The sequence below is a fragment of the Ricinus communis genome, chromosome 9, assembly GCF_019578655.1.
Source record: "Ricinus communis isolate WT05 ecotype wild-type chromosome 9, ASM1957865v1, whole genome shotgun sequence".
In the NCBI taxonomy this organism is placed as follows: domain Eukaryota; kingdom Viridiplantae; phylum Streptophyta; class Magnoliopsida; order Malpighiales; family Euphorbiaceae; genus Ricinus; species Ricinus communis.
Window position 1 is genome coordinate 8,258,429 of NC_063264.1, and position 116,228 is coordinate 8,374,656.

Consider the following 116,228-nt stretch of genomic DNA (forward strand, 5'->3'; position numbering starts at 1 on the left):
ATCACATTCTTGAATCTAGCTTTTCTTATCTGAAAAAACACCTCACAAGATGCTCGTGCTCTGTGTATGTTGACAAAAACTTAGTTTTATACCTCCAATACACATTTAACCCACTTTCCCAAAATGCCCCTTTTCATTAAAATGACTAAAATATACCTTTTTTCACATAAAACGACCAACATACCATTATCGGAATGACCAAAATGCCCCTCATCACACCCTCCCTGTTTTTGGAGTTTGGTCTGATAGGGGGCGAGGACCCCCCCAAAATTGACCCTCATGTCGTGCCCGTAATCCATTGTTGGACCCGAGAAAAGCCGGCATTTTGGACTGTTTAGGCATAAGTAAAATAGCGGTCAACCGTCCATCCCTACGGCACGCACAGCCATGTCTCACCACCTTCTCTTATAGGTTAGTCTAAGAGGCAAAAGAAAGAGAAAAACATCCCATAAAAAGAAGCACATCCCCAACACCAAACCAAACAAACACAAGCACAAACAGTACCAAACCATGACACGGCTTGAAGCAAACATATTAATAGTCATCCATTTTCATGGCCAAAATCATCATAGTTCGTGAGAAGATGACACAGATTTGTAGAAAGATTAATCTTCACGTTACTATCAAGTGGAGTATACTCGAACGTGTATCAGTTTTCAGACAGTTTTTTCAGTTTATTTGGGATAGAATTCTTGCTTGTTCAATAGGTAAGCCTGTTAGGTATCGCCGGCTTACTCGCCAGCCTTCCTCTCCACCGCCGGAGGCTATTGAAGCTGGTGGCTTTGCCCCATCGGAGGAGCTCTCCTCGAGGTTTAGTGGGTACAACGCAGATTCTGATTTAGTTCCTTTGAAGATCAGTTTGTTGGGTGATTGTCGGATTGGAAAAACTAGCTTTGTGGTAAGCATGATGGCTTGTTTGTTTCCTAGGAAAGTTCTTTCTTCTCTTTTTCTTCCTCTTTTTGGTTGACATGTTTGCATCAAGTAAATATACATTAGTCATTAAATTAATTATATTTTGTATCTCTTGGAATTTATCAAGGTCAAGTATGTAGGGGATGAGCAAGAGAAGAAATGCTTGGAGATGACAGGATTGAATTTAATGGATAAAACATTATCTGTTCAAGGTGCAAGGATCACATTCAGCATATGGGATGTAGGAGGTATATATGTTAATTAATTAATTGATCAGTTAACCAAGTTTATACATATTTTTAGCTGATTTTGGACACAATTATGGGTTTTGAATGATGATAACTAATGATTAATGTTTGTATTAATATAAGTGCAGGTGATAGTAGGTCACTTGATCATGTTCCTATTGCCTGTAAAGATGCAGTAGCAATTTTGTTCATGTTTGATCTTACTAGTCGGTGTACTCTTAACAGGTAATTTAGTTAATAATTAATTAACTTTCTTTTTTGTTGGATATAACATAATTAAACATTAATGCAAGATCTACGTGGTCTTCTTTTTTTTTTTTTTTTTCCTTTTGTGTTCAGTGTTGTTGAATGGTATAGTCAAGCAAGAAAATGGAATCAGGTACCTAAACAATTTTATTTTCACTAAAGCTCCTTTGTTGTATAAATTTAGTTCCATATTTAAAAAAAAAAAAAAAGACGACCAGTGGTAATAACTCCCGGGCGTGACGGCCCGGTACCATACAGACTTGTGAAAACCTATCACTTACCTAATTACTCAGTTATCATTTTTTTTTTTTTTTTGAGGTGTGGCTTCAATTATGCACATAAGTACATAGTAATATTTAACATCTATACAATTCAGAAAAGAACACAGGTGTCTGATTCAATTGCTGGGCCATTATAAATTTAGTGCTAGTTTTAATGGATGACCAATTTCACTAGATGATATTACCAAAAATCCAATTGAATAGTGGAGCCATACAATTGATGGCTTTAATTCTCTTCTATATCAATGCTATGTGTGTGTTGTGTTGCTTTGTTACTTTGTATTTAATGATATGGACTTAGCTGCATCTGTAAAGTTAACAATGGACCACATTGTGTTTTGTGTAAAATGATGTTTCTAGCTAGTTATTTTTTGCTTGTCCTTTTTCTTTCCTTTTCTAATATTTTCTTTTTGGGTTTCTAGACAGCAATTCCCATACTAATAGGGACTAAATTTGATGATTTTGTCCAACTTCCCCCCAATTTGCAATGGACAATAGTTACTCAGGTAATAATCATCAACTTTCATAATTTGTTTACTATTTTTTCACTTTCTTGTGAAAATACACATAAAAACTTCACAATTGAATTTCCAATACAACTTTATGGTCTCTCTGCATTCTTATGATAATCTATAACAAATCATCAAAGACTAAATTGATACATTTTAAAATTTTTTGCGTTGTAAGGATTAAATATATAAAAAAATTAAATAAAAAATCTTCATAATATTTGTGTTTTACCCAATTTAATTTTTTTTAATTAATTAGTTTTGACCGGATTCAAATTCAAAATTCTAAAATATTATAAACAATTTCAGTACCAATCGAGTTATACCTAATATTGATACTGTCTATTTATTATTATTATTATTATTATTATTTTTAAGGACCGATAAAGAATTACAGAAGTTCATTTAATGCAGGCAAAAAGGTTTTCATAAGTTGATGGACTTAGTAGTTAAAATTTTTCAATGAATGTGACAGACCATTTTGGGAGGCATATGAAATTGAAGGATGTGTTTGGAATGACCCATAGAAGACTCTCTTGTTGAAGAGTCTCTACTCTTTAATATTATTAAGTCTTTCATTTGTCAAATACAATTGAGTTGACGTTTGTGACATTTGCTTGCTTCCCTCTCACCGCGTTTAAAGATAAGCAAAAGAAGAGGGCCACTTGCTTTTAGAAACACTATAATACATACTTTATATGTATGTGGAATTCAATTTCAGATTTTGAAAACAACCTTCTTAATCTAAAGAGAAAATGATGTTATTTTCTCAATCAATCTGAATTACACTTGTGGGTATTCTTTTGATTTTTATATCGTATTGGTAACTCTTGATGGATTGTCTTGTCGTGCAAATTGATTCTTTTAATTTTAAAGAACTTTTGAAATATGAAAATCTGTATGTTGATAAACCTAATTTTTGTGTGAATTTGTTTGTGAATTATGCAGGCAAGAGCATATGCAAAGGCAATGAAGGCAACCCTTTTCTTTTCAAGTGCTAAACACAACATAAATGTGAACAAGATCTTCAAATTTATAATGGCAAAGCTCTTTAACTTGCCTTGGACATTAGAGAGAAACTTGACAATTGGAGAGCCTATAATTGACTTTTAAAGTATACTTTAGCCATTGATCTTTCTTCTGTACATAGCCTGAAGAGAAGGAAAAGGAAATTCAAAAAAAAAAAAAGAAAAGAAAAGAAAAAGAAAACAGAACAAGAAAGAAGAAACATCCCAAGCTTGAGTAGATTGATTCTGCAGGTCCTCTTGTTTTTCTTTTAATTAGTTAATCTTTTTATATATATTCTTTTTCCTTTTAACTTCACACTCCCTGTTTAAGTAACTTGAATTGTAGCAACAAAGTTTCTTGATTTAAAAGAAGAAAATATGTGACTCACACATAAAAAGAGGTGACATTTTATATAGTTTTCTTGTTAAGCTGTTATATTCTCTCATACCTTTATTTATCTTTCTGGCAAAGACAAAGAAACAAAAATGCCTTTAACATCTCAGTTAGTTTCTTGAAGCATTTATGCAAGGAAAATTTGCAATTAAAATAAAATGAAAAGAAAGGGTATGGAAACCACATCCCCATTTGACATTTTTCTTCAGATTAATCAAGAGAAAAGTGAATTAAGAATCTAAATTGATTCTAATATTAGCACTTAACAATGCTATCAGATGCCTGCCATGTCCTAAAATACAGCTAGTTAAAAAATCCCTTCAATCATTTCAGATGATAATATAAGAATTCTGATAATATAATGGTGCACAATTGTTGGAGTGTGATTAGTTTTAATATAGCTAATTTGCTGTCATTCTTAGATCACTATTGAAAACCTGTTCATTGCATGAATGCAGAATATTTGTTAGTAACAAATATTATCCTGTTTGCCAGCGAATCACTCCAACATTCAGATTTCAAGAAAATAAAAAGTCAAATGTTTTTTTTTTCTAAAGAAAATTATTAATTTCAGCATGAAACACAATGCTTATTCCAAGTCAGCTAAGGTGAATTTCTATTAATAATTGCATAATCTAAAAATTGCGATTAATAATTTGATACACTCGCGAATATAAAATTATGAATTCAGTACTCAGAGTCTTTTGCCAACAGAAATAAATATAAATTAAAAAAATTACAATAAATTATCAACTCCTAATTTTCCCTTTAATGGATGTCTCCCAATCTGATCCCAGACCCATCACCTTCACTGTATCTTTGAATTATTTTCCTTACATTTTCCATTTCAAGTGGAAAACATGGCAAGAGGATGGGAAAGTGACAACAGCGAGTTTGCCATTTTCTTTTACTTCCTCATGAAATTGAAATAATTCCATAATGGAGGCAAAAGCCTAGACAACATTACATAACACAATTCCTAGCAAAAGAAACACCCTATAAGGGCACCAGGAGGATCTCCAACTAAATGTGAGACTTTATTTTAAATTGAGCATCATAAATTAAAAAACGATCCATAAAACTAACTCATCTACCAAATATAATAAGATACTGTTGAAAAATTATTATATTCACTGCATTGCTTATATTGATCCAAAAAAAAAAAAATAGATACAGCTAGTCCGTGAACAGTCAACCATCGCGCTGAAACGGATTTTGAACCCCAACGAATGGGCATTTTCGAGGACTAGCCCGCTTCCAATTACTCAAGAGGGCAATTCCTCGCACATAATTAAGGGAGTCATTGAAAGGTGACTAAAACACCAGAAATGGGGACTACCCGAGCTAATGATAGAGGCAAAAGATAGTCTAATTTTGCAGTATATATATGATGCTTACTTCAGGGCTCTAAATGTTAGGAGCCATCCTTTTATTTTGATTAATGTCCAACGTGGCTAGCCACTGTAATTTCTGCTAATTCATCGTTGCATTAAAATGAGACCATAATTTGGTTGTTTTCGAAAAGACTGCTTCTAATTCATCGCGAGCGAGCGATTCTTATTTGAGTTTAATGTATATATTACAACTAATAGAAGAATAACACGTAAGCATCTTGTATTTTGATATTAGATGATTGACCCATATTTTATTATTTAAAACTAATAAATATATGTCAATTATCTATCGATTTAGTGTATAGGTGGACACATTCACTAAGTGTAACAAGAGATTTTCCCCGTTAATAATAAAAACTTTACTAACAATGTAAGAGTTTATTACACAGACAGTTTAAAGTTTACAACATTTTCATGAACGGATGAGAAAAACCACACACAAATTACAAACAATGAGTACGCAAACGAAATTGAAGTTACAGGAAGACTGATACATGCAGCTGCTGATGACGCTTGATGAACTTCAAAAGAAGCTCAACTCTTTCCATGTAAGTGTCTCTATTTTCTCCATTCTCACCTTCTTCATTAGCAACATAGAGATTAAGCTCCCTGAGTTGGTCACCAAAGCAGATTATGTATCTCAGCACATATAATTCACTCAGAGTTCCTCTAAATCCTTTGACATTCACCACCTTAAGGCTGCTCCTGATGCACCTCTGGATACGTAAATCCTTTGACCAAAACTCATGAGGATTAAATCTAAAGGGAGGTGCATAATCCTGAACAAACACATAACACAAGCAATTAGCTATTATGTGCCCTTTCTTCTGTGCTAAGTATAGAAGATAAATATATAAATATATATATATATATATATATTCCTCACTTCCAAGTGCTTACAGGGAAAATTTTTGCAGGACCAATGTCAAAAGTAAGGATCTCAAGATGTGGACAACTCCTAAGCATGAATCTGATGCCAAAATATTCGTTGAAATGCACTGCAGCTTTCAGTATCAGATGGCGGACATTTAACGGGGATTGCAGACCAAATGGCTCGTCTCCTTGGGGGATAATCTGCAGTGGCCACCACAGCATAATGTGTTTTTAGTTCCAAATTTCATTAATCATTTAATTAATAGCACTATACTTTGACATGCGAAGGTATGCTAAGTAATGTGAAGAGAAGAAGGAAAATAAAGTTAATAATCAGATAACACATGATAAACGTCTAATTTAGGGTTAGAACGAGTGTCCGCTCTTTATTCTACGTTGCAAAATGAATAATTGAAGTGAAAAAAGTATGAATGTAAATGGCATTAACTGAAGTCTTAGATCATTCGAAAGATTGAATAAAATTCTCTAATTTATTAATTTAATATAAAATGAACACGACGGGTATATAACAACACGTGTATTGTGTATTATAGTTATTCATTCTCGATTAAACATTAAGTATATGTGCAATAAATTTTACTTTTATAAAATTGAATACGACAAATATAAATCTAGATGATATTAATAAAGTTTTAGATTATATGACAGAATTACTAAATTTATTATAAGGGACACAATAAATATGAGAACATATTTAAACTTACGTGTAGTGTGTATGCAACGATCAAATATAGATCAATGAATATAGAAAGTTATTATATGTATTAGATAGAAATAGTAGATGATATGAACAATTACCTGAAGCAAGACACTGCACACAGTCAGAATTTGAACAGCATAAAATTCTTGTAAGAAGTCATAAAGAAGAGAGCCAACATCATCAAATTCAGGCTCCATTCCAAAATCTAGATCAGCCTCAACCATATTACGTTGATTGGACATGTGAAAATGGCCTATTCTTCCTGAATATTTCAAGAACTCTAATTTGGGTCCTTCAATACAAAACCAATCTTGAATAAAGTTGCAGTTATCAAGAACCAAATTCTTTAGCCTCAAGTTTGGTAAAGAAATCTCAAAGTGCTCTAAGTCCCAACACTTTTTCAGACTCAGACTCTCTATCAAAGGACAATTAACCAACAAAGCCTTAATTGAAACCACACTGATTCCTGTCCAACCTAAAGAAACACTCTTCAGTGTACTAAAATTAGTAAACCTAGAGGCATCAAAACGACATGAAAACAACTTCAGTAACACAAGTCTTTTGTGTTGATAAATCTGCAAAGGTAATTCAAACGCCGGTTGATGACTATCGAGACTGTCTTCTCTCCATGTAGGATCAGAGAAATCTAGTTCTAACTCTCTGACATTACGTGAAATGGCGAAAACGACAAAGTTTCTGATGTCAGAGAGGAAAGCTTGAGGATCTGAACATGCCAATGCAAATCTTTGAATACCCTTTTGTGGGTATTGTGCAACAAACTGCCTGACGAAATCAATGAAAGAATTTCTAAGAATCATCTGGTTTTCTTTGGTTTCTTCAGGTTTAACAAAGAAGTTCTCATTGAACTCAAGGTTTGTCGTTTCGCGCCAAACATCAACCCATTGCTTAGACAAGATGCATGTTCTTGCTGCTTCTCTGAATGGCAGATAACTGACAATAAGAACAAGGAGAGAGCTTGTCAGCCTATTGAACACGTCTACATTGTTGCTGTCGTCGTCCATGGCTTTGAAGTGTTTCATTTCCATGTGCAAAGGGAAATTTGATGTGTGTGCGGTGTTTTTCCAACAAGGGTCAGATATATATATAGTTGCAGTTATAATCTGGAAGTGACCATTGATTTTTGGTGAAAGGGTGTGTATGCCTGTTCGGCTGTTCTGACAAAACAAACTGCCAATTTTATAACTGGAGTAGGAACTGAAATGGTAAGAAAGAGACAACCAAGAAGTATCCACTATGGGTGTACATTTTGGAGTGAAGTTAGATTTTATTTGAGTAGGAAAAACCTTAATAATCAATGCCATACCCTATAAAAGGAAGAAAGGAAAAAAGAAGGCTATCTCAGTTGCCTTGTGGGACTTTAGTTATCTTCTTTTCCTGGTAGATTTTCCTTCCTGTTTTTACCATAAATATTTAGAAAATGTAAATGACGCACCAAATTAACAGATAAATGTTACATAGTATACAGCACCAGCAATTTATGAAACGGGTTGCTTGGCACGTGATGAAATCTACCCAGCAATGACCTTGCTTATATGTATGACTATATTAGTAATTTCATTGTTTTTAGAAAAGCATGTATGACCAATTTTTTCTGATGGAGTTTTAATTGCCAATTATGTTTAGGATACGCAAAATCTATAAGGAGAAAGAAGACAGTTTTGGTCTCCGATGAGAGATTTCTATACAAGTTGAGGGTTGACATGTGGCTAAAATAATAATCCCTTATATCAAATTAAATATTTATCGATTAGATACTATTTACTTCCTGAACTAAATTTAAAATACGACTCACTTTTTATATTTTTTTAATATTATATTAAATTCCTTTTAAAATTGATTCGAAAAAGAAAAGCCCTTTTAAAATTATTTTTTCATTTACGGTTACATCCTTTCATTTATTTTCTAGGGCATATATTTCATTGATTCAGAAAGTAAAAGTGAATTTTGGGCGCCACATAGGCATTAACTTTCATAACTATTCTTTAGAGTCACTATTTAAAAAAAATATTAGATACTATTTATTTCTGAGATTTGGTTTTATATATACAAACCAAACCTTAATTATTAGCTCATTTCACTAGTTAGTCCCTATATATTTTATGATATTACACTTAATCTCTTGTTAGCACAATTTAATTATGATGTTTAACGATTATAACTAACTAATAACTTCGATTTAGAATGGTAATCTTAATTCTATTAAGATTAAAAAAATTAAGCAAACACTACCAATTTCATATTATTAAAATAAAAACTTATTAACTAGAAACTTATTTTAATACGAGTTCATTTTAGTGTCTACCAAAAACTAATTAATTAATATTTTTTATTTGTTTTTTCTTATTTTTAGAAAAATAAAATTCTTACATCAATAATAATCAACTATTCTTTCTGACATATGATATTTATTATAATCATAGTATAATTGTTAATCCTACTAAATTTATTTATTGTAGTAAAATAGAGGTATATTTCTAGTTAAACATTATAAATTACTTTTTTAACTAAGTTGACTAATAATAAAAATCAACAAAGGGGTGATATAGGGACTTATTAGTGTAATAAGTCAGACCTTGAGGATTAAATAATAATAGCATAAAAAGGTAAAATCATCTATTATATGTCATTTAACAAATGTTACATATAAGACCAAACCTCAAGGAGGTAATAACATAATTTTAAAAAGATAAAATTACTTGGTTTACAGTCTTTTTTGACAAAATATCTTTTATACAGTGACATTTTTTAATTTATATTTTATATTTTTTAATTTTTATTATTTTTGATATTCTTTTTTTTTTATACGGTATCTAGTTATCTTTCCTAAAAGTTTCTATCTCTTTTTCAAGCAAAATTATACCTCCCTCTTTTTTACAATATTTCATTTTCTCCTCAATAATTGTACCAATTCTACTCCTTCTCTCTTTAATTTTCTCTCTACCCTCTGCTCAACAAATGTATCCTTCACCTTCAATTTTTGTTTCATCTACTATAAATTAGTGGGTAATTGAATAGTGAAGAAAATATCTAGAGAAGGCTTCCTATTAGAAATAGCTTCCTGTTGATGGAATAAAATGTCGAAAAAAATGAAATTAATGGGTGTGAAGATCGATGAGATAACTATTATTAGTATTCTTTGTGCAGTAGAGATGTCTGGTGATGTTTGGTATAGAAGATGAGTTCATCGTTTTTTATAGAATCAAAAAGAGTAAAATGAGGAATGTAGAGAATTAGATGATGTTTTCTTTTTTGGTAAAATCAAAAAAAGTATATTGGATCTTTTTTATTTTTTATTGATTTCGTTTTTAGAAGGTTAAAGTTTAGTAATTTGATAAAAAGTATAGTAATTTATCTTCTAATATTAGAGAATATAGAGAACTAGATGATTAACTAATATTTGAACACCCACCTAAGGTGTTAGATGAATTTTCTGAATTTTTTTTTCTTTTGGTTATGGTTTTAATTGGTGTGATGTTGATGAGTTTGATACCGTAGTCAAAACAGTATATATATACTATAAATATACGAACATATACTAAATTATGTATATAAATAATATTTTTATACAATTTTAAGAAGATAAAGTTTTAATTTGTAACTTTGTTATTTTGATATGTTAGAAACTTTTATGTGTAGTGATAAACATTATTGTTTCTTTTCATTTCTATATTCAGAAATATAAAATGAAAAATGAGAAGGAAATCAAATTTATAAGACGATGAAGAGTAAATAAGTTATTATACAACTAGCAAAGAAAGAAAATGGCATGGAGCATTAATTCAAGACTTTCTAGTTAATTATTCTATTTAATTCGATTCTTTTCTTTGTAATGGTGCTAACCATGGATGAACAAGTAATTGAATGACTATTTGAGTTGACTAATAAATTAGATTAAATAGGATTATATTTTACACTAATTATGTTTGATAATATGTATGATCTACGAAATTGGCTAAAATGTCTTTAATAATAGCCAAGCTTATAGGTGCATATATACACCAAAAGTATAAACAGAAACCAAAGAACAGTTTCAGATGCTATTTACATACTATATGTATACTAAATATATATAAAATATATACTAAAATCTGTAAAATGTATACCATTTACTGTAACTTTTGTTTGTGGTTTCCTAAAGATATAAACATATTAAGTATATTATACATAAGGAATATATATTAAAATAAATTAAATGCATTCTATTATATTGAATGAACACTGATATTATGTTTTGATTAAAAAATGTTATATTATATTTTTACTATCGAAAAAAATAAATTTCAGAATAAAAATATGTTAAATAATTTTAAATTTTAAATTTTAAATTTTATACCCAACATTTAATAAAATAAGTGTAACGTATATTATTTTCTAAGAGTTTACCTTTTTATTTTTATAAATATGCAATTTAAATGAATTAAAATAGTTACAGATACTAAACATATATTTAGTATAATACCATATTTTATTGAGCGTACACCATTTATTGCTATTCTTTTTACTTTTTTTTAGAGATGTAAATATTTAAAGTATATTATAAATATATGCAAGAGATACTACAATAAATATAATATATGCAGATTTTTTGAGTTTAGCTTTTTATTTATTTTTATTATGCTATAAGTGTACAAAATATTTAATAATTTTATAAAAATATAGAATAATTAAATAACTATCACAACGATATTCTTTTAATATCTAATAATAATGAGTTATTATATATAAACCTTAACTAAATCAATAAATTAAAACTGATATTATACCCATTCTTATTGAAAAGAATTATTTTTAAAATCAAGAGTATTCCATTACATAAATTAGAATCTTTTATTAATATATACCTCACAGATATTTTTTACTTTACATTTATATAAAAATTTCTCATTATGATGACTTTTTGAATTATTTTTAAACAAATTTAACTTATTTTTAAAATAAATTATATTATTAATAAATTCAGCAATGATATAAATTTAATTTATAATTTAATATTAATATTTCATATTATGTTTCTAAAAGAGCTTCTAATTTTTGTTAACATATACCATTTGTGTATAAATGTATACAATTTTCAGTATTTTTGTAATTAAAAACATATGCTATTTTTATGAGTTTTATGTTTACCTACAATTTTCACCTTCAAAAATTCAACTCAAAATCCTTTAAACTATTACCAACATCCTGCAATGATATAGATTTATCAATTATAACTTAATTTCAACCAAAACAATCAAATATCTATCTAAAAAAATTAAAATTATTGATACTCTATAATATCTTGAAACAAATGAAAACTAAACTCTTAGATTTGATTATTTTTTCAATTAATGATTGATTTTAATTTCAAAGTCATTATAGAAAATAATATGTGTAGCCAAATCAAATAAGAATGATGAGATGAAGAGTAGGGATTGGTGTGGTGTTTATAGTTCTTAAATTTATTTTTAAAATATTTTCTTTTGAAGTTCTAATATTTTTGAAAGAAAAAAGTTCTGATAGCAAAAACGATATATTTGGCATTTTTAAGGATATTTGTAAAAGGATCCCTATTAAAAATAGGGAAACAATATGTATTACAAGATAAATAATATTTATTCAATATATATAAGCCATAAAAAAGAAAATCCCGTAAGTTTCGGTGCTTCACAGAGAAGGGGAAGTAAATTTTTCAGGGCATTTTAAGGAGCACCTACGTTTTGAAATGGAGATCTCATAGTGATAATAAGGAAAAGGTTTTATTTTTTTATTATTTAGATAAAAAAAAACAAAGATAAATGGTAAAAATAGGTGTTTTACTTTTAAAATCTCCACTATGCTAGGATCTATTTATCTTCATTTTGAGTAATTACTATCTTATTCATCGTGTTTAAATATATCTTATTCATCGTGTATAAATAATGCGAGTTTAGAGCTAAATAATTTCTAACATCATCACTCGGTCATTAATATATTATAGTGTACAAGATGCTACTCCAATGACCGCCAAACAATAATATTATGAGTTAAGCTCAAAACTCATATTTTTACACCGCTCAATACAAAAATAATAAAAGATCAAAATTCAAGACCGAAAATTTTCAACGAAGTAACATATATCTATTTTTATAACAAATTATAACCTTCATACTTTCTGTTTTCTAAAAGGAATATTAAAAATTTATCAAATTTTTAACCTTATCCCATAATAACGATATTAGATTAAAGCAATAGAGTTGCTCAACAAAAGTTGAGATGACAATAACTATGAAAAAGCATGTACTATAATGAAAGCCTCAAGCTGAACAACTCCTAACGTCATTATTTCATCATGTACTATAATGAAAGCCTCAAGCTGAACAACTCCTAACGTCATTATTTCATCGTTAGATCGCGGTAAAAGGAATGCTGCTTCATTGAGATCGAACTGACCGTCGAATAACAATATCAAAAGCTTTTAAGCTTCAAATTCACATTTCTAAACATGCTCAAAATAAAATAATGAATAATCAAAATAAAAATGATTAGATTCTCTAAAATAATAAAAAAATTTAATAGTAAAATACCTATTTTTATAACAAGTTGTAACTTGAACTCTTTTTTCCTAAAAAATACAAAAAAACTATCAAAAAATATAACTACGCGGTGTTTTCTCGTACTTAACCCATAATAATAACATTAGATTTAAGCCGTGTTTTCTTATTCTTATCCCATAATAATAATATTAGATTTAAGCAAGAGTTTCTTATAATAATGCTCCGATGAAGTCAAATTAACATACACCCAATTGTAGGTTCTAGTATATATTATATTAGATGAAAAAATCCTGGCCATTCCCAGCATATTGCATTCAACGTTGAATGAGTAATAAGAATTGCCAGAGAGACAGAAAGACAGAGGAGCATTAAGAAACATGAAGCAAAAGGATGATTGCATTTGATACAAGATTTCTTCATTTCGATTAAAGGCAAAATGAACATTATGGGAAAAAGCAAGGTATTTTAATTATCAGGAAAAAAGCAAAATGTTGCTAAAACTACTCCACAGTGAAGATGGAAAAACATACTGGAAATACAAATTGATGCCGATCAGGTTGCGGAGTTCTCGTGCAATAGTACATACTCTCGGCTGCAAAAGTTGAGAAGCAGGCTAATTTAGATAATAGAGGTGATCATCAGAAGCAACATGCAAATGAAAACGCAGGAAACAGAAGATCACTAAAAGAATCTCCAAAAAAGGCAATGACTAACAAGACAGTTGAGGAAAAATCACTTGAAATCAGATTAATTAAACTTAACTTGAATTGGATTGAATAGATCTCTAAGAAGTGAGGATGAATAATAAGGTATTTCGCAAAGATACAACAGATAGTGGCAAAAAGAATAACATTGTGGTGAAAATACAATTACATACAAGGCGCTAGCAAACAAGGCAGATTCAGTAACATTTATCCACTGGACTCTATCAGCTTAGAAATTAGATAGTTTGGGGCATGATACATGTTAGTCACAAACTTGTTAATCCTCCTTTCACTACTGGGATACATTATTGGAGAAACTAGCATACAAGCTTTCTTTAATACACAAACAAAGGTTAGATCTAAAAAGTGGATAAAGCGATGCAGTTACAAATCCACCTGAAACAACTTCTCATCCACACTCCCTAATCTAATGAATGAAGGACATGTTATACTTTATTCAAACAACATAAACTAAATATTCAAACATCATTATCTAAACTGCATTCGTATAGAGGCAACATCATTTTTCTATAAGCTAATCTTCCTCTCACATAATTTCCAATTTTGTCGTATTGTTTAACTTTTGCACTTTAGTGGCACAAATTAGTTACAAAAAATTCACTTCGTCAATATTTTGCATTTGGCACTTGAACACTTTCAGCCCCTGCCCCATAATGGATGAGTTAGACACAAATATGTACAAACAATTTGTTTTCTCGATGAGGAATCAGGCAAAACCAACAAGCAAGAGACTTTCTAAGAAGTTGTTCTTGCTAACATTTTCAATCATCCATGAACTTAAGGAACTGCTTCAATGTCAGCAGTGTATGTAAGCTCATCCTAACGGTCAGCATAGTCAAAACCAGAACAAGTGCCTGCCATTTGACCAGGAAAAAAAAAACAAATATAACCCAGAAAGTCTTTTCTTAGCTAGATAACTAAAACAGAACTTCCCCTTCCACATAGAGCAACAGCCAGCCACCTAGAATACACACAGACTGCTTGTTTCACAACCCAGCATCCACCTACCCACTAGCACACTAATTCTTACGTCTTCCAGCCTAGAGTCACTCAAAATGACATCCTCTGTGCAATTAGAGAATGATACTTGTAGAAAAATCATTTCAGAAAAAAAAATGCACCATATCTCTATACTCTGGGATGTTTCAACTAATTTTACTTCCAAGATTTTAGAGAGAAGTTCCATCTTCTTTGCATCCCTACAGTCCCGTCCAACAGCACAAAAATAATTATGACTTCATAGGTTTCTCCAAAGATTTTTCACCACAAGGAAGAAACAAAAATTTAATGACTTTTTGCATCGATGCATTCAAAGAAATTCAATAACCATAAGAGTATATTCTTTCAATAATAGAAAGTGAAAATATCCTCAATCTCTTACAAGCCTCCAAAGATGGAAACCTACAAAGACCTATGAACCAAAGGCCAGAAGGAACCATTTACATACCTTGTTTATCGTATTTTTCAAAGTCTAGAATCTCTCAAGAATAAACAATTTCTATTGATTTCAACTTTGCCCAAATAGCAGCCATAATTATAAGATCCCTCAAAAAATATTGCCATTGCATTAGCAAACTCAAATATTGTTCACTCAACAGACATAGTTATAAGACTCCTCGAAAATGTTCTCATGGCATTACCCAACTCAAATGTTTTTCACCCAATACAGACATAGTTCCCCAGTCTCATATGTAACCCATCCCTATCAAGTGCACTAGCATGCACATAAAAGGGGAGCCAACTGCTGGCAACCAAAGAATTACATTATCACTTCAAACATCAAAATGCAATTCTAGCCCTGCAAAGGAATTCTAACTGACCACGTTGTTATTAACAGTCACAAAATTGCTCAGAAAAATTAGAGGGGAGAAGCAAGAACAGTTTATTTAATGATCCATGCGAGTAAAACATGATAAACATTGATTAGCTGCCTACCTACTATTGCCAAATTTAATTGTGTCTTTTTCAAAAAGCTCATAATAACGTTGAGGTTCAATGGGGTTATCCTGCAGACACAGAAGAAAAGTTATAAATGATAACTGCAAGAAAAAAATCAAAAAAAATAAAATAAGAGAAAAGATCAATATAGGGCAACTAGATATATGGATATTTTGCTTGCTTACATTAATAAAAGTTTTGTTTGTGCTTCCAAGATCCATTATATAAGGCCTAAAGTGGCAAATAGAAATCAAAGTGTTAGAAAAGGATCAAACCAATATGATCCTAATTGATGCAATTAATCAAGTAACCACAAATCAGCTGATTTCTTACCTTACTTGCATAGATATGGTACCATCAGGCTCCTCCTTCTCCACTCGCCTAACAAAGCAGAAACAAGAAATCAGAAAATACCTCACCAGGTCAGCAGGAGAAATAAGACAGCTAAAAGTTGAGGTACCTGAATTGAATGACTGCGTGTTGCTTGCTACAGGATGGGTGGTCTGTAGGAATATCTGCAACCCTTCTTTCTCTCCCAAAAAGGTAACAGCTCTGGCGATGTATGTAAAGGGGCTCTGCTTGTCGTTAAGCACATTAACAACATAATATAAGCCGTGGAAAAAGAAAAAAGAATAAAATAAAAGCCCACTTTCACAATCAGAAATTTCCATGGACCATCATTGACCTTTAGGAAAATAAACAGCAAAGGGAAAGAAAGCTCCCACACAACAGAAGAAAAGGATGGGTTTGAGATTATTACAATTAACCATGATTTCTATGTACATGATGCTTAGTTTCTCATAAATGGACTTGGGTAGAACTCATTCCCAAAAGCTAGCTCAAAGGAAGAGGGTGCTTAATCCACTTATATACATTATAACAGCCTAGTAACCAAGCGATGTGGGATAAATACAACTTCTAACACCCTCCTCACGCTTAGCGTGACATGCAAACGGACCGGCTCCAAATCCACCATCGCACCGATACCATGATAAATGGACTTGGGTAGAACTCATTCTCAAAAGCTAGCTCAAAGGAAGAGGGTGCCCAATCCACTTATATACACTATAAGCTCAGTAACCAAGCGATGTGAGATAAATACAACTTCTAACAGTTTCAAACAATTTACATGATTGCTTTGAATGCCAAAATAATTCTACTGTTTATCCTATTTAGTATGGAGATAAAGAACCAAATTATCATTACATTTATTTTGTCTTCTTCTATTTCTCCGTCCAAGTGCAGCATGATCCTAAGCCTGTATATCACCCCTGTGTTTATGGAATTTATAAAACTAACTACTAACTTGACAAGTATCTCAGTTAACAAAAGAAAATAATTCATAGTTTGAGAAAAGTTCAAGTTGTCTGATGCATGGATTCAAGTTTACAGCAAACAAACATACAATGAAGTGAACGAGATTCTCCAGCACATACCATTCAACACTTCACCAGCCTTAAAAACATAAAGCCGCCATCTTATATTAGGTTTGCTAGCTTCAGGAGGCTCATTGAACAGTAGTGTAACACCTGGTTAAGGAAAACAAAGTAGCACAAAAATGAGAAAGAATATGAATAAGAAAATTACACACAACTGAAATAAATACTAGCTAAATGTTCTGCAAGTCCTATGTCAAGTCAAAAGAAGGAAAAAGGAACTTTTATGACATCACAAACAAAAGACAATTTGAAACCAAGCAACAAGAAAATAGATTATGCACTAGCTCAGCAAAGTGCTAGTGCAATCAAGTTCAGGATCAATCATGAAGGCTCATAAGTGCTCTCTGCATTTATTGATATCTCATTAGAAGTAAATTACAGATCAAATTCTAACCATAAAGGACTCTAGAATAACAAAGAAATTCCAATTAGAGTGTAATCATACTGACCAAAAGTAGGGGAAGACCAAGGATAATTTTATTCAAATCCATGTTTCAGTCACCTCCAAAAATGGATCAATTCTACCATTTCAGCTCAGTAAATGCATTTCAACATGGGCCGCTTCCCTGTAGTGCATTCCAAGTTTTATAACATCTACAAATTCCTACAAACTAGTGTTTTCTGAAAAGGATATGCATCTGCTATTTTTATGCAGTTTTTGCATTCCAGAAAAATTAAATTAGTCAATCCTAAGAAATACAAGATCATTTCGAATTTCCAATCAAAAGTTCCAAATACAGAGCCATGCTCACAAAAGCACCTGTATCAATTTGTGTGTGAGAGAGAAAGAGTGATTCGGCAATACTGACAAATACTTATAAAAACATGCCAATTCTCTATAGTGAGACCAAAAAGAGTGGAAATCGCCTACCTCTAACTCTATTGGTTTCCGCAGCAAGTTTTCCAGATAGCTCAAATGAAGGTTGTTGCTGCAGTTGCAAATATGTGATCACAATATTAACGCAATAAAAACTAGATACATTATCTAACTTCTTCACTAGCCAACAAAACAATGCTCACACCTTAATGCTCAACGTGTAAAAGAAGTAAGGCAGCCTCACAAGTTGGTTTTACCTTTTGCTTTGCTTCCAAGGCCTCTTCAGCAGCTTTCAACTTAGCCAAAGAATCATCATCCTCGTTCCTGCCCAGCATGCCAAGGTATCAGCAATATAACCCCAGATATCACATAAAAAGAATGAAATAATAATAAGACAAACAAGAAAATTGTATGTAATAACATATTTAATCCATTCTCCTATTTGAATACAAACAAAACTAATGCTAAAGCCACATGATGCTAAGAAACTATACTACATAAAACCAACAACATCACACATATCCTATGCACCCCACCATCTGTGTTATTTATCAAGAATAAAACCAAGAAAAACTATACTAAATACTCCAACAATAAAATACGACTTATGTTTTCTTCTCTCCCTTGTTTTGTAAAGATTGCAACATAGTATAACAAAGTCTGCTCTATAATTTTAAAAGAATTAAATTGCTTCAAATGACACACTGCACTTGGATGATTCTCATCAACAAATAACGCTGAAAATGTTCATCCGTGCTTTCTTTTTGCAAATTTTTATCCCTGTTGAAGTAAGTTATTTATCCCACAAACCTACACAACGCTACAAAAATAATCAGCTTATCAAAACTGCTAATTATTAAAAGATTAAAGATGTCATTTCACAGCACAGGAATGTTACCAACACTTTGGTCCAAACTTAAGGGGAAAAAGGTCAATAAGCAGCTTACCATTGTTCACTTCCCCTAGTGTTTGTCACCTGAGAAGATTAAGGTTTTGTCAAGCACTTCAATTAGGCATCAATTTAACACCAAGGAAAAAGAAATAAAAAAGGCAACTTCTAAAACGAATTAAATGTTTCAGGGCTTATAAAGTACAAATCCTCATCATTTTCTTAATAAGATTTTGTCCAAAACAAAAAAAGAATAATAATTATGTAGAGCTATGGGCAGAAACTACTTGCCACTATACATTAGGGCCTAATTTTAAGGAAAAAATAAATAATAAAGAGAGATTTTGTATACAATTTATAGAATCAGAAAGACAGAAATTTGCTTGCATTTATGATGAATATTGGAAGCAAAAGCTTTTCAGGACACAAGCATAAGATACTCAAACAAGAGATAGCAGGGTCATTAGAAGTAGTAAATATCACCAGACACCTCGTCACGTTCTCTCCTATCAGCATCTTGTCTTGGTGATCGAGATCTATGTCTGCTCCTGTGATGGTGATCTGATGGAGAAGTTGATCGCCCATTCTCTTCCCTATTTAGATCATTGTCTCTTCGCCTGTGATTAGATTAACAAACAAAGTAAGAATAGTATGTCTAACAAGTAAATAAAATAAGTCAGAACAATTTTCAAATATAGTTTCAAATGGATAATCATTTTTCACCACCTGTCCCTATCGTAGTCTCGACTTCGCTGATAATCATCATCATCTCTATATCTTCCCCGTTCCCCCATCTCACTACGATCTTTGTGGTGATCAAGATCCCTATGGTGACGGTCACGATCCTTGTCTCGATCCCTTTCCCTATCCCTATCTCTATCCCTGCTTCTCTCCCTATTCTTGACCCGCTCACGATCCTTATCCCTGTCCCTATCCCGGTCTCGACCCCTCTCCTTATCTCGCCCCTTTTCTCTTTCCTTTTCCCTACTTTTTGAAGAATCTCTTTCATGGTCACGAGATCTGTGCTGTAAGTTCAAAAATTTTTATTAGCAGAAAAGATAAAAATACAAAATAAAACAAAACAAAGCAAAATTTGAAATGTCAATATTTGCAAAATAATTCATTTCCTGCAAGATGCTTTGCATGACAAAAATTAAATCACTACCAAAACAAACCATTTTTGCAATCAATTCAACAAGGGAAAAAAAAAAAAAAAATTAAATCGAGCAAAAGTAACATTAAACAAATGAAACTAATTTACTGCATGATGTTTTACATGTCTAAAGTAATACACCTAATAGAAGTTCCAAATTGTAATGAGACAGTCTAATATTAACCAAACCTGACCAATCTAAATTCATAAAATCACTCGGAAATTAATTTCACCATAAGTTTACACTAATAAGGCCCAATTATGAAAAAAGAAAATAACAATCCACACTCCATATTTTATCAAAACCTTAGCCTATTTGGATGAAGGTTTTCCAAGGTCTTTCAGAATTTTATAATATTTTGGAACCTCCAACTCTTGTTTGGGAAGGAAGTGTCACTTAAGAGGTAAGGTTTCTGGAAGTAAAACCCTTCAAGAAATCGGTGGTTGAGGAGGTTATAGTTTAAAAAACTCTAAATTGCCTTCTAAAACCTCTTTCATTTACCATCCATTCTTTCCAAACAGAGTAACCTTACCTCCTAGAACCTTTATCTTCATTTATTTTACACAACCTTAAGTTACCTTACCCTCATTTTTATCAAAGATAGTGTAAGCCAAACTGAAACTTCTACTACACACCCTTACCTTAATTTTTCTTTTTTTTTTTTTAAAGTGTTCACATAACTCTACAAAACCCTAAAACCCACAAAAATCCACAAAGTAAGCCAAATTTTTTTAAAAAATTCTCATTTAATTACATTACCTGAGATTTGGAATCGCTGTAATCATCAACACGAGGCGGAGGAGAGGAGCCGCCGCCGCCGCCGCCGTAGTTACCGTTATCAAAATCCGTACCGTTTCTTTGGTATCTTCCTCCTTCGTAATTGGTCATTTTATGATTTGATTGTTGTTCTCTTTTCGAGTTTTTCTTTTCCTATGTAATTTTGGGTGATAGAGAACTGAGAATTGAGAAAATGAAAGTAGAATTTGAGAAATCGATTGGATTTCAAATATGGACCTGGAAACAGGTAATCCTCTTAACTGTAAAATGGAACTTCGTATTAGGGTATTTTGGTTATTTGTCCTAAAGGAATTTCACAAATTGTGTAACTGTGTTATATAGGCAAAATGTATTTTTAAAGCCTTAAATTTTTCTTGTTAAAGAAAAAAGCCTTAAAGTTTTCAGTTTTCTTTTATTAAGTCCCTTAATTCTAAGTTTCAAAAAAGTCCCTTACTTCTTATTTTATTTCATTGAACTCTATTTATAATATTAATCAGATAACAATTTTAATTCCAAAAATAGTACATTAATTTTATTTTAAATATTAAATTATATAAATATAATTAACATACAAATTATCTCATCTTATCAATTATATCATTTATAGAAATATTATTGTATATCCAATTTAATATTTAGTCAAATTTTATAAATAAATATTTTTTATTGAAATAAAAAAATTAATTTTATTAATTGAAAATATTTATTATCAAAATAATAGTAATAGCTGCATAATTTTCGGACAGATAACTAATTGAAATTAATTTCTTAAGGTAAATTAAACTTGTAAAAATTGAAAAAATATTTAAAATCGTGATATGGAATATTTACATGGGCAAAAAATTTAATTAAAGTTCCAAAATAAGTCCAAAGTAGTTGCCTAATATGGAAACACATATGCCAAGTAAGGATGTAAGTGCAATAAAATTGTCAAATTAGATTAAAATTATTAATATCAAAAGGTTTGATGAAATATATACCTAAAAGATTGGAAAAATGAGTTGCTTTGATGACTAGCCTAATGAAAAAGAAAAGCAGAATAATTATAGCACTTGATGCTTAAAGTCAGATAATGATCTATTGATATAAAGTGGTATTTTAGATTGCAATATATATCTATTAAAGAAAAAAGAAAATCAAATTTAATAATCAGTCACACTAATTAAAAATCCGACGTATGTGTGCAATATTATTAAATTGTGAGGTTATTTTCATAGTATAAAAATGCTAAGGAAAAATCATTTATATAAAGAAAAAGTTGTGATTCTAGCAACATGAAAATAACATTTACCTTATTAAAAGTAAGCATTGAACATAGTAAATAGTAAAATATCTAAACTACTAAATCTAATAAATCCGTTTAATATTTTATTATTAAACATGATCATATATGTAGTTGATAAACTTGTTTAAATTTCGAGTCAGTTAAGCTCCGATTGAATTTAAATTTTTCTAATTTAGACTTAAGCCCGGCTCGATTATGTGGGTTTAAAATTTTAATCAAGCCAGACTCATCAATAAATTAAAAAAAACATTTTATAATTTTCAAATCGAGCAATGGGACTAAAAAAATAATATTTTTAAGTCTATCTAGAAATAATTGAATATTCTTAGCCAAACTTGGGAGGATCTAAAATGAAAAATACTATGTCTAAATTCGAAAATCTTGGATGAACTTGAGCAGATCGGACAAATATCCGAACTCATGTACATGAGGACTTTAATACATGGTTGTAGTGCTTGTGTGAGCCAGTATTAGAATCCACCATTAATTAGGATCCCAATCAAGATATCTCAGTTCATGAAAAGAAAGATAAAATATATATAAATAAAATCTCTTTAGTCTTATATTTGAAACCAATAAATTTAAAAAGATTACAACTTAATATGAAAATTTAAATATTAATTTTCTTTTAACTTAATACTTGATAGTTAAAATACATTAACATCTTATCATATCATATAAATAAAATTAAAAATATAAAACAATAATAAAATAAAATATAACATAATATATTTTTAAGAATAACATATAAATAACAAATTGAGATCAAAGTTTTTCTATAATTATATAGAAATTATTTCTATATAGAATATTACGAGTAAGATTTTTAGTATATCATTCGGATAATAATCCAGGCATGTCCGAGGAATTGGGCTGTTTTATACTATCATTGTGTTAACTTTAGTCAAGCTTCAATGCAATTTATATCCCATTTTCCATTACATCTATCTTCATAGCCTCAAGGCAAGGTACTAATAAAAGAACGATAGCACCACAATCCATTCAGCTATACCAATCAAGAAAGAGGACTGAAAAAGTAAGTACAAACAGAAAAAGCAACAGAAAAGTCCTGCTACTGCTATTTCGCTGTATAGCTTGGGATAACTCCTTGTTACCAAGCTGAACATTCTTTGTAGCTTCAATTGCCTGTAGTAAGATGCCAAAAAAGAAGGGTCTTAAGAAGAAATTATGAACCAAAGCACCTAGCAAGAACATCAATTATTTTACAGCTAGAGATGAATTGCTACTATAATGCAGACATAGTATAGTTTTAATATTATCTTCTGAAATTTTCCCAAGTTACTAGGCTCTACAAAACCCATACATCAAGTTCCACAACTAGGCTGCCATAATTACTCAAATCTTTCATTCAAATAAGGAAAAGAAATTATCTTCCATTATCTTGGACCGTAATTAAAGTAAATTATGCTGCATACAACCTAATCACCAAAATATCCAATCTCGAACAGGATATAACAGACCCACAAGTTAATTAGAAAATTCTTTTATCCGTGATAGGTCCTACCATTTCTAGGCTCACATATTGGACTATTGGGTAGGGAGATGAGATACAAGAGAATTTAAGATAATGAAACAGATCTGTAATTTATAATTTTATTGACTACTCATATTATTACACTCTATTTTATTCCATTTAATTCTACCAAACATGTATGGTGAACATTTTCAAAATTTTCAGCAAAATGATGCCTTTTATTTTATAGAAAATAGAGAGCTGAAGTTGCCTTGCACAATTGACTATAATCAATTGTCATAACATAAGCTACAGAGGTAGGAAATGCAGCAATAATTCAGTCTTCTGACAAGACTGCACACGTCCTCTAGTTAGTTCAGCCCGTAATATGTTAAAGTCGGTATAAACTAGAAATGTCAAATTGAAAACTTTTATATACCTAGCCCAAACAGCTCAGATGCAATTATCTGAATGTAAAACTGAAACTAACATTTTCGTATTCTTGTTTTGCTTGGCTCAAGGTTTCAGTGAAATTGGCAGTCCAATTATAATTAATTGTCATAATGTAGGCTTCAATTACTATTCAAAGCAGAGATGTTTTGTTAAGAAAGCATAATCAAAGAAAAATGGATCGTGGTCCATAGCAGTGTAAAGAATGTTAACAAGACAATAGACAGCATCGAATATAACCATGTTGAGAAAATTCCTAACCTGTTCGTACAGAACCTCTATCTGTTGCGCTTGTTGCAGAACATGCGTGGACATCAGGTGATTCAATGCAGACATTTCAACAATTTTAGTTTCAGTTTGTTGAGCTGCATCTAGAAGACTAGTCAACTCTGCCTGGAACACAAATGCAGCAGCAGGCAGCTTCAACTTTACAAGGTCCCCAAATGCTAAATATGAAGTTATGAACTATAACAGACTATAGATCATATGACCAAACAAGTTGTAAAAAGGATCAATATGAAACAATTGTTGCAACAACTATTGAGAAAAGCATGATCTTGAACATTTCACTTAAAGTAATCAAACTTTGTGTTGAAAGTAAAATAATAAATTTTAGGCATAAACACTATTACAACTTCAAAAGAAAAGGAAAATCAAACTGCTTCCCAAAATAGCATATATATCAAAAATCAGGTTCAAACAGCATAGGAACAAGAAACTAACTGTCATCAAAGAGCAGATATGCAAATTACCTGAAGTGCACGAGTTTCATCATCCAATAACTGCTGCTGAATGCTAAGGGGCTCTGATTGAATTTCATCAGGCTCCCGCCGATCTGAATTATTCATTTTAGATGAATCTATGGGACTTGGATTCACAACCCTATTAGGTTTTCTTCTTGGTATTCTTTTATTAATAGCATCTTGGAAGCGTCTAGCTCTTAGTTGATCAAACTGTGCTGTTACAAAATGGAGCTTCTCGCTTAGAATCAAAACCTGCATTGCAAAATTAGCACAAAAGTAAACTAAATCACCAAGAAAATATCTTCCACTTCATTGCATCGGAAAATCTGGCAATATGCAGTAATTGACGATATGAAATAACCACTCCTAAATTACAAATGATAAATTTACCGTAAGAAAGACTGAAACAAAGACAATGTACCACCAGGACGACAAAGACGAGAATTTGCTTCAGAAAAAAGAAAGGAGTACATGATCTCCATTAAATTAGAATGGTATTAGAATGGAAATCAATATCAAGGTACAAGCATAGTGGGTCTGCAAATTATTAGGTATCTGCACATACTATTTACAGTTAATCGTGTATGCCAGGAAAAATCCTGACTTTCGAGAGTGCATCCGTTCAGATATATGTTTGCCGGGCTAGTCTATGTGTGAATTCCCTTCAGGTAATAGCAAAATGGCATGTATCAGATTCACCTCCCATCTCATCCCTTCACGCATCCTTCCCACCAGTTACCCCCTTGCCCTCTCCTCCCTCTCTCCCCTTTATCCATACATTGATGTACACCAGAAAACTGATGCTCTGAAAAAATGATGGCCTAAATAATACTCAAAAAAAAGGAGCAATAGATCTAAATCTTAGAACTATAAGTAAAATCACCAACATTGATTAGATAGACATTTAACACGAAAAATTAGAGTCGAACAGTCTTATCTTGTAAAACCCTTATCTTTATGATCAAACCAAATAGCATACTCAGTTGAAAACAGCATTTTTTGAAAACTGAACCTTGTGATACACTTTCAAGCAACTGTCCATTTTCCCCAATTAATGGTACTAGAAACCATCAGAGCTGAGAGGTCCATAATTAGATTATGATTCTCAGTGATTATAAATACACCATATCCTATTAAAATAACAATCTTCAATCATACTCAGTTTTCATAATAAAGGGAGGAGACGGGGGATGATTTGTCAAGGCAAGGTGCTCTAGCTCTATAGTCCTTTGATCAATATCCTTAATAAACTTGATCAAATAATAACAAGTGATAGTCATACCACTCCATGTTTGTGAGCAACAGTATCAGCATTGGAGCTATCAGTCCTAATGCCTAGCCATCCCTTTGTGTTTGCTTCTTCATCATTTATGCTATCTTTGAGAAAATCAATTTGTTCTTTACATGCTTTGATAAATGCCATAACCTGCAAAAGAGCTGACATCAGAAAGTGCACGAAAACCAGTCCTGCTAAAAAAAAATACAAGAGAGAGAGAGAGAGACATCCAAAAGAAAATAAATCATAAACTCAAAGAGAAAAGGAGATAATGTGGCACTGACATGATGTAATGTATGTAATAACTGTATGCACAAAAGCCTAATTGTCATTCTGTGACATATGGGCACCATATGACTAATGATATAGACAAAACAATAGTGCTATGTTATCTAATTATTGATATAATGTGCAAAAACACAATGACCTCAATGGATATGTTCCAGAACTTACTTCTTGTTCAATACTATCCCTCTCCTGTTCAGTAGTTCGGTGGAGATCTACATAATCCTTCCGATGCTTCAGTATAAATTGTTCCAAAGTTTCTATGCTTCCAAGCTAGTAAAATAAATCATGAGAAAAGAGATCCATATAACTCAGGATGCACATTCTCTTTCAAAGTGACCAAAAAATTAAAACAAATGGACAAAGCAGCTAGGTCAACTATGATTTCCAACAACCATTTCTGGAGATCAAAATGGGGCTGTGGAAACAGCAAACGTACCGTAGTTAGTGCAGCCTTGGTAAAAGGTGAACGTTGTCGAGGTTTATGAATGATGAAAGATGCCATTATGGCCACCAATTTGGACTGTTCAAAGGCATCACACCATATACAGAAACAGGAGCACAAATCAGAACCAATAGTAACAAATCACTTGAGTATTCATGCAAATTATTGCCCATACACATGAGCGTCATTGCAATGATTTGTCAATTGCTACAAACAAACTGGATTCCAAAGCACAGACACGACGCTCAACCACGGTGAATGCAAGTGTGCATTAATCACTTGCGAAAATAATTCTTTTGAGCCTAAATAGAGACTTTCTTTTGGAAAAACATACGCACATCAAACTCTGCAATTTCACACACAACACTTGAATAGAAGTTAAAGATTTTGAAATCGGAGAGTAAGAGATTAATTCATTAGATTCCAAAGAAACACCAGTGTGCCTCGCTGCACCTTTAAAATGACTTCAAAGAATAAAAGATTACCTCATTGTACCCCAAAGAAACAGCAGTGTGCCTCACTGCATCTTTAAAATCCTCAGTTCTATCCCGAATTCTTGCCATTGTTTCAGCACCAACCAATAATTAACATAACAGCTGATCGTCCAATCAAAAAATTTGAATTATGGAAGTGGGGATAAGAAATTAAACATCCCTCAGTCAGATATAAGAAATTAATGGTAAACTCAAGAACAAAAATTGACAACAAAAACCAACCTGCGTAATGTCTAAAGCTGAAATCCTCAACTCAGCTATAGATATCTGCTAAACTGAAATCAAATGCAGATAAACTGATTCCAATCTATAGAATTTCCAGGAATTCAACTGCAAAGAATTGAACATTAATCATGTTGAAGAAGAAGATCAGTTTAAATTCAGTTTTCCTTTTCATTTCTTATCTATAATTAAAGCCACACACAAAATACAATGACCAAATTGAAACACCAATACCACTTTCCTAAAAACAGACAGGAAAAAGCAACCAACTCATAAGCAAGACATTGGAGGTTATATAAAAATCCCGAAAATTTGCAAGCAAACTAAAAGATCAAATCAGAAAATGCATGGATCATTAAACATATGCATTTCAGGTTATCATATTTTTTAGCTAAAAAGGTTGTCTTTCAAAAAAATAAGAAAAATAAAACACCATTTCATTTTCACCACCATCTTCGATCTCTCTCTCCACCATGGTCGGTCATACCCACCATCGTCGGCCTTAGTTATTCCTAATCTCAATGGTAAACCTCAAGTCTGATAATAGGACTTCGATTCTTCAGTTAAAGCACCAAGATTATCGTAAGATTCTAACCGGTCCTTGAGCAAATTAGTGATCAAAACAAATTAACAAACAAGAGATTGCAAAAGCAATCTAGCAACAAAAAAAAAAAAATCCGAATTGGGTATGTGGTTTTGGGTAATCTACGGTGTAAGTTTAATAAAATTGTCTACTTAAGAAAAATTCAAAAATGAACACACTCAATCCAACAGAACATACCGTATTGGGCATGTCATTTCGCGTAATCTGCAGTGTGGCTATTGTTACTTCCTCAGGTTTTACCAATCACTAGCGAGTTGAAACCGTTTGTTTTTCCCCCTCAGCGAGTCGTGAACTCAGTTGCTTCCTCCCCAGCGAGTCATAACCTCTGCCTTATCATCTCCAGCAAGTCGTGACCTCTGGTTTGTCTTCTCCACCGAGTCGCAACCCTCCTTTCTTCTCCAGTGGTCACTGATTCGATTACCAATAGGAGTTGCGCAGCTGGAGATGGGACACGGTCGACGGTGGGGCAGAGAGAGAGATAGAGATCGAAGATGGATTTGAAATTGACCAGTATAAGTTGTTTTCGTATTTTCTAATTTATTCCTTGAACAATATAAGACACTTTAGATTTCATGAATTTAATTGTATTTTGAATTATAATTTAGGGACTTATTTATACTTTTTGCCATAAATAAAAGAAAACCTTTTGATATTAAAACAAAAGCCAAATAAATATGACCCAGAAAAACTAGAGAGTTGAAACAAAGCTTGAAGAAGAAAGGTGATCGGCCATAGTTTACCTTCACAGTAAATTGGAACTTGAATTGCATAAGCGTTTCTTTCTCGAACCGAAATCTGAACCGGTAAGAGTTCAGTGGTTCTTTTTAGCAAAATAAGTGAACCATGTGGTTGTATTCGGGTTTGGGCCAAAAAAACGCTATAATTCGGACTCTATATCCAATTCCAATATTAATATATATATATATAGGTAATAGATCATGTAAAAGAAATGTACTTATCTAAAAAAAAGCTAATAATTGCATATTTGTAAATATACATTATTAAAATTATATTCAATGTAAATCTAAACCCATATAATTTTTATATGTGATATATCAAATTCTATTTTCTAGTCATATATTTTAATGATATTACGAATTTATGATATAAATAAAAAAAATAGCATATAATTTAATTATTTGGACTCAAAATAAATAATAGATTACAAGAATATGTTCTTTTTCAATTAAGATAAATAAATTTGTAAGTGATAACTTATCTATAAGAAAGAAAGAAATATAATTCATTGAGAAATAAATAAATCTATTCTTTTTTTAATATGAATTACTAAATTAAATTTTAGAAAAGTATAAAATTTTCAATTTATAAATAAAATAAAAATAGCGAAGCTAATAGAATAGTCACTTAGTCAATTTAACTATTTTTTTAATATTTCACAGCCATTTTAACTAATTAATTTTTACTGTATAAATTCTTTTTTTCAGATTAAAAGGTACATGCAGGATACACTTGCTTTCTTTTATCTATTAACAGAATTTCATTAATTAGATTAACCGAAATTAGATGTTAATATTTTTTTTTTTTTGAGATAATCACAGAAATTTATGAAATTCGTTAAATTTTGTATAGTGTTTCTTTTCTTGATTATACTTCAATGAAAATTTACTTGATTTTTTGAGAGTGGAATTTGGATTTTTAGCTATTAAAGGTTTGATCAGAAGCCCCAACATTTCATTTCATGGAACTGCGGCACTAATGATTCTAGCTTTCATGTTTCAAGTTCTTCCATAGATTGCTAATTTCTTGTTTTTGCTTCTTTCTCTGTCGCCATTTTCTGTATTTCAAAAGGTTTTTGCATTTCTAGGTTCAATTTGACATAACGCCTCCTTCTTCTAACCAAGAAGAAGGAATTTTATTTTTTTTTGGTCAGATTAAAATAGGATAAAGTCTTCAACTTATAAGAGATGGTTATAGCAAATATTGGCCCTCAAATTTAGACTCAGGCTTTAATTCCCTACAATCAGCTAAATAAGCTGAGCTGTTCACGAAATATTCAGTGTTTACCTTGGTAAAAATTTATTTATCCAAATAAACGAATCAAATTTAAATTCATTTACTAATGAGTCGAGAACGAGCTTAGTAATTTTAAATTTATTTTAACTTATAAATTGGTTTATTAAGTAGTTCGCGAACTATATTATTTAAGACCTCGCAAGCTAGTTTATTAAGGAGCTCGTGGTCAAAATCGTTTATCACCTCATGAATTGACTTGCTAATTAGCTTATTTAGAAACTCGTGTATTAATTTGATAGAAAAGCTTGATATAAGTAGGAATAGTGTACAACCTGTCTTTTGAATTTTGCGACAATATTTAATTTGGTCAATTTAATATAAAATTTTAATTTTTTAGCTCAAATTACTTTATTAATTTATTCCTCATAAAAGAATTTCTAAAAAAAGCAATAAATTAATAATTTGATTAATATTTAAAGATTAAAAAATTTAATATCTATGTAATATCAATATAGTTCTTCATTCAATAGTCATAATGTCTTATTACTATAATTATACATTTAATTTTCTAAAAGAAATTTATAAAATATCATTTTTAAGAATTAGTAAATTATTCTTTATTATTTCAAAGATTAATTTTTCAAAAAATTAGGAGAATGACTCTCACTCACTCATATAAGTGGCTAATTTAAAGCAAAATAACAGTGACATCTTTGATTACTCCGTATACTCAACTATTTCTCAATATAATTAAACTTTAAGTAATTTAGAAAAAAAAAAGATTTATAACTTTTTCCTTCCTTTTATTTTATTTTTAGTCATTAGTTACTTTCTCTCTAAACTATGTTTTTAATACAATTATCAATATTAATTTTTAAAAAATAGATGTTATCAATATATAGATGAAAATATGAAAATACAAAAGATTTTCCGCTAACTCTAAATTAAAAAAAAAAAATAGCGAACAATAAATTTTTTGTTTGTATCTGTATTTTTAATATTTTAAATACTATAAATACATTAAGTAATGTTAATGACTTGATAATTAATGAAATTGAAAATATTAATGTACATATATCATATAAATACTTAAATCAAAATTAAATTGATGCATATAAAAGATATTAGAAATTACAATCTACAATCTAATATTAGAAATTACAATCCTGAGAAAGAAAAAAAATAAATTAAAAAGTCAAATGTAATTGCTAAAAAATATTGTTAAATAATGTGAAAATATTATAGTTTAATTGAGAATAAAAGAAAGGTTATAAAAACCCAACTCTTATCAAATAATAATAATAATAATAATATACCAACAAAATAGTTTTTTTTTTCTAATTGAAAGACTTAGTGTAACTTATTCAATGTTATTTTACTAATATTATTAATAAAGTTAACATTTAATTACGTATATTTAATTGTTATTACTATACCACCAATTTGTTTTCTATTATAAAATAATTTAAATAGAATAAAAGTAAAAAAACTAATGAATAAATAAAAAAATAAATATACTTAACAAAACTACAGAATTTCATAGTGATATTATGTAGTTTTCGTGTGTAATAGTATTAATTTGGTAAATGGTATAAAAATGCTCTTCAACTTATTACAAAAGTTTAATTTAATTTTTATTTCTTTTTGGTTCAATTAAACCTATTAATTTTTATAAAATATTCAACTAAGTTTCCATCATATTTTTTGGTTTAATTAAACCCATTAACTTTTATAAAAGGTCTAATTAATTCATAATGTTAACAACATCCAAAATTCCATTAAGTGTAAAGGTTCCATTATTTAGAGAGCGTGAATAATAATCGCTCTGAATATTTTAAAGTCATGCCTATATCACGTGAGTGAAAGAAAGCCACATCTTCTTTTTTTATTTTTATATAATTAAATCTATAAATCCCAATTTACAAATAAAAATAATAATTTCTTTCCTCACCTAGAATGACAGCAACATTTTCATCTTTTTCATCATATGCTCATTTGTAAGTAGAGGGTGAGTGCAAGTTATTGAGTTAGATTACATTTTATCATTTCTAATATTTTTGTAATAAAACCACAAAAATGTACATTTCATGAAGAGAGACAATCCTAGAAGGAGGTTTTACAGTTGTATGAGCTATGATGTAAATTAAATAAAGAGGAAGAAGTGACTTTCTTTCCCTTACATGATATAGGAGTGACTTTAAAATATTTAAAGTGATTATTATACGTGCTTTCAGAATAATGGGACCCTTAAACTTAACGGTATTTTAGACATTATTAGTATTAGGGATTAATTAACATTTTATAAAAGTTAATGGATTTAATTGATAAAAAAAAGAATAGAAATTTAATTGAACGTTTTATAAAAGTTAATAATTTAATTGAGAAAAGAAAAAGAAGAGGACATAAAACTACGTCGTCTTGATATTGGCTTTAAGTAACTACTTCCTAAAATTATGTTATTACTTCGTTAGTTATTTTGTCCTCTTTTTGCCACGCTCTTCATTTTCCCTTTTTTCTTTTTTTTCACAACTTCATTGTCCATCCCTCTGCCGCCAATTAAACCCAGTTGCAGCAGTCTCTGGTAAGGTTTTTTTGTGCTTCCTTGTTCTCGTAGTTGTTCTATTTTTCTTTGTGCATTCCATGGATTTCTTAATTTTTCTTGGTTAAGTTGCTGATACAATCATCATTTTTCTTTTGCTTTGTTTTCTCTATGTAAATTTGAGCAAGCTGAATGATTTTAACACTTTCTCTGACAAATGCAGTATAGGGGAGGATTTGAGTTGTTGGTGGAAGCAAGAGACTAGAGGCGTGTAATTTGTTTGCCACCTAAAATTCAAGGTAAGGTCGGAAGTTCAAGTTTCGTGGTTAGAAGCCTTGTAATTCTAATCACATGCAATAGTATGGCTGCAATATGGTTTACTGCGTAGTTCATCTGAGAGTGATGCAAAAATTTAATGTCTCGACTTGAATATTTGTTAAACCAGTTGATGAATATTTATTTATTATGCTATAAATAATTGTAATTTTTTTTGTTTAATGATTTCAAGCTTTAGTCTTGTCATGCTGCTATACTATTAAACATTGCTTCATTAGGTTAGAAATAAAAAAAAGAAAAAAATAATGGTGATTGTAGAAGGACAGAAATTTGATTTCTGCTATGGGATAGCCCAAATGATTGCAACATATTTTATTATAATGAATTGTAAAGCATGGTTTTATAGAAGTCCCTGTTGTTGAATTCTATATATCTGCCAGCATAATGGAAATTGCAACTTCAGTCAAATTTGAGGTTTTGAAAAAAGTAGATTGAGGACAAATTATAAGGGCTGGACTTTAGGTGATAAATGATGATTAGATGACCAAAAGTTTCCTCTATGAAGACGAAAGCCCATTTTAAAGGCAAGTAAAATGTTCAAAAGTTTCAGGCCTTTTATTTCAAGTGAGACAATTCAGAGTACATGTTCTGACAGTGTATAGTTGAATATAATTTTTTGCCAGTGAATTGGAGTCATCATTTCATTTTCTTTTAATCATTTTTTTTTTACTATAAGAGGAACTAGATTGAGACAAGATTTTCTAAGAAAGTAGTTGTTAGAGCTAATGTTGTTTTCTAATTTACTACCATGGCGTTTGTTGAATTCTTTTTTTTCTATCAAGAATTTGGTTTAATTGTTTAGGTTTTGGAATTTAGATGCACATTTTGCTTTTGTGTTTAGTTTATTTATAATTGTAAGATTTATAGCTACATATTTGGTAAGCTCGAGCTTGCTTAATGAGCTTGTATACGAGTCGAGCTCGAGTTTAGCTCGTTTACATAAAATACAGAGCTAATAATGAACCGAGCTCGAATTTAATTCGTTTATATATAATATCAAGCTAATTACAAATCGAGCTTAAACATATTAAAATTGAAATTAGCCAAGCTTAGTTTTAAAAGCTCAGCAAATTTTTTACGAGCCAAGCTTGAACATTGAAAAGCTGGGCTCGGCTAGGTTTGGCTCCTTTGCACCCCTCATTACATGACTGTATAAAAGGATTAATATGATAAGAAATGACCCGTTAGAGTAGTTGGAAGGACAAAAAAAGGTTAGTGGCCAAGTGACTAATTCACAAAAGTTCAGATGGTTACAAATGCAGTTGGCCAAATAGCAAATATATTATATTCTTTTCACTTAATAGTAAACAATATTACTCTTAAATAATAAAATATTATATGCAAAAAATTATTCTTCTACATATCAAATTAATTTCTGAAAACATATATTATCTTATTTTTCTGTTTTTGTGTGTTACCGGATTTATACCAAACTCGGATATTCATAATCAAACTGCTCACTATTGTGCCAAGGACACGCCTTTTTAATCCTTACAGTTTGCTTTAAAGAAAGGCTTTAAATTTACCATTCTCACCACTCGATTCAGTTATGGAAAAGTTTCTTCGATTCAAATATCACCAACTTTCTATTGCATATATTTCAGTTGTTGGGTAATTTTCTCAAGTTATGCTTAAAATTCTATGTAGTTTATCAGTGTATATGATCTGAAATGGGTTACCTTTCATTTAAGCGATTCATTCATATTTTTTAGCTAATCTTTAATTTTCATGTGCTGGTTATTGACCTTTTCTTTTATGTGTATTTTAGAAAACAAAAAATGGAGTTCTTTTTTTTTTTTTTTGAATAGAGCAAAATGGAGTTCTTGGTGGTTTGATATTTCATCCCAGTTAATGTCCAAGCCTAAGTTTTGTTAATGATATAATGTTTAGACAGTTTGGATGCTAAGTGAAATACATTTCTTATGATGGGCTGTTTACAGATCAAAGCAAAAGGAAAAGATTGCTACAACAAATGTAAGATTTGTTGATTAGAAGGATGCAATATAGCTAAATGATTCATTTTCCATATGCATGGGAAAGATCTTATATGTAACAAGCACCTATTATGGCTTTTGTTCTCTATAGAGAATATTGTTTGTGTTTGCTTACGCAACATGCCCATGGCCTATGTTTTGTGATATAATTGGAAATCTCCCAAAGTAAAATTTCTTTGATTGGTTGTAAATTGCCAGAAAGGTGAAATGACTCTATTGTTTTCTTGGATTTCATTAATCAGAATGGTTCTATCATTGTTTTGCTAATCATCCTTGATACTGCAAAACTAGTCTTTACTAAAGTCAGGTATGAATTTTCATTCTCCTGCAAAATCATTTCATAAAGCAGTACAGAATGTAGTAGAAGAAAAGCTTTGGTTATCCCAGTATATGCTACTGTATTAGATGAATATGTGCTTGAAAATCTGTATTGTTTGAACTGTTTTCTTTTGCATGTAGATTATGGAGAAAGAAAATCATGTTCTCATATTTTTTTCTGAAGGCTATAAATGACTAATTAATGAGTTCTCTAATGGACAGGGACCATGGGTTTGTGGACATTATTGGAGGGCTTTCTTCTTCTTGCAAATGCACTAGCAATATTAAATGAAGACCGGTTCCTTGCACCAAGAGGATGGAGCTTCTAGAGTTTTCAGGAGGTCGGACAAAGTCCTTCAAGGGGCAGCTTATAGGGCTAATTTATGCAACCCAGTACATGAGAGTTCCCCTTATGATACTCAATGCCATTTGCATTGTTGTAAAGCTAGTGTCTGGATGATTCCACCAAGGTACCATATGAACGCTCCCTTATATTTATATATCCCCAATTATTGCTTATGATCTGTGAATGGAATTTTGTAAATTGCTAGACGAATAAAAATAGGGTCTAGGTTTGTCATTCCCATTTGTGAGACTCGTTTGCTAAATCTAACATGTTAAAACATGGATAGAAACAGAGTCCTCTCAATTAGTTTCTGACTCACTGTTGATTGACAAGGATCTCATAGTAGAAGAAAGGGTAGTTTCTGTTAATTGTGAAATGCAATCTAGCTGCACAAAAAAATATCGAGAATATGGGAATGGAATTGGAGGCCTCTATAATATGCAGATTTTATCATGTTTCAACTATGCAATAGGCCAGCCTTTCTATTTATAGTTTTATGTGGAACAAAGTTTAAATTATGTTATTGAATGACATGAAATCTTCTTTGTGCCCCTCTTTCCCAGGTCTGCCCCCTCAAACATCCAAATTAAGAATCTAGAGGTAGGGTGCTTGTGCTTTTTTAGTTTATGCTTATGCTTGTGCGTCTGTCTGCAATAAGGATGATGGGCAATGGTGTACAAGGAATTGCAAATGAATTATCACTTGAAAGATCCTTTTCATAAAACTAATTAGGTAAGAAGAAAATATACCATCAGCTAAGATGTAAAGACGGAACCTGGCAACTAAAGGAAAATATGACATCAATAATCATGTATGATAAAGCTGCCCAGAAAGTGACTGAATGTTATGTCTATATCCTTCATTCCCCGATAAAGTTAAATGATGAAGCCCATGGTATTCCTTTGTCCAGACTGCACTGGCCAATCTTGGATTGCCTTTGCTTCAAACATAGAATAGATTGTCTACTTTTCCTTTTAATCTAAAGGGCAGATGATGTGTATTGCAGACGGATGTGTTTCCTTAGCTTATATAATTTTGTTTTTCTTAGAAGTTTCCTCTTCCCTTTTTTTTACTATATATTAAATTTTATGAATGTGTATTTCTTTTTCTGTTAAAAAAAGAATTTGTTGGTGTGATCAATCAATTGTTTTGACTGGTTGCAGCATATAGTTGCACCAGATGAAAAGGAGTCTGCAAATTTTGGAAGGGCAGAACCATGTTCAAAATTAAAGAAAAACTTAGTTCCAATATATTGTTGTATTTAAGGTTGTACTCCTAGCTTTGGAAAAATGATATAGGTCTGCGGACAAAAATTTCGTGTATTTTGGAAAAGTTTCTTAACCTGATACTTGTAATCTTCTGTCAGAAGTTCTGGAAAGTGACCTTGTATATGACATTTTATTGCTAGGTCATTACCCTGAATTCATTCCATTATTAATTGGTGCAAATGTAATTTCTTTTTTCAATGACTAATTTTTTTCGAAGCGAGGTTTATCTTCACTTCCTACTGATGATACATTGACTTTATTATGCTTTAAGCTATGATCTTTGCAGCTGATCCAGACTTCACAATTTAGAACATTGTATTAATCCTGTAAGGTGTTTTTTTTTCTTTCTTTCTTCTTTTTTTCTTAAAAGAAATAAAAGACATCTTTGGTATGTGATAAATTGATATTAGAAACCTAAATAATGCAATCTCCAGGATAACAATCAAGTACTACAGCCAGTTATTGCAAAGAACACTTGCTTTGGATGAAACTTCACAGGTAAAGAAACTGATTGACAAAGAAACTTTTTTATTTATTTTGCAAACTAAAGCCAAACTCAAAATGAAATCTAAATGTCATTCAACAATCAGGAATACGTATCTGCGAAATGGGTCATTTTAATTGAATCTCTCATCAATCATCATCATAAATCTGCAGAAAGAAATGGTATATCTTGAAATCTACAGCGATTAGCCTCAAAGCTGCAATTGCTGCTGCGATCGACAAATGTTGAGCCAATGCCAAAGCTTTTGCGAATTGGTAAATTTTTTATTCTTTGCCCTCAAGTACATGTGGTTACCAAGAATAAATGTGAGAGGGAAGGTACTGATCGCTCCTGTTAGGCTTTCAAAATCTCCTACAAAGGGCAGAAGAGCTGACACAAGTGTGTTGATAGTTAAGTAGCCAGCTCTTAGTGCAAAGGAGTGAACCATTTCGGCAAGCAAGTTCTAAAAATTCGAAAACGATAAAAAGATTATCAGGAGCTTTAATCAGTGATTATGAAGTACATGTAAAGCAATGACTGATTGCAGAAATGCAGCAAGATTGGCCATTGTCTTCACCCAAACTGGATCATTGACACTGCTAAGCAAATGGGGTGTTGTCAAATTTCCATATCCCAATAACCAATCCATGTAACGGCAGACAACCGCTAAAGTCCAACTGTGAACTGGAAGTATAGTGCCTTCATCACATTACTACTACGGGTCCCCTTACTGTTTGCCTGTTGTAAATTAGTCAGCAGCAGATATAAAATTTGAAGACAGAAAAAAGAAATACATACAAATGCAAAGAAACTTAATTCTTACGTTATCTTTTTGAGTTACTCTTTCTTTTAACACTTAGATCACCACGCCTTAGATGTAATCCAACCTACCAAAACATGTTGTTCGTGTAGCCCCCAAGCAAATATCAGCACCGACATTTCTAATAAAAAAATATATTATCCGTGTAGCCCTTAAGCATATAATCCTAAACTAAGAAGTACTGACACTTCTAATAGAATGAAGTGTTCGTATCGTACACGCATCAGACACAACACCGATACTGATACGACACTTATACTACATCCTAAATTTTTTTAAATTGTGTCCCGTGTCTGAGTCTGAGTCCAAATCTGTGCTCTATAGATTCTAAATGAATGAAACAGTTAAATATTTAATGGTAATAACTTCTAGGGAGACTAGGAAGGCATAATGTACTAGGCATCCCTCGGTGATTCATGACCTAGCCCCTAATCCACTCATAATTGTATCAAGCAAAGAGTGGTTGCCAAGGACCATACATAAAAAAAGCAGATAACTACAAATGAATCTTAAATCATTATAGCGAAAGCAATCAGATGTAGAGCTATTCCTAATATTTCTCTACTTGGACAGCATAAGAGAACATGTCTAAGTTCATTCATAAAACAAAGTATGCCAATTCTTTTCATAAATGTATCTCAGGAAGCTTTCCTGTGTTAAACGCAGAAACCAGACTAGCATTGATGTAAAGATTTTGGTTGTTCACGTTTCTGGAATGCTATAATCCCTTGGTGGTCCATTGATTGTCACAGATAAAATACCAGAATCTATACATGCTTTATGTTCCTTAACTTAATTATCTAAACAACTCAAGAAGAACTTATTGTCAAAATATTTTGAAATATAGTGCAATTTTGCCACTAATCTTATCACACAAGCTCAATTTTATATTTTCTAAATTAATGAACTTTTTAGCCCAACAGTTGTATATTTGACTCAAATTAATTCTATTTTGAAAAAAAAATAAAAGAGTGATCATCACTCTCTCTCGAAAATAAAATTTAATTATAATATTATAATATCATTTAAAAACTATTTTATAATTTTAGTACAATTAATGTAATTAAGCAATGAATAACTATTACTACCAATATTCTCGCTAAAACAGCTCTCATCTCTACCGCATCGGCACCATTACTATTGTAACTGTCTCTTTCACTATCATTATTAAGAAAAAATAGTAAGAACACTATAGTAATATTAATTTTTATTGTGTGTTATTTAAATATTAATATATATATTTTTAATTTAAATGATTTAGTATAAAAAATTAATTTTTTAATTTTTTATTCTATCCACTCCTTTTTAGGGAGTATCTCATTCTTTCATTTTTATAAAAAAAATAAGGCTAATTTGAACTAAATATATAAAGATTTAGGCTAAAATATCTACAAATTTAAAAAAGAGTTAAATTGAACTTAAGTCAAATTGGATTTTATTCCAAATATTTTTGCGTTAGTGGGGGAGGTTGTTTACAGACGAATAGCTGACTGCCAAAATGCATAACATTTCATAAAATAGGGTAGCTTCTCCATTGGGGCTTCTTCACGGTTTAGCTTAATCGACACCATCAATGGCCGAAGAAGACGGAGAATTGAGAGAGGAAAAGAAGAAATTATTATATTGGTGAAATGCATATCTATCTCTTTAAACTTTAATCATTTAGTCATTTTAGTACTCTAAATCTTTTATATAATTTAATAAATATCTGAAATTACTTTTTTTACAATACTTTAATACATTTTGATACGTGTCTTCATTCAACACATCTACGTGTATTGCATATAGCTGTTTAAAAATAATCAAAAAAATAAAATTCAGGTGTATATTAAATTAAATTAAAATTTTAAAATATTTAAATATTAAAAAAATAAAAATCAAGTATTTGTTGAGTCAAACCGAAAGTTGAAGTATTAAATTGACTAATTAATATAAATTCATGAGCATAAATATGTATTAGCCTATTAGATTCTTAGTCCACCATATTATCAAAAGACTTATCTAATGAAATGATAACACTTTATTTTATTATTTATTTATCATTTTTATTCTAAGAATTAACTATTTTATTGATTTTTTAACTGTTTTGTTAATCTTAAAAATGAGACTAATATGTAAGAATGGGTTAAATATCATCATTTTATTGAATTAATGCTACTCTTGTACTAAAGAGTACTTTTAAAAAGTTAAAAATTTGAATTTAATTATGAAAAATTGAAAAAATTAAGTAGAATTATTAAAAAAATCTCTTAGGTTAAGAATTTTTTAATAATTGGAGTTTTTATAATTAGTATAAAAGGGATCAAAAACCATAAATCTTTAATTTATATATTTTTCAAGAAAAATAGATATTTGCAACCATTTTTTTTTTTAAATCTTTAGAAAAAGAAAACTTGAATACATATGCTTGCAAAGGCTATATATATTAGATACGTCATTTGCACAATGCTGCAGATGAAATAAAATAGCACTATATATATTGAATAGAGTAATTCAAATCTAATAATATAATGTATCAACAATATAAATTTATTTAAAATATTTATTGTTTATATTTACGACCATAAGAAAATATTTTATAAGTAATTTAAATCTAATAATATAACGTTATCAATAATATAATTTGTTTAAAATATTTATTGCTTATATTTATGAGCATACATCTTTTTTCAAAATATTTTGTCCATGACATATTACATAGCAAAATGATAATACTAATAATGGGGCACGTCGGCACTTAAGGAACAATCTAAATAAAATTATTTAATCTACTACAAATAATTGCATATGTAACAGATAAATTCCCTTAATTTTAAAATTATTTTCTATTAAAAAATAATTAAATTAGTACACGTCTACTTCCGCGGCCAATGAGGAGGAACTATTCTTATAGGAAAATTGTTTTACTTAAATCATAATTTAGTAAGTGCATTTCAAAGAAATTATTATTAAGAGAAAATTAATTTTTAAGTAATTTACAATATTATTTTAAAATCTGTATGCCGTTTTATGTACGTTTTGGTAAATGCCAAATTGATTTGCGTTATTAAATTCTAATATAGTTAACTGCAGTTTGGAGGAACTAATTTGGCATTTCATCGGCGTCAGATGTCAAAGCTAACTTGAATTGTGGTTGGGTGTGTTCCAGTCACCGATTAAATAAACAATTTTAAATTTTTGCAAATACCAGTTTATTTAATAATTTTAAATTTTAAAAATAGATATATACATATCTTAAATTTATTTTTACAACGTTCAATTATATAATAAAAAAAATTGATATAAAAGCTCGACTATATCTATTAGAAAATAATAATTATAAATTGATAAAAATAATTTTTAAAAATTTAATAATATAATTATTAATAATTTTATATATGTATATTTTTTATAAATTATATATTTAAATAGTTCTAATTCCATAAAAAGAAGAAACTAGAAACTAAGTATAAATAAATAAATCAAATTTGAATGTGTTTAGGCGTTTCATATCTCTAAAAATGATATATTTATTAATATAAAAAATAATTTAACTAAATAAAAATATTAAAAAAATATTTTTATTTTATCTATAAAGACAGTGAGTGATTTAAAAGATTCTTTGAGACCAATGGTTACTAATTGCTGAGTTGTTATATAAGTTACATTTTGAGATGCTCTTTTTGTTTTTTCTTGCTTCCTTTATTTATTACCGAAGTTGCACTACTTTTTAGAAAAAAAGATGTGACAAATAAGTATCAATTATTAGGGCAGAGGCTTTGGACAAGTTTTATGCTGGTGGTCCTTTCATGATATAACTGATATTTTAAGAAATTAAGTAAAATATATTTATTTATCCTATAAAGACAAAATTATGTTATAAATATTGAAAATAAATTGTTTCAATTAATAATTTCGAATTTTTTAATATTATTTTACTATAATAATAATAATAATCATTTAAAACTATAGCGCTTTATTTTATATTCTTTTGATTGCACTTTTGATACATTAAAATAATCAATAATAAATAACTGAATTTATAGAAATGAAGATCAAATTCAAATAAATAATATAAAGAAATAATTACTTTTAAAGTTTTAAAATTAAGTTTAGTATTCAAGAGATTTAAATAAAAAAGAGATTCATTAAATTTTAAAAAATTTCAAATTAATTTGTAGTAGTCCCTTTTTTTAAAAAAAATTTATGTTGTTGAATGTCCATAAAGTCCAACAGGATGACAACCACCCCAACATCTGATAATAGCACTTTTGAACCATCTAGCATCCATTCTAACCCATTGTAGATCTTGGTGGACATGGCAGCTATCACTACATCATAACAGCTTTACTCTGTCATAACAGGCTTATTCTCGTTCGCTTTGGGTCTCTGTTACTTTGGCTTCTGTTCCTCCATTTTCCTCTTATCAGAGGAGCCACTCTTTTGGCTGAGGAATGAAACGGAAGAGAGAAGAGTTAACGTCGTAGATCATTCTAGAATATCAACTAAACCCTTATGTTTTCTTTTATTATTTTAGGAAAAGAAAAGAGAATAGATTAGTAAAGAAAGAATGAGAGACGGAAAAAGAGAAAAGGAGAGATTAGGGTTATTATATTAAGAATAATAACTTTTATTCGTTAACATAGTATGTGAAACTCACGCTCCAGAAGAGTTTAAATGAATTAAAAACACTAAATTTTGGACTAAAATATTTTTAAAAAGTCAAAAAATTTATTTTAGCTAAATTAAATTTTATTTTAAAAAAATAGTATAGCATTTCTAAAAAGAGATTCTTGCATATACATTATACATTATAATTAATACAACAGATTTTATATTTTAATATATATTTTATTATTTAAAAATAAATATATATTTATTATCTATTAATTTAGTATATATATACAATATAAAAAACATAATTTTTATGCTGGCCTACAAATCGTGGCGATAAATTGAGTTTGGTGAAAAGGTAGGATTAGCCTTGAAATCAATTCATCCCGTAACTGATGGGACAAACTTGCACTATTTTGAGAAAAAAAAAAGATGTGTATCAAACTCTACCATCTTAGTTGAAAAATAAGTATCAATTATTAGGGTAATAGTGTACAAGTTTTATATTGGCGGTCGATTCATAACATAAATAATATTTTAAGAAATTCAGTAAAATTTATTTATTTAATTTTATAGATACAAAAATTATTATTTAAATTTCTATATAAATCTAGAAAATCAATCCTTTCAATTAACAATTTCGAATTTTTACTATAATTTTATTTAAATAATAATAAATGAATTCTATAGCACTTCATTTTATATTCTTTTGATTGCAATTTTGATACATTAAAATAGTCGACAATAAGTATGATTAATATTTTCAAATAAATGATGGAATTTATAGAGTTGTAGATCAAATTCAAATAAATAAAATAAATAAATTATTAGACTAAAATTTTAAAATTAAGCTTAGTATTAAAGAGATACAAATAAAAAAAGAGTTCCATTAAAGTTTTAAAAAGTCCAAAAAAATCAATGTTTTTAATCCCAGTTTAGCCAGTACTGCCTTTTATTGGTAGGATAGGTGGGGTAGGCGGTGCATGAAAAAGATGTTTGGACTCTAGACCACATAAAAATCCAATCTTTACCCATTTTCATTCTTTGATGGACTCCACAATAATAAATAAAATGATATTATATATATTAATATATTTTTAATATTTAAAATTAATAAATATATATGAATAAATTATTATTTTATTATATAAATAAAAATATATATTTAAATAAAAATTATAATTAAAAGTATAATAAATCAAACAATCAATGAAAAATAGTAAATAGAAATAAATCGAATGAGAAATAGAAATTTTGAGTTTAAATTTGCAATTTATCAATATTATTATTTATTTATTATTTTTATAATAAATTTAAATAATGATTATCTTCTATTATCTAACTTACAATTATTAGACTTTAATAATTAATATATAACTAAACAAAAAATTAGAGAAAAAAGAAAGAAAGGCTAAATATATAAATTTTATAATTTATTTTATATTTTAGAAAATAAAAAAATTATAAATTAATGTCAGAGTGAAATTATTTTAAAAATAAATGAGAGAATTTTAAATTTAGCGAGCTAAAACAATAATAAATTATTATCCCACCTACTATTTATTCTTTTTTAAGTAAAGTGAATTTTTATTCCTATTTTATTCCCCTTTGAATTGGCAAGTATTTCAATAATGATATTCATTTGTGAATGAATTATGGAATAGAGGGAAAAGAATCTAAATAGGTTACTATGTAATAATTACCTGATAATTCTTTTTTAAGAAATAATTACCTGACAAATAGTCACTAATTAGGTTATTATTATTTTTTAGTGAGATATATTGGCAACTCATTTGATACCATACTGTCACTTCATTTTCCTTTTTTTAGCTATGATTATCTGCATTACGACGTGTTTGGCCTGACTCCAAATAAATGAATAAACTCAAAGTCAAGCACGATAGTCAACTATGAAAAGAAAATTGAGAGTCGATTGAAATATTAAATATTAAATTAATTAGCATAAGATTATATTTTCTAAAATTATTACTTTTTAGTTATTAAAAACTATCAATTTGATTAACCAACTAAAATTATTAAAATTTTATTAAAAATTTATATTTTAATAATTAATTAGTCAGTTATTTATTTTTCTCTTATCTTTTATATTTTCACTTATACTGAAATAATAGTTAATCTATTAATTATTTTAATTAATTAAATAAATAGAAATTTAATAACTAATTTAATTAATATAAAAATTAAAAAATTAAAGCAACCCAATACTTATTACTAGCTAATTATTAACGATAATATAATTTATTTCTTTAGATAAATATAGTTTAGTAAATACATATTACTAATTATTTTTATTGCTCTCGTTCATTGGAAATCTATTGATATAAACTATATTATAATAAATTATTTTCACCATTTATTAATAAATAAATAAATATTATAAATAAAAATATTAATTAGAACATATTAATATTATGTTATTGATTTTTCTTTTTGAGAAATAATATAAGTAAAAAATCGTCTACTCGTTCGTTGCACGACCATTATAGTTATTTTAATTATAAAATTAAATTTATAAACACAATTAATCAAATATTTAATATTAATTTATAATAATTTTAAAAATAATAGTAAACTAATTATTTTTAAATATCTTTATTTTAATTTAATTTTTGTTATTAATAAAATATTCATTTTTAATATTTATTTTTAATTGAAATATTATCAATAAATTATTTTTAAAATATTTATTTATTAACTTCAAGATTAAATAAATTAATACTATTAATATAATTGATATTACTAATTTCTTAAAATTAAAAATTATTATATAGTTAAAAATTAATTTATTAGTAAATATAATATTAAAAATATAATATTTTATATTTTGAATTATTATCTAATTAGAAATTAATTTATTAGTCAATATAATATCAAAATATAACTAATATGCTATCTTTTAGAATAATCATTAAATAATAGAAAATTAGTCATTATTTAATTAAAAAATAATTATTATCCAATCATAAAATAAATTTTTAGTAGTATATTATTTCTTAAAATTTAGAATGAATGTTTAATTAGAAATGTAATTTATTAATTAATAAATTAATAAAAATTATAAATTATATTTAAATTTAAAATTTAATATATATATATATATATATATATATATTAAAATAAAAATTGACGTGTCAAAAATTTAAATACACATATTAAAAAATTTTAAATCTAAATATATATATACTTTTTGTAACCAGTTTGAGTGTAATCCCATAAAATCTTCCCCCATATGTAAAGAAAAATATAGATAAAATTTTCTTAAACTTTATAAGAAAAAATATTTTCACAAAAGCAAAAAGGTGTCAAAAAAAACTCTCTTCTCTGGAAATCTGTAGGTTCTAATACTAATAGGAGACGATTAATAGCAACAAGTTTTTGATGTGGATGAAAAAAGTACATAGCATACACTTGTTACTTTTAATAAAATTAAGATATGAAATTTAATAAATTTTTTTGTCGACGATATATATATATATATATATATAGCTTTTGTAACCAGTTTGAATGTAATTCTATAAAATCTTTCCCCACATAAAGAAAAATTTAGAGAAATTTTTTTAAGTCTTATAAAAAAAAATATTTTCACAAAAGCAAAAAGGTACCAAAAAAACTCTTTTCAGGGATTTTATAGGCTCTAATACTTGTGAAAAACGATTGACATTAACAAGTTTTTGACGTGGACGAAGGAAGCACATAGCATACATTTGTTATTTTTAATAAAATAAAGTATGAAATTTAATAAATTATATACACAGAGAGAGAGAGAGAGAGAGAGAGAGAGATTAGAAGATCCATAAAATGTGAAAAATAAAATCTGAAGGCAAATAAAAAGCATATTAAGAAAAAACGTGTCTAAAACTCACGTGACGGTGCAAAAATGGTAACTATAAAGTCACAGATTCGGACTCATAAATAAAAAGAATTGAAGCTCTGTTTCATAAAAAAATAAAACAAAACAAAACCACAATCCCTAATGGCTGCTTCTTCTACCACCACAATACCCCCAAATTCTTATTACAAAGCTCACATTTCTTCTTCATCAATCTCTAAACTATATTCTTTCTCTCAATTGCCCTTCAAGTTGAAAAAATTTACAAAGACTTGCCCTTCAAGTAGTGGATTGTCTGTATCTTGCACTTTGACTAGAGAGGCATCAGCTGTGAAAATGGAGGAGGAGAAAGAAGGGTCTGACCCTGCTTTATGGCAACGTCCTGATTCTTTTGGACGTTTTGGGCAATTTGGTGGCAAATATGTGCCTGAAACTTTAATGTATGCTCTTTCTGAGCTTGAATCTGCCTTTCATTCTCTCAAGGATGACCTGGACTTTCAGGTGCTTGTTTTGCTTTTGTATTTGCAATTTTTTTTTTCAATTTTTTAAATGTGGGTTTATCTTGTATGTTGATTGAATTGATGTTTAATTTATCAAATTCTGTTGCTTCTTTTGATTCTATTAATATTTATTGCTTTCTAGAATCTTTTGTATTGTGGAATTTGGTTTTGGGTTCTATTATTAAGTTTTATTGGTTTTTGATTTCTATTGGCTATTTCCTGTTCTCATTTTATGTTGATTGAAATGTTTTTGATTTTATCAAAGCTGATTGCTTTCTTCTTTGATTCTCTTAAATTTTATTGCTCTTTTGAAGCTTTATATCCTGCAATTTTGTTAACCTTTTTTTTATGGTTTTTGAGATTTTTGTTCCCGTCTGGGAATCACTGTTTTGATTGTTGCTATCAAAGTTTGTTGCGTTGAGAAGCTTTTAACAGGAGACCAAGACAATATTGCTCTGCTTCGCCATTGCTGCTATGTTTTATATTGTGCAGTTTGGTTTTGGTTTATGGGCTTTTGAATGTTGGTTCCATCTGGGTATCTTTTTTTTGCTTCTATCATAGATTGAGGCGTGTGATTGAATTTGACTTACTACATCTGCGTTTGATTTTCCCTGTTGTCTTGTGAAAGTTTATTGGTTTTTAGGAGCATTTCAAATGAGAGCAGGATGGGGCTTCTTTGCTTCATAGATAGATAATTAATTGCTGCTATTCTGTTTTGTACATTTTGGTTTTGTTGGTTATTGAATGTGTATTATATCTGGTTGCTTTATTTAACCACTGTATGATTCACATTTTGCCTGAACACAACTAAAGGAATAGCTTCTGTAATCAGAATGTTTCCTTTTCTCTTATCTCCCTGATAGATATTTAGTGCAGAGTTGGAATTTTAAATTTTTCTTGGCGAATTTATTATGATTTATTGATCGGAAGTTCTCTGATAGGTTATTGTTGTTTCCTATCTGAAATAAATATTTTTCTTGCAGAAAGAATTAGATGGGATTTTGAAAGACTATGTTGGTAGGGAAACTCCTCTTTATTTTGCTGAGCGGCTGACGGAGCATTATGGACGTCCTAATGGTGAAGGACCACACATTTATCTCAAGAGGGAAGATCTAAACCACACAGGTGCTCACAAGATCAATAATGCCATTGGCCAAGTTTTGCTTGCTAAGCGTTTGGGGAAGGAGCGCATAATCGCAGAAACTGGAGCTGGTCAGCATGGAGTTGCAACTGCTACAGTGTGTGCAAGATTTGGTCTGCAGTGCATTATCTATATGGGTGCTCAAGATATGGAAAGACAGGCACTTAATGTTTTCAGGATGCGCCTTCTTGGTGCTGAGGTCAGAGCAGTTCATTCTGGGACAGCCACTCTGAAGGATGCTACATCAGAAGCTATACGGGATTGGGTAACTAACGTGGAGACAACCCATTATATTTTGGGATCTGTAGCTGGGCCGCATCCTTATCCCATGATGGTTCGGGAGTTCCATAGGATTATTGGCACAGAAACAAGAAGGCAAGCAATGGAAAAATGGGGTGGGAAGCCAGATGTACTTGTGGCATGTGTTGGTGGAGGATCCAATGCCATGGGACTTTTTGATGATTTTGTCAATGACAAGGATGTTAGATTGATTGGTGTGGAGGCTGCAGGTTTAGGTTTGGATAGCGGCAAGCATGCTGCTACTTTGACCAAAGGAGAAGTTGGGGTCTTGCATGGAGCTATGAGTTACTTATTACAAGATGATGATGGACAAATAATAGAGCCTCATTCTATAAGTGCAGGGTAAGTATTATAACTGATGATGTAAATTGGTTTTTGATGTGGTTCCCTTAATCGTATTCTTCTCTTGCATTTCATATTGTGATTCTCCTTCTGTAGGTTGGATTACCCTGGAGTTGGACCTGAGCACAGTTTTTTGAAAGACAAAGGACGTGCTGAATACTACAGTGTCACGGATGAGGAAGCATTGGAAGGTATGGGAATTCAGTGTATAAGTTTATTTACCATTCTTGGTTGCTGCTTTATAGATTTTCCATATTTATTTATAGTGAGTGCTTGTTGATGATTATCTATACCAATGAAACTGTTTTTCATACTTGATGGAGATGTACCATTTACTTTTTGAAGTTCTCAACCTTGCGATCGGTTCATTTAATTCCCATCAAATTATAATTGTCTGCTCATATTTGCCTAAAACTTTTATGTGGTTGTTTCATTATTTTGCTCAAAGCACTACTACCAAGGTCAAATTCACCTATTTCACATAATTGCACCTTTTTCTGCTTTAAGTGAAATGTTGGGTAGGTCGCCAACGTATTGTACTCCTAAACTTCTATCAGCTTCTGTTCTGGAAACAAACTAACAATATTAGTCCAAAATATGCTGTCAATCTTGTCCAATCTTCACAACAAAAACGTTGTGTTTCACTGTTAGCTTATTGAAATTCTCAATAATAATGATTATAATAACAATGTTTTTGCGTCTTGGAGTTGCTGCTTTTTGTTGCCCTTTGGATCTTCACAATAATAATAATAATTGTTAATTGCTATTTGCAGCCTTCAAAAGACTATCACGATTGGAGGGGATAATCCCTGCTCTGGAGACATCTCATGCATTGGCGTATTTGGAGAAGCTGTGCCCAACTCTTGCCAATGGTACTAAGGTTGTGCTTAACTGCAGTGGCAGAGGGGATAAGGATGTTCAGACTGCCATCAAATATTTGCAGCTTTGATGAATGGCAATATTAATATCCATGCTGCAAAATTCTTTTTCAAAATAAACGGGTTATATGTTGCAAGTTTTAGGTTATTTCTTTCTCCTTTCTTCTTTTTGGGTATGAAAGAATGTCTGTCAAATCTGTGGGATTAATGGCAATCTAGCTGCGAGAGTATATTGTCACTGTTGCAAAAGAAAATTAGATCCTGAGGATATTTCTCAGTACTGAAAGAAGAGTTCTCTTCCTGCTAGCTTTATCCTGGACGGAAGTTTCTAGTTGGGTGATGGTTGATGGTAGGCAAGGCACCGAGCATATTGCTGTTTGCAAGGTTTATCACAGCCATTGAATGAACGAACATCTTTCGCCATGCAACTCCATAAGAACATTCATGCCACGCACATGTTAATTACTTTCCAATTTATCATTGCAAATTTATGGGCCTAATAATTATCTATGTAAAAGCAGGGACACTATCAGGTTCGACCCAACCCAGAGACCCATGAGGTCTGTGTGAGAGAACGTAGGGCTGTCTAATCTTGTCGTGTCTCTCGACACTAAAAATAGCTAATTCATGTTTAGATTCTATATTATTCGAGTTTATTTTATTAGGTCCTCGGTTGGATTATTTTATCTAAGTAGTTCTAAACTTTTACTAGTAAAGGTAGTGGCTAGATTAGAGAAGTACCGTACAACTAATTGGAATAATGATGTTCTTCTGAAATTTAGACTATACTGGTGTAAAATCATTGTAAACCTCATTACAATAACCATAGTCTTGCCGCATTTTTGTCATACTTCTCTAACCCTAAAGTTATGTTTGCTAGAGCGTAATAGAATATAATACAATCAACTTAATAATGAAAAAAATATATTTATTGTTTCATTATCATATTTACTTATCATAGAAAATATACATAATGTAATGTTAATTATAATTTTATTTTAACATTAAATTTATTTATAATAGTTAGTATAGAAATAAAATATTAAAATAAATTATTTCAAAATAATATAAATTATTTTTTAAAAAAAATTTATTGGCCGTTGGCCGTCATAATCCGGTTACCAAAATTTAATAGTTGGAAATGTTTAAATTATATTGATAAAAGATAAAAAAATAAATATAAATATATTGTAAGTAATCATAATTACATAGATTCGGTGTGGATTAAGTATTACATTAAATTAAGGATGATTACATTGTGTATACAATTATATTATATCAAAAAAGATTTAATAATTAAATAAAATAATGAAATATATAATGTAATGGCAATTTCATTACATGCTTTATTACATCATAACAAATATAACCTAAGAACATGTTTTTTTTTTTACTAATTCTATTTCTTTGATTCCTTAACAATTTTATCCTTTTTCTTGTTATTGTCCTTCGCATGTTCAATTTCCTTTTCCATTTCCAAGAAAGTAAAATTCAATTAGCCATTTTAAACGGTATTTTTTTTTTATTAGAGCATTTTTGAATCTCTTTGAAATATTAATCAAACATTAGATGTGATTGCTGAATCTCTCGTTGTGCGATCTAAAAAAGTTACAGTCATTATTTTCGCGTTTCAATTTTTTTTTACTAGAGTTTCTCTCAGATTATGATAGAAGCATTTTTCACATGCAACTTCACAAAAGCATTCCACATCATGCTTATCTTCAAAAGAAATTAATTGATTTGTCCATTGCTAACAGTTGATGCATTCTTCTTCATCATTTTAGGGTCGATAAGAGAATTGAGAAATCGAGAGTATGTGATTTCCTTTTTATATTTAAACCCAAATCTCACACTGGATAATTTGTTTTTTGACAAAGAATAATGTGGAAAATAATTGACCGTTCCATTTTTAATTTTTTTTTTATTTGTTTCCGTCAATTAGGACCAGAAGCTTACAAAATATAAAAGTTGAAGCACTACTTAAAATCAAATAAATCATTGAGGACCTACTGAAACAAACTTGAACATTACATTTTTACTCGTTTAACATTTTATTTTAAAATATCAATTGCTAGTATTAACTTAATTATAATCAAAATAAAGCAATAAAAGATTTCATAAGAAAGTACAAGAAAAAACCCCATAAAAAAAAATGGAAAACTACATGACTAGATCTATAAGTATATTGTATTTAATTAAGTAATAAATTATAAAAGATATTAAAATTATATTAATAATAAAACTAAGAATAAAAAATTGAAAGCATATTTATGACTGTCATCATTAAACTCTGACCATCATAATATCTAATATGTTAAGTACTAATTATAAAATATTAATCAATTAGAATCTAATGAAAGATTCTTATATACTTTTAAAATTCTTAAAAAATTCCTCTTATAATTTAATTGTAAGAAAGGAATATTCTTTATCCTAATTATAAAGATGCTAATAAGAACAAAATGGGTAAGAAGGCAGGTGGGGACCAACTGGAAAATGCCCCAATTTTGATTTGGATATATGAAGTTCTTTTCATTTGTTATTGCTTGTCCCTTTGTGTAAATACAGGAGTCTAGTGGGAGGAAGGGAAGGGCAAACCAAATTGACTGCTTAGGTTTATAACATCCATGGATTTGTTTTGTTTTAACCAAGATGAAATTGAAGTAATTACTGGGTAATTTTGGTTCACCAGGAAACAAGATCCAAAACAACAAATGTTGGAAGTTAATGATTATTTTTGGCAATTAAGCCATTTATTTTTTATTAGTGGAAAAGAGAGTAGCTTTTCCACACATTCAAGCAACTTTTCTAGTTATTCACATGAAGAGCCAACAACTTCAAGTGCAGTCAAGAGACAGGGATAACTAATTAATGTGTTTCCAAGTATTGCTGTTGAGACAAACATTTTCCTCTTAAATATACTAATTAATGTATATATAAACTCTGATAATCTGACATAAGAACTTCAGAATGATTTATAATGTCATTGTTGTTTTATGAAGGAAGATGGAAGTGGGGAACAGGTGACAATAGGGTCCCTCTTCATGTCTTTTACTTTCCCAAGTGTTTCTTGTGTTTAGTGAGAATGAAATAATATTTGCCCTTTCAGTGGCATGAAGAGACCATTTAACATTGTCAAGCTGCAAAAGAAGAGCCACTCTGTATTCACTTGTGTATGATCATCAAATTTCAAAAGTATAGGAGGATGGCATACCTCTTCCTAGGGCAAGAAATGGAAATAAACATTCATAGCAATCTCAAATACTATTTCATGTTTGTTATCAAAAAAGACAACCTCTGGATGACATATTTATCCAAGTGTTTATTCCAACATTTTCTCCTCAGCCTAACTAATGTATAAGAGCAATGTCCACCATTATTGATTATTATTATTATTATCTACAAGAAAGATACTGCTAGCTCATTCAGCCAAAAACCAGCAGTCGTGGATCTTCAAACACTGCAATTATCAACCCTACGCCGAACCTCTTCTTCGCACAATTCTCTCTACTCATCATCGTTTAGGTTACATGATGAATATCTTAATTGCCCATCATTATCACTGCTTTGCCTGCAACAGACAAATGAAAATTATTATAATATGCAAATCAAGCATGCCTGCTTATGACGTTTCTTTTTCTTAATCAATACATTTTTCCATTAAATAATTGTGCAAGGGAGAAACCAGAGCATATTCTCACCATGTCAACTACCAAACCTAGAAGGGACACCATTCTGACTTCACCAGAAGGAATAAACAATGAGAATTTCTTTTATAAGATTCTTCTGGAAGTTCGGTTGGCAGCATTTCATATGGTCAAAATCAAAATACAGCTAACAGCACAGTATGCAATAGAGATACCTAACACTTAAGGTTGGTGGCTAAGATCAATGCCAATAATTTAACAACTCTTTTAACATGCTCCATGAGTATCCATTCTTTAAGAAAATATGATACTATCCTCATCGACATTTATCAGCCATTTCTATGGTTTCACTAACCGCAGTTGAGCATTCAAACACTACAACAGCCAAATGTAGGTCAAGAAAAATTTAAGATGCATGCCTTGTACTCTTTAACTGAACCACGAGAATTTCTGAAAAATACAAACAATAAAAGGTCTACTATCCAAATACTTTGATATGGACCTATGTTTTTGCAGCTGAAAGCTTTGATTTATCTATTTACTTATTTATACTGATAAAGAAAAAAGCCTATTTGTTTCTCTCGACATCTTTAACATATAGACAATAATACAGGAGTACATAGAAACAAAAGTTATCTGTATACTGTATACTGGAGGATGCAGAATTTGGCTCAAGGAAATTCTGACCTTTCTAAAGATAGTGACATAAATGAAGCATCAAACTATATTCATAAAAAGGAAACAACCAAATACCTGTGAATATAAGAAGGTCCCGAGGATTGCGATAGCAGCTCCAAGAGCATTGACTGGTTGGACGGGCGTGTGGAAAATGATAATGGAGGAGACTATAACAGATATTCGTTTCATGGTGTTCCCAATGCTAAATGTCAAGGGAGAGATCTCATCCAAGGACATGTATGACACTTGGTTGTACAGATGATAGAACACACTTTGGGCTGCCACCCACCTATTAAACACAATAACAGCCGCCCATATATGTTCAGTAAGAGATAGAAAATGACAGCTATACATTATATTTTTAGTGAAAGAATAGGAAAAGATTGGAAAAATTCGGCAAAAGGAACACAAAACATTACATCAGAGTGATTTTCAAATAATATAAAACAGAAGCAGTAAAACGTGTTTCAGAAGCAGTAGTCATATGACAACAACGAATTAGACAAGGAAGACTACATGAAAACCAGACTCATTTTCAATATTCATGTTGCAAATTTCAAAACTCTGAAAATCCAAAGAGAACAATTCTTCAACTTGTCTTTGATTTCTGTAACCAGCATGGTTTGTTTTATTGCTTGTGCACATGGAGAAAAACTACTTGGATATGAGAAAATAAGATGGAAATTTTAAATAAAATTATTCACAATCTACCAAAAAAATGCATGTTTTTCAGACAGAATACTGTTAGAATATTCAAACTATTATGAACAATCTCATCAAGAGATTATAATTTTTGAGACTGCATTTGACTTTATATCACTTCTTAGCTAAGATTAATCAAACAAAATCCATTAAATACTTGATGTTGTTCGTTTTACATTTTTACCATGTCAAAACAAATCCATATGCACAAATATTAGGTACTGCCAATAAACCGGAGTTTGTAGTTGACGAGAAGTTACCATACAAAATGCGGTCCAATCTGAGAGACAGCAGTTTTCCATCCTGCTGCCCACAGCTGCGGTCCCTCCACAGCAATAGCAAAAGGTGTGAGAATTAAAAGAGACAAAATAGAGAGGCAAGCATAGTAGTTCATCCCGCTGACAGATTTCCCCTTCATGCCCCTCTTTGAAAATATGTTCCGAAAAACAAATGCCAAGTTGGAGATCATGGCTCCCATAAAACCTGAAACAGACAGCCAACAACCAACCTACCAAGTTCATGACTCCGAACAAACCTCACAGAATAAGCTAATAAATTTCAACCCAAAAAATTTCCTTTAATGACAGAAAAACCTGAATATATCAAATTGATGTCATGTGATTATCTAAAAAGTAACAACAAGCTTTAAGAAAAAAGGTATAAAGAAACAAGCAAGCTGATAATGAAACATTGAGTTGAGTAAGATCAGAAGAGCAAACACAGTGCATTGTTGGTTCAAAACAAAAATATCAGTTTTAACCATTTGGTCTCGCTTTTCTCAAGTAAGATGGCAGGATCAAAATTCTCATGATTTCTTATAGAAACAAACACAAGTAATAAAAAATTCCAAACAAAAGATACACATCATGCTCTGAATAAATCCAAATTCAGGAAGAAAAAGGGGAAAAAATGTATAACTTTACCAATCATGTTGAAGTTGAGCTCAGTAACAGCAGCAAGTGCACAACCACCAATAATTGGAAGAAGAGACAAGTAGACACCAGGAGGGAAGGTTTCACCCAACAGGAACCTTGAAACCAAGACACTGAAAGCGGGTTCACCACTCTTAATGATATGGGTAAATGAAACTGCAACCTTTGACATGCTTACTGTTGCAGCTACATGCCCAATTGTATGTGCCACAGCAACCTTAGGAAGAAAGGGTTAGAGCACACTAAAAAACAGTACTTGACAACATATCTCTGATAATAATGGTCAAAACCCAATTTTTTTCCTCTTTTGGACAGAAGGGGTCGGGAAATGCCAAAGAAATCAACAATTTTTAGATCAAATTTTTATAATTTGAAACTCTAGAAATCAAAAGAAAACAGAAATAAAAAAATGAATCTAATTTAGATTAAGTACAATAGCAATTCATATGAAACGAGTAAAGTTAGAACATAAAAATCAAGTATTTTTCTCAGTAAATGACCACAGGGTAATTTAAGTAACAAATTTATATACATAAAACCAAACTAATATAAAACACAAACTGCAGACTATCATTTTTTCTTTCGCTCATTTTCACTACTTTTGCTATGCAACCAAACAAAGGGTAATTTTCTGAACTGAGAATTATAAAAACTAAAACAAATTTATGATGCCAATGAAAAACAAAAACATCATTTTCCAATATCCTTTTCTACAAAACCAAACAAAAACCCAACAAATCTACTTACAGGTAACAGTGTCTTCCAAAACTCAAAATCAGTCTTAGGTGCCTCAGCAATTCTTGTAGCCCATGAAATCAACATTATAAGAGATCCACAAGCAAGTGAAAGCGTAGAGGTCAACCAGGGATACGGAAATGCATTCAAAACCTTCTTGTTATAAATATTAAACACAACATTCAAAGCCCACCATGTTGCAAAATAAATCCCAATTTTAACCTTCCTTGCAGCTTCTGATTTCCCCTCCGTCGTGTCTATTGGCTGTGATCTATCTGCCTCATAAGCTTTGCATGTGATCAATGATGATTCCTTTGAAGGAACTGCAAAAGATGATTCAATTGAAGAGACATGTAAAGGTTTTGACAATGAAAGAAGTGATCTTTGGCTCTTTTGAATTGAAAGTGATGGCAAAAACAAAGATCCTCTTGTTGGTGGTTGAACTTTTCTACGAAAAATTGCATCAGATCCATTGATCGTTGGTGTTACAACAGATTGCTTAATAGTGCAAATCATGATGCAAGAACTCGACTTTCTAACTCAAAATCCAAAAGGGTTTGCTGGGTAAGACTCAAAATTGATCAAAACAATCTCAAAACGTGACAATCAAAATTCAAGATCAAGAAATAAATAAAAAGGTAGTATTTTTGTGACACTTCTTATGTGAACAGGTGAAGAAAACAAGATCTTGATACAAATAAAGAAAACCCAGAATAACAAAACTGAAAAAGAACAACAAGATCAATATGGTATCGCGGCACTAACTATGAAGTACAGTACTAAATATTCTTGGCCTGTCAAAGTTTTAATTTTTTATTTAGAAAAAATATAACAAAGTTTGGTGGGTAGAGAGAGAAAGAAGAGGGAGCAACAAGAAGGCGACTCTGAAATCTCAGTCCTAAAAAGATAAACAGATGTTACCGAACGATCATGTGAATAGATCTTTTATGCATAAAAATATTTTCTTTTAATTGTTCTTTTTTGATCATTGCTTTACTTTTCCCATTTGAAAACAAACTCTCTATATTCAAGAAAGTTGGTTTTTATTTATTATAGGGAGAGAGGTGAGGTAAAGTTACTATGTGCTATGTGCTATTATATTTCTTTTATTATAAATGGCTGCAGTTTTAAGTAACCAATCCGCTAATTGTTCCATAATTACTAACTTTCTATTGATCGATATTGTTAAATTCTTAATTGAGCTTTGTGTTGTGGTAAAGATAAAAATTTACTGTATTCTTTTTTCATAAATTTCGTGTTTTATATAATAGTATTATTATATAACTGGTAGTTACTCGTGTATTGTGCATATTGTAGTTGCTATTTTGGCTTTAAATATATCTTTAATTTTAAGAATAAAATTTTATTAATTAAAATAATTATATATGTAGAATTTTATTAAAAATGAGCTAAATCTAGCTATTATTTTAATTATAAATATTTTTAAATTAAACGTTAAATATTATATTTTTTAATTCAAAAACTTATGGAGTATAAAATTTAAATAATAATAAATTTAATAAACATAAAAATGTTCCATAAATACCACTTAAATAAAATTATTGTCCCTTTTAATATTGTATATTATGAAGTACTCAACTGGCAAACATCTAATTCTATTGTCCAAAACACTTATTTGAAGAAGATAGATGGAAAATTGGATCAAGCACTACACTTGGTTCAAAACATAGATCACAAGCTAGATACTTTTTCACAAGAAGTCCTACAACTGTACTCATCCCTGACAGCAAAGTATCAAGCTTTGGACGAAGAACTCCGGATACCTCAGCCGATCACCCCCTCTTTTCTGCAAAAGCAAAAGGAGATTTCCCGGCTGAAGAAGCAGATAGATCAAATTGAAAATGATCTCCGGAAAAACCAGTCTGCTGCGATTCCAACTTTCATATCAGCAGCTTCAACCTCTTCGGCTATTGCTCCTTCGTACTTTTCTTCTTTCCCTTTTCTTTCACAACCAGAACAACCAAATGAAGTCCTTTATCAACCCTTTGGTACATTCTCTCACCTTTACCCAAAACACTCAGAAACCCAACAAAAGAAAACCTCTCCTCCTCTAGCCTCTAAAGACAAATTTCCAGAACAATATCTCATCAGTCCGTATGATTCAGAATCCTCTTCAGATAATTCAGAGATGGCGGACATCACTGAGATTCTCATGAACACTTCTGCTACTGATCCCAGTCCAGAAATAGTGGAACCTGAAGATGAGGATGCTCAGTCGTTCTTTGCTCCCACTGGAGCTCCAAACCCAAGGTCAAAACCAGCTGGCACAGGACCTTGGTTCACTTTTGATGACTTGCCACCATCAAAATGGAAGGATAAGCTTTCAGAATTCTTGGCATGGATTGATCTTCAGATGACCCTTGAAGGGGCCACACTCAAAAAGGTCCTTGAATTTGTCCTGAGTTCTGGGAAGCTTAAGAGATTGGTTTCAGTCTCAGCCTGAATACACTAGGCTTCAATTTGTCACTCTGCCGACTCCATCAGCAGCAGTAACGATCATCCATAACCAGTTCCTTGGGAGTTATGACCTTGTCATAAGACAACAGAAATAAGAGTTCTTTGATCGAAAATGCTGTTCATTCAAGATGAAGGATCTGGAAAAACACTATTCAGCTATGTCCAAGCTCTACTATGTCATTGGAGGACATGATGGTGATGATACACTAAAGTATACCTTCATCACCTCTCTGCCGGATGAGATACAACCTGAGGTTAACAACATGATTGCGGCTACAAAGAGACCAGTCACCTCTATTACACTTGGAGAAATCTGGCAATTCACACTCTCTTCCATTAAGAGACTGTGTGATCAACAAGAGTTATTCAAAAAGGTGGGCTCAAAAGGCTTGCAACAAAAACCACCTCAAGATTAAGTGCAAGGCCGCCAACTGCGTCTGTACAAATCATAAGAAGAAATCTGGACATCATTTCCAGAAATACACGCGCAGCAACAAGAAGTTCAGGGAAAAGAACCCAAAGAAATTCAAATACTTCCGTAAAAAAGCGGAATCGGGGGTACAAGTCCGGCGGATGTTTCATCCTGCGAAAGGAAGGACACTATGCAAAAATTGTCCTCGGAATCCGGAAAAGTCGTGAAGATGATTCAACAAGTCGGCATGTCTTTATCTCTTGCAGACTCTTTTGAAGAAGAAATAGAATCTCTACTTTCGGAGGCAAGAAGATCTTACCCCAGAAGCTTATTTGGGTTAGAAATGGAATTCTCAGACTCCACAGAGTCCTCACAAGAATCTTCTTCAGACTCAGATGATAGTGAAATACCAATCTTGATGATTGGTCTGCATGAAGAAAGTCAGGAGGATATTCTGGAAGATGTAATACAATATCCTCTCTCTCCAACCCTATTATCTTCTTTCTTTGTTTCTTCTCCACCTCCTGAAACTTTTCAACTTACTACAAAACCTCCCCCAGTTCCATATATCCCCATACAGATACTATCTTCAAAATACTCCAAGCCTATACCAGTAATAGCTTTCTTTGACACGGGAGCACAAAGAAGCATGATGAACCCAATGGTTCTCCCATCAGAGTATTGGAAGCCCCATGATCAGTTCTTCAGGGCAGCCAATGGTCAAACCTTCAAAACCACTCTGATCACAAGACAAAAGATCGGGATTCAGTTCTTTCCTGATTGCGTTGTATGGACGTACATCATTGGTTCGGATCTTCCAAACAAGGATATCCTGATAGGATTTGATGTTTATTACCAAGCTCAAAAGCTCCAAATCCTTCCAACTGGTATAAAGTTCAAGAGACAGTTTTGGCCATACACTGAAACTTCAAATCTGTTTTCTGTAACGGATACTATTCCTCCATTTCTTCCATACACAGAAAAATTCCTTCAGTTCTGTCCGGAATCCCATTCACATTTCCAACATCCTCTTCCTCTGTGGAAAAATCCGCAATTCTATATCAGTCTTCCCTTCAAACTTAATGAAGACATTAACCCTACTAAAGTCACCCACATGGGAATGTCTCACACAGACCTAGCCCTTGCCCGATCAGAATGCCTAACACTGTTACAGCAAGGTCTAATTGAGCCCACTACTTCTCAATGGGCTTGCCAAGCCTTTTATGTGGAAAAAAGGTCTGAAAGGATCCGAGGAAAGAAGAGGCTTGTTATAGACTACAAGCCCTTAAACCATTTCCTTCAAGACAACAAATTTTCTCTCCCTCGGATCTCAAATCTCAAGGTCCACATCCAAAAAGCCCAATACTATTCCAAATTTGACCTAAAGGCAGGCTTTTGGCAACTTGGTATCCAACCCACAGAGAGATACAAGACTGCATTTTGTATCCCTAATGCCCAATACCAGTGGACTGTTATGCCCTTTGGGCTTAAGACGGCCCCATCTCAATTCCAGAAGACAATGATTGAAATTTTTGGGCCTATCCTTTACTCTTCTTTGATCTACATCGACGGCATCCTTCTATTCTCAGAAACAGCAGAGGACCATCACCAAGCATTACAGGTTCCTTGCCATCATCCAAAAATATGGCATTATCTTTGTCTGAAAAGAAGAGCTTTATTAGCCAACGAGAAATTGAATTTCTGAATGCATTTCAAGAATGGCCAGTACACATATGGTCCCCACCTGACAAAGGAACTTGATAATTTTCCGGAACAAATTCAACAATTCCTTGGAATCCTGAATTATGTTCGAGAGGCCATTCCACACCTGTCTAGTTACACGTGCCACCTCTCAAAGATGCTCAAGAAGAACCCTCCTCCATGGGGAGCGGAACAAACAACAGCTGTCAAAAAATTAAAAGAGCTGGCTCACAATCCGCCACCTCTTACAATCCCGTCAGCAGGAGAACTTATTCTCCAAACAGATGCATCTGACTATGCATGGGGGGCCATCCTCCTAGAAAAGCTCCACGACAAGGAACAATTGTGTGGATATGCATCGGGTCAGTTTTCCTCTTCAGAAAAACATTATCACACGACCTACAAGGAAATTTTGGCGGTCAAGTACGGGATAAAAAAGTTTGAATTCTTCCTGATTGGACAGCACTTCCTGGTTCGGATGGACAACTCTTCCTTCCCAAAGATTCTTGAATCCAACCAGAAGACCTTGCCTGAGCCCCAACTATTGCGATTAAAGTCATGGTTCAGCAGGTATGACTTTAAGGTTGAGCATATAAAAGGGATAAGAAACCTAATCCCGGATTTCTTATCCAGACTTTCCAAGCCTCAGAATCAGCCTATAGTTCTTCTCACCTCTACAATAAATCTTCCCATAATCTTTATGGCTCCCTCATCTTCCAGATCCAACCTGCAACCTCCTTCACCACCAGATCTTCCCAATAACCTTACAACCAAACAAGTCACAGACTTTGCCCGGAACATGATGTTCCATTATTTGGCAACTTTTCAACAAACCTTCTCACTCCCAATACAACCCAACTTCTTCTTTCCAGACTACCCTTGGTGTTTAATTTACCACTTATCCCCTGAACATCCAAAACATGAAAGTGAGTTATGGTTTCTATGGTGCCTATCTACAATCTGTCATCATGCTATAGAAGTGCCCATTATGAATCTCTTACACTTTTTCAACAATGAAGCAAACTCAGGGTCATATCCATAGAGATTCCTTACCTGGTTTAAAACTCCATACCATTGGACAAGAGATCTCCTTAAACTTATTCATGAGAACCAATTATTCTCAGACAACAATTCCAGAGCTTCGGAATACCATGCCATTTTCATATTGCACAGGCCTTATCTCTGACTATCAGAAGACACATATGCAACTCAAAATATCTGTCACTATTGGAGAACACTTGATAGACCTTTACATCTTGCTTCCCCAGCAATCATAGAGGAACTAAAGCGGGCCCTGCAATACAAGAATGAATTAAGGACAGCTAATGTCTCTACACCATTAGTCTGCACTTTTAATGGTCATCAATCAACTGGACAGTCTATTGAACATTTTTGTTCTAATGATCTTCCAACTCCACTGGATGACCCTACCTTAACCAGGGCACAACAAGAAACTCTCATGCAAGACTCCCAGCCAATGGATGATGACTCATATGATGACGTCTTCTGATTACATGCAACTGTCGGCCACTCTTCTGTATTATTGTGTTTATCCTTCACATGCAACTGTCGGCCACTCTTCTATATTATTGTGTTTGTCTTTATTACGAATTATTATCCACTCAGTAAGTGGAGTGTATTATTGATAGTGGTGGCCGTCATAGGTCGCTATAGTCGTGGTATAGTCGTGGTGTATTATTAGCCTTAGTGGAATATCCACTAACTTTTGTTTGATAGTATTAGTGGGATATCCACTAACTTTTGTATAGTCGTGGTATAGTCGTGGTGTATTATTAGCCTTAGTGGAATATCCACTAACTTTTGTTTGATAGTATTAGTGGGATATCCACTAACTTTTGTATGTTTTCTATCGACTCTCCACTCTATATAAGGAGAAGTCTTTGGTAATAAAACTCAAGCAAGTTTCTCTAAGAAAACTCCTCTCTCTGATATACTCTTATGGCTTTCTAACTTCCTCCTTTCTCTTCTCTTGATCCAATGGCAATGTTCTAATAGTTGCTACGATCTGTTTCTGGTGTAATCCAAAAGAGCTAACTCAGCTAATTTAAAGATCCAAAAGAGTAGAAAGACCCCCATGGCAAGAGGCCGCTTGTGTCTTAACTTGAGGATCTGTCCATGCTTTGAGTTTACAGCATGAGGATTATGCCATGAACAGCTCTCGGCTTCATTTTGGTATTAGATGTTTGCCAGTTGAGTACTTCTTCAGGGGGTGTCAGCGGCTCTAAGTTTCCAGAGGGTGAAATCCGTGTAGGAAGGATTTCAGATCTTTTGTTTTCTGTTTTTCCCAAGGGAGGGAAATCCTCTGGTTGTAACATGAAACATTCTTGAACCAAGGGTTGTCGCGTCTGATTGTGAGGAGATGAAGTAGGTCCAAAAGTTCGTGGAGTTGTTATACGGCCCGGCGTTTTGTACCTCCACTAAAGCGGGCCAGGTCACCGGGTTTCAAACCCTATAAACTTTTGGATCATTGGATCTCCGTTCGCAAGCTGCGAAGGGGTTTGCCATATTCAATGTTGAGTTGTGCCATAATTTCCTTGAACTCATCATAAGAAACGTCGACTATTTGTTTTCCTTCTTTGGCAAGAAACTCAATTGCCTCATCAAACATTGGCGTTGGCTTTTTATTCTTTCTCTGGGAACCATCTGGATCCCGATCATCTGGCTTAGGATGAATCTCTGAACAAGAAGTATCCAGAGACATTTTCTTTGGATTCTTACATTGATTCAAAGCGAGGTTCGTATAATCCATATCATCATGACATAGGCATTCGGCTTGCACATTTTGGGGCTACATCCCGGACAAAGTGTCCTCTGACTTGTGCGGCATAGATCCGGTTGCCGGATGCTTGAAAGGAGTGAATAGGGATCTTCTCCCTAGGCCGTGATACAGGTTGTATCATTGATGCTTGAAAAATTGATGGTGCTGAGGAAGATTCCTCAGTTCTTGTAAAGATCGTCTTAACAGTCCTATCCTTTTGCTGAATAAAGAGGGGATCTGTGGCTTGCTCTTGGTTTTGATTGAGATGCTGGAGCTTCTCATAATTTGTTACCCACTCAGTAGGGATTAGTTTAGTAGATCTTCCTTTTCAAGTCGCCGAGGAGCTTGAACTATTGTAGGGGTTTGACCCGAATCGGCCATGATGTACAAAGCATCCCGATGAGGCTTGAAAGCACGGGATCTGCAAGTTAAGAGCATGATCCTGTAATCGATAAACGATCCGATGGTGAAGAGCCGAGAGAGCATTTTCAATTTGGTAGCTCCGTGATTTGGACTTGTACTTTCAAGGCGTTGGATAGATAGGGATCACTCGGAGAGAGGTTAAAGTTTGGGAAGAAAGTCAAAACAACACTACCGGTGTTGAGTGTTGTGACTATTGTCCCAATCAACGCATGCTCGTACTTGAGATAACGAGTGTCCGAGCGACATCACGTCTTTGTAGCAGGCAATCCCATCCTTCCATGATAGGAAAGGACAAGTCTCGCGACTCCGAGATGGAGATGAGAATAGCCTTATTTCGCCATTGTTCTATGAAAGAGGTGGGAATTTCTAAAGTAACATCTGCTCTTGAGAAGTAGCGATGAAGTGAACAACTGAGAAAGTGAGGAAGATTGAACATATTCTTTTTATGGTGAGGGGTTTTTGTGGATAATTTGGTTAAAGGTTTTTCCCGACAAAGTTCACATTTCTTGAATATGTTGTAAGGGTTGATGATAGGTACCAAAGTGTCTTCTATCACATGCGTTATCGGGGGATATGGGAGATCTCAACAAGATGGTCTATCTTGTTAGATATGGTTTTCTTATGAGAGGGAGATAATTGAAGAGTAGAAGTATGCGAGGTAATTTCTGTAGACATGATGTTTAGGGTTTCTCTTCTTCTATCACCAAGGCTCTGATACCAATAAGTATCTAACTTAATAAGTAATATATTAATTATTATATAAAATAATATTATATATATAAGTGAACATTATTTTAATATTTATCTGTCATATATTTATAGGTTGTAATTATTAATAAGTTATATATTAAAACCAGTTGAATCTAAATGTAAAAACTAAATTCTTAATTTATTAATATTTTTTTGCTCAACATGCTAATAAATTTATGTTAGAAGTTATAATTTTAATATAAATATATATATTAAATTTGAAAAAAAAAATAGTTTAAGCACATCGTGCTATATGGAACTACTAAAATATATATTTATTATTATTTTTTAAATATTAATTAATAAAAAGTATTATTTATTTTAATTTATAATTGTAACAGTAACAATTTTTTAAATTCTAATTTTTATATGTATTTTTTATTATTTTAATTTATTTACTTAATTTATCTTATTTTCATATAGTAATCTTGCTATATTAAAAATTCTTGATTTAAACTTGATTGTTTATTTGATATTTTATTATTATTATTACTCTTTATTTACTTATTCAAAGTCCATTAATGAATTTTGTATTTTTTTCTTCTGTAGTTTAATTATTTTTTGTTGTCTTTACTCATTTTAATTTAAAATTTATATTTATTTATATTTTTTATTTTTATCTTCAGTGATTTATTTTTTATTAATTGTAGGAAAAATTTAAGAAATATATAATTTTATAATATTTTATGATTTCTACCTAAAAACGGCTTTAAAAAAGAAAATGAGAAACTTTATTTGAATAAAAAGGCACTAAAGCATTTTAAATTTTTTTTAAATCGCATTTACTTTTTCTCTCTATGCTTTAATTTTATTTTTTATTTTATTTTATTTTATATTACTGAAATTTAATGAATAATGAATAACCAATTGTATTTGTTCATATATATTTTATATTATCATAAAATTAGAGTTTAAAAATGATTTTTTTTATTTCCTTTTATATTTTATAGATTTTCACATTATCTATATTAGTTTTCAATATTTAGATCAATAATTTATAAGTTAGGTAGATAGAGCCGAAATAGTCAAAACAAATTGGAAGCGGCTCAAAATCAGAAGCCGATCAAGATCGATTTCCCTTCAACTAGAACCGGAACTATTAGTTCCAATTTTAACTTATAAAAGAGTGCGTCTTAATTAATTTTTTATTTTCTAAAAACTGATTTGATCAAGTTAGAACTAGAGTCGGCCGACTCTATTTCTATTGTCAAAACATCTATTTTTATATATACTATGATTCTTATTATATTTGTATTTGATATACAAATTAATATCAATAAGAAAAACGTTCTTGCTCATTTTTGCCTGCCAGAAAAATTTATCTTTTTTTTTTTCTGTTAGAGAGAAAAAAAAAAAAAACTCAAGCGTTTACAACTTATTTTGTCTTCGAGGCCATAATTAAACCCTCACTATTCATACCAAAAGATTCTTTTTATACCATATGAATTTTCTCCCCACAGAGAATATGATTAATATTAATGTTTTTAAAATTGGACTAATGAGCTAATCTTTTAGTGATATAAAATATTTATTCGACTTAAGTTTTTATAATCTTTTTTATAATATTTTCAAATATATGTAAGCCGATTCAATCAGTTTTTTTTTTTTAATTTAGCCAGTTCACTACGGTTTAATTGTAGAATCTAATTATTATATATAACTAAATCGGATTGATCATCAATTTCTAGTCGAACAAACCGATCCAACCAGATTTTAATAATATCCATGAAAATTTCAGTATGAAATATTTACTTAGTTTTTTGGATAAATTTTTTATTTTTTTTATTTTACATGTAGAAACAACAACAACTAAAAATATACATAAACTATGACATCTAAAACCAAATAAAAAAAAGCATACAAGAAAATAGTCCAATAAAACGTCTCTCAATCTTAAAAACTTCAAGGTTAAAAATCAAATTCAAAATTATAAATATAAAATAAAATAAGAAAAATGTCTATCTTTTAGAGTTTTATTAATAATTTATTTATGTCCGTGGAGATATGGTATTTTCCGAATTATTATGTAATAAATAATTAAAAAATTAACAAAAACATAAATTACAATTAATTAGTTGATAAAGAACCAAAATATTTTAGAAGTGAATATCATTAAAATCTTTTAGAATTAAAAAAAAAAAGTTAAAATGCATACATCTGAGCCATTGTACTACTTCTGTTGAATGGTCCATCTATATTTTTTTAAAAAGGAAGAATTTAATTCAGCTATCATTCACAATTTGAAAAGAGAATTGAAAAAAAAAAAAAAATCAAGAAGGAACTGTCTTTTCTGGTGTGTAACAGAGCCATTGCTAATATTAAATAAGGAAAATGTGGCTACCTAATCTACCAAATGGCACAAAGGATTGCTCACTTGTAGGAGTAATGGCTTTGTACCTTCAAATGGATTAAGGATCAAATTATGAAACTTATTTTATATACCCCAACAAACTAATTGTAGATTCTGTAAGGGGAAAGAATAAAAAAAAGAAGAAAAGATAGAAAATTTCATAATGCCCACAAAAATCCAAAACAAAATTGGGTGACAACTTCCATTGGTTTTGGAAGACTTGTATTTCTACCTTAGTTACATTATTGAACTGATTGGTCTTTGGGTAAAGGTGACTATTAGGTGCTAAAAGATCAATGCATGCTGAAATTAAAAGAAGAGATGAATAGATTTGTTATATAAATTTTCATGTATTTTTTTTATGTTGGAGAGCAGAAATACTTCCCTTAAATTTCTATTATACTCTTTATTTTTTTTAAAAAAAAGATGATTTGGTTACCATTACAGTGAGCTTGATACATGAATCATTCATCTTGAGTAAGCTTTTATGATGTAATCACAAAGATTAGAATGCCTATGAGCAAAATATTAGTGACTAAATTTTGTTATATAATGCAATAAAAATCAATATCATACTATTAATCAACGAACCTTTGCCATATATAATAAAGGTGATCCAAATCGTGAAATCATATTATTCAGAGATTAATTTAATTGGTATTCTAAAAAATGTCTTAGAACTAAAATCTTTTATTCAGTATTTATTAGTGTTAATAAAAATTTATCATTTTTTCTTTTGAAATAAAATATGGATATTTCATTAATAAAAATTAATAAGTATATCTTGATATAAAAAATAAAAATAAATATCAAATATTAAAAAATATAAATAAGAAAATTTACTCGGAACAATCATCAATCGTGTTGATAGAGCAGTAAATTACAATTTTACAGAAAGAACGCTCCACTCGGTGGCACTAAACTGCATATCAACTTTATAGATATTTTTTGACAGTTCTATTATTTGAATGTGTCTTTTGTAAAAATTTATCATATCTACAGTGAGCAATAAAGAAAAATTATTCCTATTGTATTTTTGTAGTTAATTAAGTTAAAAAAAAAGCTCATATATAAAGAATTGTGAGATTATGATATGGTCTGATCCTATTGGGTTAGTTTACAAGATCAAGATGCTATCTAAAAATTGTTGGGCTCATGGAGTTGTAAAGTTGAATTCCTTATAACTTAGACATATTATGAAGCATAAGCTAACCATTACATGTGATAAAATGGATCAAATTAGCAGTTCTCACCTCAAGTTTTTTAAGCTCATCTCTATGTTAGTTTGGAGGAAAGAATTGACTCAAAAGAAATGTAGATGAGACTTCAATCATATGCATTGCGACATGTGAGCTTAACCCATAATGTAACATGCTATCAGTGATAATAGAATATATGAAAAGAAATCATTCAATGTCTTTTAGCCTCACTTGTCTGTGAACAGAAGATGCATTAGCAGGGATAGTAAGACGACAAAGGGGACAAGATAATAGGCCATATTGTTTATAATATGATATTGCAGCTTAATTATATAAGTAAGAAATATCATAAACTGAAAAAATCAGTACAGGAAACAATTAGTTACTTTTAAATGCTAAGCTACAGATTAGACTGAAAAGAGGGCTTTTTTCACTGGCATGACAAAGTTGAGGGAGCAAGAGAACCATCATGGAGACAAGTGTTTCAAACAAAAAAAACCAACAAGCGTTCCAAAGATTAACAAGGACACTACCGGAAAACTTCAATCCAAGCCTAAAATATGGAGAGCAAAAAGAAAACAGAGAATCATTAGATATAAGCAGCTTAGACTCGCCATTCTTTCAAAAGATAAGAGCACCAGGAAAAAGAAAAAAAAAAAAATCAGAAAACTAAGCGAAGAAGACAACTTCGCAAGTAGTGGAACTTCTTTCAAAATTCAGTACCTCATCTATAACCCCTTCCATTTTCTTCTTCATTCTTGGCCTTCTGCCGAAATCATAACAGTAAATAGTCATCCTATCCAACACTTCCCCACACTCCAGCAAATACTCTACAAGATAGAGCTCACCTGGCAGTCCCACAAAGTTGAAAATTTCAATGGTCTTGAGATGGCAAAGCAGAAATTCAGGCACAGACTCTGGTCGATGGCAATAGAAACGGTAGTAATCTCTGCCACTTTCTTTAGCACCACAAGTCCCTAAGTAAAACATTAAAAAGAACAAGAAAAAATAAAGAATTATAGGCATTCCTGACTTAATAAGATTTTAGACTTCATAGGAAAATTGTATCACAACTTACCTCAGGAAAGATGAGAACTTCTAGATTTGGAGAGGACTCCAATAAATTTGGTAGCAGTTCCCAGTTGACTGGCTTTCCAACATACAGCTCTAATTTCTTTAGATTATTGAATGTAGGCAATGCATAGTCACGAATGATGACACCCAGTTCCTAAATCATTCAAGAGTAACCATATGAAAGAAAACACTATGTAAATAAGATTTAGTGTTATTCAGAAATGCAACCAAACATACCCACGTAACCTCTCCAGTCAGTACTAAATGCTTAACATTGGAGATTCCATTAAGAAGGCCAATATCATATTCAACATAAACACGTGCTTCTACTAGGGAGGACAAAACATTTAATTCCCATCTAGTACCGCTATGTCTGAGGTACTCATGCCATAATAAAGTGTTAAGCTCAGTCTCCTGATCATAATTAGGACATCTAACATTGGGATGAATGGACAACCTTTTCAACGAAGGTGTGGAAATTTTCATAATTCGCACATCATCCCATTCTTGTCTTGCAATGGCTAAATCTTCAAGGACAGGGCAACTAGAAACGAGCCTTTCCATGGAGGCTTCATCCACACATAAAAAGCCCTCAAGATTTAGAATTTTAAGGGATGGGAAGCAAATATAAGTAGGCAAATCTAGGAAACAGTCTCCAGGGCAGTTCTTTAACTGTAAAGAAACTGCCTTCAATGGCCAATTCTTGGATATTGCAAGTAACCACAGCAAAAATCCAAGCATAGATACAAGGGGAAACTTGTTTGGTTTAGAAATGCAGAAGAAACTTTCGTATAGTGGACACTCCATGATAAAAGATCACCGTGTCCACAAAATCCTTAAAGGATCTCAACTTAGTTATGCAAACACTTTCATTACTACGATCAAAAGGAAACTGATCAGAAAAGTCGAGATCTGGAGTTTATGTCCAAAGGTATTCCCATCTTTTAGACAAAATGCTGGTGGCAACTGCATCCTTTGTTGGAAGATATGAGAATATGTGACTGAGAACTTCATCAGGCAACTTGCTGATCCTGTCTACATTATCACAAACATTGAGACTTCCAAAATGTGGCTGATTTTTGGCCAATATGAAATCTGCCACGGACAAAACAAAAGAAATTATTCACAAATTTTAAAGAGAATAACCAAGAAATTAACCAAAACAGGCACTTGAAATGCCATTTAAGAAAATTAAATTTTTAAATTTTCTAGACCCACTTCTCTCAATGAATAAACCAAATATAAAAAAAAGGGGGACCAGTGTTCATACTTTATAAAGCACAAAATTTCAACATAATGGCTAGAACCCATCTAGTCTGAAAAACTCCCAAAAGAAAGTCGGAAAAAAAGTCTTCTTTCTGCCACGGCACATTACACAGGAAAAGCCATTAACCCAAAAAAGACTTCAGAAATGTAAATGCAAATGCAAAATTGATAACCCATTAACCAAAAGAAAATAGAAATGTAATTTTTTGCACTATCCATTTTAAAACCAAACAAACAAGCAGCAAATAGAAGATAATAATAAAAATCACCATACACATAACATAATGTGAAAAAGCAAGGAACTAGTAAGGTGATGTAGAGGCCAAGTGAGCAGAGTAGCAGATGGCCTTGGTCTAATTTAGGATTAGAAGATTCAGTTGAAATAATCATTCGTCATGCAAATTAGCGTACAGGGGAAGCCATCGACATGTTCTTAGAGCAAGATACAGAATGTGGCTGCAAACGCGACTGAATATTTCAAAATTAATGAGTGATAATTATCTTTCTCTAGCCGACTGCTGCTACGATGTAGAGTAGACGTTTCCCGCCCTTCAAATGTTGGAATTTTGAAGTGCCACCCTCTTTCTTATGTTGCGTGCACTGGGTTTTAAGCCTGATTTGATTTTGTTCATATTTTGCATTGGGCTGAAACTATATCTTTATTCTCTTAACAGAGTAATCATTGCTTACCAAAAGAAAAAAAAAAACAACTAATTATTATATTTTTATCTTTTTACTCACCGCAAACATCTTTTATTAATTAATTTTAATAAATAAATATTAATATTTTGAAGGACTGTTTCAAGAAAATTGTAATATATTATTCAATTAACATGATTGATGATTGTTATAAGTAAATTTTTTTATATATATTTTTGATATTTATTATTTATTTTTATTTTTTATATCAATATATATTTATTAATTCTCATTAATATATTTATATATATATTTTTAAAATAGAATGCTAAAGAAATGCTAAGATATAACTTGGAGCTAGTTTTTTGTTTTTATAACGTTAAGATATTTTAATAAATATATAACTTAATTTCAAAAGTTGCCTTAGGAATAGATTAGATACTTAATCGACTCAAATTGAGTTGAAACACTGTCATATCAATTTGATTTGATTTAAAAATTCCAATCTTGAAACTCAATTCAAATTTGATCTAATCTCATTATATAAGCTTAACTTCAACTGAGTGTTGTACTCAGATATTTAAACTTGATTTGATTATTCTATAAGAGATGATAAAAATGATCAAATAATAAAAAGTTTTAAATTAATCGAGCTTTATTTTTTGAGTTTGAGCTCGATTTAATATATATTTAATATTGATTTAATGAAATTTTCAATTTCGATTTTGCTTAATTTGATTAAAATATATAAAACGTAAATTAGTAAAATAGACTCAATATAATCTCATGAATTCAAGTTTAATTCCATGATATATTCAATATACTTGATTTTGAGTCGATTATTTTGTAAAAAGAAAAAAAATAATGAAGTAATAAAAGTTTAAAATCGATCAAATTTTAGTTTTTGGATTCAAATAAGTAACTCAATAATATTATTCAGTCTCTATTGTTTCGACTTAAATTATATATGAAAAATTAAATAGTAAAATAATAAAGTAATTAAAACTTAAATTATATATGAAAAATTAAATAGTAAAATAATAAAGTAATTAAAAAAGTGGAGGCAAGCTAATTCAATTGGTGGAAATCATGGACCTACTGTTTAAATTTATTGCAGTTCTTTTTCAGGGAATACCTATTTATTATCTTACCTTATTTAAAGGATTTTATATTCAATGACAATTACCATAAATCACATACAATGAATACACTGCCCAGATACCCATATCCAAGGCTAAGATTTTTATTTAATCATGTCAACTCAACAATTTAGGCTGAGATAGATTTCCAATATTAACACTTTGAAGCTATTGAAATTGGAATTTCTCATTTACACCATGATCCAATGGACCATAAGATACATACTGGTAAATCCTAATTTTCCATAATAAATTTGGGCAAAGGATCAAATACTTCCTGAACTTGTAGCTTGGGATCAAATAAGTCTAACTTTAATTATTTTAACAAATATATCTATAATTTCTATTTAAAAGTTAAAGCGATTCAAATTCTGACTCAAAATTAATAAAATTGATGGCAATGATGTTAATGATAGTTTGAAAACTCAACGGTGATAATAAAATAGAGGCGATAATTATTAATTTTGATTTTTTCTATAAAATATAAAAAAATTTAATATATAAAATTTTAAAATTTATAATTAAAGAATATTAAAAATTAATATTCGTTTAGATTTTATTTTATTTAATTAATTTAAATAATGAATATGATAGACATATTCATAATTTTTTCAAGATCAGAATTTATTTAGTTTTTAAATAGAAATTTTGTACTTATTTGTTAAAATAGTTAAAATTAGACTTATTTAGCCCTGACCTACAAATCCAGGGGTATTTGAGCCTTTATCCTAATAAATTTCACATGGTTATGTCTTGTAGTTCATGAAACGTAATCTGGGAAAAAAGGAAAAAGAAAACCTTATAACTATAGCTACACTCTAATGCTTAGTACACTCATCTATCATCTCGAAAAATGCCTCAATCTCAGAGCTTTTCGTCAGCTGCTCCTTTCCTTTGCCTCGCTATATTTTCACTTCTCTCTTTTGCTACTTCAAAACCTGATGGTTTTAGCCTTGAGCTCATTCATAGAGAGACTCTCCAGAATCTCCTTTCTATCCTGGCAAACTTGTTGATTTTGAAAGAATAAGTAAACTTGTAGAACTTTCAGAAATCAGGGCTCATAACTTGGCCTCAGATTTAACTTCCAATTCAGGTTTTAGTCCTGAAGCATTCCGACTTCATGTCTCCGAGGATGGTATCTGCTATCTGGTGAAAGTACTTATTGGGTCTCCTGGCATACCATTGTATCTTGTACCAGATTCTGGCAGCCACCTGTTTTGGACACAATGTGAACCGTGTACGCATAGATATCGCCAGTTACCTCCAATCTTTAAGTCAACTGCTTCACATACTTTCAGAGAGCTTACTTGCCAGAGTCCGTTTTGCACCAACAACCGTAATATCTTCCAGTGCATAAGCGATAGATGTGTTTATAAGCGAACATTCGGAGATGGTTCTACAACTGCAGGTGTTGCTGCACAGGATATGTTACAATCTACAGAAAATGACCGCATTCCATTTTATTTTGGTTGCTCAAGAGACAATCAAAATTTTACTGCATTTGAACAAACAGGCAGGAGCGGTGGAGTCATAGGCTTGAGTATGTCCCCAGTTTCTCTCTTGCAACAATTGGGCCACATAACTAAAAGCCGATTTTCTTACTGCTTAAATTCACATTCGGAAAATTCACCATCACCGGCTAGCAACTTTCTCAGGTTTGGAAATGACATTCGCAAATCGGGAAGAAAATTTTATTCAACTCCATTTGTATCTCCGCCAAATCTTCATCTTTATTTTCTCAACTTACTAGATATAAGCGTTGGAGAGCATCGCCTGCACATTCCTCCAGGGACCTTCACATTGAAAAATGATCGAACTGGTGGTACCATCATAGATTCAGGAACAACATTCACTTTCATCACTCAACCTGCTTATGTTCCTGTGATCAATGCGTTCATGAATTTTTTTCGTGATCATGGGTTTCAAAGCATTAATCTCCCTCGAACACAGTTAGATACATGTTACATCAAAGCATGTAACCAGACTTTCCAGAACTTTCCCTCAATGACGTTCCATTTTCAAGGAGCTGACTTCATCTCGAAGCCAGAGTATGTTTATTTGGCTGTCAATGATAATAATGCTTTCTGTTTGGCGTTGAAGGCGACAGCACCCCAGAAACCAACTATAATAGGAGCAGTAAATCAAGCCAACACTCGGTTCATTTATGATGCAACAAACCGCCAACTTCTCTTCATTCCTGAAAATTGCCAGCATGATAGTATATGATACAAGGACAAGAATAACGGATTCTACAGGTGTAATAAGTGTAGTTCATTACTGAATTCATAATTATGGTTAATGGATTGTTTAGAAAAATATTTGTAATAGTCCGGGCTGTTGAAGCCAAGATCATGTTGGATTTAGCTGCCTGTTTAAATTCCTACAAAATTTAGAATCATAAAGAAGTGCTTTCTAGATTAACATACATAGTTCACTAACTACCAGTAATCCTTTTGCCCAGTGGCAGAGCTCTATGGAGCTCGAATGGAGGCCAAGGTTCGAGCTCCCTCTCTCCCTCCGATGATAAAAAAGAATATATGGTTCAATAACTATGAATAAAGCCAGTCATTAGTTGTTTACGAGTGCTTTTCCTTATTTTAGGATTCTTAAAAAAACATTTCCCATTTTATCGTAAAATTTTGACAAATTCTCACTTTACAGTAGTCAAACTTAAGAAAATAAAATAAAATAATATCTGCCCGCTAGCGAGATAGGCGGACAGAATGTAGGGAGTTAAATTCTTTTTCAGTACCGTGCAAACCGGTGTGGTATTTACTAATTAAAAATATTTTTTCTTTCTTTTATTATTATTATTATTATTATTATTTAATGATTATCCCCTTAATCTTTTTATAGAATAAATCCCTAATTTATACACCCATTAATAATAATAATATTATTATTTATTAAAAATATCCCCATACTATTTTTTTAAGAATGATCTCTCAAATTTGTATATCAATAATAATTTCTAGTAAATAATAATAATAATAATTAAATAATATTAAATGGGTTATACTATTTTAAGGTAAATATTTGTTAATTCCATATTAGAGAATAAAAAATAGAACCAAATGTAAATTAGAAAAAAAAAACTGAATCGAAAATTTTGAAAATATCAAATTAAACTAACAAATTAGTAAATGATAATAATTTTTAATATAATTGTTGTCCACCCATTGGACTAGTGGACGCTAATTGGCGGACAGCTCCAATGAGTCTTTACTCTACCACCTTAGTAAAAAAATCAATCCTAAATTAAAAATTTATTTTTAAAATTATCGTAAAATGAAAATTTATAAAAAATTTAATCTTAAATAGAAAATATTTTTTAAATAATCTTAGATTGAGAAAACTCCTGTTTATGATAGCTTAAAGATGATTATAATTTGGTTGAATAACCGTGCTCCTCATGCAAGTTAGAAAAATGATAATAGGAAAGAAATTTGATTGATTTAAAGCCATAACTACAAACTGCAAAGCCACCTTCTTAGCAAAACGAAACTGAATGCAAATCATAGACATTACATGGAAATCATAGTGTTGAAGAAAACAAAAGAGGGTCAGGAAGATAGTATAGGTCATTTTCTAGTTGTCCTTCACCAATCGTATTCTCGGAAATTCGATCCTAAAAAATGATCGAGGATGGTGAGAAAATAACATTACAATTTAAATCACGAGTAATCTTACCAACAAATAAAAGATTAGATTTAAATTCAGGCAGAAATAAAATATTCGTAAGGTTGGAATTAAATAAATTTGTGGTGCCATAACCCTGAATTTTAACTTTAAATAAGTAATTATATATTTTTAATAATTGTAATTTGGCCCAAATTAAATAGTTAGAGGTTTAATTGAAAAGCTAAAGAAAAGTTGGAGGGTTAAACAAACATTTTGCAGGGTAAAATTATTAGTAATTAAAAAGTTGAGGAACTAAATGGTTATTAAGTAAAAATTCATGGACCAAATGTCCATAAGAGAAAGGAAAAGAAAGGAAGAAAGAAGGAAGAAAGAAGGAAGAAAGAAAGGAAGAAGAGAGGAAGAAGGAGGAATAAGGCGTCGACGGCTAGGGGTGCAGCTGTCGTTGGCGAGCTCGTTGGTGTTTGTGGCGGCGTCGACAAGCGTGGGACAGAGGAAGGCAACCGTAGCTTTCTTTGCCGCCGTGCGTGGTGTTCTCGGCATCGGTAGTCACTGTTCTTGGTGGCAAATGACTCCCCTCGACTTGAGCTTCATTTCGGCGGTGGTAGTAACGCAAATGGTGGCCGGAGTTAGAAGTTTGTGGTGGAGAGAGAAAGTAGTGGCAGCCGGGATCTTGGGCGTTTTCCGACGAGCTTTGGCTGATCGAAGAGCATATCCGGACTTCCCTCAGCTCAAGCTTTCCAACGACACTAGTTTCGCGGTGATCGGACTCCGTTTGAAAATCGACGGTCGAGATCGTCCATAAATTTATACGGATGATCGGGGGTTGGATCGGAAGATTGGGTGCTGGAATCATCATCAGCGTGTTGTCTCGAGTCCGTAGGCGCGTTCGGATCGTCGATCAGACTCCGGCGGCTGAAGGCGAGTCGTTTGACTGGTCAAGCGTCTCAGTAATTCTCTAGCCCGTAGATTTTAGAGTTTGTTGAGCATTAGAAGAATTATATGAGGTTTGTTTGTTGAAATAATAAAGTGTCGGACCGTCTGCCAATAATAGTGAATTGTGATGTATGGCGGAGTCGGAAAAAATAATAAAGTCTTGGTGACCCGACTCCCATTAAATAAATTGTTGAAAATTTGAAGTGTTTTCTGGGAGGTCCTAGGCCGGTTATTTAGGGGATAGACATCCGCGTTTAGGGGAGGTTCTGCCAAATTTTCAATAGAATTTACCCGGGTCGAAATTCTTAGACAGTTAATTCTAAGAGTCTAGAATGTTTTACTTTTTTTTTTATTGAATTATTCCCGTGATTAGATAAATCCGTCAGTTCGGCTCGCTCCACCCGAGGCATCGGAGCAGAGCTAGGAGGTCGTCAGAATTGTGAGTTAAAGTCATATATCTGTTTACATGTGTCATGCTAAGATTTTACGTAATAATTCTAATTAAATGATTTAATATGTTAATTATCTATTTAATTACTATTCATATATGTATCGTTTTCTGCATCAATGCTATCGTGAATGCATGTTGACACGGGATGAGACGGCAGTAGAACATGCCACCTGATGGATTGCATCCAGACCGCGTGTGCACCGGTATGAATCTAAGATAGATAGTAAAAGGTAAATTTTAAAAGGTAAATTTAGGAGTTGCCCTGATCGAGTTTAACTCTCTGGGCTGAGTAGAGTGAATTTGTCGGAGTAAAGGTCCCTGGTCGAGCATTGATCTCTAGGCGCCAGCCTTATTGGAAATTTAAGTGACCAGACTGAATTTAAAGACCCTGGTCAAGCTTCGCTCTCTAGGTGTCAGTTCTGTTGGAATGAGAGAGCCGAGACTGTTAGTGTTGGGGTTAGGGTTCTACTGAGGTACTCCATTCCGTAGTATGAAGAAAAATTTATTTTAGTTTACAGAAGCATAGCATAATACGTATTTGTTTTTGCATAGCTTAATAATTTATTTTAAATTAAACAAATGTGTTACTGAAGTGTTTGTATTTATTTTTGAATATATGATTTTAACTCACTCTCGAGACTGACAGTCTCAATTTAATTATTTTTCAGGTGTTGTTAGTTTTTCTGCAGTTCTTTTCCTCTAGCAGCCCGATTCCTTTATCTTCGTGTTAAATGTAACTGATTTTATTGGTATGTTGACTTTTAAAATTTCTAGAATCTCCGTAGTAGAACTTTCAGACTTTTCATTTGTAATTTCATATAAATTTAGGTCTTACCAAGTTATACTGGCAGACCGAATTAAATATGTAGTATCTGATGGCTAAATGTTAATTGTGGAATAGAGCTAATGGTTTAAATCCGGATTACAATTTGTTTGAGTTAGTGAATTTGTCAAGCTTGCTACGGAATTTGGTGGTCTTAAGCCTACCCATTCCCTAATACCGGTCACGGGTCTACAGATCGGGTCATATGACATATGAAAAAAGAAGTATGATATTATAAATCAACATTTGTTTAAAAAGATAAAGGATTTTCATTTTTTTCTTTTCAAATACTGGCTTTAGTTGATGACATATATAGATATAAGAAATAATGTTATAATAGATTGTATGGTTAATCTAGTAGATATGTATAATACATTGAAGAGTAGCTAGGCTGAAAGGTATTCACTAATAATTAGTAAAAAATAAAATAGATGTAATATATATATATATATATATATATATATATATATATATATATATATATATATATATATTATTTTTATGTAATTTTAAAAGAGAAATTTTATTTATGATTTTATTATTTTAATATATTAGAAATTTAATGTGTAATGGTGCATATATTATTGTTTCATTTTTATTTCTATGTTCCAAAATATATAGTAAGAAGGACAATAAGGACAATGAATTTATAGCATGATTAAAGGAAGAGTAAATGAGTTATTATACAGCTAGCAAAGAAAGAAGATAACCTGAAGCATTAATTCAAGACTTACTAGCAAGTTATTCAATTTAATTCAATTTTTTTTATATCTTGTAATGGTGCTATACATGTATGGTCAAACAATAAAATGACCATTTGAGATAGCTAATAAATTTGATTAAATGCGATTATATTTTACACTGATATTGTTTAATAATATGCTTGTTTTAGAAAATTAGCAAAACTTTGTAAATAGCAGCCAAGTTTATAGATGTATAGATACTAAAGGTACAAAATAAAATCTAGAAAATAATTTCAGATACCATTTATGTACTATGTGTATACTAAATATATATGAACTATATACCACAATCTGTGAGATGTATACTATTTGCTGTAATTTTTACTTGTGTTTTTCTAAAAATGCAAAAATATTAAGTACGTTATATAAAGAACATATATAAAAATAAATTGAATATATTTCATTATATAACATGAATAGTGGTATTATATCCATTGCTATTGAGAAAAAATTTGAAATAAAAATATATTAAATAAATTAAATTTTTGATTAAAATTTATTTAATATATAGCTAATATATTCATTCTATTCTAGCATATAATAAAACAAGTGTAATATATACTATTTCCTAAGAGTTTACCTTTTCATTTTTATAAATTTATAATTTATGTAAATTAAAACAGTTACAGATACCAAATATATAATTATATACGATATATTGTTCAGTGTATACTTTATTGTTACTTTTGGTCTCTCTTTTAAAAGGTATAAATATTTGAAGTATACTATAAATATATACAACAGATATTAAAATACGTATAATGTATATCAATTTTTGAAATTTACGTATTTAGTTTTCTATAGTTGAAATATATATAGAGTTAATATATATTTTTTACTGTATATTTATAGAAAAATATTTTTATAACTATTTTTAAATTTTTATAAAATATAATTTAAATATATAAAATTAAATTATATTCTAAATAAATTTATAATATAAACTCAATTTTTAAGTTGATATTTATGATTCATAATAATATTTTAAAATATTTTTTATTAATATAAATATATTCTAATTTATTATTAGTGTGGTTATTTTTATAATTTTTTAATAATTATTTCTTTTATATTCACTATTATAATGATAGAATCTTTTTAATACGTGTATTAAGGTATGAACAACTGAAAATGTAATGACCCGGAATCATATCACATGAAATATTGTCTGCTCTGGCCCCCACTGGCCTCATGGTTTTATCCCTTTGGCGGATTCAAGAACTTCCCAGGAGGTCCTCCATTATGGAATTTCTCTAACCCGCCAAAGGAACAAAACAGTGAGGCCAGTAAGGGTTAAAGCATATAATATCTCATGTGATCTAGTTCTAGATCGTTACAGATGGTATCAGAAGAGGATCCCTCTAGTAGATGTATGGTTCGAGGACGAACCAGGTGGAAGATGGTGGGCATGTGACAGCCTGGCCTAGAGAAGCGGTCCGAAGAGGGCGGGAAGTGGACGTCAGGACAAAGATAGGATGCCTGGACAAGGAGCGGCTTCTGGCAGGCTTCTAGGATTGCAGCACTCTGAGGAACGGGATATATGAATGAATTAAATTGCATATCAAAATGGGATGGAGAATGGTTGATAACATATATGTAAAGAGTTGGAACTAATTATGTGAGACGCGTTTTGGTTGTTTGGCTGTGGAGTTATAGGAACTCCAAAGTTAAACGTGTTTAGTTTAAAGAAATTTCAGGATGGGTGGCCTCTTGGAAAGTTCTCGAACCTACCAAAAAGGACAAAACCGTGAGGCTAGTAGGGGTCAAAATGAATAAATCTCATTAATTTGGTTCTGAGTCGTTATAGAAAATCACTTTTGTTCATCAACCAACTAAATGACTAATTGATTTATGAGTTTTAGTTATTAATTTCTTTAACTTTATAAGAAAATACACAATTGTTGAAAGAAGAGAATTTAAGCAACCTTTATAAAAGGATATTTTAAACTTTATGCCTTTTGGTTTTTATAGGCTAACTTTTCTCTTTTTGTGTGCATATAATGTTACTAGACATATCTATTCACGTGTGGCTCATAAGTTATACAGCATTTTTGAAATAAAATCTTAATAGTAAAAATGATATTTTAAGCCTTTACTAGACTATTTATCAAAAAAAATTAAAATATGAGCTAATTATTTATTGACTCTAAATTTAGGGGGCAAATTGGCACTTTAACCTTATGGGTTGTGTCCATTTTTTTTGTGAGATCTACATGAAGGCAAAAATGTGTCGATGGCAAGAAAGTTACAAAATTGAAAGTTTATGCAGCTAGTTTTGTTCATAAAATTTTGCTATTTCAGAATCATAGTAGTGACTAGAATAAGTGAGAATTACTTTTGTTCCTAGTTTTGAATATCTTCTATTCATTTTTTTTTTGTTTTATAACTATTTTGAGTAATAATATTCTCCTTGCTTATCATTAATATGATTTGATGTTTGTGATGACAAGGGTTGGAATGGATTTGTTTTAAAGTTTGTGATTTTGGATTTACATTATCAATGTATGCAGTCTAACAATTTGATAAAATGGAAACAATTGTAATGGAAAAGGCAATGGACTAATGCTTTGATACTTTTTGGTGAGTTAGCCGTAGGCAGCACCCAGAGAAGTCATGTCAATTATAAATAATATATACCAATATTAAACATATATCAAACAAATCAATATTATAAAAATTATAAAAGCATATAATAAATTCATGAATATGTAAAAATAATAAAACAAACAGAAAGTGGAAAGCAGAAAATAAACTAAAAAAGATAAAAGATTGAGTAGAAATTAAAGCTAAATATTTGTATAATTTTTTCTTTGCAAGATTTATATGTTCTATTAATAAAACAATTTTCCATTTTGACAAGATCATATAGGCATAGCAAAGTAAAGTAGTTTTTAGTATTAGTAATGATTATTTAAAAGAAGAGTCTAAACATAGACAAAGAAACTTGACAAGTTGAAAAATGTTATACCTTTAATATAATGATATTTGTTTAAGATTAATGAGATGTTTTTGATACTATGGATATTGTCTGGTTTTATATTTTTAGTTTGTTATTAAACATGAAAATAAAGTATTTGATGAAATGCTTGAATAATTTGAGAAAGAAAAATCAAAGATGTAAACATTGTACATATATACTTAAAAGATATCATTTTCTAGAAGTGTTTCTGAATGCATTACATATAGAAGTTATATATTAAATATATACTAGATAAATGAAAGACATATATAGCAAAACACATGAAATAAATATCTTTTTCCTTGGACATTATACATATATACAACATATACCAAAATAAGTGTAATACACTATTTTATGGATACCAAATATATACTATATTTTTTTGAATGTATACTATTTATTCCTACTTTTGTCTTTTCTTTAAAGATCAGATATTTTAAATATACTACATATATACACAAGATATACTAGAACTAAAATGTAATTTATCTTTATATATATATATATATATATATTAGATTTCTGTTTTTTTTTTTTTCATTTTCTACCGTATGAATGAACAATGTTATTAAATTCTTTGCCATTGAAAGAATTAAATTTTTATATTAAAATTTATTTAATAAATTAAAATTTTAATTAAAAGATTCTAACCATATATCTTTTACTGTATATTTATAAAAAAAAACTATTTTATAACTGTTTTTCAATTTTTTTAAAATATAAATGACACAAATGTAGCATAAATTAAATCCTTAATAAATTTTCAACATGATATACATTCAACTTGTAACATAATATTTATAATTCATAATATTTTGCAGAACATAAACTAATTTTTATTATAATATATACTATTTTCATACAAAGTATACTGTTTCCTGCATTTTTTCAAAAAACATATACCATATTCTTGGTTTCTTGTTTATCTTTAATTTTAAGATTTGATTTTTAAAAATCATTTAAAAACCCTTCAAACTACTACAAAATACTTGCAATGCTATGGATTTATCAATTTTACTCAAAATCCGCCAAGTCATACAAAAATCTAATAAGATAAATAATTTAATTGTTTATATTTAAAATCTACTTTCAAATAATAAACAAATCTTATAGTTTTATTTAATATAACGATCGATTTTACTTTCAAAGTCATTTCTGAAACTAATATGTGATTGATTGATACTGTTTTTTATTTTCTTGTATCAGACTTCGTGTTTATTTGGGTGATTATATCCAAAGAGATCATGAAAAGCCTAGGAAACTTGTCATTCAACAGGAACTTAAAGAATTCATTATCGTGCTTTTTATTTTAAAGAGCATAATTTTGATAATAAAAAGTATTTTAAGGAATATTTATAAATAAAGAGTAAAACATTTTATTTAAATCTAATAAATTCTTTATATTTTATTTTATATCTTACTTTTATTTTCATAAACATTGATAGTTTTAATTTCTCTTCCTTTTTCTTTTTAACTTTTACATATGGAAAAGTAAGAATTGCAAATATCATTTAAAACAAATGCATAAAAACATGTAATACATTTATTAAATATAGAGCAAAGAGTAAAGTTTGACTCTCTATATGTAGAGAGCTAAATTGAGTCTCTATTTTATATTTAAAAAATAAAAAAATACATTAAAATGTCTTTTTATGATATGACTATTTTAAATAAAGAGCTTAATATATATAACGAGTGCATTGAGGATTAAAAAAAAAGTATAAATCTATAATTTTTTCTTAGACAAGGTAAAAATCTAAAAATTATTATTTTCTGGTATAATTATGCAAATTTTCCTTTAATTAACAACCAATTATTCCTTTCCAACTTTCTTTTAATGTTCCAATTTAAGAACTGTCCTTAAACCAATTTCTCTTCAGCGAGTCTTTATTAATGTTTTAGCATAACAGGTTGTTTAAGGAAATGGTGTTCTGGTTAAACATATATATCATTTCTCATTACTGCTTTTCCATTTTAATATAAAAAATTGAAACAGATAATCTTAAATTGACAATTTTTAGTTAATTGTGCTCATTGATAGAGATTCTGAAAGAATAAGTAGACGTGTAAAAGCTTTGAATTAGGGCTCATAACTTAAAACTCAGATTCAACTTGCAATTCAAGTTTTAGTCCTGAAACATTAGCAGTGACATCCACGAAAGGGAATAAGATTTCATTCGACCCCATTCGTGTCTCTACCAGGCAATCATAATAACATATTTCCCCCAACTAAGGACTTCCATTCGCTATTGCAGATGGACTTCTTTACTTGTATGCATGTTATTACAATTCACAACCATTTTTTTAACCGTAAAAGGATTGTGACTTATTCAACTAATACATAGCAAGTGATTAATTATAAGAGAGCAAGAAAGTTTAGCCTCTTAAAGTTCATCATGCATGATTCTATTGCCGCCACCTGAATTTTCCATGTCAGAGTTTGATTGGCGTTCACCTGAAAACCACAAGTAAAAGAAGCAAAATCATAAGAGAGAGTTCAAGAATGGGTTTTAAAGGCCAAGTTATAATTGAAAACTGAGACAACCTGTAGGAGAAAATTCCGTAGTGGATAGCGAAATAGGAAGTCCAAATGTTGCTACATCCAGTCTCTTCCATAGTTCAGAGCAATTAGTTTTCCAGAAGCCAATCCTATTATTCTGTCGATCATAAGTCACAAGCGTATTTCGCACAATGATTCCTGTCTCAAGTTAAAAAGAAAAACCCATGAGATCTTTTTCCAAGCAGACTATGAAATTATAATTCAGACCAACTGGCTGCTTTCCCTGTACAAAAATATGAAGAATTATATCGGACTTAGCTAGAAGTATTGATGGTAATTCTCAAATATAACATGACAGAAAGTAAAGTGATGAGATAGAATGCAATAAGAGTAAAATGGCGGACAATAATTATGTTAGTATTATATTTGTGAGAGAATGTGCATGATCCGATACCTCCTAAATTTGTAGTCTGATCCTTCTTATTCTTGTTTTGGTATATCCCCAGGCAATATGAACCAGTAACATTCCGATGCTACGAACCGGGACAAAGAAAAATGAATGAAAACAAAAAATCCAAGAGAAAGAATTTACAGTTAGTGGATGGAACAAAAGACATAAATTGAAGTTCAAGAATCATATAGCTATTAATTAATATAATGACAAAGTACCTGGAACAGGTAATTCTCTGGAGATAGGGACAAAATTTGATGATCGCTAAATACCAGGTTCACCTCTGGAAATATTTTTGATGGATTGGAAATTGCTTCCCTAAATCAAATCTCAATAAAAAAGGAGGGGAAAAAGAAATGAGTATTAACAAATGCAATTAAAACTATATTTGATTAAAAATTTATTTTGTTTATAAATAAATTTTAAATAAAATATATTTGCAAATCTACTTCTATCTTTAACAGGTTAAACAAAAACTACAAAATTCAATTTAAATGGAATAATATTGTGTTAGATATAAATAACAAAATAATATTTACAAAAAAGAAAAGATATAAGAGAAAGTAAAATAAAATGATAAAGTTAGAAAATAATATTTTTTAGTCTTATAAAATATTTTGACCGAATAAAATAAAATATATTTAAAAATTCTACTTATAATATTAGTTAGTTTAGTTATAAATTTTATAAATTTTTATATAATTCATCTTTTAATCAAATTCAATACAAAAAGATATATATATTAAGCCTTAGAGTTTTAATGTTGCAGCAGGAGGTGCAGACGGGGCAATGGTCATCTTAATCAATCCCCAATTAATACTATTAAGCCCAGCCCAAGCAGAGATCACTCTTCCCTTCGAAACCTAACACCACTTGTCGTTTTTCCCCGTTTGAACCCAAAGGACCTTGCAATTCAAATTAGTCTCCTAAACAACAATTGTACTAAAAATCAAACTAAAGAAATTTGCTAGACAATCGGGAAATCATAGATCGACGCCAACCCTTACTAGAGAAGTAAGACAGGTAGTAGTGGTTAATGTAGATGAAATAGGCCAACAAGACAATGTTGTCCTTAGTGAGAAGAAGATGTGTGTTTCATAAGAAGAACAAAATACAGTGAGGGTGGCCAATAGAAAATGGCCCCGAGCTGATCGATGATGTGCCAGAATTATCAAGATGTGGAAAACCCCCTAAAAGTCCATAATAACAAGGGATTTACTAAATCCCATTCCCTTGAGGTGCTTTGCATTATTTAGACGAAGAAAAAAGTACAGGTTATCAAGAAGAAGTTGGGCAAATGTGGTTTTTTCGAGATTGTAGCAGCTGATCCTAGAGGGCAATCAGGTGATATGTGTGTGGCTTGGAGAGTTCTAGGGAGGTTTGAGGTGATTAATCTAGGGGACTTATTTATGGTCTGTAAAGTCCATGAGGCTGGGGGAAGTAAGCCTTAGGATCTTCTTATAATGTATCTCAATAATGATAATCTCTGCCTTTGAAGCTAATATGATGAATTAATTGAGCTCAGAAAAGCGGCTTAGTGGCAATCTGGTAATTAGTGGGGACTTTAATCTCCTGCTCCATGGTTCAGAGAAGCAAGGGAAATAGCCTACGACTACCGGAAGATTCAAGAGTTTCGACAATTTATGGAGCATATGGGAGTAACTGATTTGGGTTTATATAAGCATGACTTTTATCTAGAACTATAGGCGATGTATAACATTCAGACTAGATTGGATAGATTTTTTGCCTCCAGCAGTTGGTGTACTAGATATCAAGGGGCATGGGTTACACATTTACAGGACTTGTGGTTTGACCATCGTCCCATTTTCCTCCAGATCTTAGCAGGGAAAAGTAAGCCAAGGAGGCAATTCTACTTCTATGCTCGCTGGAGGATTATTTCAAATGTTTGGCAGGATGACAGACTTGGGTCCCCAATGTTCAATGTCTTCTGTAAATTTAAACAATGCAGGTTTGATATGATTAACTGAGTAAGGGTAAGAGTCTCAATTCAAAAAAAAGAATTACTGAGTTGGAAAAAGAGCTGATTCAACTAAAGGATAGGCTAGGATCTTGGAATGGTGAGGAAATTCATAAAATTGAAGAGGATCTTTCAAGAGAGGTAGGAAAGGAAGAGTTATAATGGGCGCAAAAGTCTCTATTAGAATGGCTTCAGCTCGGGGACCACAATACTGCTTTCTTCCATGCGAGAGTTATTCATTGTAGAAGATTGTGTAAGATATTGGGGTTGGAGGACAAGAATGTTGAGTGGCAAACCTATTCGAATAAGATTGCAGATGTGGGTATGGATTACTTCCATACTATATACATGGCCTCTGCCTCTCGAAACATCGAAAGAGTAACTAACTTGGTACAAGGAAAAGTTACTCCAGCTATGAATCAATAACTCATTCGACCTGCTATATTTGCTGAGATTAAGAGTGCAGTTTTTACAATAAATCCTCGTAAGGCACAAAGAGGTGACAGACTTACTGGTCTATTTCTTAAAAAATACTGGGATGTGATTGGCGAGAGTGTCTGTGAAGCTGTATCAAATTTATTTTTGACAGGATACATACTCAAGGGATTCAATCACACGATCATATCTCTTATTCTTAAAACACCCCAACCTCGCAATATGACTTAACTGAGACTAATTGGATCGTGTTGCACATTTTACAAAGTTATAGCCAAGATCATGACAAGTAGATTGCAACTAATAATTCCGAGCATTATTAGTGAAAGTGAATGCAATTTCATCAAAGGACGTTTGATCTCGGGTAACATATTGATCGCCCACGAGACAATGCACAGCTTTAAGACTAGGAAAGGTAAATTTCAAGGGATGCCAATTAAAGTCGATATGAGTAAAGTATGCAAACGCATCGAATGGAACTTTCTTAAACAATGATGATTAAGCTGGGCTTTCATGATCGATGGGTAGCATGGGTTATGTCTTAGTCGATAAAGATCAACAGTGAACCTAGGGGTTTCTTAATCCATTGAGGGGACTAAGGCAAGGAGACCCCCTGTCACCTTACCTTAGCTTAATATGCTCAGAGGGGTTAATGCAATTGTTCAATCAAGCAGAGATTGATAGAAGTGTTTCAAAGGTCAGAATTGCAAAGGATAGTCCGAGTATTACACACCTCCTCTTTGCTGACTATTCTCTTTTCTTTTGTAAGGCATCAAGAGAGGAAGCTTTACGGGTGAATAATATTCTCTTATTGTATTCAAAAGCAAGTGGACTGTTGGTTAACAAAGCTAAATCCTTAGTCTTCTTCAGCCGAAATACTCTAGCTCAACAATGCCATCAACTGGCCCGAGTACTAGCCATTCCCCATATTAGGGCCAAGACAAATATCTTATTCTCCTTATCATTCCCAAATCAAAGAAGACTACTTTTAAGGAAATTAAAGATAGAATTGCTAAGAGATTGACGAATGGAAAGGTGTCTTGCTATCAGCACGGGTCTTTAGTTGCCATGGCAGTGCCACTCTATTTGATGTCATATTTTGCTCGATCTATAGGTTTGTGTAAGGATATCAATTAGCTCGTTAGCAAGTTTTGGTGGGGACAGACAGATAAAGAGAATTAGGTCCATTGGGTGTCAAGGAATAAGTTATGCAAGAGCAAGTCTAATGGTGGAGTTGGGTTCAGAGAGGTGGCCTTCTGGCTAAGCAAGGATGGCGACTCCTTAAAAAACTAGATTTGTAACTGTCTCAGGCTTTTCAGGGTCGTTATTTCCCAACAGCTCTTTTCTAGAGACTAAAGTTCCTACGACTGCTTCATGGGCCTAACAAAGTATTATGAAAGGACGTTCCCTTCTTGAACAGGGATTGTGCTGGCAAGTGAGGTGTGGTATGGCTATTAAATGTAAAGAAACACCTTGGATCTCAAATTATTACCTCTTCCTCCCAAAAATACGAGATGGGGCTCCTTCGGAGATTCAATGGGTCTGTCAACTTCTAGAACCCTCCTTTGGCAGTTGGAATGAACATTTAGTCAGGAAGCTTTTTTTCCATGATGATGCTAATGAGACCCTTTCCATGCTAACTAGTATTGTGGGAGGGAATGACAGGATACTTGGCATTATAATTCCTCAAGGATATACAATGTCAAATCTGGTTATTTTGTTGTTTAGCATATGGGAATGAAGGGCCTCCAAGCTGATAGAGCTGGAATATTGAGTGTGCAACCTGAATTATTAATGTCTCATTTAATTTGGAGCATGTCTATCCCTAGTAAACTGCAGATTTTTGTCTGAAAGTTGTTGGAGAAAAGGTTGCCGGTGGGTGCAGCCTTGAATCGTAGGTTTCAATACTTGGATGATCCTGCCCTCAATGATTTTGTAGTTGGGTTCGAGGAATATGGCCATTATCCCCTCTGGCATTGAGGTCTGATTCTTTGCAGGTCTTGGTGCTAAACAATGTTGGCTAAGATGATTTCTATGCTAAAATCTAACAATGTGGGACCTTCTCTTATCTCACTTGCAGTAGCCACACTCTAGGCTATCTGGAAATCGCTAAATGCAAGCATTTTTAAAAATCAACATTGGGATGCCTAATTAATCATTCGAAAAGCTATGTTGTACCACAAGGATTTCATCATTAGTATGGAGCTGTCAAAGCAGCAAGCCCCTTCTATATTTGACCATGGAACAAATCCCTCTCATCACTATGATTGGCACCTCCTCCTTTTAATTTTGTCAAGTGCAACTTTGATGCTACTTCTAATAAGAACCAGAAATAAGGAGCTTTGCGTGCCATCATTAGAAATTGCTTATCTTAGAAGCTTTGGCTCTTAGAAGTGCAGCCTTGCTAGCGTTGGAAAAGGGGTTATCCAATATAATTTTCAAAGGAGATTCAAAGTTATTGATTGATGCTATTCGGGGCAACACCGTTCTATCACCGAATTTAGTTATAATAGTTGAAGATATTAAGCAGCTCAGTTCACAGTTCACCTCTGTTCTTTTGATTTTGTACCTAGAAACTCTAATTGGGTGGCTGATTCTTTAGCTAGAAAAGCCCTTATGTGTGCAAATTTTATTCTATTCTAGCGACCCAAACTTTGTGGCTTAAGCATTACTGTGACTTGTAATTTCTATTATAAATGACTGATTCCTTTACCTACCTGATACCAAATGACTCATAGATTTTATAACCAAAGGCTTGGTCACATGAATGCTACCCACAATTACGCCTCTTGCACAATTGTTATATCTATTAAGTGTGTGTTTGGTAAAAGCATTTTACAAAAAGAATTTAGTTTTGCTTTTTTAAATTTTGGAAACTATTTTTAAAAAGAAGATAGCCTATTTACTTATAAAAAAGATAATTACAAAAATAGTATTTATACTTATTAAGATTTGACAATTAAATATTTAAATTTTTAAAAATTATAATTTAGTGTATATATTCAGTAATTATTTAAGATTGACTATATATAGCGGGACAACAATAGATTACAAGTTATTCACATCAACTTAATTTATCGATAATTATAAAATAGTGTGCGACTTTTTAAAATTTGATTTTTTAATATTTAAACTGTTAAATGTTATAATTTAGTGTGTAAAATTAAAAATTACTAACATTTGAGTGAGTGAAACCAATAATTATATATAAAAAAGATATGGTATAGACAAATCAAATTCTATTATATTTTCATTAGTAAAATACAATATTTATATGGAGGAGCGTAAACCTTATATTTAACTAATAAAAATTATAAAGATAGATAAAAATATATAAAATATTATCATAAGTAGAAGTATTAGTAAATAACATTACAGTCAAAATTATCATTCTCAATGATAGCTGATTTTATTTTAAATGTCTGTAGTGATGGATTGAAGAAGACAAGGTGTTGCTCAAAGTTGGATAAAAATTTCTTTAAAAAAATTGATGAATATATAAATAAAAATGATGGTGATAGTGAGGACAATTGCATTACTCTATTAAATAATATATATATTTTAAAGATTTTTTTATCATTTTATTTTTTTAATTTACTAAATAGGTAAAATATATAAATGGTACTTTAATTATAGCTATTGTATTCATTTGGTACCTCAACTCAATAATCACCAAAAAATGGTATCCAAATAACCAAATGAATATAAGTGACATAGTTGTGGTATCACTTATGCTTTTTATCCCTATTAAACTAATAATGTATGTTTTAAGGTTATTGACCTCCTATATATACTTAATTGTAAATATTTACTAAGTTCACACACTAAATTGGAAGTTTTAAAAGTTTAAATACTTAATTGTTAAATATTAATAAATTCTATACTATCATTATAATTATCTAGCATTATTTTTTATATAGGTGACAATTTAATAAGTGAAACAGGAAAAATGGCTAAGATGATTTCTATGCTAAAATCTAACAATGTGGGACTAAGATAATCATCTTAGCCATTTTTCCTGTTTCTATGATTAAGCGTTAATAATTTCCTGTTTCACTTATTAAATTGTAACTAACCATTTTTATAATTATTTCTATAGAAAACTATGTCAGTTTTTTAGAAAAATTTTCAAATAAAAATAAAAAAAATAGAACTTTGTGTTTATTTGTGCTATTTTTCTAAAATAAAAATAGAAAATAGTTTTTCATGTTCTTAAAATTGTAACTACACTTTGGAAAACTTTAGAAAATAAATTTAACATGTTTTCTATATTTTTCTTCATATAAAAAGTCACTTGTTTTCAAATGAGAATAAGGAATTTTCACTTTGTTTATTATAAGTTTATCTTTTATACTTAAAATATTAACCAAATAGAAAATCAAAAGTTTTTATATAATAGCAAGTAAATATATTTTACGAATTTTACAAATCTTCCATAAAAATGAAAAGTTATTATTTTCTTAAAAATTAGAAATGAAAACAGAAAAAAAAAAACTCTACATAGTAAACAAACCCTAATTTTTTCAAACAATAATAGTTTGTTTAAAAATTTAAAAATTAATCTATTAAATCAAAAGAGAAATAATTATAATTTTAATGTCCAAATTTATCAAGAAGTGACAGTGTAGCGACATGTAAAAGAATAACAAAATGGTGATTTTTAGGTTTTCATTAAATTCTTATAGACATGGATGAGAAAGTAAAAGTTATTAAACATATCAAAAACTAAATTAAATTAATTAGTAATATAGTTTTAGAGTAAATTTTGTCTTATATATATATATTTTTGGAACCTTTTTCTCTGAGCTCTCTTTCTCTTTCATGTTTTTAAAATCTCTCATTTTTTTTTTCTAATATTCTTTTTGTAAGGAAAAGACTACGTCAGTAATGGTAATCTTGCTAATGTTAGAAGCATTGTGCAGAGAGCGTCATGTAGAAATCCAATAATTCAAATCCCTCATCCCCAATTTAATAATTTTAATTCTTAATTCTCAATTTACGAATCTTAATTTTTTATTGCACTATAAAATTCTAATAACTTTGTAAATATATGTTCATATATGATAGACAAGTTTGTCATTTTATTATTTTTACAATATATCATTATCACATGTCTCTTATTTTCTACCTTATTTAATAAAAAAAATTCAAGTCGATTTTTATAATGTGTGACCTGTTAAAACACCTTTTTATTATTTTCTTATTGGTTGCCGCATTGAATTATTAGTTTTTAAAATTTAACCACTCGATTATCATTTTTTGACAAATTTAGACATCAAAAATATAATTATCCCAATCAAAAATTATAAGCTTACATTTTTAATAGTAAAATTACTAAAATAGTATTTGAACCCGCTAAAAATATTAAATATATTGACTCATTTTTTCTTTTTTTTTCTTTTTCTTTTTATCAATTTTCAACACTATTTTTTAAGCTTTTGTTTGTTTATCAAGAGATTTAAAAATTAAGAAAAAAGTTTTCACATGCATTTAAATAAAATATTTAAAAATATTAAATAAAATTTTATTTTTTATCTTTGCATTTATAAAAAACAAAATATATTATTTTACCTCAAAATAATAACAAGAGAGAGAAAAATGTAATAATTTATTTAAAAATAATTTATAGAAATAAAAAACATTGATTGAATTTTTTTACAAAATAATAAAAATTTAAAATTTAAAATTAATCCAATATTTTTACTTTTTTAGTATTAAATTTTTTTTAAGGAAAAATAGAAAGAAAATAAAAAGAATAAGAAAAGAAAGGAAGAAAATAGAAAAAACTGTATGTAATTCTGAGTTACGTAATAATAAGTAAGGATACTTATGTAAATTCATATGTAAAATGAATTAAATTATTAATTTAACCTATAAAACTTGTAATAGACACCATAATATATACAAAATAGTAGGTTCATGTAATACCCGAAATTTTTATTTAATAATAGTAATATTAATAATAATTAATAAATTAATTTTTATTTAAATTAATGTTAGCTTTATATTTTTATTCGGTTCAATTGGAATGATTTAAATATAATTCTGAATTTTAATATTTGACAATTAAATGAGTTATTTTTCTATACCAATTATATTTTTGGTCATTCCAAATTTTTCCCCAAATGTATATATATATATATATATAAAATTATAAATTGGAAGAATTTGTAAATGATATTTTTATAAAAGAAATTTCTTAGGGAAATTGGTGTTTTAATTAGCTAGTGGTATTTAATTTAAGTTGGAAAATATTTAGCAAATTGGTTATTTAATTTAATTTTGTGTTAGGACTAATTTGAAAATTTATTTTAAAATAAGGATTAAAAGTAAAATTGTATTATTATGGGGGTTTAATGAAAATTTGTAAATTTGGTATTTTGTAAATAAATATGTCGGCAGGGGTATATATGTAATTGTATATTTTTAATAATTCTAATTTGGCCCAAATTAAATAGTTAGGGGCTTAATTGAAAGGCTAAAGAAAAGTTTAGGGGTTATTTGAAAATTTTGCAGGATGAAATTGCAGTAATTTAAAAAGTTGAGGGACCAAAAGGTAAGAAAGAAAACTTCAGAGGCTAAATGTTGATATTGAAAGAAAGAAAAGAGAAGAGATGTCGGGGAGAGAGAGGGAGGAAGCCGGAGAAGGAGAAGAAGGGAGTCAGGCCGACCACCGGGAGTGTGGCGGCGTGGAAGGGCGAAAGCGAGGAAGAGGGAGCGACTTCCAGGCGCTTTTCCGGCGGCCTTGTCGGCTGATCTCGGTGGCGATCGGCTCCTCTCGACGAGGGCTCTCTTTTGGCACTAGTGGCGACGCCTGTAGTGGCCGGAGACGAAAGATCCGGCAAAGTGAAATTAGGGGGGCAACCGACGTTTTTTAGCTTTTTCGGCGAGCTCCGACGAGCTATGGACGATCGGAGGGCGTATCCGGACTCTCCTCAGCTCAAGCTTCGCAATGGCACCAGTTTCGTGGCGATCGGGCTTCGTTTGCAAATCGACAGCCGAGATCGTCCGTAAATCTCTCCGGATGATCGGGGATTGGATCAGAAAATCGGAAGCTGGGATCATCATCAGCGTGTTGTTTCGAGTCCGATGGTGTGTTCGGATCGTTGATCGGACTCCGGCGGCTGGAGGCGAGTCAACCGAGCAATCAGGCGTCTCGATGATCTGTCTGTTCGGTTTGCTCCAACCGAGGCACCGAAGCAGAGCTAGGAAGTCGCTAAAGCTGTGAGTTAAAGTCATATATTGATTATGCACGTGTCATGCATAAATTTTTGATTTGCAATTATTCATTTGTATCATGCTTTTGATTACTATTTATATATATATAACATTTTCTTTATCATTGATTTTATTATTGCATGATGACACAGGATGGGACGGCAGTAGAACACATTTGGTTGATGAGTGTATTAATATAGGTCCGAGAGTGATGGGAAAGGGTAAATAGGTAAATTTGAAAAGTAAAGATGAGGACTTGCCCTGATCGAGCTTGCTCTATAGGCTTAGTAGAATGTGTTTGCCGGAGGTAAGGTCCCTGATCGAGCTTGCTCTTTGGGCGCCGGCTTAGTTGGAAATCAAGTGTTCAGGCTGGAGGTAAGGTCCCTGATCGAGCTTGCTCTGTGGGCGCCAGACCTGTTGGATTAAAAGAGCCGAAAGGCTAAGACAAGTGACTAGACTAGAGGTAAGGTCCCTAATCGAGCTTCACTCTCTAGACGCTACTCCTATTGGAATGAGATTAATCGGGATGTTAGAGTTGAGATTAGTCGAAATGTCAGTATGGATATTGATCAAGATGTTTCTGTGGGGATTAGGGTTCTACTGAAGTACTCCGTCCCATTGTGTGTGAAATTATTTTGTTTAAGCATAGCATGACACGTATGTTTTACATGATTTAATGGTTATTTCAAATTAAATGAATGTGTGATCGAAGTATATGCAACTGTTTTTTGGATATATGATTTTAATTCACTCTCGAGACTGACAGTCTCAACTTTACTGTTTTTTTTAGATCCATGACTATTAGTCTTTCCGCAATTCTTATCTAGTAACCCGACTCCTTCATCATCGGGTGGTGTATTTGATTTGGTATGTTAATTTGTAAAAATCTTAGATTCTCCGCAGTAGTAATAGTAGATATACCAGTTGAAATTTTCTGCAGTTTCAGGTCTCGCCTAATTCTTCTGGTAGACCGAATTAATTATATAAAATTTAACTATTAAGATAATTGTGGCATCAGTAATATGATATGAGATTTAATTGAGTTAGTGACTGTCAGGCTTACTACGGGATTCGGTCGCCTTACGCCTACCTATTCCCTAATGCCGGTCACGGGCCCACAGATGGTGTCGTGACAGTTCATATATTAAATTAAACAAAAAATATATATTATACATTAAAATAGAAAAAAAATTTAAAAGTTAAAATACTAAATTTATAATTCTCTATTTTTAATTTCAAGTCAATGCAAAGTATAAAATAATATCAACCAGGTGAGCATGCTTGGATTACAGAAAAGCTGAGTGTTGGTTTCTCTTTTTTTTTTTAAATTAAAATTGGATTCAATTTTTTAAAATTAAAATTGAATTAAGTATTTGATTAATAAAAAAATTATTTTTTAATAATAATTTTTCGATTAACCAAAAATACTAGAAAATATAAAAAGAGAAGGAGAATTTAGGTTTGACTCTTGGGCTTTTACTTAAATAATGAAAATTTTTAAAATTTATTTATAAGAAAATGATTTTTTTGAAGAATATATATAAAATGTCAATATTTAAAAACTAAAAATTATATAAAAATAATTTTGAAAATTATATAAAATTAATTTTGAAATTATACTTAATTGAAATATATATTAAATATTAATATATAAAATATAATTGGTCTGCTTGATCAGTTAATAAAATGTTTAAAATTAAAATTAAAATGAAACCGGTCGACTCAGTAATCAATTTTCTACTCTGATTCGTTGTTGTTCACCCTTGTATCTCATACTTTCAAGTTCGGTCTAGATATCGCATGTTCGTCAAAATCACTGACGCACATTATTTTTGAAAATAATTTATGTATCATTAAATTCATATTGAATGTTTATTAATTTATGTTAATTAAATCCGTACTTAATGATCATTATTTAAACGTTAACTGTCTATTGCTTGGTAAATATATTTGTTAAAAAAGTGTTTGTACCACATTATAAATATTTGTAATATAACTTTAGTTTGACAATTTTTATGCTTACTAACTGTAAGGAGGATTCACTTTAGGTCTATGTTTTATATGTCTATTTGTATCAATTAATGAAAATAATATTTTATTAATGATGAATATCCATTAATATACTAACGAATATTATGCTTGTGAATGATGAATATTTATGTTAATAACAAAAATGTTGCAATAGCCATCACAAAAATAATAAATATGAATCGACATAATTTTTATATGAAAATAATTTTTCATAATGACATGAGGAACATATATAATGTTATAACTACTAAATTGATAAAGATAAATTAATGAACATGTATATCATAAATAAAGATTATTCTTGGTTAAAACAATCAACATCTAACAATTGATAGAATAAAAGTAAACATTGTTATGCTAAATAATAATATTATGCTTATGAATGATGAATACTGATATCTATCATAAAAATGTAACACTTTTGGTTATGGAATCATGAATTACATATGGATAAAAATTTAAATTTATTAAATGTGTACAAAATTAATTTCATTCACTAATAATGAAACTTTTTAGTATACGAAGACTTTCTAATATTATATTATATTAGTTTTCTAATATTATATTATATTAGTTTTAAAAATAATTTATTTTATTATTTGTCAAAAGTATATCAATTTTTAATTACCCTAGAGTATGCCAATTAAAAAACTTAAATAAAATATGTTAGCAATTATATTAAATTTTATATTTTATTTATATATAATATAAACTTTCAAAAATATATAAAATAATTTATTTATTATGTGATTTTCAAACATTATATTAATCTTTATAATTTATTTTATCAATTTTAAAATATTATATTAATCTTTATAATTAGTTTTATCAATAATTGTTTCTTTAAAAAAAATAGGCTAATAAAAACAGAAGAGGTAATTACTATATACCCTTGTGCTTTTTCATATTACACTACTTAATGCCTAACATTTAAAATTATAATTTTTCATTTTTTAATTTTAAGATTTTTATACCAAAAACTCTTTGGTCAAAATTTAAACAATAATTAACTATATTTGGTTCTATACTATTTGCCTCCTAGTTTTCGGTATAATATATAAATTGTTTTCTATATTTTATTTATTGCAATAAAATCTCTTTATATTTGAAAAATTAATATAATTAAAGAACTAAATTGATAAAAAAAATAATCTCTAAACTTCTTATCAAAATTATAATTTTAGTGTACAAAACTAATAAGAATAATAATTTATATTTTATTTTAATAATTTCAAGTTAAATATTTTTAATTTTGATAAATATAAGTACTTTAGAATATTTAAATTTTATTAGAATTTAATTTTATTAAATATTAGAGTGATTAAAGAAGACTAATTAATTATTTTTATACAATTATTAAATTTAATTTTTATACAAAAATTAAATAAGAGAATTCTAGTATAATAAATAAACTATAAGGAGAAATTTATACATTATACTAAATTTTAAAAATAAATAATATAAAACTAAATCTAGTTAACGGTTGTTAATAGAAATTATAAGGAAATGAACTTTTAGTATAAAATTATAAAATAGATTAACAAAAAAATATAATATTTAAATATTAAAAATAATTGATATAGTATAAAAATATATAGGTGATAAATAGTAATTATTCCAAAAATAACAGGACAATGTCACCACGTGTATCCTGTGGCACCTGGACAACAGTAGTCGGGAACCACCTAATAATTTACGAAGTTGTAGGTAGACAGACCAATGACTTTAATGGGCCAAATTGAAGTCAAACATTAATAATACATACTAGTTAGAGCCAGTACCTTTCAACACCGGAAAAGCAAATATCATCTACATTTGGATCTGGGCCCTCTATGCGTTTGAGGAAACGGGTTTGGCTCAAAATCTGTATATCCATAAGAAATTTAAAAAAATAAAAGAAATATCTTAAAATTAATAAAAAAAATATTATTTTAACTGTATAATTTTTTTAAAAATACTGTTTCTAAATTTTTTAAATTTGATATATATTATTAAAATTTTTAAAATATTATTCTTAAAATTAATTTTTAATTATATATAAAATTTAATTCTACAAATATAATGGATACTACTATTAAGAAAAAAAGGAATGGGGTAAAGGAAAAAAGGAAGAAGAAGAGTAGGTGTGGAAAGGAGAGAAGAGTAAAATATTAATTTAGTGTAAAGGATGGTGCAGAAAAGAAGAGCATGCCAAATTATTATTATTATTATTATTTTAAGTAGGTAAATAAAACAAATTTAATAAATTTTTATAGTAAAACAAAAAGAAGAAGAAGAGCTGATGTAGAATGGACAGAAGAGTAGAATAGTAATAGCAATACATTAATTTAGTGTAGAGGAATAGTGTAAATTATTACTATTATTTCTCTAAGTAGGAAAATTCAAAAATTATAATTTTGAGGAATTTGACAAATAGAGAGTTCTATAATTTGAGATCTATAATATGCATGTCTAATATGTTTGACTTAGAATAAGAAAACATTATAATTAATATATTAATTAAATTCATTTAAACTAGTATTAAAATATAACACTAAAACTAATTCTTATTTGCCATTGGAAACTAAATATGTTATTTTGAGAATAGGAATTATTGTCTAATTAGAAAATTTGTAATGTATTACTCAATAATAATTGAAAAATAATTAAAAAGTTTTAAAGAAAAGATTCTTATTTTAACAATTTAATCTAAAAATTTAAAATATAACGAGTCACATACAAATATAATTAAACTATGGATTTTAAAATATCATATAATAATGAAGATCTAATTTTTTTTTTAAAAATTAAATAGTTAATAATTATTATGACATAATTGTTATCTTGAGATATTGAAATGAAATACTATTTTATTTTAAGTAAGTAATTAATATTTATTAGGTGAATAATAACAAGTCTCTTTATGAAAACTATTTATCTTATTATTTAAATAAAAAGTCATTAGTTATGTGGGGCACTAAAAGAAATTAAATTAAAACCTATGAAAAAAAATACACAATCACTAAACTATAGTGATGTTGATAAAATTGAATTAAATTCATTAATTATTTAAAATTTAATTATAAAAATTATAATTAAAAAAAAGAATAAGAAAAACTAAACATGGTTATAAACTAATAATATTGATAAAAAAATAAATTGAATATTGATAAAAAAATAAAATTCAATTTATTGTGATTTTAGAGGTATGCCCAAAAGAAATTTAAAATATCATGATTATAAATGAGGATCTTAAGTATATTTTTGCACTCTATAAGTTCTATTTTATGTGTATGTTTTCTTTCAAAAATTATAAATTATGCTGGTTTTTAATGTTAATAATATTTTTAAATTTAAATTTAATAATTATTTTATTTTAGCTATTTAAATAATAATAAATTTAATATGTTACAATTCATGTGCAATGCACGTACATAAAAAAAAAAAAAAGAAACTAGTATATATAAGAGTATAAAGAGGAGTGAAAATGATTAAAATATTTTTTACATTAATCAGTAGTTAATATAATACTAATCTAATTCTGTTATAATTTTATATGTAGTTAATTTAATTTAATATATTTCTAATTCTAATATAATTTATTAGTAATTAATCTAATTCAATTTTAATTCTATGATAATTTCATTTACATTTCTAATCCTACAAGTAAATGATGAATTATTATATCACATTATAAATACTTATTCAATGGTTTAGATAGCTTCATATAAAATTTTCATAAAAATTAAAAACAAGATATTAAGAAAAGATTAAATATTTTTAATTTCACTTTATTGATATTTTAGTTCATGTCTTCATTATCATAATATTTTATTAATAAAATTATTATAAATAAATTACTTCGAGTAATCAATGTATAAACTGAATATACTAAATTAATTAAAATGTCCGTATATATTAAATTAAGTTTTATTATGATGTCAATATAAACTGAATATCTTTTTATACTCATTTAAATTGAATATTGTGTACATTAAAATTCAGAGATAATTTGAATTGAATGAATTCATTCTAACTTTGTCATCAATGAATTTAAAGCAACATGGCAAACGACACAAAAGAAAATATTATTTACTGTTTACTTTTTTATTAATCTTTTGTTCTTTTATTATAAAAGTTTAAAATTCATCTCTTTCTTTATATTCTTTTACTATTTTTTCTTGTAAAATAAGAGTAAACTATTTTTATTTATTTACAATTATATACTACTAGAAGTATAATATTATTAAGACTAACACATCAACTTCTACTAAACAATAAAGGAATATTTATAAAATAATTGAAACTATTTAATAAATACTATATTATATACAATTTTATTAAATATTTTTATATTATAATTTATATAATAATAATAATAATAATTTATGCGAGTAAAACTAGAATATATATCATAATTTGTGTGAGATGGTATATATGGAACTTAGCAGGCAAGATTAACTTGTCAAAAAATTTACACCATTAAAACTAGATCCCACTATTACCAATGAGCTAAGCTCGGTGGTATCACGGTATTGGCTTTGTTTTTATGAATTTGAACTGTTTAAAGCTTAGATTTCAGACCAACTGAAGTGTTTAAAGCTTCCCTCAAAGGAAAAAAGAAACAGTACTTACAGCATTCTTAAATGCGATAAAAGCATTTTCTGGAAGAAAGGCAAATGTAGTTCCACTATCCAATATAGTTCCATGGCTTCTGTTAAAGATTGTTGGATTCAACTCCAGTGGTTTTCCAGCTACTTGTATTTCCATCAGCTCAACATTGTAATTTTGACTGTTCAATCCCAATAACTTGGATTAAATTCCTGAGATGCATAATAAGACATACTTGAAAAATTGAAAAAAATAATCAATTGCAACCCCACCTTCGCCCAGGGTTTGAGTAGGTGAAAAACATATCAGAGGGAGGAGGAGAAAAGCTACCAAGAATTATATGACCTCCACCCTCCATCCCACCATAACATAACGAAAATGAATCACTAATTACACCCTTGTCAACAAGTTGATCCACAATGGTTGATCTGCCTCGACCCAGACCGATTATGCCATCGGCACGTAGGCTGTAAAGACTACCAATTGCATCAAGTTCACAGCCGAAAACCAATCGCTGAGGTGCAAACTCGCTTTCATTTCCAAAAGAAATTATATCCTCAGCAAGGACGCCCCTGCTATAGCTTCCATCACCGTAGTGCATCTTATAACTACATTGTGATCTCAAATAATCACAGTCACAACTAGGGTGGCAATTTACTGGCTGATAGGTGCTTGATGACTCTGTTTGGAACGCCGGATCCTGCATAAATCGATGAAAGGCATCTATTAATGACAATGTTATTCCTAGGAAACTTATGATTTTAATGAGCTTGAAATAAAATTAAGAGACGATGAACCATCGAATCTGTAACTTTGGCTTAGCAGTGCCAGAGTCCTCCAGCTGCAAGGATAAAGTCTGAACCCTGATAATGACCAATTAATTGGGAAAAAATAAAAAGGCCTGGTGACGCCTAAAACTGTCAACAATCTCATAACTTTCTGCCCATTTGTACTGTGAAAACATTATCTAGGACAAAAGCATACCTCATGTTTGCCGCAGTACTCTTCACTTCCGCAACATGGAACAAAAGTCATATTACTACCGGTATCCACAACAAGTGTGAACTCCTGCGGAGGTGTGCCAATATATAGCTTCGTCGCATAGTAACTGCAGAAATCAACAATGCTATAAGTATAATTTAACTCAAGAACCCGACAGATAAAAGTGTACGTGTTTATACAAATAGAATATTGGTACCCATAAGAGAGGATGTCACCGTAGAGGGGCATGCGAGCATTGGGGTGCAGGTGGTTATAATTAGCCAGGGAAACCAAACCATTGTAAGGTAGTAACACAATTAAGGAATGGTAGATGATGAGAAACAGTGAAAGAGCATTCATTCTGGAAAAGAAAGTTACAGAAGAAGAGTACGCTTCTTCTCTTGTTGAAGACACAGGGAACTTAAATAATTTTTATTGAAATTGGAGCTGATACAGTCTATGTCCCAAACAATAAGCTTATCCCAAGTCCAAGTCCAAGTCCTAATCATACTTGGAAAGATGGACCTTTAAATAATCATATCTCTCTCAATTAGTAGTAGGAAGTTTAGAAAATAAGTTGCTTATTAAGTTTTCTTTTTTAGATTTTCCTATCTTATTTAAAAAAACTACTAAACATCCACTTTAATTTGTTTCAACTCTTTGTTATATAATGTTTCTACAAATTATTTTGTTAATAAGAAAAAAGAAATCTCAAAATATTAAAAATAATTTTTATAAAAATATTATATATCATATTAAGTACGAAAGAATTAAAACAAATAAAGATGAATTGTGAAACAATACTTTTTATTTAAAAGTATATTAAGATTGGGATTAATTTTATTTAAAATATTCTATGTTTTAATTCACTATATAAAGATTGTAGCCTCTAAAATTTACTAGTCATCTACTAGTATTCTGCAATTTTTATTTAATTATAATTATTTTCTTAACTTTTTTATTTATCTATATTGTTATTATTGTAATTATAAATAAGTTAATAGAAAGAATCTAATAGAATTTTTAATATTTTATAATTATTATTATATTTAAAAAATAATATAGTTAATTAGAAACCATTATATAATTAAAAAACTAACTTATTAGTTAATATGGTATTAAAAATATAATTAAATACTATTTCTTATAAATAATTATTTAATTAAAAAAATAACTTACTAGTTAATATATCACTTATAAATAAACATATTATCAGCATCTATTTTGTTTATTGCCATATCCATTTTTTAAATTAAAATATCGAATGAATTATTGAAAAATAACAATGAAAATTAATTGTAATTTTCAAATCTCACCGAAATTTGAAAAGTAAAACTCAAATGTTAACTTAATCTTAATTGACTTGGTCAAATTTTGGTATTTGGTCAAACCCTTTTAATAAAGCCAGAAATCTTTGAAAATTAATCAAACTTTTTTAATTAGGCCAAAATCTTGAAAATTATCAAATATGGATCAAGTCTTAGAAATATTTCAAATTTGGGTCAAAATTAAGATTTTTAAGAATAATTACATATATATCTTTAATTAATTATGGATAATTATCAAATTAATTTTAATGGATCTTATTTGATATTATTAGTATTTATCACTTAAGTTGAGTTTTGATTATCTTTTAATTATTTTTTCAATAATTATCATCTCAAAATCCTAGAGTTTCCTTTCCCTATAAGATGTTCCTTAATGAGAGACGAGCAAGAAAGAGAACATACAAAGTATTTTTTTGATTTAAACACTTTAGAAAAGTGAAGCCATGTCTCTAAACTTAATTTTCATCTTGAGATTCGTGAATCTACACTACGGTGAAAATCTGTGGATTTAAAAACACTCATGTCATCTTATATTCTTTGCTATATTTTATTTGTTTATTTTTAATTTTATTATTGTTATCTTATTTTAATTGATTGTTTTATGCGTGTTATTGCTTATATTGTTTCTAAGAAATAATGATTTCTTTTTCTAGCTTTTAAAATGCATTTTAATTATTTTGATTTTTTAATTTTTTAATTTTTTTCAATACTTTTCCTATATTTTTAATATTATTGTCTTCCATCTTATATTCTATTTATTGTTTGTTTATTTAATAGCTTTTTTTCCTATATTTTAATAGGAATAAATAAATAAATAAGTGGGTTTCCGGATTTATTTCTGGATTGGTGAAATTTTCTTATGGAATTTAGAATATCACTCAATTAGTAAAAGTATTTTCAAAAATTATATGGGTGGCGACTCACTTTCTCCGTGGTAGTCTCTATGACTAGTTAGCGTGTTCCTAATTAGGTTCAAAAGTTTTACAGTGCCATATTTGCTAGAAACACTTGGGTGCGCGCCTGAATCGCCGTTCACATACTGGGATAAGAGAAGCTGATTCCAGTGTATCCTTTTTTTTTTAATTATTATTTAACAATATATTCTTACATCATTACACTATTTTCACATATTGTGCACTTTAGTCCCTATAGTCCCGACGGCGTCAATTAGTAGTTCTTTGGTTCCACTGGAATCTTAAAATTACGACATTGGCAAACCATCATCCACAAGTAATAAATAAGTTACCTTTGTCGCATGGACTCTTAAGTGAGGAGACGAGCAAAGGAATAATATTTTTATTATGGCAGCCTTTTATATTTACCCAAGACTCAACCCATAGTAATAACAGTAGAAATCTCCCTTAGGTACCTAATTATTTGCTATTTGAGATATTTTTTCTTATAAAAGCTTAAACCCATATCTTGAAGGACCTTGGTCTAAAACATGTGATGTGAGGCTTTAAGCTGAGAGATTTGTAGGCTTTGTTCTTATATTTAAAAATATCACATTGTCTATTTTAAATTATTTTGAGAGCTATTGACATTTGCCTTGGTACTTATTATCCCTTATTGATAATAAGCTCACACCTAAAAAAATTCTAGGAAAGAAAGACCCATCTCGAACCGTGCGTGGAAGTAATAAGGTTAGAATGATAGTTATACTATAGCTTATATATTCTTTGTCTTTGATGTGAGTGCTAACATTTGTGCATCTCACGTACATTATGTATACCATACATCTCATGCATTACTTTGACTCTCTATTTTGAAGTCATATAGATTCTCCTTTAGTTTGGAAGAGATAAAAGGATGAGAAGCTAGAATGGATATCATGAGGCTTATTTCACCAGCAATCAAGATAAGAGCCCAAGAAGTAGCACTTTAGAAGTTAAAATAAAGATAGCCCACAAGCAAGATATTGATATTATCTAGACTGCAATCATGATATTATCTTAGAGAAATTGCAACAAGCTTTGATTGAGATTTTGTAGAAATAAACTATCCAAAAGACTGCTACTGCCCTACAACTACTATTCATGATGTCGAAGTACATGGTCAGCACCTTTGGAACTTAGATGGTTACATACTAGAAGAAGCTAAAAAATAGTTTATTCTTATTGCAAAAGCTATTTGGAATCTAAGATCCTGCATATTCTGACTAAAAGGCTTGACAAGATGTAAGATATTCTGAAAGATCAAAATTTAGATTTAACTTTTGATTTTGATGAATTGATGCTGATTGGAGAAGACAAGTTACCTCCCAAATTTAACATACCTGAAATGCAGAAGTTTAATGGAACTAGAGATTCAAATGTGCACTTGAAGCAAAATGCAACTCATTTGGCTAGGACCTAAATTGTCACGACCCCATCCGTGGGCCCGTGACCGGCACTAGAGAATGGGTAGGCGTAAGGCCACCGAATCCCGTAGTAAGCCTGACACTCACAACTCAAACAAATCTCATCTCAACTTTTACTATTATTAACGCCATAATTTACAGTAACATTAGATTTTACACAATTAAATCGGTCTGCCAGAAGAACTAGGCGAGACCCGAATCTCAGAAAATCTACAACTGATACATTTACTATTACTACTACGGAGAATCTAAGATTTACCAATTTACATACCAAATCAAATACATCACCTGATGATGAATGAGTCGGGTTACTAGATAAGAGTCGCGGGAAGACTAACAGTCACGGATCTGAAAAAAAAAAACAGTAAATTGAGACTGTCAGTCTTGAGAGTGAGTTAAAATCAAATAAACTAGAGACTATTGCACTCTTCATAGAAAATATTAATTATTCGAATCAGTATATCAAACCATGCACGTAAATACAACCCATATTATAATCATACCATAATAAATAAATAAATAAATATATTTTTTCTTTTACGGGACGAGTGGCTCAGTAGAACCCTAACCCTAAATTCTAGTAGCCTTTTGGCTCTCTTAATCCAATAAGACTGATGCCCAGAGAGCAATGCTCGACCATGGACCTTACCTCCAGTCTGGTCACTTAAGTATCCAAATATACCGGTGCCCAGAGAGCAATGCTCGACCAGGGACCTTTACTCCGGCATCTCATTCCAATATGATTGGCGCCCAGAGAACGAAGCTCGACCAGGGTCCTTAACTCCAGTTCGGTCACTTAATATTCACTATCTTCCTAAGCCCTTCAGCTCTCTTATTCCAATAAGACTGGCGCCCAGAGAGTAATGCTCGACCAGGGACCTTACCTTCAGTTTGGTCACTTAAGTATCCAAATAAGCCGGTGCCCAGAGAGCAATGCTCGACCAGGACCTTACCTTCGGCCTGAACACTTGATTCCAACCAAGCCGACGCCCAGAGAGCATCGCTCGACCAGGGACCTTTACCTCCGGCAATTTACTCAAATTAGCCTAGAGAGCCATGCTCGACCAGGGCAAAACTCATAATAATCTTATTACCTATCCATGATCATTACCGGTGCGCACGCGGTCCTGATGTAGCCCATCAGGCGGCATATTCTACAAGGCCACATTTCCCAAATCGCAGTCATCACATTTAATAAATATCATTGTCTAATGAAATCATCCAACACATATCGAAGTAAGGATTAAAGATTTAAGGTAAAGCAACGTGCAATTCGTGAGGAAAAAATAATAACGTTTGTATTATTATAACATTACTAATAATAATATTTTTATATTATTTTTAATAATTAATAATCAAGTGAAATTATTTATATTGCGATACTAATAATCATATTAAGCATAAATTATAAAATAGCATATTAAAATCAGACTTAGCAATAGTGCAATGATTAAATGACTTTTAACTCATAGAATTGGGCGACCTCCTAGCTCTGCTCCGGTGTCTCGGTTGGAGCGAGCCGAATAGACAGATCATCCAGACGTTTGATCGCTCGGTCGACTCGCCTCCAGCCGCCGAAGTCCGATCGACGATCCGAACACACCATCGAACTCAAAACGACGCGCTGATGACGATCCCTGCTTTCAATTTTTCGATCTGACACCCGATCGTCCAGAGAGATTTACGGACGATTTTGGCCGTCGATTTACAAACGGAGCCCGATCGCCACGAAACCGATGCCATTGCGAAGCTTGAGCTGAGGAGAGTCGGAATAAGTCCTCTTATCGTTCATCATCCACCGGAGCTCACCGAAAAAGCTGAAAAACGCCGGCTGCCCCCTACTTTCTCTCTACCAGATCTGCCATCTCCGGCCACCACAAGCGTCACCGCTGCTGTCAAAAGAGAGCCCTCGCCGAGAGGAGCCGATCGCCACCGAGATTGGCCAAAAGGAAACGGCCCGGCCGCTCCTACGTGCGATTCCACGCCAGATGTCAACGCTGCGTGCCCGTGACACCACCACCGACGCGCGCCACCTTCCCCTTCTTCTTCTTCGGCCATCACCCTCTCTCTTTCTCTCCCGATCTTCTTTCTCTCTCCCCGATCCTTCTTTTCTTTTCTTCTTCTCCATATCGACATTAGACCTCCAAAATTTTCCTTATTACAATTTAATCCCTTAACTTTCTTAATTACTTACAATTTCATCCTGCAAAATTCCAATTCAACCCTTAAACTTTCCTTTATCCTTTCAATTAAGCCCTTAACTAATTAATTTGGGCCAAATTAGAATTATTGAAAATATATAATTACATATATACCCGTGCCGACACAATTATTTATAAAAATACCAAACATACAAATTTCCATTAAAACCCCATATTAATGAAATTATACTTTTAATCCTCATCCAAAAATAATTTTCCAATTAAGTTCTACACATAATTAAATTAAATAATCAATTTACTAATTATTTCCAACTTAAAATTTAATACCACTAGTTAATTAAAATACCACTTTCTCCAAAATTCTTTTATAAAAACATCCTTTACAATTTCTACCATAATTTTCCAATATATGATTTTATTTATATATATACATATACATTGGGAAAAAATTAAAATAACTAAAAATATAATTTACCCTTCAAGTAATTTACTTGATTAATATCTTAAAATTTCAAACTAATTGGGTATACTAATTGTCTAATATTAAAATTTAAAATTTACATTTAAATCATTCCAATTAAACCAAATAAAGATAAAATAAAATTAATGTAAATAAATACTCATTATTAAATATATAAAAATTTCGAGTATTACATAAATCATCAAACTATTTGTACTCTCATTAGAAGAACTAGTTGTAAACTGGTACTATGGGTTGGAAAGGCTAATCAAGTATGATTAGAAAAAGCTTTGTGATATTTTTGTGCAGTAATATGACTATGACGCTCATCTAAAAGTCTCTATAAGAGATTTAGAATCGATAAAACAAAAGCCCAATGAGTCTTTTTCCGACTTCCTGACTAGATGGAGAAATAGGGCATGGTTAATGAAGAACAAACATTCTGAAAAAGATTAAGTTCGAATAGTAATTCGAAATATTCTCCCATCTTTGACGGAAAAGCTACAAATCATGAATTCTAAGAACTTTGTAGACTTATATGATGATGGCTCACAAGTAAAGAAAATTAAAAATGCTAAAGCTAGATGGAACATGAAAAAATATCAAGCTAAAGAAACTGAAGATCTACCATCTAAAGATGATAAAGCTTCGCCAAGATTCAGTTGTCTATTTATTTTAAAACAATGGCATGATTTTATTTCTATGATTGATGATATAAACTTTGGTTTTGCTTATATGATGTTTGTCTTAATGAATTTGTGCATTACAATGATTACTATATTAACATGTTTAACATTAATTCTATTAGAATTGGTTTATTTGATCTCGGCACAAATGATAATTCTATGTATATTTCTATTGAACATAATATAACTCTTGAAGAGAGAAACGAGTTGAGAGAATGAGAAAAAAAATAGTATTTTACATAACATGATTGGATTTAAGGTAGTAATATTATTCACCAGATTGGAAGCAAGATAAGAAGACCAAGTTTATCCCTCATCACATAACAACCATGAGAATAACAAGAACCTCCAAAGATAGAAGTGATTAAAGATTGATGTTCCAAACCTGAAACATGCAAGGCCAATTAGATTTGACTCTGAAAAAATTTTTAGATTACTTATAAATTATTAATTCTGATATAATTAATATTAGAAATAAAAAATGGATGGATCGAGTTAGGTTCGGATAAGATCATTTCAGTTCGTGGAGTATTTCATATTTGAGCATTTTGGATTTGAATAATGTCAGATTTGCTAATTTTGTGCGAACTGAGCTGCATTCAAGTTTTTTTAGCCTTGCTTTTTTTTTTTTTTAGGTTCTTATCGAGTCAGGTTAGAGTTAGATTTTTGGATTGACTTTTATGATTTTATTTTTTGATCTCATGAAGTTTATTCCATAAAATTTTATATATTTAATATTTTTAAATTTCCTAGTTAAAAATCTGGAGTTCAAATTTTTCTATAGTAGTGATAGACTATCTTCCACATCATATATGCTTGACTACCTCTTTTGTTGAAATATTATTTCGTTTACCTTAGATTTTTCTTCAAAAATTAAAGAAAATAAATAAAAAAATATAAGTTTTATTAATTTTAAGATTAATTAATTGCATTATTTAGCCTACTTATGTGTTTTTGTTGATAAATTATAAACTCTTAAATCCAAAATGGTGTTAGTATTAATTTAATTTTTTATTATCAATTATATTTTTTGAATTTTATTAAAAGAACCGCTTAAAATTATTAATTTAATATTTTCACTCAAGATATTTTATTTTCAATCTCAAATATTTTTTTCTTATTTATATAACAAAATATATTTCAACGTTTTATTTTTTTAAGAAAATAAGAATTAAACTAAATTACAAAATAATAAATAAGTATATTTCTTAACTTAAATTAAATTATTTTATTTTGATTACTTGTTAATATTTTTATTTCCTAATATTTTATATATATATATATATATATATATATATATATATATATATATATATATGAATATTTCTAATGATTAATAATTTATAAATGATTAGAAATTTGGAGATGATGCTATAAAAGTTATTTCTGAAATTTTTTATTAAAAATAAAATATATTAAAAAATTAGAATTAAAAATAATTATATTTGATAATTAAATATCACAAAATGCTATTTTTATTTTAATAAAAATTTATATTTCGAGTTTTTCTTGAAATTTTGAAACAGGTTGTGTCATTATGAATTCGAATATTGTTATGTCCTGAATCGTGTCAATCTCGAGTTCAGATTGTTTCGGGTTTAGATTATTTTTGATTTTTTTATTGTTTTAAGCTTTGTTTGTTTCGGTCTTGGGTCGCTTCAGATTCATACAGTTTCAGTCTCAGATTATTTTGGGTTAGGTCAATAAATTATCTGTTTACCTAGTAACTATTATTAAAATCTCTTGAAACAATTCAAATTTTTTTTATTTATCTTTAGAATGTATCTAATTTAAAGTTATTTCATGATGATAATTTAAAGAAAAGTATATAAATTTTAAAAACTTTCTAAATCTGACATGTTTGTTGATGTAGGTCTATTTTTTAAAATTAAAAGTTTTAGAAAATTATAAATTATTTTTATATTTTAAATTTATACTCTTACTAACATAATTAAAATGTTGAGAAATTAGATTGTATTAAAAAAGGTACAATTCTTTTTCCGAATACATAGATAGCTTATAGAAAAACTATTAACTATTTATGTTACTGTAATTTCTTTTGTCACTATAGTTCGACAAAAAATGTCTTGCAAAATTATGATTAATAAATTTTATTTTTGAATGTAAAAAATCTTATTATTGATTTTGCATCTCAAAAGGGAAGAAAAATAATTTCAAGTAACTTTTAGAATATTATTGTCATAATATATATATATAAGTACGAAAACGAAGAAGGACAAAGAAAATTACAATTACTGTAATTATCTTAAAGTAATTAGTTAATCTAGTAATTTATAATAGTTTAATTAATATTCAATCTCTTTAGCAAACCACAGTTAAGTATAACAATCAAAGCGTTTTTCCAATTTGAACTCTCAAGGATAATTATTATTATAACATTTAAATTTAGCAAGTCATATGTGTTGGATTTGTTAATAATTCCAAATAGAATTTGTTAATAATTTTTAAGTTGAATTGTATTTGAATTAAGATTTTTAATATATTTATAAACTTAATTATTATTTAAATTAAGATTTTAGTATATAACCATTGCTATATAAATACTACTTAAAAATAGACAAAACATATATGAGAAGAAACTAAATTTATATGGACGTGTAACAAAATAGCTCTTTATCAGGTGTGCATAGTTTAATTTGTTTTCTTGTGAGAAAATGTTGTTCATTATTTTAAAAGAGTATAATTTTTATAATAACGAATATTTTAAAAATATTTTAATATAAATAAAATATTTTATTTATATTTTACTTTATCTTACTTTAGTATTAATAGTTTTATTTCTTTTTTTTTCTTATGATTTTTACCAATAGAAAAATAATAATGACAAATATCTATTAGATCAAATATATAGAAATTTATAATGCATTTAATAAATATAGAGAGCGAAATTTGGTTCTTTATATATATAGAGAGCCAAATTGACTCTCTACTTTTATATTTAAATAATAAAGAGTATAATTTTACAGTTTAACTTTTTAAAATAAAGTGTTTGACATATATAAAAAGTGTATTGGAGACGTTTTAATAGATTATATTAATTTATAGTGACAATTTATGTAAAAACATAACATTTTTTCTATATAGAATTTAGGTGAGTTATGGGGCGCTATTCTTATAGCGACTTTCAATATCTTTTTGTATTCATTTTTAAGAAAATTATAAAAAATTAGATCAAATTGTAAAACGTGTTTTCTTATTGTTGAATCCCTTAAGATTTTTTTATTAATAATATTAATTTGTCCTTTTTCTTCTTTTCTTTTGTTTTGAACCATCTGTTTTGTTCTAAATTTGTCTTCTTCTTTTTTTTTCTCTAGATTTTTTTTCTTTGATTTTCTTATTATTGCTCTTTTTTGTATTCTCAAATTACTTAGTTGAAAATTTATTTATTCATGTATCTAAAACTTAAAAAGATAAAAGAAAAAAAGAAAAAGTTGGGGATTTTTGGGCTGGGAATTGATAATGCAAAAGTAAGATTTTTAAAAAATATTATTTTATATTATTTTAATACTTCAATTTTTTATACTCTTACTAACATAATTAGTAATTTGTCTTCTTTTTCTTTTTCTAAACATTTTTTTCTTTGGTTTTCTTATTATTATTTTTTTATGTATTCTCAAATTAGTTTAGTTAAAAAAAATTTGGTTTTATTGCTAAAACTTTAAAGAAAAACTTGACAGTCTATACCTCAATTTTCTTTTTGCAAAACAATTTGTCTTTTTTATTTTTATTTTGTTTTGAATTTAATAATAATAGCAGTGTGCTTTGTCATATAAACAATTTAATATCAAATTATAGTGCTCCGAATGTATCTAACTGATATTTCGAAAAATTATAAATTAAAATATTAATTTTAATTGATGCAAAGGTAGAATATTTTACTTTATATTATTTTTATGTTTTAATTTTATAATCTTACTAAGATAATTAGTAATTTTTTCGAAAACTAAAATTAGTGCTAAAATTAGGGCAATTCATTTGAAAAGTTTGAATAAATTTTTTAAATAGGAAATATTTATGCAAAATAATTATCTATTTATTTTTTTATTTTTAGTTTTCTTATTTTTTTCTTTTAAATCATTTATAATAATACATTTTAATTACTTTTCTGGGTCAAAATTGTTTATAAGAATATAGGTTGAAAAAGTTACAATTCGTTCTATGGAACGATCTAGCCGAAAACGAGGAGGCAATGATACAACGAGGAAAAATCAATTGTCATTTTGTCAATGTTAGATCTTTATTTGATGAAGGTAACTTTGTTTTAAAATAAATTTGATTTAAAACACTTCAATTATACATCCATGCATAAATGTATACCATTTTAGTATCATCAATTTTTGTTTTTTAATACATATTGTAGGCAATTTTTAACTGTTTATAAATTATAGGGATAATTACTATTTACCCCCTATCCATATTATACTAGTTATTTTTTGATATTTAAATTTTTTTTATCCTTCTATTTTGTAATTTTATACTAAAAATCTCTTCCGTCAAAATTTTCATTAAACAACTGTTAACTAAATTTGCTTTTATACTATTTACCCCTTGATCTTTGGAATAATATTTAAATTGTCCGTTATAGTTTATTTATTATATTAAAATCCTCTTATTTAATTATTATACAAAAATCATTTTTAGTATCTGTACAGAAATAATTAATTAGTATTCTTTAATTACTCTAATTTTTAGCATAATCAAATTCTAATAAAATTTAAATATTTTAATAGTACTTATATTAATCAAAATACTAAAAAATCATATAATTTAATTTTAAATTGTTAAAATAAAATAGATAATATTATTACTATTCATTTTATTACAGTAGAATTGTAACTTTCATAAGAAATTTGAGGATCAAATTATATTGTTTTATAAATTTATATCCTTATTAACATTGACTTTCAAATTGCAAGAAGATATTAGTACAATAAATAAAATATATGAGGTAATTTGTATATTACAAAAAAAAAATTAGAGAGAAAATAGTATAAAAGTAAACCTAATTTATGATTTCCTAACGGAAGTTCTAGCGGAATAGTTTTTTAGTATAAAATTACAAAATAAAAGAATAAAAAAATATATTTTTTAAATGAGAGGAGGTAACTAGTATAATATGAAAAAATACAGAGGGCAAATAGTAATTACTCCTAAATTATTTATGTACATTTCAAATTAAAGTAGATGAACTACTAGATTTGTAAGTAAATTGTTGTAAACTATTATTTTGTTTCCAATTGTATATTTTTTAAATTAAATTAATATACTTTTACAATATATATATGAATCTTGATTTCTTGTAATTAATATACTAGATTTATTTATTGCTAGCTATAAAAATAATTAGTATAAATTTATGAGGTATAAATAGATTTATTTGTAATGAATTTACAATATAAAACGTTATTTTTTAAGTGATAACGAGTCAAATATTTAATATTTATATGCAGTGCATTTAAATTAAAAATTACTTTCTTCATCGCAAAAATATAATCCACTTTTAATTTATATGTGGAATAGAATTAAAAATTAAAAAATTGTTAAACTGAAAGAGGCAATTGATTCTAATTTTTGATAATTATAATTCTCACATAGTAATATTAAATATGAGTGATAAAAGAGTTAATTGATTAAATTTTTAAATTTTAAATATTTTACTTTTTAATATAGCAATAATGAATTTTATCTTTATGACATTTCGATTAATTTGATTGTGATAAATTAGAATAGCTGTATTATATGATATTATATTTAGATAAATGCATTTCAGTTTTTAAAAGAAATATATGGATGTAAATTTGTTAACATAGGAAAATACATTTTAATTTATTACAATATTATTTTGAGATAAAAATAATATAAACAAAAAGAAATTCAGATTAAAAATTAAAATCAATGAATAAACATTATAATTTATAAATCTTGGTTATAAAAATTATATTTTCAAAATAATAATATTAATTTATTAATTAAATCATCATCTCAATTTTTATTTAATTTTTTTATTTATTAATATTATGAACACTAATGAGTAAAAAAAAAATAATATTAACATGCGATGCGCGTAGGAGAAAAGCTAGTATTACTAAGGGAAATCAAATTAGCCCTCTCGCCTAGGGCCACATGATAGTAGTGAGCTAGCCTAGTTAAATAACAAAATAATTTAGATAAATATACATGAGAGGGAGTTTTTGAATGACATACTTGAATTTTAAAATTTTAAAATTTGAACCAGAAATAATCCAATACCGAAATCACCCAAACTTAAAATGACTCATAGTGAAGCAATATAAGACTGAAAGGATCTAAAACCCAAGCGACATGAGACGGTAGAGAACAAAAAATGATCTAAATTCGAAATAATCTAAACTTGACACCTAACATTATCTAAATTCATATTCAACATCAACCCTATTCTAAATACGGAACCAACACAGGCCATGTTAAAACACGGGCCTTGGGTGCACCACACATCAACGAAAAATTGATAGCAAGTCAAATCTCTATCATACCGTTGTCATTGTCGGTGGATTCCTCCATAAATTGTTTAATAGTCATATCTTTAAAAACAGGAAACAAAATTGGGTACACATGATCTAATTCAATAATATTTTGTTTTTCTGAGAAAGAAAATGTTGTTGTCCCCATAAATATTGCATTCAATGCAATCCCGAGCTTTTCATGTTTTGGATATTGTTTCTTTTAAGTCACCTATATCATTGTTTTTATTTAATTTAAAGTCTAATTTTAAT

At 29.9% G+C, this 116,228-nt stretch overlaps 9 protein-coding genes and 3 pseudogenes across 13 annotated transcripts; 4 read left to right on the forward strand and 8 right to left on the reverse strand.

Moving 5' to 3' along the window:
* Positions 1–271: 271 nt before the first annotated feature.
* On the forward strand, positions 272–3,619 carry LOC8260810 (septum-promoting GTP-binding protein 1). Its single transcript, XM_048379599.1, has 6 exons — positions 272–898; positions 1,040–1,160; positions 1,289–1,385; positions 1,500–1,539; positions 2,110–2,193; positions 3,145–3,619. Exons 1-6 carry the CDS (start codon positions 554–556, stop codon positions 3,307–3,309), a joined length of 852 nt encoding a protein of 283 aa, XP_048235556.1. The 5' UTR covers positions 272–553; the 3' UTR covers positions 3,310–3,619.
* A 1,715-nt stretch (positions 3,620–5,334) lies between these two features.
* On the reverse strand, positions 5,335–7,872 carry LOC8260811 (F-box protein At3g62230). The gene is made up of 3 exons (XM_015721655.2): positions 6,684–7,872; positions 5,892–6,065; positions 5,335–5,770 (listed from the first exon to the last, which is right to left on the reverse strand). Exons 1-3 carry the CDS (start codon positions 7,629–7,631, stop codon positions 5,468–5,470), a joined length of 1,425 nt encoding a protein of 474 aa, XP_015577141.2. The 5' UTR covers positions 7,632–7,872; the 3' UTR covers positions 5,335–5,467.
* A 5,594-nt stretch (positions 7,873–13,466) lies between these two features.
* On the reverse strand, positions 13,467–21,159 carry LOC8260812 (FHA domain-containing protein DDL). 2 transcript variants are annotated; one of them, XM_002522957.4, is made up of 12 exons: positions 20,840–21,158; positions 19,653–19,951; positions 19,417–19,543; positions 18,985–19,013; positions 18,295–18,361; positions 18,092–18,149; positions 17,218–17,310; positions 16,242–16,356; positions 16,115–16,162; positions 15,967–16,012; positions 15,779–15,849; positions 13,467–13,710 (listed from the first exon to the last, which is right to left on the reverse strand). In XM_002522957.4, exons 1-12 carry the CDS (start codon positions 20,966–20,968, stop codon positions 13,671–13,673), a joined length of 1,122 nt encoding a protein of 373 aa, XP_002523003.2. In that variant the 5' UTR covers positions 20,969–21,158; the 3' UTR covers positions 13,467–13,670. The 2 variants fall into 2 exon arrangements, with proteins under 2 accessions (XP_002523003.2, XP_015577143.2); XM_015721657.3 differs by lacking the exons at positions 15,779–15,849; positions 15,967–16,012 and having other exon boundaries at positions 16,120–16,162; positions 20,840–21,159.
* Positions 21,160–23,001: 1,842 nt separating this feature from the next.
* Positions 23,002–28,899, reverse strand: LOC8260813 (syntaxin-81). Of its 3 annotated transcripts, XM_048378977.1 has the most exons (10): positions 28,876–28,892; positions 28,313–28,678; positions 27,532–27,639; positions 27,301–27,411; positions 26,810–26,893; positions 26,539–26,643; positions 26,092–26,235; positions 24,819–25,061; positions 24,328–24,459; positions 23,002–23,288 (listed from the first exon to the last, which is right to left on the reverse strand). In XM_048378977.1, the coding sequence occupies exons 4-10, from the start codon at positions 27,376–27,378 to the stop codon at positions 23,145–23,147; spliced, it is 930 nt and encodes a 309-aa protein (XP_048234934.1). In that variant the 5' UTR covers positions 27,379–27,411; positions 27,532–27,639; positions 28,313–28,678; positions 28,876–28,892; the 3' UTR covers positions 23,002–23,144. The 3 variants fall into 3 exon arrangements, with proteins under 3 accessions (XP_048234934.1, XP_048234935.1, XP_002523004.2); XM_048378978.1 differs by lacking the exon at positions 28,313–28,678 and having other exon boundaries at positions 28,876–28,899; XM_002522958.4 differs by lacking the exon at positions 28,876–28,892 and having other exon boundaries at positions 28,313–28,846.
* Positions 28,900–32,434: 3,535 nt separating this feature from the next.
* Positions 32,435–37,019, forward strand: LOC125371080 (immediate early response 3-interacting protein 1-like). Its single transcript, XM_048378979.1, is given in 5 exon segments — positions 32,435–32,690; positions 32,872–32,947; positions 35,519–35,635; positions 35,638–35,766; positions 36,806–37,019. Coding segments are annotated over 2 exon segments (231 nt in total). The 5' UTR covers positions 32,435–32,690; positions 32,872–32,947; positions 35,519–35,523; the 3' UTR covers positions 35,757–35,766; positions 36,806–37,019.
* A 524-nt stretch (positions 37,020–37,543) lies between these two features.
* Positions 37,544–39,785, reverse strand: LOC125371168 (annotated as a pseudogene).
* Positions 39,786–42,527: 2,742 nt separating this feature from the next.
* Positions 42,528–42,685, reverse strand: LOC107261556 (annotated as a pseudogene).
* A 4,046-nt stretch (positions 42,686–46,731) lies between these two features.
* LOC8260816 (tryptophan synthase beta chain 1) lies at positions 46,732–50,241 on the forward strand. Its single transcript, XM_048378976.1, has 4 exons — positions 46,732–47,158; positions 48,141–48,940; positions 49,037–49,131; positions 49,714–50,241. Exons 1-4 carry the CDS (start codon positions 46,802–46,804, stop codon positions 49,887–49,889), a joined length of 1,428 nt encoding a protein of 475 aa, XP_048234933.1. The 5' UTR covers positions 46,732–46,801; the 3' UTR covers positions 49,890–50,241.
* Positions 50,242–52,959: 2,718 nt separating this feature from the next.
* Positions 52,960–57,539, reverse strand: LOC8260817 (glucose-6-phosphate/phosphate translocator 1, chloroplastic). 2 transcript variants are annotated; one of them, XM_002522962.4, is made up of 5 exons: positions 56,525–57,536; positions 55,769–55,994; positions 55,106–55,328; positions 54,219–54,432; positions 52,960–53,389 (listed from the first exon to the last, which is right to left on the reverse strand). In XM_002522962.4, the coding sequence occupies exons 1-5, from the start codon at positions 57,026–57,028 to the stop codon at positions 53,378–53,380; spliced, it is 1,179 nt and encodes a 392-aa protein (XP_002523008.1). In that variant the 5' UTR covers positions 57,029–57,536; the 3' UTR covers positions 52,960–53,377. The 2 variants fall into 2 exon arrangements, with proteins under 2 accessions (XP_002523008.1, XP_015577142.1); XM_015721656.3 differs by lacking the exon at positions 52,960–53,389 and having other exon boundaries at positions 54,168–54,432; positions 56,525–57,539.
* An 11,755-nt stretch (positions 57,540–69,294) lies between these two features.
* LOC8260818 (F-box protein At4g09920) lies at positions 69,295–71,734 on the reverse strand. Its single transcript, XM_048379697.1, is given in 5 exon segments — positions 69,295–69,581; positions 69,683–69,832; positions 69,916–70,488; positions 70,544–70,773; positions 71,247–71,734. Coding segments are annotated over 5 exon segments (1,188 nt in total). The 5' UTR covers positions 71,335–71,734; the 3' UTR covers positions 69,295–69,434.
* A 1,841-nt stretch (positions 71,735–73,575) lies between these two features.
* Positions 73,576–74,994, forward strand: LOC125371169 (annotated as a pseudogene).
* Positions 74,995–84,370: 9,376 nt separating this feature from the next.
* On the reverse strand, positions 84,371–102,935 carry LOC112535458 (aspartic proteinase 36-like). The gene is made up of 9 exons (XM_048378830.1): positions 102,678–102,935; positions 102,464–102,587; positions 101,752–102,179; positions 101,504–101,660; positions 98,671–98,753; positions 85,446–85,545; positions 85,231–85,309; positions 84,822–84,974; positions 84,371–84,731 (listed from the first exon to the last, which is right to left on the reverse strand). The coding sequence occupies exons 1-9, from the start codon at positions 102,818–102,820 to the stop codon at positions 84,661–84,663; spliced, it is 1,338 nt and encodes a 445-aa protein (XP_048234787.1). The 5' UTR covers positions 102,821–102,935; the 3' UTR covers positions 84,371–84,660.
* Between the last annotated feature and the right edge of the window lie 13,293 nt (positions 102,936–116,228).

Bases quoted from the DNA above. Each gene is read 5' to 3' on its own strand.
- LOC112535458 (XM_048378830.1), bottom strand. From the start codon at position 102,820: ATGAATGCTCTTTCACTGTTTCTCATCATCTACCATTCCTTAATTGTG. The intron at 102,588-102,677 runs GTACCAATATTC...TGATTTCTGCAG, and splicing joins GGTGACATCCTCTCTTATGG to TTACTATGCGACGAAGCTAT. The intron at 102,180-102,463 runs GTATGCTTTTGT...CGATTTATGCAG, and splicing joins AGTACTGCGGCAAACATGAG to GATCCGGCGTTCCAAACAGA.
- LOC8260817 (XM_015721656.3), bottom strand. From the start codon at position 57,028: ATGATTTGCACTATTAAGCAATCTGTTGTAACACCAACGATCAATGGA. The intron at 55,329-55,768 runs GTAAAGTTATAC...TGTCTGTTTCAG, and splicing joins GCTCAACTTCAACATGATTG to GTTTTATGGGAGCCATGATC. The intron at 54,433-55,105 runs GTAACTTCTCGT...TGTGTTTAATAG, and splicing joins ATTGGACCGCATTTTGTATG to GTGGGTGGCAGCCCAAAGTG.
- LOC8260813 (XM_048378978.1), bottom strand. From the start codon at position 27,378: ATGGCAAGAATTCGGGATAGAACTGAGGATTTTAAAGATGCAGTGAGG. The intron at 26,644-26,809 runs GTACGTTTGCTG...TTATTTTACTAG, and splicing joins CCAAGGCTGCACTAACTACG to CTTGGAAGCATAGAAACTTT. The intron at 24,460-24,818 runs GTAATTTGCATA...TTTGTGTTCCAG, and splicing joins ATGAAACTCGTGCACTTCAG to GCAGAGTTGACTAGTCTTCT.
- LOC8260816 (XM_048378976.1), top strand. From the start codon at position 46,802: ATGGCTGCTTCTTCTACCACCACAATACCCCCAAATTCTTATTACAAA. The intron at 47,159-48,140 runs GTGCTTGTTTTG...TTTTTCTTGCAG, and splicing joins AGGATGACCTGGACTTTCAG to AAAGAATTAGATGGGATTTT. The intron at 49,132-49,713 runs GTATGGGAATTC...TGCTATTTGCAG, and splicing joins GGATGAGGAAGCATTGGAAG to CCTTCAAAAGACTATCACGA.
- LOC8260812 (XM_002522957.4), bottom strand. From the start codon at position 20,968: ATGACCAATTACGAAGGAGGAAGATACCAAAGAAACGGTACGGATTTT. The intron at 19,014-19,416 runs GTGTCTGGTGAT...TAATCTTCTCAG, and splicing joins ATAGGAGAGAACGTGACGAG to GTGACAAACACTAGGGGAAG. The intron at 16,013-16,114 runs GTAAGAAATCAG...TTGCCACTTTAG, and splicing joins ACCATATCTATGCAAGTAAG to GCCTTATATAATGGATCTTG.
- LOC8260810 (XM_048379599.1), top strand. From the start codon at position 554: ATGGCCAAAATCATCATAGTTCGTGAGAAGATGACACAGATTTGTAGA. The intron at 1,161-1,288 runs GTATATATGTTA...ATATAAGTGCAG, and splicing joins CAGCATATGGGATGTAGGAG to GTGATAGTAGGTCACTTGAT. The intron at 2,194-3,144 runs GTAATAATCATC...TGAATTATGCAG, and splicing joins AATGGACAATAGTTACTCAG to GCAAGAGCATATGCAAAGGC.
- LOC8260811 (XM_015721655.2), bottom strand. From the start codon at position 7,631: ATGGAAATGAAACACTTCAAAGCCATGGACGACGACAGCAACAATGTA. The intron at 6,066-6,683 runs GTAATTGTTCAT...TGGCCACTGCAG, and splicing joins TGTGCAGTGTCTTGCTTCAG to ATTATCCCCCAAGGAGACGA. The intron at 5,771-5,891 runs GTAAGCACTTGG...GTGTTTGTTCAG, and splicing joins GTCCTGCAAAAATTTTCCCT to GATTATGCACCTCCCTTTAG.